The sequence below is a fragment of the Schistocerca serialis genome, chromosome 9 (genome assembly GCF_023864345.2).
Source record: "Schistocerca serialis cubense isolate TAMUIC-IGC-003099 chromosome 9, iqSchSeri2.2, whole genome shotgun sequence".
In the NCBI taxonomy this organism is placed as follows: Eukaryota; Metazoa; Arthropoda; class Insecta; order Orthoptera; family Acrididae; genus Schistocerca; species Schistocerca serialis.
The window spans coordinates 217,741,793-217,885,971 of record NC_064646.1 but is presented as its reverse complement, the minus strand read 5'-3'; the positions used below and the strand labels follow the sequence as shown (position 1 = coordinate 217,885,971).

Here is a 144,179-nt window from a genome sequence, read left to right as displayed (position 1 = left end):
TCTGTAACAGGATACGTAATGAATGCTATAAAGAAAAGTACGTAGCTTCTGGAATACTTAACTTTAATCCATCCTAGGTACATCGCTATTGACGATATAAGTGAGACTCCATAGATACATGCAATGTTACTAATGGCGCCTTGCTAGATCGTAGCCATTGACTTAGCTGAAGGCTATTCTAATTATCTGCTCGGCAAAGGAGCGAGGCTTCGTCAGTGTAGTCGCTAGCAAAGTCGTCCGTACAACTGGGGCGAGTGCTAGTCCGTATCTCGAGACCTGCCTTGTGGTGGCGCTCGGTCTGCGATCACACAGTGGCGACACGCGGGTCCGACATGTACTAATGGACCGCGGCCGATTTAAAACTACCACCTAGCAAGTGTGGTGTCTGGCGGTGACACCACATTTTTCATGCAGTCTTAGCTTTCCTGCACTTCTTATTTATTTCATTTTTCAGCGACTTGTATTTCTGTATTCCTGAATTTCTCTTAACATTTTTGTACTCCCTTCTTTCACCGGTCATCTAAAGTATTTCATCGCAATTACTATCTTTGTACCTATGTTTTGCTTTCCAACTTCTGTAATTTTTTTGAAGATGTACATTCCTCTTCAACTGTACCACCTACTCAGCTATTCAGCTATTCAGCTATTCCTCGTTTCTGTATCTACAGACTTAGAGAACTACAAGCGTGTCTCGTCATTCCTCAGAACTTCCGTATCCCACTTCTTTGCATACTGATTCTTCCTTACTAATTCCGTAAATATCAACCAGTTCTTCATCACTACTAAATTGTGATTTGAGTGTATATCTGCTCCTGTGTATGCTTTACAATCCAGTGTCTGATTTCGTAATCTCTACCTTATAATGATGTAATCTAACTGAAATCTTGCCGTATCACCCGGCCTTTTCCAAGTATACCTCCTCCTCTGGTGATTCTTGGACAGAGTATTCGCTACTATTAAATCAGATTTATTACAAAACTCAATTAGTGTTTCTCCTCTCTCATTCCTTGTCCCATATTCTACTATGATAGTTTCTTCTACTCCTTACCCTACAAGTCCATGCTAGTCCCCCATGACTATTAGATTTTCTTGCCCTTTAAGGTACTGCATTACTGTTTCAATATCCTTATATCCTTTCTCTGTCTGTTCAGCTTGTGACGTCGGCATGTGTACCTATACTATCATCGTCGGTGCTGGTTTGCTATCGATCCTGACCAGAACGACCCTATCACTGAATTGTTCACAGTAACCACTCTCTGCCCTACGTTCCTTCTCAAAACCGATCCTACTCCCGTTGTACCATTTTCTGCTGCTGTTGATATTACCCTATACTCATCTGACCAGATATTCTTGTCTTCTCTCCATTTCATTTCACTGACCCCTACTACATATAGACTGAGCCTCTGCATTTCCCATATCAGATTTTCTAGCTTCCCTATCATGCTCAAGCTTCTGACATTCCTCGCCCGACTCGTAGAACATTATCCTTTCGTTGATTTTCAGTCTTTTTCTTATGGTCACCTCCCCATTGGCAGACCCCTCCCGGAGATCCAAATGGGAGACTATTACGAACTAATTTTCCTATGAAGAGATCACATGACACTTTTTCAATTAGATGCCACATGTCCTGTGGGTACAAGTTATGTGTCTTTAATGCAGTGGTTTCCAATGCCCTGTGCATCCTCATGTCGTTGATCATTGCCGATTCTTCCGCCTTTAGGGGCAGATTCCCACCCCAAAGAACAAGTGAGTGCCCTGAACCTCTGTCAGCTCCTTCCCTCTCTTTGCCAGAAAGAGGGCGACTTCTTATGCCAGAGGTGTTTGGCCACCAGTGTTGATTACTAGTCAAAATTTAAGCGGCGGTGGGTTTCGAACCGGGGACGATGACTTTTTGATTACTAATCAAAGACACTAACCCTTGTTTTCGTATTTTGTTCGTTATTGTTCGTTGTATTTGGTCCTAGCGGACGTCACACGACATCCGTTGAAATTCGTTGCTGATCCCTTCACTCAGGTTTTTTATTACAGAGACCAGCCAGCTCTCTGCTGAAGACGCTGAGCTACCGTGCCGCCGCCCCTGCACCACAGGAATGCTAGTGAACACATTTATTATACTTAGAATCTCTGTGTCGCAACATATCATCTATTGAAGACTCTTACTTGAAATACATTCCTGGAAATTGAAATAAGAACACCGTGAATTCATTGTCCCAGGAAGGGGAAACTTTATTGACACATTCCTGGGGTCAGATACATCACATGATCACACTGACAGAACCACAGGCACATAGACGCAGGCAACAGAGCATGCACAATGTCGGCACTAGTACAGTGTATAACCACCTTTCACAGCAATGCAGGCTGCTATTCTCCCATGGAGACGATCGTAGAGATGCTGGATGTAGCCCTGTGGAACGGCTTGCCATGCCATTTCCACCTGGCGCCTCAGTTGGACTAGCGTTCGTGCTGGACGTGCAGACCGCGTGAGACGACGCTTCATCCAGTCCCAAACATGCTCAATGGGGGACAGATCCGGAGATCTTGCTGGCCAGGGTAGTTGACTTACACCTTCTAGAGCACGTTGGGTGGCACGGGATACATGCGGACGTGCATTGTCCTGTTGGAACAGCAAGTTCCCTTGCCGGTCTAGGAATGGTAGAACGATGGGTTCGATGACGGTTTGGATGTACCGTGCACTATTTAGTGTCCCCTCGACTATCACCAGTGGTGTACGGCCAGTGTAGGAGATCGCTTCCCACACCATGATGCCGGGTGTTGGCCCTGTGTGCCTCGGTCGTATGCAGTCCTGATTGTGGCGCTCACCTGCACGGCGCCAAACACGCATACGACCATCATTGGCACCAAGGCAGAAGCGACTCTCATCGCTGAAGACGACACGTCTCCATTCGTCTCTCCATTCACGCCTGTCGCGACACCACTGGAGGCGGGCTGCACGATGTTGGGGCGTGAGCGGAAGACGGCCTAACGGTGTGCGGGACCGTAGCCCAGCTTCATGGAGACGGTTGCGAATGGTCCTCGCCGATACCCCAGGAGCAACAGTGTCCCTAATTTGCTGGGAAGTGGCGGTGCGGTCCCCTACGGCACTGCGTAGGATCCTACGGTCTTGGCGTGCATCCGTGCGTCGCTGCGGTCCGGTCCCAGGTCGACGGGCACGTGCACCTTCCGCCGACCACTGGCGACAACTTCGATGTACTGTGGAGACCTCACGCCCCACGTGTTGAGCAATTCGGCGGTACGTCCACCCGGCCTCCCGCATGCCCACTATACGCCCTAGCTCAAAGTCCGTCAACTGCACATACGGTTCACGTCCACACTGTCGCGGCATGCTACCAGTGTTAAAGACTGCGATGGAGCTCCGTATGCCACGGCAAACTGGCTGACACTGACGGCGGCGGTGCACAAATGCTGCGCAGCTAGCGCCATTCGACGGCCAACACCGCGGTTCCTGGTGTGTCCGCTGTGCCGTGCGTGTGATCATTGCTTGTACAGCCCTCTCGCAGTGTCCGGAGCAAGTATGGTGGGTCTGACACACCGGTGTCAATGTGTTCTTTTTTCCATTTCCAGGAGTGTATATCCAGTGAACAGATATGAAGTACGACACATCAAATAAAAGTGGAGCTCTCATCACATTCATTGAATACCAAATACAGGCTAGAAATGTTACACCAGAGGTGATTGTGTTGCGTACGGAATGGGATTCCACCTCACCACACGTGGTGCTGTGTCCTTATGAAGATGATAATTGTAACCTGGCTACATTCGTTCTCCTCGTAGCGTCCGCGCACAGATAAGTCCATTTTGAAGCTGTATGCAGATTCTGGGCTCATCTTAAAAGTTTATCGTGTCCAGTGTTCTCGCTGGGCGCACCACTCTTGCGTCGTCTTCATTGGCTGCCACATCAAGCGAAGCCAACAGTGGTTGTTGTCATGCTCCATACGTCGCCCCACTGTCTGAGTCGAGACTTTCTCTACAGACGTCTCTTTTCTTGACTTATAGTTAGCAGAGTGGCTGTCAACCGTGTGCGGCTCAGTGAACAGTTTGTCCTCTTAGGCGCTAGACCTTCGGGGCCGCTGAGAGCCTGCACGCAGCTGTGGCCCTCTCGATTTCGTATTCGCGCTAGCTTAGCGCCCGCTGCTTCCTTTGTGCAGACTGTTAGGTCTGCAGAGATTTTATTTTGTTTTTATTCAATCCAATTTCTATGTCGCTCACAAACTTCCGCACCTTCTAAGCTTTTCACGCTAATTAAGGCCATATAAGCGTGGTCTTTTCTGAATGTACTTCTGACCAAAAAGCCATTCCGATAGCTGGAGTTTTTGCTAATATTACCATACCAAATTTCATCCCCTAACAAATATTTCTTTACATTCAACCGAGAAGTGAAACAGCAGTTTTCATTAATTTAGTTTCAAAATTTTTTAATGTAACGAAATATTGTCTTAAAAATTTTAATCCCTTATTGCATTCCCTTGAGAGGTGGCATGAGTCCCCTCTCATATTTCTATCTTACGATTTTCCTCTCTAATAGCATGCAGTGAAAAGTCGCTATTCCTTCACACGCGGACTTCCCATGCAGCGTCTCTCGTCACCCAGGTGGTCCGGTGACAGGCGGGCTCTGCTAATCTGGAAAGGGTTAAGCCGACGGGTGTGAGGAAGTCGAGTGAATGCTTTGCAGACGCCGACATTGTAAAAAGACACTCCCGGTGGGGTCTGAAGTAGCAGCTGGGCTAGAGGTTCCATTACTTCGCAGAAACTTAGCGAAAACACTTTATGGCGGGCTACCAGCGAGGCGTGGCAATGACTTGTGTACCCAGGCAGTTGTGGCGGGAAAATTCCCGCGCTTCTTGGAAAATAGTAACTGTGATTGGCTTGCTCAGGGCATAGCTCCGTGACGTAGCAAAATCAGCTCAGAAATTGGCGCCAAGAATCTCCATTGATGGAATGGTAGTGCTCTGGCAATAGAGTGGAATTTTCCGCCGGTTTTCGAGTTGCTGATTGGAACGTTTACCCACGGCCACTGTCGTGGGGGCGGGAATGTTGTGTGTTCGGCCTGTACGGGTGCTGTAGGTAGTCGGCTCTCGCCTTTCGGTCGAGGACGTCGAAGCATCCAGCCATCGCCTCCGGTACGCCAAATCGTGTTCTTGCAGTTAAGAAGACAGATTGGTAAGGTATGTCCGCAGCACTGGCAGACAGGGATTTTCCTAGGTGATAGAGCTCAGCAGAGCGCGCCTGTTCGTCTTTTTCTAACTTTGTTCTGTCTTGGGTAGCAGCAATTAATGTTGGGTTGGCTATGTGTTTTCTCTTAAGATTTGAGTTGCAAGGAATTGGCTCCACATACCACTTCATCATAATCCTCACAATCTAGTTTAGGGACAACTTCACATTCACAGCGTTTGTTTGAGTATCCAATTTGAGCCAATTTGATGTATTGTAAATGTTTCATGTGTTTTTGTTTATTATTTTGTGTTTAGTCTTAATAAATCATATTGTTATTTTGGATAGAACTTTCATTCTGTTAATCGGTAGAGCAACCCTATCATTCCTGACTATGTTAATGAAACCTTCGTTTATTTAACTTATTTATCAAATTAAATAATTGCAGGTGCCAAACTCTCTTCTACTCCACTGGCAGGGTTGATTAGAGTCAGTTTGTGTATTTTTTTAATCCTTGTGCAACAGCAAAAGTCGGAGTTAGAATAGGGGGGGTGTAGAGCACATTTACATATGTAGATTCTAGAAGAATTTACTGTTAAATACACTGCTAGCCCCGGCACCTCGCACCCTTAGGGGCTGAACTTCCAGAAACACTTAAACACATATTTTTTTTTAATTTCTAACTGAGAAGTCAAAACCAGTTGTCATAGATGTAGCCTTAAAAACTCTTTAGGAGTTCTTTGGTAATTATTTATTTTCAAAAAACTTTCACTCACTATTTTACTCTCTTAGTTGCTGAATTTCCACAAATGGCGAAACATGTATTTTTTTATTTTCTGACTGAGAAACCAAATACCAGTTTTCATAGTTCTAGCTTCCAAGTCCCTTAATAGCGACGTACTTACAAAAAGCCTTTCATCTCCTATTTCACCCCCTTAGAAGTCGAATTTGGAACAATCCCTTCTCAAACGATCCATACAAAGTAAGACCTACATCCTTCCCAAACTTCAAATTTCTATCCTTAGCGGTTTTGGCAGGTCGATGGTGAGTCATTGAATCAGTCTGACGCATTTCACCCCCTTAGGGGTTCAATTTCCCAAAACACTGAAACTCGTATTTTTTTTTGTTTCTAACCGTGAAGTCAAATACCAATGTTTATAGATGTAGCTTTAAAATACGTTAGCAGTTCTTTAATAATGATGTCTTTTCAAAAACATCTTTCACCCACAATTTCACCCGTATTGGGTTAAAGTTCCAAAAATGCTGGAACACGTATTTCTTTACTTCTGACCGAGAAACCAAATACCAATTTTCGTAGGTCTAGCTTTAAAATTGCCTTAGTAGCGACATTAAAAAAAACATATTTCATCCCTTTAGGGTTGGAATTTTGAAAACTCCAATCGTAAAGTACGCCTACTGCACAAGATCCACAGCTTCTCCAAATTTCAAGTTTCTATCCTTAGCGGTTTGGGCTGTGCGGTGTTGAGTCAGTGAGTCAGTCAGTCAGTCAGCATCAGCACATGGCCTTTTATATACAGAATATATACAGATGACAGTCGTGGTACACCGGCCAATCAAAAGCGGCTTTACCTCCACTTACAGCTTCTCCTACGTGAAAATAAGAGTTGAAACTAAACTGAACATCGGGAACCGCGAGAAAAAAATATGCTTTCATAAAACGTGCAAATGAGCGCTGGCTCAGAAACGTATTATTTAACAACACTCATCGTTTTAAATAATTTTTTTAAAGCAATTATAATAAAAAATATTAAAACGGGTTGGTAATGAGATATAATGATTGAATACCGTGAAACTGAATAAAAAAACAATGACTGCAGTACAGATAACTAACCTTGTCGCAGGTTTTAAATATCAGTCTTTCGACAAAGAATGCACAAATCTTGTAATTAAAACCGCGTGTATACTCGGTTTAAATTGAATGGAAATTAACTTTCTATTACTAATAGTATTAGCGTATAAAATTTAATATACTTTCCCTATAGAACAAAAAAACCCAATTTTGGACATTTTTCCATTTGTAGATAGGTGATAAAAGCTAACAGACACATTAAGGACTGATCAGAGTAATGTTGTTCTTAGCAAGGCTTACGTGCCAAAGGCTAGAACGCGTTTAATCTTAATTTTTGTCTTGAGCATATCTGCTCGAAACCTTGACAAATTAGTTTCTCAGAATTTAACATTACTCTTTCTTAAAATTTCATTCTGGTGAAGACATACTTAGAGGTGTCGAACATAGGTTAGAGTACCAAACAGTTATTTACAACTGGTCGGCTGTTTGATTCCTACGCTGAAATCTAGAATTAGATACGTAGACCGTTTGGTGCTATTTTATTTACCTATTCTATTATTTGTATAATGGTTTTGTCATTATGAGAAAATAAACTTATCAAAATTAAATGTCGATGGATGCTGACTGTACCTCATGGTAAGAAAATGTCATCGCGGTGTTTAAGTTCCACCAGTTGATAAGATATGGTTAGGAAAGTTGATTCGTTGCTGTGACATACATGAAGACCAGCAATAATCACTTCTTTCTTTTTCGATAGTAAATGGTAATGGCGACGGTGTTATAGGACATTGAATTCATTTTTGTCATATTGCGTTTTTATGAACTGACTTCAACTGATATGGAGTAGGGCCTGAGTTAAACTGTAAGCTGTGAGACGAAAATGGTGGTGCTAAGTAATAAAGAAGCTAGTTTGGCAAAAGCCAACACATAATAAACGCTCGAAACTCACGCACCTCAATCATTCTTTCGGAGAATTATCAAGGACTTTCGGAATTCAGAGCACGCAGAAACTCTGACGCACTGCCTCCCAGCGATGGACCCACTGTCTGTCAAGCAAGTGGTCATAATCTTTTGGCTCATGACTGGATACTACATTGTATCGATTACGAAATTACACTTGTTTCAGCAACAGTCTCATGCCGCCACATGGTACGAAAAGCAGCTACCCTTAACAAAAATATACATTATTGTAATAAATTTGTACACACTCGATACAGTAATCTTACTTAGCTAGGCAGGTAATTGTCGCGAACTATGCCGAGTTCGATGCTGTGTTGAAGTTCAAAAATGCCGTAAAGAGCAAATGTTCGCCAGCAAAGAAGTGCATGTCTAGAAAGCGACATAATAGCTGTTGTATCCGAGAATCGACCTTCGGAGATTTCTGTAACACGACCTCTTAACCCGTGAAGTTTCATTTCGTTTCCTCCTCCTTTTCTGGGTGCTTCACTTGTTTGGTCAGGTAGTACAAGAGAACAGATATAAATGCTGAAAAACGAAAGTACCTGAAGATTTATCATCAAGGACCAAAACGTCAAGGCGCATAATCTAGAATAAATTTGTTTTTGTGGATGACAATAAAATTCGTTTATACATTCATCAATATTACTAAAATCATCGTCATTACAAACATAAAGGCTAAGATTAAATTAAGCCTATTCTTAACCGTCCGTGGAGTCTGGGATTGTTTCTAACAATTGCTAAAGAGAACACGTTATTCCCATCTACCGAAAAGCAGCCGATATGATCATTTAAAATAAGTGTACGTCTCTGCCTCCCTCTACAGTTCATAGCTTCCCATAATTTCTCAACCGCCCAAGCTAGCAACAAGTTCAACTACAGGAACAACAGTGCTGTGTAATGCAGTTCACTGCACTTATATTGCAGAGCCAATGGATACAATTAAAACACTGGAGACTACAGGAAAAACTCGGTGTATTACGCTAAATTAGAAGTGTTGCTATGATAAATTAGTAACTAAAAACTAAAGTCCACATGAGTAGGTCTGGGAAGGCCGAACGATACCCGCCAACCACAATGTTATCCTCAGCCCTGAGGCGTCACAGGACGCGTTGCGGAGGGACATGTGGTCAACACGCCGCTCTCCCAGCCGTTGTCAGTTTTCGTGGCCAGAGCCGCTGCTTCTCAGTCAGGCAGCTCCTCAATAGGCCTCACAAGGGCTGAGTGCACCCCACCTGCCAACAGCGGTCGGCAGATCCTAACAGTCACCCATTCAAGCAGTAGCCAAGACTGACAGCGCTAATTTCGGTGAATCCTGACGGAAACCGGTGTTACCACCGCGCCAAGGCCGTTGGCAGACTGTTAACTACACTGAGAAAAATTGCGAGCTTCGTTTCATTAACACCTTAACCTAAAACGACCAAACTGATTGTGGTGTGCGTACTGTAAGACCTTCGGTACACACACCATCAGATTATTTGACTTGTCGCTCTAACGAAGTAGGCGAGTGTCAGCAATGTCTCGTGGTCTTATCGTGGCGTGTTTATATTCTGCCGTTAGGTCAGACGATAGAAATGCCACTTGCACGCTTAGAGTAGCAGATTGACGGTGACCAACTTTAAACAGAACTTGATTAATTTTCACACTCATTTATTAAAATGATAACAAGCATAAAAATAACTTAACTTGGTTCTGGATGCTATTTACAATTGACAATCTAAAGTTCCTTTGGTCTTGGTACGTTAATCTTATTCTCACATATCTCTGATACTTGACATAAGTGTCTATACATTTATCTTCATGGCTATGTACAGGAATATGATAATCTTATTAGGCGCAGACTGAAACTTGACTACAGACAAATGCAGACTAATGCAGACTGGTACAGACTCGTGCAGACTAGAGCAGACAAATGCAGACTGACTAATCGGAGGTCTGTACACTCGTTATAATACCTCGCGCGTTCAGGTACCACTGCGCGAGTGTGATCCGCGAGGAGAAATGGTTCTACCTTAGCATCGATCTCATTGGCTGCGTTACATATTAATACGCGGATCGGCTGAAGCAGAATTTGGTTCGTCTCCAAACACCTTGTAAAAAATAACTAGACTCACTGATGGCGCTGCAGTCGCGGGATAATTTGAACCTTCGGCTGGACGCCATTATAGTGGTTGTAGTCTGATGTGTGTGCAGTATTGTTGTTTATGAAGACCCAGATTCAACGTTGTATATTTGTTGGGGCGTACATACAGTATTTGTTACTCGTAATACTACTGTCTGAACGTTCCAATCAAAAGAAGTACAATGGTGAAGAGTTGTGCAGCGATTAATTGTACAAATAAATTCGAGAAAGGAACGAATATTACATTTCACAGATATGTGAATATTTTAAGTCTTTTTGTATGTCAGTGCACTTGCTTAATAAATGTTTTTGTAACACGGTATTAGCATAATGTCTGAGCATCTATTTGCAGGTTTCGTTTCTCAAAACCACAGCTGTTACAAAAATGGTTACACGCTGTCGGGAGGCAAGATTTCCGACCGACAGAATACCATTTTATATGTTCTGAACATTTTGAAGAAAGTTGGCTGATCGGTAGTGTTTTCATGGTCTAGATTAGGTTGAAACTTGATAATTTGGTCGTGAGTTGCCAAAGCACTATGCCATATAAAACGCACTTCTGGTCATAAAATCTAAAGCAAGGTAGAGTCAGAAAATATTATTAATATAGTGGGCAAATCTTCGAGTATTTTGATGCATTTTGCGTACATCTATCGTAAATGAACTACGAAAAATGCTAGGGGTCCAGTACATAACTTTTAGCTACGGCAGATTCCATGTAGTACGTAAGATAAATTCATAAACAGTGACTAGTTGCTGTTTGTTCATAAATTAAAAAGTATATTGTAGTAAAGTATTTAAATGAGGCATTATGTTTGTGACCTAATTCAAGGGAAGACATTTTATAACCAAAAGCGATGTATAAACATTCGAACTCCGCGCGTCAGTTTACCACTCTAATGACCGCCTCCCAGCTATTCAATTTGTCCTCTCTTCACAGTCGACCACTCTTGCGGTTGTGGGGGCCTGTTCGTCTCTAAGGCAGCGCCATCTCGTAGTGCGAAGACGGACGGGCGCTGCGCCTGCGCTGTTGTGCTTAGCGGGGCGCGCTCTAGTGGGAAAGTTCTGTACGCGCTGACTACGCGGAACTATGTACACAACACTGATACTCCAGAATTTCCATACCTGTGTTATATGTTGATTACAATTTCGTCCTAACATGAGTTTATTTACAGTACAGAATCACATTAATGCTACAGATGAAGAATGTTGTTAGTACTTAATGGTTGTTGAGTGTTGGGGTGGAGATATCGACACTATATGCCCACGCGCAGCTTTTTGCAGGCTTTCGGACTCTGGGAAAGGTGGAATCGTAATTAGCGACGTGGAGAGCACCACCATACAGACTGTGATGTGGTGACCGCAAACGACTTGTGACGAGGTAGGCTTACGACAACTTCTAACACTTAAATTAAATTGGTGTTGAGTAAATCTCAACATGACGAAAATTTGTTGCAGGGGCTACTGTTTAAGCAGAGGATAAAGGTGACATTATGGTGACGATTTACGGCGTCACAATTCACCTGGTAACAGCGTCCTCGTTTGCTGTTGACTAAGTAAAGCACGAATATCTAGGTCTGTCATTGGCTGAAACGCTCGAAACAGGAGCTGTCTCTTGGTGGCAGTCGCGGGTATAAGACTGGGTTGACAGTTTTGAGTTTTTATCAGAAAGAGGTCCGCTCCCGATAGCTAAGTGGTCAGCCAGATCGAATGTCAATCCTAAGGGCCCGGGTTCGATTCCCGGACATTTTTCTCAACTCGGGGACTGGATGTTGTGTTGTCGTAATCATCATCATTTCATCCTCACTGACGAGCAAGTCGCCGAAGTGGCGTCAAATCGAAAGACTTGCACCCGGCGAACGGTCTACCAGACGGGAGGCCCTAGTCACACGACATTTATTTATTTTATTTATCAGAAATAGACTTAAGCACGGACAGGAACTGATTGTGGCTGCATATGTGAGCAATGTGTAAATAGTCCTGAGACTTTATCAGAAATACTTAGGCGTTCTAGAATGTTAAGTCACTAAATAGTTATTGTGTAAAATTGTATCGAACTTTTAACAGAAGTAGGGGTGGTTTGGAACGGGTGCAGTCGCATATGATTAGATAGTGTGTGAACGGGGGTGCAAAGCTCTTGGGTTTTCAGGCTAGTGTCAGTGTTACAATACCGTCACGTCTCAACGTGTGTACGCTCATCATTCACAGTACTTCAACGCTGTCACCCGCTGGAAACCCGAGAGCTTTTGAGCAACAGTATACGCCAGACAAGCGTACAGTCGCATTTTAATAGTGTTAATCTACTATTATTGTTCATGAGTGTCAATTATTGCATATTGTGTAATACAGAGTGTGTAAGGTAAACAGTGCTGTGAGAAGTACAGCAAAGACTTGTAGTGACAAACAGACAGCTCCCAATAGAATCACCTGGACTGAATTACAGGTGTTGCACGACAGATAACTTAATGAATTGAATTTATTAAGGATACGAAAAACATGAATACTGTAACCTCAATATGATAAAAATAGGGGTTTCAAAAAACTATTTAATGATGGGTCTCTATAAGATCCTATTTATCACAACTCACTTGTAGAAATTTGGAAATTTGTAGTAAGGTCTTATGGGACCAAACTGCTGAGGTAATCGGTCCCTAAGCCTACACACTACTTAATCTAACTAACGCTAAGGACAACACACACACCCATGCCGGAGGGAGGACTCGAACCTCCGACGGGGGGAGCCGCACGGACGGTGACAAAGCGCCTCATGCATGGTGTCAAAATATCACAATATATATATTTTCACAATATATATATATAAATGACCTAGTAGATAGTGTCGGAAGTTCCATGGGGCTTTTCGCGGATGATGCTGTAGTGTACATAGAAGTTGCAGCATTAGAAAATTGCAGCGAAATGCAGGAAGATCTGCAGCGGATAGGCACTTGGTGCAGGGAGTGGCAACTGACCCTTAACATAGACAAATGTAATGTTGAGATTCATTGGGAGAGTCCTTAGAAAATGTAGTCCATCAACAAAGGAGGTGGCTTACAAAACACTCGTTCGACCTATACTTGAGTATTGCTCATCAGTGTGGGATCCGTACCAGATCGGGTTGACGGAGGAGATAGAGAAGATCCAAAGAAGAGCGGCGCGTTTCGTCACAGGGTTATTTGGTAACCGTGATAGCGTTACTGAGATGTTTAGCAAACTCAAGTGGCAGACTCTGCAAGAGAGGCGCTCTGCATCGCGGTGTAGCTTGCTCGCCAGGTTTCGAGAGGGTGCGTTTCTGGATGAGGTATCGAATATATTGCTTCCCCCTACTTATACCTCCCGAGGAGATCACGAATGTAAAATTAGAGTGATTCGAGCGCGAACCATACGCGACTGGAACAGAAAAGGGAGGTAATGACCGTGGCACGTAAAGTGCCCTCCGCCACACACCGTTGGGTGGCTTGCGGAGTATAAATGTAGATGTTGATGTAGATGCAGATGCACCAAGATAGGAAACCGTTACATTCATTAAGTATTAACAAGTGTTCAATGGATTTAAAATATCGGCGTTTAGCATAGTTAGAATAGTGAATCTAAGATAAGTACCATTTTGGGAAACAACTAAGGTCACTGAGGTCGCACGATGATTAGTAAGAGTTAATAAAAGAGGGAGGAGAGAAAGAACTGCAGAAAGAATAAATAATGCATGCATCAGCTATCTTGATTGAAGATATGTTGGGTTCACAATGGCTAATGGACGTACTTCATTTAATAGTGTGAAAGCCCTAATGTCAGTCTGAAGTCTTTTGTGTACCTCCTACCACTATGTTTGTGAACACAGCTGTTGCGGTCCAGAACTAGCATTACTGGTGCCCGCAAGTGGCCGCTCTGGTCACTGCAAAATTCTGGGCCAGTTGACCTACACCGAAGCCTGCTCTGCTTCAGAGCCCCAAATCTAAGTCCCTGTCTTGGCCGAAGAGTTCCGCTTCGAGTCTCGGAGGGAGGTCGTTCTACAGAGCACTACAAGCAAGACGATAATTTCTTGTTCTACGTTATTGATTGTAAGCTTTGTGCATGATTTTGATCACCAATGACAGTGAGTCTTCCAAGTGCCAGCCAATTAGATACGTTCTGATAAGGCAGACATCTCCCTTCCGTACTCGGTTTTAATATAATAAACATATCGTGGTGGTTTTTAGTGCTAGAACTGAGAAACAGGCAATTTCTGAGTCCTCCTATTGGTCCTATTTCGCTTTTCAGATATACTCACACCCAAGTTATATTCTCCGACTCCAGCCTGTGGTAGCTGCTCTTACTGTTTTTTAGCTGAATCAACAGCAGCCTGACAGCCGGATGGTCTCATTTCACTCTACCTTACAGATCTTACCTGTGAGCTGTCCTGTGCTCAGTTGTTCCAAGAATACAGGCTTCCTGCAGGGCGCAGGGCGTTAGCTTGTGATGCACATCCCTATCACAAATGGACACACAATGTTAAAAACAGTGTTTCATTTCACAATAGCTCTCCAGCGATACAGACACTAACAGAAATGGTGCCCGTCTGGCATAGCTCACCCCATACACAAGTACACCGGGCCCAGTGTTTCTACCTGGCTTCTCCTGCCGTGCCGTACCCACACATATCTTCTGAAAGGATGTATATATCGCTCTATTCCAAAACAGTTGCAGAGACTCTGCAACGCTGCTCGAATTTAGGGGGAATACCAAGTGCGCTAAGGTGCGAATGGGAATTTGGGTTGAGGAAGTAGTCATGCTAGGGTGATCCATGCATTCGTCCAAAGCCACTGTACCGGCGTGGCGTAGTGGTTAGCCCATCTGCCTAGCGGACAGGAGACCTGTGTTCGAATCTTAGCCTTGCTACAAATTTTCATACGTCACTTCGGTCTGCATACATATGTCATAGGTATTTGAGTCCTGAAAATGTTTTTGGAACAACACAGTTCCTTTGAAAAGGACTGCAGTCCCCTAACAGGCCAACACTGGCTCTCTATCCTCTATTCTGCTACCCTCTGCGCAACATGTATTCGATAGGATGCACGACGGCTCATTTAGACAGTCCCCAAAATAATGAATTAATGTGGAATTTTAGCAGTTACATATGGAAGTCACGGAAGTTAACTTTAACCATAAGCGAACTTTCATTTCTAGCTGACAATTTAGATTAGATGGGATTATCAATTTAACAGTATTTGAATATTACATGTGGGAGTTTCGACAAAAACAGTCACATAAGAGTCTATTTCACGGTAGAGATGTTGTAAACTGTCTGGTAAGAAGTGTAGGCATGGGAGGAGGATTGTTCTACTGGTTCTTGCAAACAGGCAGGAGTTCTAGGCTGAGTGTCACCATGAACTGTCAGCAAGAGATTAAAGGTAGATGGTTCGGGACCTGTAATTAACCACGTATTATTTACCGCTGACAACATGCCACAGACAATATAGAATTGCACTCGCCTGGGACATTGAGTACCATTCTGTGGTGTTCAGCAATGAGTATCGCTTCTGTTTGGGACGGCCAGATCAACATCAAAGAGTCTGTAGATGACCTGGGATGTCACCAGAAGCAACGATTGTCGGTACCCGTAGATATCCAGTGCCTTGAATCATGGTGTGGGGAGCTACTGGATATGACTACATGACTGATTTGGTAATTTTTGAAGGCAGGTGGACTTCTCGCCGGTGTGTGGCAAGTATAGTAAACGCTATTGTTGTAAACCTCTATGACCAGGTTACCAAATGGCATATTCCAACCAGATAATGAATGTCCCACATTGCAGATCACACCACAAACGCCTCGGAGAAAGTACAAATTCTTGACTGGCCTGTCCGGTATCCCGATTTGTCACCCAAAGAGCAAGTTTGTAACACGACAGGCACACTTTCAGATCAGCCTACAGCCAGCGATTTCGTGCACTGATAGAGATTGTGCATCGGGCAAGAAATACCTCAAAGTGACAGTCGAAGGCTGTTTGCTTACATGCTACTGATAACTCGAGAGTGTATTCGTACCTGTACATGTCACACTGATATCGAAGATGAACATCAATTCACAATGGGATGACAATTTAAGAAATTAACACCTTGTATATGACGAACCTCACCACAGATTTTGGCAAATATCCGACTTTTCTTTGCCGTCATTGTGACACCAAATGACTCTAAACAAAAAGTAAAGAATTCTTACAGTGATATTAACGCCGTACACTTACAGTCTCGAGACTCTTGCCCATCTTTGTTATACATTGCGACTGCAGCTCTCCAAGCGGACAGTAAATTGCACTCTTGAACACGATATGTTATGAGTGGGAATAGTATCGTTTATACTGATTTGTAACACAGTTTTTACAATAAGGAGCGTATGTAATGACATAAAAATCGACGTTAACTAAAAAAAATGGCCCCATATTTGTCTTTCTTTAGTTTAGAACATTACAGATACCTGACGTTTTGCAGAAAGACGTCGAATATCTACTCAACAGCCTGAAGTTTTATTAGTCACTACAGTACCAGTGAAATCTATGCATGTGCAACGTGGGAAACTTGTGTGGAAGCAATACCTACGTTATACGATGTACAAAATAAGCCACTATAACTGTAGCTGAAGAGAAAACGACACTTACGTGATAATAAATGTTAAAAGTGATAATAAAATATCAAAGGCAATAAAACTTCCTCCCAACCCAGAAGAAACCAGTTCTATTATTGTTGCTATTTCTCAGCCACAAACGGCAAGGATCTTAAACGCATTTACTTTTGAAGAAGAAGTAATTACATTTACAAATGCATTCGTGTGCTAGAAATTCGAGTGAAGTGTAAGAATGTGCTATGATAATGACTCCATACAAAATAGTTAAAAGTCAAGGAAAGTGCCTATATAACAGACAATATCAGAAATTTTGAAGCCAATATTTTCAATGAAGCCGAACAAAATATTTGTTCGAAAGGTTTAGTTTTATCTAAATTTGCTGTAAGCATTATACTCAACATGCAGTACGAGCTTGGTACACAAAAACCTCGTTCTTCCTACTACAATTTCCCTGTCTTGTGTTACAAATTTCGTCCATCATTACAGTTTCTGAATTAAAACCAAGTGCGAGGACACATTACCCTGTGTTTCTCTAGGCATCGGCTACTATCCTCCGTCATACTAAAGCAATACAATTCTACGTTCTAGTGTTTTGTAAAAGTCGTCAAATATCATACATTTCTATGCTCTTCTCGGAGAATCAGGTTTTGGGACTGTTTTGATGTTACTGCACTGTTTATACAGCTTGGTCCATTGATCATGACCAAATATCTCACGAAATAAGCGTCAAACGAAAAAACTGTTGCTGAATGACGCTTCGTCGCTAAATAGAGCGCGTCCAAAAAATCTGTCATCGTCCCGTAATTTCTCTTGTGCCCAGTGGCAGAACTGTACACGACGTTCAAGTCGTCGTCATGCAATTCCTGGTGCATAGAAATATGGTACGGGTGCAATCGATGTTGATGCAGCATTCTCAACACCGATGTTTTTGAAATTCCCGATTGTCGAGCAATTTGTCTGCTACTGATGTGCAGATTAGCCGCGACAGCAGCTAAAACACCTACTTGGGCATCATCATTTGTTGCAGGTCGTGGTTGACGTTTCACGTGTGGCTGAACACTTCCTGTTTCCTTAAATAACGTAACTATCCGGCGAACGGTCCGAACACTTGGATGATGTCGTCCAGGATACCGAGCAGCATACACAGCACATGCCCGTTGGGCATTTTGATCACAATAGCCATACATCAACACGATATCGACCTTTTCCGCAATTGGTAAACGGTCCATCTTAACACGGGTAATGTACGACGAAGAAAATACCGTTCGCAATGGCGGAATGTTACGTGATACAAAGTACTTATACGTTTGAGACTATTACAGCGCCATCTATCACAAGCGAAAAAAGTGGCCCAACTAAAACATTCATATTTCTTTACGTACTACACGAATATGTAATAAAAATTGGGGTTCCTATTTAAAAAAATATCCGTTTGACCTATGGCAGCGCCATCTAGCGGGCCAACCATAGCGCCATCTGGTTTACCCCTTCAAGCTAGACGAGTTACGTTCTTTGTAGTTTTTTCGTTTGATGCTTATTTCGTGAGATATTTGGTTCTGTCACTATAAATGGACCACCCTGGATAAATTGCTATCAGACGGTATCAGTTTTCACAGCAGTGAATGTCGCTACTCTGTATGTGTACGCCGTGGTAATAATTTCTTTGTTGACCACTGAAGATACCTTGGTGAAATGTTTTTGTTTGGATGTAGAAATTAATTTCTTTCCGAAACACTAGTAACAGTTAATCTGATCTATGAACAGGCGCAAATAATAACTTAGGAAGAATGGGTGCAAGTAGTAACAATAAAGGTTTGTTTTGTAGGAGGGTTCGATGTAGTGGGTCACATATTTTGGAAGACCTGAACTACACGTGGCTTCGTGTCTTAGTCCTCGTGTGCTTCAGGAGACAAGCTCAGTATTTTTTTCCTGTCCGGGTTTGGCTGTGTGCCCCACGGCCGCACCCAGTTCTATCACCGCACCAGACGAGCGACTGTTAACGGCGCACGCGGTGCGAATTGTGTCTGGTTCACCTTCGTGCCTGCCAATCTATTGCTCTAAGCTAGCGCTTTACAACCCTTTCAAACGGTACGGAGAACATGAAACCGCCAGTAAAACTTCTGCTTCTAAGTGATACAAATAGTGAATTCGCTACACATTTTTCATGCTACTATTCAAAAACACAGGATGTTCACGCACAGTTAATGTTTCATAACAGTTTTACACGAGGTTGCTGCAAGCAACATACGCGGCTGTTTCAGGTAACAGGCATTCAGTTCTTGTCAAATGATCCAATTGCTATTACAGCCCGTGGAAACGTAGTCCGCTTATTGCGGGCAATTGAGAATAACACTTCTTTCTTCGTATCTGTGAGTACTTACAATCCTTTCGCATACAACATATCACTTTTAACGGGCGAGTGAGATGGCGTAGTGGTAAGTCATTGCATATATCTCCCCTGTCGAGGCCATTTCGTGCCGTCTTGCTTCCCGGATACCAGAACTCATTTCGTTCTCCATATTCTTAATTTCCGTGTGTATCACAGAGTGAGGACGGGCAAAAGTCAGCACTACGTCACAATGTGGAGGACGCCGGTTCAGATCCCTGCCTGTCCATCCAGGTACGGATGTTGTCGAAGTTTCGAGAACATACCTTCACCGAGGAGTCAAGCAGTATATTGCTCTGTCCTAGGTATATCTCGCGAAGAGACCATGAGGATAAAATCAGAGGGATTAGAGCTCACACAGAGGCACACCGACAGTCGTTCTTTCCACGAACAATACGAGACTGGAATAGAAGGGAGAACCGATAGAGGTATTCAAAGTAGCCTCCACCACACACCGTCACGTGGCTTGTGGAGTATGGATGTAGATGTAGATTCGTGTTCACCGAAGCTCCCTCAAAATCGCTTAAGGGAAATGTTGGGAGGTACTTTTGAAAAGGACACAGCCGACTTCCTTTCCTACCCTTCTCCAATCCGTGCTTTTGCTTTGTCAATAATCATCTCGTTGTCGGCACAATGTAAAATTTTAATCTTCCATAACCGTTAAAGCAACTTGAGCTGTTTCCGACACAGTCAGTAGAAGCACCTAACAACAACTGACAAATTACGCTTCATGCTCTGTGGTCTGCGGTTGTGAAGGAGCGCGCGGGCGCAGTCGCCTATGTGTGTGTGTGTGTGTGTGTGTGTGTGTGTGTGTGTATCTGTGTATTAGGATTTGCACTAGCCAAAAACTTCACAAAGAAAATCTGGAGTGCAGGACATCAACAATAGTGAGTGATGAAGAGAAGAATAAATAAAAATAAAACTACCATTACCATATTTAGAAAATGGACAGCACTAACTATTAGGGGCGGGGCGTTCAACAAGGAACGCAAAACTGTTTTTTTTTCTGAAAGCAGGTTGGTTGTATTCAGGATTCCAATACAGCACAATATTCCCCACTCTTTTGACCACAAAACCCCATTTTTCAACATAATCTCTGTTCAATACGACGGCCTTGCACCACGCTACGGGGTGGGGGGTGGGGGGGCGGCAAGGGGGGAGGGGGTAAGGGGGGGGGAGGGTGCACCACTCTGCTGGTCGGTGTCGGAACCAGCGTCTTGCTGCATCAGTAACCTCCGCGTCATCTACGTACTGCTTCCCACGGAGTGTATCCTTCATTGGGCCAAACAGACGCAAGTCGTACAAAAACCAGTAAAATACATGGTGAAAAGCATTTAAACCGACTAACTCTGGGAGGTTGTAGGGGACATCAAAACAAATATTTTTCCCTTCGTGTCATTTCTTCCTATGAGGAGTATTTAAACCGGTAGAGGAAGATTTCTCTGGTGGCAAATTAATTAAACCAAGAAACACTTTTCCATTTATTTATGACCAAGAGACAAGACATTAACACAACCCAGTTTCAATTACAGTGTATTTTGAAAAATGCCTCCATTGACACGTAAACAAATTTTACACCGTCGGATCATGTTCTGTCTGACACGGGCAAGAACCCCACGTGTATCCTGAATTGTTCCTGTTGTTGATACTATTCGGGCAACCAGATCCTCTTCTGATGCAACAGGAGTAGCCTAAACAAGGCTGCGCATCTCTCCCCACAAAGAAAAGTCCAGAGGGGACATATCTGGGGATCGAGCAGGCCATGGTACAGGACCATCTCTGCCAATCCACTTTCCTGGGAACTGTCGGTCCAGGAATCGAAGCACATGATGACTGAACTGTGCCGGCGCCCCGTCATGTTGGAACCACATGCGTTGTCTTGTAGGGAGCGGGACGTCTTCCAGCAATTCCACATGTTGCAAGGAAGCTTCCTCAAATTGCAGCGTTCTTACCGTGCTACGGCGTCCCTGTCCAGGTAATCTGCTAAATGACCCCGTCTCACGCAGACGTTGCTACACAGCAGCAAAGATCGAATGATGCGGCATACGGCGATTAGGATACTGTTGTTGATAAACCCGCTGTGCAGCTCGTCCGTTGTGGTGCGCTACGTCGTACGCACCAACCATATCGGTGTACTCACTCCAGGTGTATCGCTCCATTAGTAAACAGAGACAATGCATCACTACACTGGTGGACAGCAGCTGCCTACAACTGATGAGCGTAATACGCCCTCTAACAACTGATCGTAATACGGCCTCTAAAACTGACGAGCGTAATATGGCCTCCACCGGTTAAAATAATCCTCATAGGAAAAAATGACATTAGGGAAAAATGTTTGTTTTAATGTCCCCTACAACCTCCCAGAGTTTGTCGGTTTAAATACTTTCCACCCTATATAATAAATATGAATGGAAGACCAAATACGCAGTGCACATATTAGAAATGACATACAACAGGGACGAAGTCATTCATCCCTGCCGTACAATCTACACAATGAAGAATCAGTCATTGAAATAAAAGAAATGTTGAGGAGTGGGATTAAAATTCACGCCAAAAGAATATGAATAACAAGATTCGCTGATGAAATACATACTAAATGGAGTGAAAATTCCACTGACCAAAGAGCGTGGACTGAGAGTAAACCGAAGAAAGACGTAAACAATGAAGGTAGGAGAAATAAGACTGGCGATACTATTAACATAAAATTTTGGGAACATGAAACAGACACATTCTGAACATTGAAACCAAACTAACACGTTACGGACGAAGCAAGGAGGACATTAAAAGCAGGCTGGCACAGGCAGTGAGGGCAGTCCTGGCCAAAAGAAATCTGCTAGTATGAAACGTCGCTCTGTATTTGAGGAAGAAATTTCTAAGAGTGTCCATTTGGCACACAGCACTGTACGAAAGTCAATCACGTTGTGTGAGCGAAACGGAAAAAAAGAGAATCGAAACATTTGAAAAGTGGTACTGTAGAATGATGTTGACAGTTAGATAGATTGATTAGAGACACAGAGGATACCCGCAGAATCGAAGAGGAGACGAACGTGTGAAAAATACTGGCAAGGAGAAGGGATTAGATGGTGGAACGATAGACAGCTGGGAATAACTTTCATACAGCTACAGACAGCTGTAAACGATAAAAACTGTGTAGGAAGACAAACCGCAATACATCGAAGAAATAACTGAAATGGTTTAGTGTAAAAGCTATCCTGAAATGAAGTGGTTGCCAGAAGAGGGAAATTCATGGTGTGAGGGGGACAGGGTAGGGCAGCAGGCCAGTTAGAAGAGTGACGACGCAAAAGAAAATAACCTTTCTCTGATGCCTTTTCTCGTCATGTCGAATGTAACTGTTCTTGCACACGTCTGAGACAGATGGGATAGCACGTAAAATGGTTTTAAGTGATAGTATTTTGGTTTTCAGAGACTCCTTTAGTTAAATTGAAAGAAAAAGTAATTGGTAACACCTATGGAGCTGTTAATTGATCGTATATATATGGACCCACATAAGTTTTATGAGAAAGTCTCAAACTATATTCTGATCCAGATCTGCCTCAAATATAGCTTTTCCTTCTACAGCCATTTGTCAAAAACTTTTCCTCATCAGCCTACTCATATGCTTAGTGGATAAATTAGAAATCATGAAATGATTTTGACATGACATCTATTCCTTCCTCCATCTGAGACTTCACTAATACTGCAGCTCACTTACCTAAGAGCTGAAATACACGTGTATGATTCACAAAAATGAGAAAACTTTGGAAAAGACAATGAACTACGACTATTGTGAAAAATAAAGTCGAGATCTCTGATCTTAGTTCCTTATGCTCTGCAGTGACGTTCTGAACGATGCTGGTATTGAAGTAACTGCCAATACTGGAGTATTGAAATCACTATGTCCTTCCACACGTACGTTGGACGACACAAAAGTTGAATATGGACAAATCTCTCTTATGGCATGACAAAAGAAACTACACTTTGTAAGTAGGATGATTAGGTTTTTATATTGGTAACGCCACGTAGCGCTCTGTTTAAAAATCACTGGCTGTGCTGTGTGCAGTCTGTGGCTAGTTTGCATTGTTGTCTGCCATTGTAGTGTTGGGCAGTTGGCTGTGAACAGCGCGTAGCGTTGCCCAGTTGAAGGTGAGCCGCCAGCGGTGGTGGATGTGGGGAGAGAAATGGTGGAGTTTTGAAATTTGTAAGACTGGATGTCATGAACTGCTATGTATATTATGATTTTTTAACACTATTAAGGTAAATACATTGTTTGATCTCTATTAAAATCTTTCATTTGGTAACTATGCCTATCAGTAGTTAGTGCCTTCCGTAGTTTGAATCTTTTATTTAGCTGGCAGTAGTGGCGCTCGCTGTATTGCAGTAGTTCGAGTAACGAAGTTTGTGAGGTAAATGATTTGTGAAAGGTATAGGTTAATGTTAGTCAGGGCCATTCTTTTGTAGGGATTATTGAAAGTCAGATTGCGTTGCGCTAAAAATATTGTGTGTCAGTTTAAGCACAGTCATGTATAATTTTTCTAAGGGGAAGTTTCATAAGTACGTTTTGTGGCTGCCAGCGGTATGAGTCGTTGCCTATTGTGTCTTTGTTGGCGCGCGTCGTTATTGGGATTTGGAGACCTAACTTCTACAGATTCACCTTGTCGAGAGGGCCCTGCTCTGTTTGAATCCCACCAGTTCTGATGCAATCAGCTCTGTCGTTACGATCATATCGTCTGTCGCCATGTCGGTAGATTCCATAGTTTCTTTCTTGTCGGTCACCTGGTGGAGAATCTCTCCCTGAATCGTAACTGCACTCTGGATCGTTGCGTCTAAAGTTATTCTGTCTCCCTTGATAATAATTATTTTGGTTCCCAAATTGTCTGTTTCTCTGATTGTCTCTGTGATAGTTACTACCGCGGAGAGGTGATCTTTCCCTGTAATTATTACTACTCTGCCAACGGTTGTCATACGGGTGGTATCTGTTTTGGTAACGATTTGTGTTGTGAGAATAGCCTTGTCGTGTCCAGTTATTATTTCTTTCATCGCGGAATTGCGACGGATGTGACCTGTAATTGTTGTGTTGCTGTTTTCGCGTTCCACGATTGTCAGTGTCAATTTCTAATTCTTTTAAGAGTCCCGGAAAAGCTTCAATGTCGTCTTTGCAACGTCCTGCCAGAATAATATGTCGTAAATGTTCAGGTAATTTGATTAAGCAAATGCGGATGAGTTCTGAGGGGCTGTATGGGTTTGACAGGTACTGATTCTTGTGCAACATGTCTTCAAAATATTTCACAAGACTGGAAAATTCAGATTGTTCGAAATGTTTCATCATTCGGATGCTATGTTTTACTCGGTTTTGTGTAGCTTGAGACCAATATGCTGAGAGGAAGGCATGATAAAACTCTCCTTCACTGTGACAATCGTGAATGACCGATCGCATTCTTACAGCTGGTTCATTTTCTAAATAGCCACACATAAATTCTAATGTGTGCTCTAATGACCAGTTGGGAGGAAAACAATGAGAGAATTGATGGAGCCACACTTGTGGATGAATGTCGTTGCCAGAATTCTTAAATGTTTTAAATTTACGTGTAGTAATGAACAGCGTATAGTCAAAATCATCATGCCGGCGAGTCGCATATCGGTCATTGTTACGTCATTTCGGCGGTTCCATTTCAAAATTCGGTGTACCTTGCCAATTTCTTTCATAATTTCCGAAATGCGCTGTGTTATTATTTTGTGACTGTTCCGTATTTCTATGTCCATCTTCCCGTATTGGGGTGCGAGTGTCCTCTGAAATACGTAATTCTTGTATTACCTGTGTCAGCTGATCTTGTACTTCCCGGATTTCTCTTTGGTGTTGCGTATTAATTTGATTCTGATTTTGTTTGAATTTCCTAATTTGTTCGCACTCTTCTGTGTCATTAAAGACTACTGGTTTTGTGTCATTCAGATTATCATCTACCTTCGTAGAGAAATTATTTAACTGATCCGAAAGTTCAACTACTTTCTCTGATAATGAACTAATTTCCTCCACGTGTCTTTCTGAACCAATTTTCAGAGTATCTACTGTGTCCTTTAAGTTTTCCTGAGTTTTTGCAAGTTGCGCAACCAAATCGGTAGATGCAACTGAGTCAATTTTAGCTTGCAAGGTCTCATGATTTTCATGAACAATAGTTTGCAGTTCTTTTATGGCTGCTTCGTGATTCTGTAATGTATTTATAGGTTGGAAATGCTCACAAATTTGTGTTTTTACGTCATTACAGACTTTTTGACATTTCGATTCGATTTTATGTAACTCAGTAGTTAAGTCTTCACGTGTTTGTTCAATCGTATGTTCCACTGAGTCTAACTTTTGAAGCTTTTGTTCCATTGCGTCTAACTGTTGCTGCGTTTGTCTCTGGTGTTGTTCCATTGTGTCTAACTTTTGAAGCTTTTGCTGTGTTTGTCTCTGATTTTGTTCCACTGTGTCTAACTTTCGAAGATTTTGTTCCATTGTGTCTAACTTTTGAAGGTTTTGCTGTGTTTGTCCCATTTGTTGTATTAATTGTAATAACAATGCACTGGTGTCTGAAACATGGTCCTCAGTGCTTTACGGCAGTGAATTTGCACTGGCGACATTCACATTTTGACAAGCAGAAAATGTGTCTTGACTTATTTGAGAAAATGGTGAGGACCCAATACCTGAATCTACAGTATTTGCGAGATTGTGTCCTGTCATTTCAGATTCCTGAGGCGGGCTATTGCCGACCGATCGATCGATAATGCTTCCCTGTTCACTAACTGCTTCACTGTCTGCGCCATTATTTGCCGCCCGCTCCATTTCCCTATGCACAATTACCAAATCACTAGTTTGAACATTAGTTAATTCATTACTCGGTGGCGCTGACACTCTGCTTTCGTCTTCACTGTCGTTTCTCAGTTTACTTTGGAGCCTAGTATTACGTTTTTCACATGCCATTATTGTCACAATATTTCACATGACAACACAGAAAAGCACAATTTGAAGAGCAAAATAAGAAAACCCATTAACATAGCACTGAAAATAATATCTCGTTAATTGCAAGCTCAGCTGAGAAATACTTGATGCAAATCTACATGCATGCCACAACTGTTTTACTGTACAAGAATGAAAAACTGCAGCTACAAAGGAAATTCTCTCTACAATTACGCATTAGCAATAAACAAAGGCTGCACTAATTACACAAACTACAAGAAAAAATCAGAAAATTTCAGTGCCTAGGCATCCTCGGCTAAGGGTCGACATATTAAACTTCCCCTTAGAAAAATTATACGAGGGGCGTTCAGAAAGTAAGCTCCGATCGGTCGCGAAATGGAAACGACTATGAAAATCCGATAAAGCTTTGCACAGATGTGTTGGGTAGTGTCTCTAGTATAACCCCAATTAGCATCACGTCGCTCTTCTCATTTCTGAGCTCGCAGTGAGTGCGTAAAGATGTCTAGAAAATAGTGTCTGCCGCCAAGTACGAGGGCCTGGTGAGAAATTTCGCCTGAAGCTATGCAGCTAACATTACATAACTGTCGTGCTGTTTCGTCTTCACGACAATTCTCAGCCACATTCTGCAGGGGCAATGAAGATGCTCCTGCATCGTTTTCAAATGGAAATGTTAGATTACCCACTACACAGTCCGCAATTGTCTCCCCCTGAGTTTCATCTCTGGTCACATGAACCGCTGTCTTTGAAGACAACATTTTGACACAGACAACGAGGTGTAGGCCAGCGTGGAGAATTGGCGGAAAGCACTGGCGGCTGCCTTCTATGATGAGGCTATTGTAAAGTTGGTACAACGCTATGACAAAAGTCTAAGTCAGAACGGCGACTACGTAGAGAAGTAGCTGAAAGGTGTAGCTAATTGTTACAAGTAAAACATTTCTGATGTTCACTGTGGTTTCAATTTGGCAATCAATCGGAGCTTACTTTCTGAACAGGCCTCGTACATGACTGTGCTTAAACTGACACACAATATTTTTATTGCAACGCAATCTGACTTTCAATAATCCCTACAAAAGAATGGCCCTGACTAACAGTAACCTATACCTTTCACAAATCATTTACCTCACAAAAATCTTCGTTACTCGAACTACTGCAATACAGCGAGCGCCACTCCTGCCAGCTAAATAAGAGATTCAAACTACTGATAGGCATAGTTAGCAAATGAAAGATTTTAATAGAGAACAAACAATGTATTTACCTTAATAGTGTTGAAAAATCACAATATACATAGCAGTTCATGACATCCAGTCTCACAAATTTCAAAACTCCGCCATTTCTCTCCCCACATCCACCACTGCTGGCGGCTCACCTTCAACTGCGAAACGCTACGCGCTGTTCACAGCCAACTGCCCAACACTACAATGGCAGACAACAATGCAAACTAGCCACAGACTGCACACAGCACAGCCAGTGATTTTCATACAGAGCGCTACGTGGCGTTACCAATATAAAAACCTAAACAGCCTACTTACAACTTTCCAGTCGCGTTAATGCGACCGTGTTTCAAATACCTGAATAACCACCTTTCGCAGCGCGAACCTCTGAGAGACATGTAGGAAGAGAGTCCTCAAGGTTCTGGAACGGACCGATAACGACGTGGCGCCATGCAGACCCCAGTGCCGTCGTCAGCTGCACTACATTTCCCTGTTGAGGAGCAATGGCGTGAATAGCCCGATCGAGGTGGCCCCAAAGATTCCCGTTTGAGTTTAAATTCGTGGAGTTTGGTAGCCAGGGGAATACGGTAAATTAATTCTGATGCTCTTCGAATCACGCACGTCCACTGCGAGCTGTGTAATACGTTGCATTGTCGTGCTGGTAGACACCATCGCGCCGAGAAAGAACGAACAGCATGTAGGGGTGAATATGGCCATCAAGGATAGATGGATACTTGTGTTGATCGACTGTGCCTGTCATAATGACAAGATCACCCTGGAAATGCCACGAAAACATTCCACAGACGATAACTCTCCCTCTTGCGGCCTAGATTCTTCTGATGATTGTTGCAGAGTGTTTGATTTCAGATGTTTCACGCCTATGGTGGATAAAACGTGATTCATCTGAAAAGGCCACCTGTCGTCACTCAGCGGACGTTCAGTCGCGGTATTGGCTTGCGGATTCCAGCCATCGTCGCCGATGAACGGCAGTCACCATGGGTGCATGAACCAGGCTCCTGCTGCGAAGGCACACATGTAGCAACGTTTGCTGAAAGGGCGTTGAGAAGACACTGTTAGTAGCCCCTTGGTCCATCTGGGTGGTCAGTTGCTCAACAGTCTATCCACATCTCCGCAGCCGTCATTCTCCCCTGCCATCTACGGCTTGTGATGCATCATAGTTACTCCGGCGCCGGCTTTTGGATAGCGCTATTTTGCCATTCACGGTGTAGTTTAACCATAGCGGCACACGAACAGCTTACAAACTTAGCCGTTTCGGAAGTGCTTCCACCCTTGGCCTGAAAGCCAATCACCATGCCCTTTTGGACGTCAAATAAACTTCTCCGTTTCTACATTACGACAACGACGACAGCGTTCTACGTGTCCCTTGACACGTTTTATATACAATCCGTTGCTAGTGCTGCCACCTGCCATCTTTGAGTGGCTATCGTACGTTAACGTCGAACATATCGATGGTCACATTAATGTGACTGAATCTTGTATTTACAGTGATCATACGAGTTGGGAATTCTAATTAATTGTCCACACATGAGGAAGAAAATGCGGCGACGAACTAAACTGGCTTATGAACGAGGTTTGTTGTGAGGCGTTAGTAAAAAAAACTATCAGTTCCACAAAATAGCCGGAAAAACTGAATAACATAGCTGATACTTGACACAACAAACTACCAAAACTCTTGCTGTACGCCCGTTTCGTTGACTGCGTCTCGTCTAACTGCTTATGCCAGACCATCCTTTTTTTAAGTAGGTTGTTTAAGTTTTTATGTTGGTAGCGCCATGAAGTGCTTTGTGTGAAAATCGCTGACTGCGCTGTGTGCAGTCTGTGGCTGGTTGGACTCATTGTTGGAATATTTGCTTGTGCAGTGTTGGGCAGTTGGATGTGAACAGTGCGTAGCGTTGGGCAGTTGGAGGTGAGCCGCCAACAGTGGTGGATGTGGGGAGAGATATGCCAGAGTTTTGAGCGGACGAGCTGGACGTGTGTCTGACAGAGAAAGGAAATTTGTTTAATTGGATGTCACAAAATTATATATATATATTGTTTGTTCTCTATCAAAATCTTTCATTTGCTAACTATGCCTATCAGTAGTTAGTGCCTTCAGCGGTTAGAATATTTTATTTAGCTGGCAATATTGGCGCTCATTGTATTGCAGTAGTTCGAGTAACGAAGATTTTTGTGAGGTAGGTGATTCAAGAAAGGTATAGGTTATTTTAGTCAGGGCCATTCTTTCCTAGGGATTATTGGAAGTCAGATTGTGCTGCGCTAAAAATATTGTGTGTCATTTTAGTAATGATCAGAATAAGTAAAGAGAGAACTGTCTGATTACGTTCAGTTTTGCTCAGCTGTTTCAAAATCAAATAACATAAGAGTTTTACCAGCACAGTCTTTCTTTACATTCAAAGGGGAAGTCTCCTCTTTCTTTTTAGTCAAAGGGGACATTTCATATGGCGACCCTGCCAGGATACCTCACTGGAATTTTCTGATTTTTTCCAGCACTGTCATTCATAATTTTTCAGAGGTGACATTTCACTTTCGCCAACAGACCTGAAAAACTGAGCGTAAACGCCACGTCATATGACTCGCGAAATCAAAGAAGTTCGCTCTCTAAATTTGATAGGGATATGCCCTCCTTTACGTAAGTGACAGAGTAGTAGTCAAGGAAGCGAGCATAGCGAACTGCACATGTGGCAAGCATCAACCCGGAATATTCTCAAGGATAAAACTGCTGGTCTGCATGTTGAACTGCCACCAAAACCTTCATATTACACTTGCTTGTCCTGTTTTTACGCATTTATTTATTACAAACAGTAATGGTGAGTAAGCGTTATTGCTATGGATGCAAATCGAAATACTTTAAAGGAGCGAAAGATACTTTTATTGAGTAAGTACCACAAAACTCTAATTTCAGTTGTTATATCAGAAAGATGCGCTTTGTGTATTGATTAATATCGGGATATTATTGTAATAAAGTCAATATTGCAGAGATAACATATATCATTGTAAGGCCACATATTTACGGACAAACGCTAGGTAAATTCGGTTGTCCGGGAATGTGCTGCCAGTCAATCAATTGAAGATTTACACATTTCGAGCAACTTTCACTTTCACGTAATATTTACATACGTAAATCTGAGTCACCTACCTCTGGATTATACAGATCTCTAAACAGTTTGCTTATTTTGAAGTAATTATAATAGGAAACTGAAGCACCAACACGCACGCGCTGAAGAACAATTATGAGCAACCAAATGTGACTCCAGCAAAAGTAACGAAGCGTAAACATGTAGGAAACTAGGAAAAATTCGTTCGTAAAACATTTCTTCTGTGGTAAATCACTAATTTGATCCACATAATAGCCCCAAATTCAGTGCCTTTTCAGGAACTTTTGTTGTGGCGTACTTGGAAACCGTTTCGCATTGCAGCCGCAGAAAAAATTATGAAAAGAGAAACCTGGCAATTCAATCAAGTTCAACTTAATGAATACCAGTGTCTTCCCTGCAGTAAAACAACCATCGACATCTGGATTGTGACCCTCGTCGCAAACAAACGAAACGAACTTACATTCATCCCTTAAAAGCTTAAAGCAGTATTCAGTCCAGATATAGCATGCAAATTATTAAGAAACCTATGAGGTGAACGTACAAAATTCGCGTTTTTTACAGGATCACTTTGTTTCAGCGACGCACTTACATTCAAAATCTACAGGACGAATATATGCAAAAACCACGTTTCACCATAGATAGGACACTATCCGCGTCGATATATGTTGGCAGGAAAGTTCCTTTCTGCGCATGTCATGTCTCATTTCATAGATATTGCTACCCACAGAACACCGGATTGTAAGAATTGCAAGGCCCGTGTTACGATGCGGAACAGATAACGACAGCAGCGCTCCTAGCGGCCTGGAAGTGAACTTCGAATACAGGAAAATATACGCGGAACTGCCGCATTCTTGCTTTGCGAAATAAAAGTATTAGATGATAATATTTTTCACTGATATTTTAATGCTGGACTTCTTACCCTGGTGGTAAACTGTGTACCTGGAAATGTTTTGTTACGTTGCAAAGTAATATATTCCACAAAGTTTAATCAAAAACTACGGTGAACTTGTCGTAGCTGGGGTTCACGATCACATAAAATTGTTTAGATGACGCCACGATCGCCTTTCGACCTCAGGTTCATTGTAGTGTGGAAATAATTGCACTGAAGCAGCTGTCAAAACTTAAAAGTCACCTGATGTGGCAAGACACAGAAGCTGGTTTTATCACATTCTGTTTCTTATTATGATGTCTTTATGAGCTTTTCACTCTCTTAATTGCATTGTAAATATGTTGCTCGTGTTCCGCTTAATTTTTGCTTACATCCGCAATACTGGGTGGGGTAAATGGCTACTTTTTTTGTTTCATATAAAAAATACGCAGGTCGCGTCTCTTGGCATTATGTGTACTCATGCCTTTTTATTATTTTGTAAGAATCCGTGTGTGAACTGCTTGATTTAAATCCATTGTAAGTGCGTAGCTGGTATTCTACGTTATTTTTGTTCGCATCCGTTTTTCGTACCTTTTCACATTTAATGGAGAACTACGAAATTTTCATTGAAGGCGATAGTTCTGGTACATTGATTTCTACTAAAATGTTCTGTTGATGCCGACGGCCTTGCCACAGTGGTAACCCCGGTTCCCGTCAGATCACCGCGTTAAGTGCTGTCGGGCTGGGCTAGCACTTGGATGGGTGACCATCCGGTCGGCCAAGCGCTGATGGCAAGCGCGGTGCACTCAGCCCTTGTGAGACAAATTGAGGAGCTACTTGACTGAGAAGTAGCGGCTCCAGTCTTGTAAAGTGACATATGGCCGGGAGAGTGAAGTGCTGATCACATGCCCCTCCGTATCCGCATCCAATGACGCCTGTGGTCTGAGGATGACACGGCGGCCGGTCGGTACCGCTCGGTCTTTATGGCCTGTTCGAGGGGAGTTTAGTTTGTTTTTTGGTTTTAGTACCTGTTAATAGCGTGTGAACAGGTTTGCATAACTACTGCGTATTTTTAGCATTTGCAAGGAAGGATGCTCTAGTCATTAAAACTTCAAAGCTTACTCACTATCTACAATTATTCTCTGCAAATGAATTCTCTGAACTCAGTGTGCAAGAAGCACCATGATTCGAAACAGAATTACATACTCATTCCGTGAATAATACTGTCATACCTAATTAGCATAAAACGCCCCCCCCCCCCCCCCCCCTAGATGTTCGAGGCAATGACTAGTTTTGCATGAAATCAGACACAAAATACGCAGATGTTACAGGGACAGGTGCAATTAAGAGTTTATAGAGCTGTTTGCCTTCTGCTTATGAGCAAAGATTTCACAAAGTAAGTCTTTCTTCATTTCATTTCGTCCTTATTCTCACACTTGATTCTTTGTGGTCTCTCCTCAGAGTAACTGCAGACATCTGCGAGTGGAGTCCAAAAAACCACGATTGTAGTCACTTGTGAACACCTTTCTAATATGGATGACAGTCATAGGTTCTAGCGTCCTCGTCGTTTTTATATTCACCCAGAAACGCGTTCTCCATTTTTCGGGTGTTGAGTTCTGCATCCAAGTATTTTCTATGTCGTGGTTGAAAAAAATACATGACAAACATCAAACATAGCGTACTGTAGGTCCAGTACATTATGTAACTTTTTTTTCATTTATGTTTATTGACCTAAAAGTTTTGTAGCCTAAGACAATCTGATGAAATTCGGAGACGAAAGTCAAATCATAAAGTTACATTGTATTTTAATAATGTAGGCCTAGTTATAAATGTATGTAATAATAACAAATTGAAAGTCGCGCAACCAATTTTTAATTTACTTCGTTCAGCACTCTGAACAAAATACACTACTAGCCATTAAAACTGCTACACCACGAAGATGACGTGCTACAGACGAGAAATTTAACCGACAGGAAGAAGATGCTGTGGTATGCAAATGATTAGCTTTTCAGAGCATTCACACAAGGTTGGCGCCGGTGGCGATACCTACAACGTGCTGACATGAGGACAGTTTCCAACCGATTTCTCATACACAAACAGCAGTTGACCGGCGTTGCCTGGTGAAACGTTGTTGTGATGCCTCGTGTAAGGAAGAGAAATGCGTACCATCACGTTTCCGACTTTGATAAAGGTCGGATTGTAGCCTCTCGCGATCGCGGTTTATCGTATCGCGACATTGCTGCTCGCGTTGGTCGAGATCCAATGACTGTTAGCAGAATATGGAATCGGTGGCTTCAGGAGGGTAATACGGAAGGCCATGCTGGATCCCAACGGCCTCGTATCACTAGCAGTCGAGATGACAGGCATCTTATCCGCATAGCTGTAACGGATCGTGCAGCCACGTCTCGATCCCTGAGTCAACACCTGGGGACATTCGCAAGACAACAACCATCTGCACGAACAGTTCGACGACGTTTGCAGCAGCATGGACTATCAGGAGACAATGGCTGCGGTTACCCTTGGTGCTGCGTCACAAACAGGAGCGCCTGCGATGGTATACTCAACGACGAACCTGGGTGCACGAATGGCAAAACGTCATTTTTTCGGATGATTCCAGGTTCTGTTTACAGCATCATGATGGTCGCCTCCGTGTTTGGCGGCATCGCGGTGAACGCACATTGGAAGCGTGTATTCCTCATCGCCATACTGGCGTATCACCCGGCGTGATGGTATGGGGTGCCATTGGTTACACGTCTCGGTCACGTCTTCTTCGCATTGACGGCACTTTGAACTGTGGACGTTACATTTCAGATGTGTTACGTCCCGTGGCTCTATCCTTCATTCGATCCCTGCGAAACCCTAGATTTGAGCAGGATAATGCACGACCGCATGTTGCAGGTCCTGTACGGGCCTTTCTGGATACAGAAAATGTTCGACTGCTGCCCTGGACAGCACAGTCTCCAGATATCTCACCAACTGAAAACGTTTGGTCAATGGTGGCCGAGCAACTGGCTCGTCACAATACGCCAGTCACTACTCTTGATGAACTGTGGTATCGTGTTGAAGCTGGATGGGCAGCTGTACCTGTACACGCCATCCAAGCTGTGTTTGACTGAATGCCCAGGCGTATCAAGGCCGTTATTACGGCCAGAGGTGGTTGTTCTGGGTACTGATTTCTCGGGATCTATGCACCCACACTGCTTGAAAATGTAATCACATGTCAGTTCTAGTATAATATACTTGTCCAATGAATACCCATTTACCTTCTGCATTTCTTCTTGGTGTAGCAATTTTAATGGCCAGTAGTGTAGGTAATAGAAAACCGCCTCTCTCTTTCTTTGGTTTCCCCTATTACTTTCGGTTTTGCTTACTGAAATGTTGTTAGTTATGAAATTACCTTGTTCCGTTTTGGTTATGCTGCCACTACAAAAGAAACAGTGAAATCTCACTATGCTATCCAGTAATAACAGTTTCGTTTCACAGCGTGTTTACAAGTTGCCTTCGGTCTGCTACCATCACTTTCATACCTCTGGATCTTCTCCTTGTTTATATGGCAGTCTCATGGATCCTTTTCCTCACAAAACAACCTTTTGTTACAACGTCATCAAACGATGCCATAACTGACATCAATTAGCTCTGGAAACACTGTATATCACCATATAGCACTTACTGAAACAACTGAAGCAATACTGTGACGTAGGTCGCATAACTTCAGGCGGCGCTCCTGTTGCCCAGGTGTAAATCTGTCACGTGGGAAATAAAAGAGAGAAACAATAATGTCTCTTTGGAAGTAAATATACTTTTCTATTTTACCTGTATGTGGTATTTGCACCGTTTTGGAAACAGAATGTTACTAGTATGATAAAAGAGACATACGAGAATGCGAGAATTGTGTTAGCTCAGTTTTCTAAAACAGTGGATACAATCAATATTTTCTTTTCCGTCCGGCCTGCAGCATAGAATAAGTTGTAATATGATATTTTATAATGAACAATTCCAGGTAAGCTGCAATATTTTAATAGGTAGTGTCTCTTCTTCAAGTGTGTTTCGACTACAGCTTCATTCTCAAGTAAACCTATACATCAGATCGCTTTCCAATAGGAACGTGGGTGCGCTCAACGACTGTGATATGACTTTCAAACGGTAGACCGCAGAAATCAGTCGTCCTTTTCTTGCAGGTTTTATTCGGCAAGTGTAGTTTCGGCAGTGCCTAGCCATTATCAGTGCACCATTTCATAGTAATGAATGTTGTAGTACGTCAGGCCTTTGTTGTTCGTGCTTCTGTCACAGTTCTTTCAAGAAAGGGTTGTCTTGAAAGAATTGTGACAGAAGCCCGAAGAACAGGGCACTGACGTAGTAGAACATGCATTGATACTATGAAATGGTGCATTGATAATGGCTATGCAACTAGCCGAAATCTAAATTTGCCGAATAAAGCCTGCAGAAAAGGCCGACTGACTGCTGTGCTCTATCATTTGAAAATAAGCCTACACATATTATGCTAGGTGAGTCTACCTAATGCTATAAAAGTTGTACGTAAATGTCAGGTTACATTTAAACTTACATCTAGTTGGAATAGATGTGCATATTGCATCCATGAATAACCTGTCGACTGTCTGTTTGCCTGCTAGATTGTTATAATCACGTCTGTTGTATGTGTCCAATATTTTCGTGAAATACTTTTCACGGCTGGATTGACATTTGTTCTCATTGATGCTTTATTTTTACAGTCTGATCTTCGATAGTCAGTGCTGTTAGTTACGTATCATTGACATTATAAATAAGTGTATGTGATTCATTGGAAATACACTCTTTAGTTCGGCCGATGAGAGTGCTTCACTGGGAATCTAGACTCAATACCGATTAGGTGGCAACATATAAACAACAAAGGAATAAACAATTTGTATGTGATATTTTGTATCTGGAAGTAGGGGAAAATCTACACTTCACTTATCTGGGAATACGGTCGCTGAGTTTGATCACGCGCCAGCCTGTACTTGGTAGCTCATTGTTGTCCTGCGAAGCAGCCTTTAGCGCGAGATACGGCTGCGAAAATTGTTCGGTTCCGTCAATTAATGCTCTTTGCTGCCGAGGCTGGACGATGGCGCCTCGTGATAGGCCCAGTAGCCAACTGCAAATACGCGCTCATGAGGGATCAGGGGCTGCATTACTCCACATTAATAACGCGGTTCGTGCAGATTAAACAACGATTTGCTGCCCAACATCCGAAGTATCAATAGATTTTAATCTCCCACTCGAGCCAAGAATTAGCAGGACAGTAACAGGTGCTTTATACTCCGAGATAACAGAGCGGCTGCGCAGCTGGCGAAGCGAGCGCTGAAACAAACTGGTTTCCGAAAGCGATCCGCCTCAGAGCCGTCGTCACAGTCATTTTCGCCTACAATAAGACCAGCCGGACGGAGGTTTACTGAGGATTTGCCCAACATGTAAAGAAGCTGCCTGCTATGCACATGTTTCGGAGAAACTCAACCTCAGACACTGGGCGTTGGCCACTTCATTGTCGAAAGCAAGAGCGAATGGTGATCGTGTACTGTTGTTCGATTCCGTCGCTTTTCCTTTCATTCTTGTTACCATTACCTTAATAGTTACTGTCACTGGTTACTCTCGCCGAGATGTAATAAATCTTCTGAATGATTTGACGTAGCTCGCCAGGAATTCCTCTCTTGTGCCAACGTTTTCATCTCGAAGTAGCACTTGCACTCTACGTCCTCAATTATTTGCTGGATATATTCCAATCCCTCTCTCCCTCTACAGTTTTTACCCTCTACATTTCCTTCAAGTAGCATGGAAGTTATTCGTTGATGTCTTCACACACATCCCATCATCCTCTTCCTCCTTTTTGCCACTGTTTTCTTATATATACATACACACCTGAATAATTGTTACAGTAATTCTATTCTTAGTTATAGCAACTGCATTTATAGGATACGTTTTACCTTGAGGTCAAATATCATTTTGAGGTGAGACAGTAGTCTCATTGCAAATTTTGCGAAGGGCCTTTCTATTTCTTATCAGTCCACATAATTTTCAGCATCCATCTATAGCACCACATCTCAAATGACAAACTAATGTTACCACACAAATGTATAAAGTACAGTATTGAGCTAAAACCAAATATCTAAGTTACGAGAAACCTCATATCAACAAGTAAATTGGCTAGTAACTAATTGTCTATTCTCCAAAATAACGCATTAACTGTACACATAACAGAAAAAGCTCTACTCCAAAACCACACATATAACAAACTAGCAAACAAAGTGCACCCCACACATGCAACATAAACCAAAAACTGGTTATACACAATGCAACAGCAATCAAAACGGACAAAGGTAACAGCCTAGTGATAATAAACAAAAATGATTTTATTAACAAAGTACAGGACTTTTTTCTAACAAAACATTCAACAAACATGGTATGGATCCCACGAAAAAGTAGGCAACATCCTATTAACTCATTTTGAAATGAGAGCATATGTAAACATGAATCCTGAAACAACTCAACTGATAGCCCCGCAAATGTGATTAGTAAAAAGCTGATAAACCGGCTCAAAAATATTACACATATAACAAAGAACTCACAATAAAAAATTCATGTACAGCAACAAATAAAATAAAAGACATAATAATTCCACAGAATGGTAAATTTGTATCCTTTGACATTACTAATTTATATACAAACATATGATTGGAATGTAGTCGAATTAAATCAGGTGATGCTGCGGGAATTAGATTAGGAAATGAGACGCTTAAAGTAGTAAATGAGTTTTGCTATTTGGGGAGCAAAATAACTGATTGTGGTCGAAGTAGAGAGGATATAAAATGACGACTGGCAATGGCAAGGAAAGCGTTTATGAAGAAGAGAAATTTGTTAACATCGAGAATAGATTTAAGTGTCAGGAGGTCGTTTCTGAAAGTATTTGTATGGAGTGTAGCCATGTATGGAAGTGAAACATGGACGATAAATAGTTTGGACAAGAAGAGAATAGAAGCTTTCGAAATGTAGTGCTACAGAAGAATGCTGAAGATTAGGTGTGTAGATCACGAAACTAATGAGGAATTTGTGGCACAACTTGAGTAAAAGAAGGGATCGGTTGGTAGGTCACGTTCTGCGGCATCAAGGGATCAACAATTTAGTGCTGGAGGGAAGCGTGGAGGGTAAAAATCATAGAGGGAGACCGAGAGATGAATACACTAAGCAGATTCAGAAGGATGTAGGTTGCAATAGGTACTGGGAGAGGAAGAACCATGTACAGGATAAAGTAGCATGGAGGGCTGCATCAAACCAGTCTCTGGACTGAAGGCCACAACAACAACATACAAACATTTCAACCCAAGAAACAATAACCACAATAGAAGAGAACTTATTACAACGTAGGATGCTGTCTATGATAGAATACAGGAGATTATGAATCTACTGAAACTGGTACTTAAACTAAACTACTTTGAAATTAACGATGATTTACACACCCAAGAAGATTGTGTTGCAGTGGGATGTAGCATTGCAGGAACTGTAGCTGACATCTTCCTAAACACTTTAGAGCTAAAATTTTTCAGTCTAACTATCCCATTGACAAAGAAAATAATATTCTATTTCAAGTGATACTCTGCTACTAATAGATGGATACAATAGGAACATACAGCAGTTACATACAACGCTAAAAAACTGGATACTAAAATCAGATTCACAATGGAATACCTGAAACCAATAAAACTTCAAGTTTCTTGGACATGTCAAAAAAAAAAAAAAAAATTGAAGTACAGAGAAGACGCACTACGTCAGACAGTATTATTAATGCAAACTCTTGCTCCCCAAAAACGCGCAAATGCGCGTATTTTAACACAATGATTAACGGAGTAGTAAATCTATCTGTAGAACATACAGCCACACAAAAAAAACTGGTAATCCTTATTTACGAAACTTAACAAAATGACTTAGATCCAATCATACTGAGAAAACTATACGAAAAATGCAATAGCGTAAACCCATTAAGATACATAACTACATAAAACTTACAGAATAAATACCTACAACGAAAAGTTCAATAGGTACCACGAACTTACGTAGGACATAGATCCAACGAACAGAATACATTACCAAAGAAGAAAACAGTTAAATTCGAGCCGGCCGCGGTGGCCGTGTGGTTCTAGGCGCTTCAGTCCGGAACCGCGCTGCTGCTACGGTGGCAGGTTCGAATCCTGCCTCGGGCATGGATGTGTGTGATGACCTTAGGTTAGTTAGGTTTAAGTAGTTCTAAGTTCTAGGGGACTGATGACCTGAGATGTTGAGTCCCATAGTGCTCAGAGCCAGTTAAATTCTCTTACACAACCGGACACAACCCCAAATCATTGATCCATTCCAGTAACCAAAACCAACAGTACACATTCAAACAAGCATATATAAGATCAATTGTAAAGACTGTATAGGAGAAACAGGCAGAGACTTGGAAATTAGTTGCAGAGAACACACGAAAACAGGTACACAGACCAATCCAAGTTCTTCAACTACTTAAAAACAGAAGAACATGAGTCTGATCACATAAAACACAATGAAGATCTTACATACACTGAAGAGCCAAACAAACTGATACACCTGCCTGATATCGTGGTACGGCACCACGAATCCTGCAGCGCTCTCCATAGACCCATATGAGTATGGAGATCCCTTCTGAACAGCACCCTGCAATTCATCCCAGATATGCTCAATAATATTCATGTCTGGGGTGTCTAGTGGCCAGTGGATGTGTTTAAACTCAGAAGAGTGTTCGTGGAGCCACTCTGTAGCAATTCTGGACGTGTGGGTTGTCGCATTGTCCTGCTGGAATTGCTCAAGTCCATCGGAGTGCACAATGGACATGAATGGATGCAGGTGATCAGACAGGATGCTTACGTACGTGACGCTGTCGGAGTCGTTTCTAGACGTATCGGTGATCTCATATCACTCTACCTGCACACGCACCACACCATTACAGAGCCTCCACCAGCTTGAACAGTCCCCTGCTGATGTGCAGGCTCCATGGATTCATGAGGTTGTCTCCATAACCGTATGCGTCCATCCACTCGATGCAATTTGAAACGAGACTCGTCCGATGAGGCAACATGATCCCAGTCATCAACAGTCCAGTGTCAGTGTTGACAGGCCCAGGCGAGGCGTAAAGCTTTGTGTCGTTTCGTCATCAAGGGTACACGAGTAAACCTTTGGCTCCGTAAGCCCTTATCGACGTTGCTTCGTTGAATGGTTCGCACACTGACACTTTTTGATGACCTAGCACTAAAGTAAATAATTTTCGGCTGATTTCTTAACTCTGTAGTGGCGTGCAAATTCCAGTCTTCGTTTCCGATGAACAGCAGTCGGCACTGGTGTATGAACCGGGCACCTGCCGCGCCGGTCCATACGCACCAACGCTCGCTGATCGGCCGTTCAGGAGGCCCTCTTAGAAACCCCTTGGTACATATGGGCGGGCAGTTACTCAGCAATTGCACGTCTGTTAGCCTGTACATGTCTCCGCAGCCATCTTTCACTTCTGTCTTCTATGGCTCGTGGTGCACCACAGTTGCCTCTACTCCGAAATTGGATAGCGTCATTTTGCCATGGAACGGCATATACGAGGGCTATCCGGGAAATAACATACGTTTAGGTTTATCGGGGAGATGGTTGGGGCTACAGCTACCATCTTGGTGCTAAGAAGTTCCCACGCCCAGTGTGCAGTCCGCGATGGTATCATGTGGTCTGTGACCCTGCTACTTTGCTTTCTGTGAGGTGTTAAAATGTGCACTGCAATAGAAAATCTCGCCACTCACAAGGTGCGTTCTGTGATTATTATTTTTGGTAAAAAACTGCAAACCAACTGAAATTTGTCTTGAACTTTGTCATGTGTAAGGAAAAGGAATAATGAGAGGAAATTGAGTAATTCATTGATGTTAATAATAGCTGTACCAATGATCATGATGAGTACCGCGGTGGTAGGCCTCGCCTTGCGGCTGACAAACTGGTCATACAAATCAACAATAAAAGTTGTAAAAATCGTTGTTTCACGATTACGGAACTTTCACAGCATTTTCCTCAAATTTCACGGAGTTTGGAGCATGAAATTACTGCGGAGACGCTTGGTTACCACAAATTTTGTGCTTGGTGGGTCTTAACGGAAAACCACAAAGAACAGAGACTGCCTGTAGCGCTGACATTCCTCGAAGATTACGAGAAAGATGGTAACAGGGTTATACCCGAAGCTTCTATGGGTTTTGAATGGGAGGTGTTTGATTATCCAACATACCAACCGGATTTGGGGCCGAGCGGCTATTACCTCTTCCCAACAAAGAAGACATAGCTGTGCCTATACAGCGCTTTGATACTGCACCGAAATGAATGTTGGTATAAACCAGTTGCTGCAATCGCAGGCGGCAGATTTCTACAGGGACGATACTGAAAAACATGTGACACGGTATGATAAACGCCTCAATTTGCACACTGGACTCGCATTTGAGAGGACGACGGTTCAATCCCGCGTCCGGTCATCCTGGTTAGGTTTTCCGTGATTTCCCTAAATCGCTCCAGGCACATGCCGGGATGGTTCCTTTGAAAGGGCACGGCCGACTTCCTTCCCCGTCCTTCCCTAATCCGTATGAGACCGATGACCTCGCTGTCTGGTCTCCTCCTCCAATACCAACCAACCAACCAACGAACCTCAATTTGAATTGCGATTATGTAGAAAAATAGCTTAAGAGCGTACCTTTAAAATGTATATAATAAAACTTCTTTCTTTTCGCATTATTAATTTTTTATTTCTGAACGACTGTTACTTTCTGCACAGGCCTCGTAGTAACCGCTGCGGCATTAAACATTTACAGACTTAACCCTTTGGGAGGTAACGGCCATGCCCATTTGGGCATCAGTTAAATCGCTCCGTTTCCGCATTACGACAAAGACTGCACTGGTTTCTGCGGCCCCCCGACACACTTCATGTACCCTCCGCTGCTAGTGCTGCCACCAGCTGTCTGTGAGTGTTAGCCGGGCTGGGTGACCGAGCGGTTCTAGGTGCTATAGTCTGGAACCGCGCGACAGCTACGGTCGCAGGTTCGAATCCTGCCTCGGGCATGGATGTGTGTGATGCCCTTAGGTTAGTTAGGTTTAAGTAGTTCTAAGTTCTAGGGGACTGATGACATCAGAAGTTAAGTCCCATAGTGCTCAGAGCCTTTTTTTTTTTTTTTTTTTTTTTTTTTGGTGAGTGTTACCACACGTGTAAGTCGATCATAGGTGGTGGTCACATTAATGTGAATGGAATGTAAATCTTCACAATAGCGGGTTCATTTTTCCCATTGTGTTGTTCGTTTGTAAGATCTTGTCAGATGATCGCCCGCGTACTGCACAGCAGTATGAGTAGATTTATCGATGAAGAGTTGGGCGTTATGCACTGAGTGTGGGTGCGCTGAGTGCGAAGAATGAGCGGCGCAAAGGCGCTATACTGAGCTGTTCCTGCAACGGATCGGTCAGATCAACTTCATATGCATGACACTGTTGAGTTGTTTCTGGGTTTTCGATGCCTCTAGCTTTCTGTATGTAAAAGAATCGAAACTCAAGGAAGGAAAAGATTGGTGTCTTATTTTCTTTCAATCATTATTTCTATGCTTTGTCATGATAAATCTTTTTCCCATGTGATAACCGCGTGTTTTGATTCTGTATGTCTTTTAAGTGTGTGAGACGAGTGCATATTTCTGGAGGGCGTGGGAACTCTTACAGATTACGAATGCAATTTTGTAACGCACAGTGGATAGGCTGATGGTTTACCTACAGATAAAGACAGGTGCTTCTGTATGACAGTTTGCGCTGTGGTTTATATCAGGTAGCAGTGGTCTTTGGCTTCATGCTCTCCACCTCTCTGGTGTCCGGAGATGGCGTGCGCTGGTCACTCTAATTACCGAACACTCTTGTTTGAGCTCATGGTAAGGCAGTTTGTGTCCCAATTAAACACTTTGAGATTTGGATACAGATACTGGAGTGGTTGTGGTACACTTTAATATCGCTTCATAGTGAGGTTTCAGGCTTATAATGTTGAGAGACTATCTGCGTTATTTGTTTTGAGTACAATTTCGCATTTGTACTGGTGTTTCTGATTTATACACGAGTAGTAGGGAAAGGCTCATGATATGACGGTACCGCATAATATATGGTAGCTAGTTATTACAGCTGGTACCATCTACTGGCAAGTATCAGAACCTGTTCTATATGGGCGCGATGCCGATGAGTGTGGGCAACGGAGCGCCAGCCGGCTGGGTCGCGCCGGGGCCGGCCGCTGGCCGGTCGGTGGGGCCTGCCCCGCCGGCCGCTCCCCACAGGGCGGATACAACGGCGACGACCCCTGCAACGACAACGGATTCTGAAAGGCAACATAATGAGGACAGGACCACGACGAGCGCTATGCGAATGCAGAGCGGAGGACAACGTACGTCAAACCCCTATGACGACAGGCATCAGATTACACAGAACGATCGGCAACAACGGGGAACTAAGACGTGAAATACAACACATGATTCTGCAAAGTCAGGAAGTATACGACAACCGCACTAGTACAGTTCCTACTTCACAGCCTGAAGAACAAGTAGACGACGTGGAACAATTTTCTCCACCAGAAGATGAGGGAGTCTCCTCTGAAGAAGTTTTGGCCATGCAGCCCACCGACGAAGAGGGCGATTTTACACTAGTTCGCCAAAGAAAACGAGTCAACGCTTCTCCTAAGCAGAACAACTCTCGGAACCGACAACGTCCAGAAGAACTGAAAACTTCCAACCGTTATGCGGCTATTGCGACGTAAGATACAACGGATGCTCCAGAACGTATGGACCAGACGAGTGACGTCAATCTCGAAGCAGATAAAGAGGGGACAGATGGCTCTGCCCGGAACTTACTACGCGAAGTCCCGCCCGTTACTATTTACCATACCAAGAACTACATGAAACTCAACAAGGCGCTGAAAGCGAATACTGACGGCAGTCTTAAGGCCATCTACCAACGAGACAGGATCAAATATCACTTTGACTCCTATGAAGATCAACGACGGGCCGTCAATTTCTTTGTTTCGAATGACATCCACTTTTTTACACATTAGGCCGCAGAGGACAAGGACCTCAAAGTGGTTGTCAAACGTCTACCTGCCGAAGTTACGGAGGCAGAACTGAAAGACGCACTGATAAAGGGTTTCCCTGTCATCAACGTCCACCAGTTTAAAAATCGAGACGACAGCACCAAGGAATTACGACCTCAAGCTCCTTACTGTGCCACGTTGCCAGCCCGAAAGGAAAACTACAAGATTTACGACATCAAATACCAAGTCGTTATTGAAACCTACAACAGACAAGAAGGACTTGTTCAATGTCGCCACTGCCAGCGATTCGAACATACAGTTAATTATTGCAGCTTGCCTGCTCGCTGCTTTCGATGTGGAGGGCAACACAGATCTTCAGCATATACTCATCCCAGAGGGGCTCCACCGAAATGTGCTAACTGTGAAAAGGACCATCCTGCCACATGGCGTGGCTGCCAGAAGTACCAGGAACTTCTCAGGAAATACAGACAACGGTCTTCCCCGCAGCCCTCTCAACGGAGGACTAGTGTAATACGGAACTCCAACCTGACGCCACACCCTCCGCCCCACAGTCAGCAAACGCCACAAGAACAGCCGGCGGCGACACGGCAGCCAGTAACACAGCCTCCTCCTGAAGCACGCCCACCTCGACAGCACCGCCAGCATTATTCATACGCCCACGCAGCATCACCACGGCGACCGGAACCGGAATCCTGTGTCTCACAAGCTCATTTAATGGAATCCATAGCTCCAGCGCTCTCTGATGTCGCCAAATTTCTCACCCCCGTGCAGCAACAACTAGTGGGGATACTTTCTTTAATTGAAAGTGTATTGAAGGCCTTTGGAACACCTTAAGATGGATCGCCCTGGGACCACGAGAAACCTGAAAATCTGTATATGGAACGCCAACGGAATGAAACACAAGAAAACAGAATTCACTGAATTTTTACAACGTCACAAAATCGACATCGCACTTGTATCGGAGACGCACCTTCGTCCAACAGCTGAGCTCAGATTTCGTACCATGTACGTCTATAGAACTGACAGACAAGGCCAACGAGGTGGAGGGACCGCAGTTCTGCTTAAAAGGGAACTGCGGCACCATCATGAAACACTACCACACCTCCAACATCTGGAAGCAACAGCAGTAACGGTTCGATCGGCGGCAGGCAACATCACTTTCATCGCGGCGTACAACAGCCCCGGTAAAAACCTGGTGCCAGATGACCTACGGAATATCTTCACCAATTTTGACAAAGTCCGCCTAGGAGGTGACCTTAACAGCAAGCACGTCGCGTGGAATTCCCGGCGTACGAACCCTCGTGGACGAACTTTGATTGCCATGGAAGAAGAACTGGGCATCACAGTCCATGGCCCACGAGAGCCCACACGGATTCCTTACGTCGATCGGCAAGAAGCGGACGTCCTAGATATTGCTCTCATCAAAAGTATCGAGACGAACCTCCAGCTCCGCACCGTCAACGATCTTTCGTTTGACCACCGACCTGTTATCAGCATAGTGGAAAACGCGACGGCCAACTTTCCGCCCCCCACCTCACACACTCTGAACTGGGGTCAATTTCGGACATATCTTGACAACAATATCTGCCCGACGCAGAACGTTTCAACACCGGAAGCCATCGACATCGCGGTACAAACTTTGACGCAGAAGATAAAGGTAGCCAAACGGAGGGCAACTACTCACACGAACTACCCTGTAGTAGCTTTCGACGAGTTCCCGCCTCTACTCCAAGAACTGAAGACACAGGGAACAGGAGCAGGCGACGTTGCTCCGCTATAGAAACCCGATCGATCGACGAGAAACGCACGTCTTAACACGAGAACTGCGCAGGAGAGTTTTCATTTCAGGGTTTTCTTTTTATATCGGAAGAACTTAAAACAGTGGACTACGTGTTTCTGGAAGGTGTGTAAAACCAACTCTAATAATAATTGGTTTTATTATTTCTAACTGAAAACTTTAAAAGAAGGTGATACCAGATTGTAGAAGCCCACATACTGGGAACCGTTTTTGGGATTTTCTAAAAATTAACCACAAAACAAAGATTCTGAATTTAACAAAGCTAAAAGCCTAATAAACCTAATCTTAGAATCCCATATTTTAATACGCGCTGTGTGATCAAAAGTATCTGGACACCTGGCTGAAAATTATCTACAAATTCGTGGCGTCCTCCATCGGAAATCCTGGATTTCAATATGGTGTTGGCCCACCCTTAGCCTTGATGACAGCTTCCACTCTCGCAGGCATATGTTCAATCAGGTGCTGGAAAGTTTCTTGGGGAATGGCAGCCCATTCTTCAAGGAGTGCTGCACTGAGGAGAGGTATCGATGGTACGGAGTCGGCGTTCCAAAATATCCGAAAGGTGTTCTGTAGGATTCAGGTCAGGACTCTGTGCAGGCCAGTCCATTACAGGGATATTACTGTCGTGTAATCACTCCGCCACAGGCCGTGCATTATGAACAGGTGCTCGATCGTGCTGAGAGATGCAATCGCCATCCCCGAATTGCTCTTCAATAGTGGGAAGCAAGAAGGTACTTAAAACATTAATGTAGGCCTGTACTGTGATACTGGAAGATAAAACAACAAGGAGTGTGAGTGGACATGTTACCGCTCCTTCAGCAAGGTCCGAGCAGGCACACGAGGGGAGAGGTTGATTAGTTATTGGGAGCTCCAACGTTAGGCGGGTGATGGAGCCCCTTGGGGAAATAGCGAAAAGGTCGGGGAAGAAGGCCAGTGTTCACTCTGTCTGCTTGCCGGAGGGTCTCATCCGAGAGGTGGAGGAGGCACTGCCGGCGGCGATAGAAAGCACTGGGTGCACCCGACTGCAAATTGTTGCTCATGTTGGCACCAATGACTCCTGCCGTCTGGGTTCAGAGGTCATCCTCAGTTCGTACAGGCGGTTGGTGGAATTGGTGAAGGCGGAAAGCCTCGCTCGCGGGGTGGAATCTGAGCTAACTATTTGTAGTATCGTTCCCAGAACCGATTGCGGTCCTCCGGCTTGGAGCCGAGTAGAAGGCTTAAACCAGAGGCTCAGACGATTCTGCGGAGATCTGGGGTGCAAATTTCTCGACCTCCGCTATCGGGTGGAGAAATGTTGGGTCCCCCTGAATAGGTCAGGCGTGCACTACACGCAGGAAGAGGCTACAAGGGTAGCGGAGTACGTGTGGAGTGCACATGTGGGTTTTTTAGGTTAGAGAATTCCCTCCCTAGGCCCGACAAGACGCCTCCTGAGACGCGGCAAGGTAGGAGGAGGCAAAATGCAACAGGGAATAACAGTATAAATGTGCTAATAGTAAACTGCAGGAGCGTCTATAGAAAGGTCCCAGAATTGCTCTCATTAATAAACGGTCACAATGCCCATATATAGGGACAAAAAGTTGGCTGAAACCAGACGTAAACAGTAATGAAATCCTAAACTCAGATTGGAATGTATACCGCAGAGACAGGCTGGACAGTGAAGAGGGAGGCGTGTTTATAGCGATAAGAAGTGCAGTAGTATCGAAGGAAATTGACGGAGATCCGAAATGTGAATTAATTTGGGTGAAGGTCACGGTTAAATCAGGCTCAGACATGGTAATTGCATGTCTCTATAGGCTCCCTGGCTCAGCAGCTGTTGTGACTGAGCACCTGAAGGATGATTTGGAAAATATTTCGAGTAGATTTCCCCACCATGTTATAGTTCTGGGTGGAGATTTTAATTCGCCGGATATAGACTGGGAGACTCAAATGTTCTATGGGTGGAAGGGAAACAGAATCCAGTGAAAATTTTTTAAGCCCTTTATCTGAAAATTACCTTGAGCAGTTAAACAGAGAACCGACTCGTGGCGATAACATATTAGACCTTCTGGTGACAAACAGACCCGAACTACACTCCTGGAAATTGAAATAAGAACACCGTGAATTCATTGTCCCAGGAAGGGGAAACTTTATTGACACATTCCTGGGGTCAGATACATCACATGATCACACTGACAGAACCACAGGCACATAGACACAGGCAACAGAGCATGCACAATGTCGGCACTAGTACAGTGTATATCCACCTTTCGCAGCAATGCAGGCTGCTATTCTCCCATGGAGACGATCGTAGAGATGCTGGATGTAGTCCTGTGGAACGGCTTGCCATGCCATTTCCACCTGGCGCCTCAGTTGGACCAGCGTTCGTGCTGGACGTGCAGACCGCGTGAGACGACGCTTCATCCAGTCCCAAACACGCTCAATGGGGGACAGATCCGGAGATCTTGCTGGCCAGGGTAGTTGACTTACACCTTCTAGAGCACGTTGGGTGGCACGGGATACATGCGGACGTGCATTGTCCTGTTGGAACAGCAAGTTCCCTTGCCGGTCTAGGAATGGTAGAACGATGGGTTCGATGACGGTTTGGATGTACCGTGCACTATTCAGTGTCCCCTCGACGATCACCAGTGGTGTACGGCCAATGTAGGAGATCGCTCCCCACACCATGATGCCGGGTGTTGGCCCTGTGTGCCTCGGTCGTATGCAGTCCTGATTGTGGCGCTCACCTGCACGGCGCCAAACACGCATACGACCATCATTGGCACCAAGGCAGAAGCGACTCTCATCGCTGAAGACGACACGTCTCCATTCGTCCCTCCATTCACGCCTGTCGCGACACCACTGGAGGCGGGCTGCACGATGTTGGGGCGTGAGCGGAAGACGGCCTAACGGTGTGCGGGACCGTAGCCCAGCTTCATGGAGACGGTTGCGAATGGTCCTCGCCGATACCCGAGGAGCAACAGTGTCCCTAATTTGCTGGGAAGTGGCGGTGCGGTCCCCTACGGCACTGCGTAGGATCCTACGGTCATGGCGTGCATCCGTGCGTCGCTGCGGTCCGGTCCCAGGTCGACGGGCACGTGCACCTTCCGCCGACCACTGGCGACAACATCGATGTACTGTGGAGACCTCACGCCCCACGTGTTGAGCAATTCGGCGGTACGTCCACCCGGCCTCCCGCATGCCCACTATACGCCCTCGCTCAAAGTCCGTCAACTGCACATACGGTTCACGTCCACGCTGTCGCGGCATGCTACCAGTGTTAAAGACTGAGATGGAGCTCCGTATGCCACGGCAAACTGGCTGACACTGACGGCGGCGGTGCACAAATGCTGCGCAGCTAGCGCCATTCGACGGCCAACACCGCGGTTCCTGGTGTGTCCGCTGTGCCGTGCGTGTGATCATTGCTTGTACAGCCCTCTCGCAGTGTCCGGAGCAAGTATGGTGGGTCTGACACACCGGTGTCAATGTGTTCTTTTTTCCATTTCCAGGAGTGTATTTGAAACAGTTAACGCAGAACAGGGAATCAGCGATCACAAAGCGGTTACTGCATCGATGATGTCAGCCCTAAATAGAAATATTAAAAAAGGTAGGAAGATTTTTCTGTTTAGCAAAAGTGACAAAAAGCAGATTACAGAGTACCTCACGGCTCAACACAAAAGTTTTGACTCCAGTACAGATAGTGTTAAGGATCAGTGGACAAAGTTCAAAACCATCGTACAATATGCGTTAGATGAGTATGTGCCAAGCAAGATCGTAAGAGATGGGAAAGAGCCACCGTGGTACAACAACCGAGTTAGAAAACTGCTGCGGAAGCAAAGGGAACTTCACAGCAAACATAAACATAGCCAAAGCCTTGCAGACAAACAAAAATTACGCGAAGCGAAATGTAGTGTGAGAAGGGCTATGCGAGAGGCGTTCAATGAATTCGAAAGTAAAGTTCTATGTACTGACTTGGCGGAAAATCCTAAGAAATTTTGGTCTGATGTCAAAGCGGTAGGTGGATCAAAACAAAATGTCCAGACACTCTGTAACCAGAATGGTACTGAAACAGCGGATGACAGACTAACGGCCGAAATACTAAATGTCTTTTTCCAAAGCTGTTTCACAGAGGACAAAATGGTAGATATCGAAATAGACGACAGAGGGATAGAGAGACAATTAAAATCGCTCAAAAGAGGAAAGGCCGCTGGACCTGATGGGATATCAGTTCGATTTTACACAGAATACGTAAAGGAACTTGCCCCCCTTCTTGCAGCGGTGTACCGTAGGTCTCTAGAAGAGCGTAGCGTTCCAAAGGATTGGAAAAGGCACAGGTCATCCCCGTTTTCAAGAAGGGACGTCGAACAGATGTGCAGAACTATAGACCTATATGTCTAACCTCGATCAGTTGTAGAATTTTGGAACACGTATTATGTTCGAATATAATGACTTTTCTGGAGACTAGAAATCTACTCTGTAGGAATCAGCATGGGTTTCGAATAAGACGGTCGTGTGAAACCCAGCTCGCGCTATTCGTCCACGAGACCCAGAGGGCCATAGACACGGGTTCACAGGTAGATGCCGTGTTTCTTGACTTCCGCAAGGCGTTCGATACAGTTCCCGACAGTCGTTTAATGAACAAAGTAAGAGCATATGGACTATCAGACCAATTGTGTGATTGGATTGAGGAGTTCCTAGATAACAAAACGCAGCATGTCATTCTCAATGGAGAGAAGTCTTCCGAAGTAAGAGTGATTTCAGGTGTGCTGCAGGGGAGTGTCGTAGGACCGTTGCTGTTCACAATATACACAAATGACCTTGTGGATGACATCAGAAGTTCACTGAGGCTTTTTGTGGATGATGTTGTGGTACATCGAGAGGTTGTAACATTGGAAAACTGTACTGAAATGCAGGAGGATCTGCAGCGAATTGACGCATGGTGCAAGGAATGGAAATTGAATCTCAATGTACACAAGTGTAATGTGCTGCGAATACATAGAAAGATAGATCCCTTATCATTTAGCTACAATATAGCAGGTCAGCAACTGGAAGCAGTTAATTCCATAAATTATCTGGGAGTAGGCATTAGGAGTGATTTAAAATGGAATGATCATATAAAGTTGATCGTTGGTAAAGGAGATGCCAGACTGAGATTCATTGGAAGAATCCTAAGGAAATGCAATCCGAAAACAAAGGAAGTAGGTTACAGTACGCTTGTTCGCCCACTGCTTGAATACTGCTCACCAGTGTGGGATCCGTACCAGATAGGGTTGATAGAAGAGATAGAGAAGATCCAACGGAGAGCAGCGCGCTTCGTTGCAGGATCATTTAGTAATCGCGAAAGCGTTACGGAGATGATAGATAAACTCCAGTGGAAGGCTCTGCAGGAGATACGCGCAGTAGCTCGGTACGGGCTTTTGTTGAAGTTTCGAGAACATGCCTTCACCGAAGAGTCAAGCAGTATATTGCTCCCTCCTACGTATATCTCGCGAAGAGACCATGAGGATAAAATCAGAGAGATTATAGCCCACACAGAAGCATACCGACAATCCTTCTTTCCACGAACAATCCGAGACTGGAATAGAAGGGAGAAGCGATAAAGGTACTCAAGGTACCCTCCGCCACACACCGTCAGGTGGCTTGCGGAGTATGGATATAGATGTAGATCCAGATAGAGGAGTGCAAGCCTCCTCCATGAAAAACACGAGCACACCACTATGCCACCGGCTCCGAATTTTACTGCTGGCACTACACTTGCTGGCAGATGACGTTCAACGGCATTCGCCATACCCAACCCTGCCATTGTTTCGCCACATTGTGTACCGTGATTCGTCACCAAGCGAGGCGTCGTTTGGCATTTACCCTCGTGATGTGTGGCTTATGAGCAGCCGCTCGACCATGAAATCCAATTAACTATCATACTTGCTGTGAATACTGATGCAGTTTGCAATTCCTGCATGATGGTGTAGATAGATGTCTGCCTATTACACATTACGACCCTCTTCAACTGTCGGCCGTCTCTGTCAGTTAACAGACTAGGTCGGCCTGTACGCTTTTGTGCTGTACGTGTCCCTTCACATTTCCACTTCTCTATCACATCGGAAACAGTGGACGTAGGGATGTTTAGGAGCATGGAAATCTCGCGTGCAGACGTATGACACAAGTGACACCCAGTCACCTGACCACGGTCGAAGTCCTTGAGTTCCTCGGAGCGCCACACTCTGCCCTTTCACGCTGTCTAATGGCTACTGAGGTCGCTGATATGGAGTACCTGGCAGTAGGTTGCAGCACAATGCACCTAATATGAAAAACATACGTTTTTGGGGGTGTCCGGAAATTTTTGATCACATAGTGTAAGTGGTTAATTCTTAATGGTGTTAGCGGTGGGAGACAAGATCAAAAGGTACCCCATATTAGACCACTTTACTATTCTTTGTCTATAGATCGTGTGGCTACCATGTGGGTCGGTATGATAAAGAAACTATGCTAACTAGCTACTGTATCAACTTGTTTCATCCTGAACGCCTTAGGTAAATTAAAAGTGTATCTTCACCTAACACATTTTTGGAACTCTTAATTTTGCGATTTATAACAAGCTCTGTAACTGGGTCTTTGTCTCAGCAACGTTTTCTTCTATTACTGTGATGGGGTCGATGTCTTTTGGTTTTGTAGTCTTGCCTAACTGTTCGCATCTTCAATAGTTTCCTTGAATACGGGTGATTTTTATCAAAGTGTGGTTTTTGTCGCTAAATTGTCAGGTTTCGTACTATGCGAGTTCGTCACTGTTCTACGACCTGCTCACTAGATTATTCTGAGATGTCTATTCGTACGTGATTGTTTTGTGTGGACCCTCGTGCTCTTGTAGTCATGTCGGATGCTATAGCTCCCAGTATTACAATGTGTTCCTTCTCTTACGTACAACTACTACCAATACGTGTAGCTAAATTTTGTTTATTTTTCCTCATTTCCGACTTTATGTCTTACGTGATTTCTTACGCAACTGTTTCTGTCCGCCAACACGCTCATCATATTCACTTTCCTTACAACACTTGGGATTGAATATCCAAGTACATGTATGTGAAACCGGAGATTCAGTATTCACTTTCTAAACAATAATATTCATAATTATGTAATGTGGGATCCTTACGAAATTATTTTGCACTCCTCAGAACTTTATTCAAATCTTTACTAGTGTTCATTTAAGAATTATATCCTCGAACGAAATATGTTGCTGTTTAGAGAAAATAAACTTCTTTCTGCAGTAACGGCGCTTTCTTACTTTTAAATGAAATTTTCAGCTGCTAGGGAAGTTCGTGTTGCAATCGAACTTCAAGGTACTTGGCTGCAGTGACAGAGACTTCGATATTTTACGTTACTGCTCCAGGATTTTCAATGTATTACGGGTTGTAGGAGACGGATTGTAAACAGAAATACATTGCACGAATTGCACCTGTAAGGTGAAGTTCACACAGACATATAGTGAACAGCTGCGTGTGATCTGTTGTAAAGATTATAGTTTTACTTTATGGTGGTTTAAGTTAAGCTTCCGTCACTCTATTAGAAAATTCCTTGCCAATAGGAAATGTAAAATAGCTTTAGTCGGATTGTGTTTGTTCACTTACAGGTCACATTTTACATAAAGTGGTACAGTTTCAGGGCAATCAAAACCGGGGTTACAGTCTTTTAAGGATTCGTAGGCTAAAGTTTGAAGAAGTGATAGCTTTTCAACACAAAGGATCGACGAATGTTTGAAATGTCGAATTATATGAGAACAGAGCATTGCGGAATGCTGGCTTGCCTTCAGAAGAAAGTTTACCGATTTACGCGTTCCCATTTACTCTAAATTATATAGAATAGTAAAGAAATTTCCAGAAATGTGATTCGTCTTAGGTAAGCAGAGGTCTAGGGAACCGTTTTGTCCACGAACTTTCTTAGATGTCTTTCCAAGCCCGTTCTTAACTCACCGAGTAGAGTAAACCTTTGTGAAAAGTAATCGAGAACTTCGCTTCTAATCGTAGCTGTAAAAAATACCCGAAGATTGTACATACATGTATCTAACACTTCGAAAATCGGAAGTTTCTTAATTTAAAAAATATCTGTGTAGTCCTTTGAGCAGAAAAATTCAGTCCAAGTCTCTATCTGCATTCATTTAGGTGTCACAGTCTTCCGAATAGGATGAATTTTTTTGAAACACCCCGTACTGTTTTAATGACATTCACAACCTCTTGGAAAAAGGATACAACTTTTATTAAGGTTTATTTCAGCAATATTGTTTGGGTAATTTTCTCTATACAGGAACCAAGTCAGACGAATGACGGCATAAACATCGGTGAACAGGACTCGGATAGATACAACAAACGGTGAATGGAAATAATAAAAGATGACAGGACACATCTAGTTTTAATGACACCATTCAGAGAAAGCTGAAATAAGTTGAGACTGCGTACTCTCGCTACAAAGGAGACTGTAGGGACGCTAATATAGAAAAGTCAATAGCAACTTGTGCATCTGTAGAAAGGGCCATGCGTGAAGCCTACAATAGAAAGGAAGATCTCTCAACAAATCCTAAGAAGTTTTGGTCATACGTTAAGGGAACCAGATCGTGAGCGAATTTCTTATAGTTGGCCACACTAACGACGGTACACTTTCTTCAAATCAAACCAGAATTGAAACATGCATAAGTTGTCATCTTTTCATCAAAGTGTATTACTTGTATGACAGTAGCATTGTTATTACAGTAGAAGTATGTGACCACGAAAACTGACAGTTAGCCCGCATCTCGTGGTCGTGCGGTAGCGTTCTCGCTTCCCACGCCCGGGTTCCCGGGTTCGATTCCCGGCGGGGCCAGGGATTTTCTCTGCCTCGTGATGGCTGGGTGTTGTGTGCTGTCCTTAGTTTAGTTAGGTTTAAGTAGTTCTAAGTTCTAGGGGACTGATGACTATAGATGTTAAGTCCCATAGTGCTCAGAGCCAACTGACACTTAAAAAAGTAATGTGTAAGTATTTATCAAGCCTTTTATTTGATTCTCACAATTTCATAATGAAAGTGATGTAATTAATCCCTGTACAAAGTTTCACTGCGATACGTGTATTAGTTTCAGAGAAATTTGTGCTTGAAGCTGAAAATTTCATACCTTCGGGAAAATGTATTTACGATAAATATTTTCAGCCTAAATTCAAATTTAAAACTCCTCACGTCCATAACTCTCGCGGTTGCGGGTTTCTGTATCCTCCGGCTTACAATTTGAGGCCCTGTTTTGAATCCTACCCTCTTTTGTCTTTTTTAGGGCACTTTTCTCCGCCTCCCTCTCCCTCAGCTGGTCAGTTGTCAGAAGCACCGGCTTCATATTGACGCCACCTTCTATGCCCATATCACTGAAAACTTACAGTCTCCTGGCTGACCCACACAGAAACACAACACTGCATTCACGACACCAGCTTTTAGTGCTTTGAGATGCAGAAACACTGTTCTAAGCAAGCGTTCCCACACACAGTTAAGAAACTTTCGTTGGGATGTTGACTTCTCCGCGGATGCATTAATCAAGCAAGTTTTCACTAGCTAAGTCTTTATAGATTGGTTTTATAACATCTGCTAATGACATTGGTGTGGGATGGTTATGTCTATACTCATCAGCAGATGCACTAGCTCTCTGATACTTACAACATGACTCGAAGCTCTTTGGACACATAGTTACAGGGGTCCTCTGTTACCTTTAAACATCATTATTCTCCCCATATTTACAAGCTGCATGGGTAAAATAGAGCTATAAAGACAATACGATTGCCTCCTAAAGTCAAGTACTATTTCACGTCATTACGACGAGTAAAACGGAAACAGAACAGTAAACTGATGTTCAACTGTTACCTACTCTCGATTAGCATCAGATTGAGCAACTTTTAAAGCACTGGTCAAAGAATAACTAGAGTAAAGAAAAAGAAATTCTGCTGCAGCCGGGGAAACACAGCTCATCTGACAGCAGACAGAAGGAGGCACGGCATCATTTAGCAACTACTTTTTCTTTCTACTTATATGGATATGATGTTTGTTCTTTCGGACATGCCTGATAGAACAGACAACATTGATGACGTGCAGCCGTCTAGAACGAAATTAGAATTAGATATTTATACCTTCACCTGTTGATATATATCAACGGGGACAGGTGAAAATGTGTGCCCCGACCGGGACTCGAGCCCGGAGTCTTCTGCTTACATGGCAGGCGCTCTATTCATCTGAGACACCGAGAGTACAGAGAATAGTGTGATTGCAGGGACTATCTCGCGCACGCCTCCTGCGAGACCCATATTCTCACCTTATATGTCCACACACTTATATGTCCCTACACAACACACTCATTACTCGTGGAAGACATTCTTTCCATTCTTCGGACATGTCCGAAAGAACAGACACCATATCCATATAAGTATATAGTTCTGGCGATACCTGCCATGACCTTCTTCTTCTATGAGGATGCACACATATTCCCAGAACTTACGGGACTTGGTAAGAATGTCTTCCACGAGTAATGAGTGCGTCGGGTAGGGACACAACGAATGTAGTGTGTGGACATATAAGGTGAAAATGTGGGCCCCCCGGGAGGCGTGTGCGAGATAGTCCCTGCAGTCTCAGTATCGTCTGTGCCCTCGGTGGCTCAGTTGGATAGTGTGTCTGCCATGATCCCGGGTTCGAGTCCTTGTCGGGACACACATTTTCACCTGTCCCCATTGATACATATCAACGCCGTCAGCAGCTGAAGGTATTAATACATAATTCCAACTTTTTCTTTCCTCTTAATATGCTGCAAACATACAAAAACTGTACTTATTTTGGTTCAGGAACGACTGGGGTGTAACTTAACACAGTTAAAAAAATATTTCTATCAACAGATTTTCGCTTCTTGGTTCCCAAGTCAATGGACAGGCCCAAACTTTCTATTTAGTCTCCCGTTGATCCATCTGTGTTGAAACTCGAGACGGCATGCAGAAAACTGAAATTTCAAATTCTGCGTTTAAAGTATTTACATATGAGGAGGCTACCGTATGCTTGACCGCAGCACAGACTCTGATATTACTATTGCCACACATGTTATAGAAAAACATGAAGACTACTCAATGTGGACATGATACCAGGCTCTGATAGAATTCCGGTTACATTTACAGTTGAACACGCTGCAGTATCAGCTGATTTCCTAACGCAGTTTGTCGAGACTCTCGGGCGCAGAAAATAGTCCCGCGTGACTGGAAACGAGTGCAGGTCAGCCTTCTTTATAGAAGGGGTGAAAATAATTTTATTACAGGCCATCGTAGAAGACGTTCATCTTTTGGGGCATAGTCTAAAGTCAAACGGCGTGAAGTAACTGGAAGAAAGCGACTAGTCTAAAAGAATCAGCACGTATTCAGAAAAAAACCATTTGTGTGAAACACAAATATTTATTCGTTCAAGATATCTTGGAAACGGTTGATGTAGGTGAAGAGAGAGGTTCCGTTTCCTAGACGACGGAAAGGCGTTCGTCTTCGCAAGTATGTAATTGGCTCGAGGAACATTTGAATAACACTGAAAGATTGTTTTATCCGTGCTTCGGAGGTACCGTTACGTCGTGCGAAGCCCCGCTTCCGCCCTTGAGAGGAAGTCACGCAGACTTCCAAAGAAACATAATTTTAAGGGAAAAAAAGCGCAAATCCAAGAGATCATCCCCAGAAATCGACCCAGCGCAAACACGTCAGCCTTGATTCTGACAGTACGCAGTCATGACCTTCCGCGAGTACAGCTTTTGAACTTTAACACGCACTGGTTTTTTGTCACTCAGTCCACCCCACTGCAGTTGCCTCATGCCCCAGCACGAAGTACTGTACAGTGGACTAAGAGGTTCGTGAAATACAGTTTTGACATTGGTAGCGTGCTTTATCTTTGCGTCAATGTTCGCGGTTTCTAACCTGTAGCATTTCCAGATCTCTGTAATTTAAACATTTCTGTGTTGCCATTCACCAATGTAGTGTAAATTAATGACACAACTTAGTCAATGATTAAGAAAATAACGTAACGCTATTTACTTACTAACATTGCTGTGGTAATCCATTACTTTCGATTTTAATCTTAAAGGGAAGTACATCTTCAGGAGATACACGATTCTTCAAAGTGATTGACACCGTAAAATTGTAACAAGGGAATCTTGACCTCATTTATTAAAAGTTCTTGAATTGCTTAGGTTTATTTATTATCAGTTTGAAGTGTAGCTGTAGTACACTGAGTAATGAGGTACCTCAGAATATCGTGTCGGGCTATCTTTTGCCCAGCGTAGCGCAGCAACTCGATGTGTCATGCACTCAACAAGCCATTGGAATGCAGAATGATTAAACCATGTTGCGTCTATGGCCTTCCATAATTCTGAAAGTGTTGTCGGTGCGGGATTTTGTGCACGAACTGACCTCTCGCCTATGTCCGATAAATGCTCGATCGGCTTCAAAGTCGGGCGATCTGGATGACCAAATAATTCGTCCGAATTAACCAGAACGTTCTTCAATCCAGTCGCGAACAGCAACATAACCATTTCCAGTCAATGATCAGTTCATTTGGACCAAAGGACCCCGCACATTTAAACATAGCCGAAAGCATTATGGAGACATCGGCTGTTTGCAAATTGCCTTATTGACAACTTGGGTCCGTGTCTTTTTGCGGATGCGCCACACTCGAGCCGTACAATGGGCAGATGAATCGGGATTCATCGGTCCAGGCCACGGTATTCCAGTCTTCTAGGGTCCTACTGATGTTGTAACTTTCTTTTAAAAGATATAATGTTACGATGAATGTATGTCTAAACTGTGGAATGGATACTGAACCCAAATTATCATGTAGCGTGTTGTAAGTGCAAGTGGTGTGCTTACTCTGTGTTCTTGTTAGTCGCCCGTGATTAGCCGAGCGATCTCTTAAGGCGCTGCAGTCATGACCTGTGCGGCTGGTCCCGGCGGAGATTCGAGTCCTCCCTCGGGAATGGGTGTGTGTGTGTGTGTGTGTCGTTAGGATAATTTAGGTTCAGTAGTGTGTAAGCTTAGGGACTGATGACCTTAGCAGTTAAGTCCCATAAGATTTCACACACATTTGAACATTTTTTTGTTATTGTTAGCCGGCCGCGGTGGTCTAGCGGTTCTAGGCGCTCAGTCCGGAACCGCGCGACTGCTTCGGTCGCAGGTTCGAATCCTGCCTCGGGCATGGATGTGTGTGATGTCCTTAGGTTAGTTAGGTTTAAGTAGTTCTAAGTTCTAGGGGACTGATGACCACAGATGTTAAGTCCCGTAGTGCTCAGAGCCATTTGAACCATTTTGGTTATTGTTAGCAAAAACATTATACGAACAGTTCGGGAACTGTAACTCCCAAGCCGGCCCATTTGGCCGAGCGGTTCTAGGCGCTTCAGTCTGGAACCGCGCGACCACTACGGTCGCAGGTTCGAATCCTGCCTCGGGCATGGGTGTGTGTGATGTCCTTAGGTTAGTTAGGTTTAAGTAGTTCTAAGTTCTAGGGGACTGATGACCTCTGATGTGAAGTCCCATGGTGCTCAGAGCCATTTGAACGATTTGTAACTCCCAATATCAATAAATAAATACATTCACTGTAAAATAAATTCAGCCCCTTAGGCAGTGAATCCTCTGGCCTGCTCAATACTGACAACTTTGGTCTTTATGCACATAACAAATAAATTAAATTGTCTCACCTCTAAAGCAGCAGCGATGGAACGCGGTATATTTTGGTCGCTCATGAAAAAATATGCTAGCTACAGGCTTAGCGGTGTGCGATGCTGGCCGTAATACCTTGAAATGTACGTGAAATTCCTTTGGCTGATAAATGAAAACATTCGTGAAAATTTCCAACTTCTTAGAAAAACACATGACCTGAACAGGGACGGTACTGATTGTAGTGAATTACCAACAGTGAGTTTTTTGGCAAAATTATACTACAAGTTAATTTTATCTTTTCAAAAACATTAAATTGAAGTTACGTTACTCATAGTTGATTCACAAACCAAGAGAATTAAACAGCAACCTCATTAATGCAAATCATCAAATAACATATAGCTGTGTCAACAAATCTTAGAAACATTACAAAAGTAAAATATCTAACTAGCCTTTATATCAATTATGTTACGTTCATTCTGGGGTTACTCAGCAATTACAAATTATCAATCAACTCACCTATACTAACATGCTGGCAAAACAAAAATCATAATTATTTAACATCTTTACCTTGCTTGCATAGAGACTTCTGCTTCCATTTTCAACAATACTGACATACTTACACTTGGTGGCTACACACAACACACAACAGAAACTGCCTACTCCATCGTCTTTCGCTCACAGACAGCTACCTACAACTGTGCGCCCAGCGCTCTCTTACTCCAACGCTACAATCTCAGACCAGAACCAGTATCTTTGGCTCTGCGATCGCACACAGTCAGCGATACACATTATAAAGCCTATCAGAGGCATACATCGTTTATAATATAATAGTTTCTTTTAGTTTACATTTACATTATTATCGTATTCGGGTGCCACGTACAAGTGTGCACCAGTGGACTCCTTTCACAAACCTCCAGCGGGGTTTAACAAATTTGACACATATTTGGAAGTACCGTGCACAACAAACGTGTGGTAAATGTAGCTCACAAAAGTCTTGAGAAATATTAAACCATTACAGTGGAGTCCTAAGGACTATTATAAAGTAACATGTCATGATTGTACAAAAAAATCTAACTGTATAACGTCATTAAACTTGAAACAATTGAAAGTGCCCAGGTGCATTAGTACGAATCATAATCTATTATATTATGAGTAAATTGTTTCATAAACGAGGTTGCCGACAAATAAATCGTGTAAAGCAAAATCAGTATACAATCCTTATCGTCAAAATTATGGTATAGGATTGGGCAAGGGAAAGGAAGAGTAATGGCTGAAGCCTATGAGCATGCTGAAGTCCATTTGTTTTCGTTTTGTGCAGGTTCAAGAAATGAGTAGTGACCAATGTGGATTGTATTCAGTGTACCAAGATATATGAACTCCGTATTATTTTCCTCAGTCATGTTCAGAGATACAAGAGGTACTCAACAACAAATTACCAATAACCATAGTTGGCAATTATAATATCAGTTATGTGATGGCCAGCATCATCACTGCTCTTCATACTGGAGATTCTTCTGAGATCCAAACGATATGTTTAGTCGCTTATATTGAAGTATGAAGACCAGTAATTAATTGCTCCTACACCATGAACAGAGCTAGGTGCCTGGATAATGGGAGAAATCAAAAGGTAGGAAAGGTAAGGTAGTGGAACATGACCATTTCTACCTATGTCGACATTGAGTAATCTACCTGATCAGAAAAACTTCAGTATGAACTTCCGTATGCTAATGAAATTACAGACTGGATGAAACAACAGTGGTTTACATCTGATTGAATAGGAGAAACTGAAAGTGAACTCTGTATAAGACAAAATCAACAAGTGTCGCATCAGGCTGCCAATAAGACATAGAATAACCTAACATGACAGAGAACATCACTATTTCATAATATTATACTGTGGCTCCCAGTGCCATTAAACGCAATATTGAGACATAATTACTTAAGAAAACCTAAGGGTAAAATCAAGGACTGCATGAAATCCGACAGAGCCCCTCAGCAAGCACATCACAATAGGCAGCGGACTCCACTATTGTTCAAAGCATCTTTACACGTTCACTGTGTTCTCAAAACTGAAAAGTCCGACGTGATGCATTCGACGGGTATACGAGAGACCCAATGTTGCACATCAACACATCTGCACAAGTATCTTCTCATTTTCACTGTGGTTTCAATTTCGGGAATGACCGGAAGATGGAAAAAAATAGGTCTCCAATTTTAATTATTTCTCGTATTGATACACACAGATGACAAAAGTCATGGAATACCGATACGCAAATAGTCGTCCACAGACATCGCATACACAAGATACAGAACGGTGACGCTTTGGTGGAGCTTTCATTTGTATTCGGGTGATTCATGCGAAAAGCTTTCCCACGTGTTTGTGGCAGTACAACGGTAATTAACGGACATTGTTAGTTAACGTGGTAGTTAAAGCTAAACGCAATGGACATTCCGTTTCGGAAATTGTGAGGGAATTCAGTATTCCGAGATCCACAGCGTCATGTGTGTGCGCCACAGACAACGCAGTCTTCACGTAACGTCCGAGAGCAACCCTGCGTGAAACAACTGCAGAAATTAATGTGGGACGTATGACGAATGTATCCCCCAGGAAAGTTCGGTGAAATGTAGCATTAATTGGCTATAGCAGCAAACGATCGATGAGTGTCTTTGCTAACAGCATGACATCGCCTGCAGTGCCTCTCTTAGATTCGTGATCATATTGAAAGGAGTCCACTGGTGCACACTTTTATGTGGCACCCGAATATGACAATAATATTAATGTAAATTAAAATGAAACAAGTACACTGTAAACGATGTATGCCTCTGATAGGCTTTATAATGCCGATCGCTGACTGTGTAAGACCGCAGACCCAAAGATACTGCTTCTGGTCTAAGAGTGCAGTGTTGGAGTAAGAGAGCGCTGGGCGCTCAGTTTGTAGGTGGCTGTCTGTGAGGGAAAGACGATGGAGTAGGCAGTTTTTGTGGTGTGCTGTGTGAAGCCACCAAATGTTAGATTAATGTAAGTATGTCAGTATTGTTGAAAATGGAAGCAGAAGTATTCATGCAAGCAAGGTAAAGATGTTAAATAATTATGATTTTTGTTTTGTCAGCTCCTTAGCGTAGATGAGTTGGTTGATAATTTGTAACTGCTGAGTAACCCCTAGAATGTACGTAAACTAACTGATAATAAGACTAATTAGGTATTTCTCTTTTGTAATGTTTCCAAAATTTGTTAACAGAGCTATATGTAATTTGATGATTTGCATTTATGCTGGATTAGTGAGGTTAGATAATACTTGCTGCTTAATTCACTTTGTTTGTGAATCAATTGTGAGTAATGTAACTTCAGTTGTAATGTTTTTGAAAAGACAAAATTAAGTTGCAGTATAATTTTGCTAAAAAACTCAGTGTTAGTAATTCATCACAATCAGTACGACCTCTCTGTCCAGATCATATGCTTTTTTAAGAAGTTGGAATTTTCACGAATGTTTTCATTTATCAACCAAAGGAATTTCACGTACATTTCAAGGTGTTACGGCCAGCATTGCACACCGTTGAGCCTGTAGCTAGCATATTTTTTCATGAGAGACCAGAATATATCGCGTTCCACCCTTGCTGTTTTAGAGGTAAGACAATTTAATTTATTTGCTCTGTGCCCAAAGTTATCGGTATTGAACAGGCCCAGATGATTCAGTGCCTAAGGGGCTGAATGTATTTTGAAGTAAATGTATTTCCTTATTGAAATTGGAAGTACTAATGCTATGCTGTGATCGCATCGACCCTCTGTTCATAATTATGTTGTACAAATGGAGATGATGTTTTAACTACTGACGACGCCTTTGGCAGGATTAACTTATGTATCTCCACTGCAGAATGTGATTTTATTGTATTTCACTTCTGGTGAAGGTATATTTACATATACCGAAGCCGGCCGGTGTGGCCGAGCGGTTCTAGGCGCTTCAGTCTGGAACCGCGCGACCGCTACGGTCGCAGGTTCGAATCCTGCCTCGGACATGGATGTGTGTGATGTCCTTAGGTTAGTTAGGTTTAATTAGTTCTAAGTTCTAGGGGACTGATGACCTCAGATGTTAAGTCCCATAGTGCTCAGAGCCATTTGAACCATATACCGAAACAGTGATCAAGGATTTTAATACATCTTTATCCTGCAACTGTTTGACTGTTATCGTTTACCGTGAAGAATTTCAATAGTTGCTGTTTCAGCCATGTTTAAAATCTTGAAATATGTACCTGCCCAGGTATCAAAGGCTGTTTCGAATTACGCAGGCCGGAGTGGCCGAGCGGTTCTGGGCGCTACAGTTTGGAACCGCGCGACCGCTACGGTCGCAGATTTGAATCCTGCCTCGGGCATGGATGTGTGTGATGTCTTTAGGTTAGTTAGGTTTAAGTAGTTCTAAGTTCTAGGGGACTTATGACCACAGCAGTTGAGTCCCATAGTGCTCAGAGCCATTTGTTTCGAATTACATGGACATCTCATTTAATATCCTGAAAATAGGTGTATTTTACTTTTGATGTAGGTATATTTACATGTACCGAAACCGTGGTCAAGGATTTTAATAAATCTTTATCCTGCAACTGTTTGGCTGTTATCATTTACCGTGAAGAATACAAACGTCTCAAAAATGACATCGGCAGGAAATGCAAAATGGCTAAGCTAGAGGACAAATATTAGGATGTAAAAGCATATATCAATAGGGGTAAGTTAGATTCTGCCTACAAGAAAATTAAAGAAGCCTTTGTAGAAAAGAGAACCACCTGTATGACTATCAAGAGCTCAGGTGGAAAAACAGTCCTAAGCAAAGAAGGGAAATCAGAAGGTGGAAGGAGTATGTAAGGCATCTATACAAGGGCGATGTACTTGAGGATAATATTATGGAAATGGAAGAGGATGTAGATGAAGATGAAATGGGAGATATGATACTGTATGAAGAATTTGACAGAGCACTGAAAGACCTAAGTCGAAATAAGATCCCGGGAGTAGACAACATTCCATTAGAACTACTGACAGACTTTTGAGAACCAGCCACGAGAAAACTCTTCCATCTGGTGAGCAAGATGTGTGAGACAGGCGAAATACCCTCAGACTTCAAGAAGAATATAATAATTCCAATCCCAAAGAAAGCAGGTGTTGACAGGTGTGAAAATTACCGAACTGTTAATTCAATAAGTCACGGCTGCAAAATACTAACACGAATTCTGTAGAGATGAATGGAAAAAGCGGTAGAAGCCGACCTTGGGAAAGATGAGTTTGGATTCCGTTGGAACATGTGAGGCAATACTGACCCTACGATTTATCTTAGAACAAAGATTAAGGAAAGGCAAACCTACGTTTCTAGCATTTGTAACTTAGAGAAAGCTTTTGACAGTGTTGATTGGAATACTCTCCTTCAAATTCTGAAGGTGGTAGGGGTAAAATACAGGGAGCGAAAGGCTATTTACAGTTTGTACAGAAAGCAGATGGCAGTTATAAGAGTCGAGGGGTATGAAAGGGGTGCAGAGGTTGGGAAGGGAGTGAGACAGGGTTGTAGCCTATCCCCGATGCTGCTCAATCTGTATATTGAGCAAGCAGTAAAGGAAACAAAAGAAAAATTCGGAGTAGGAATTAAAATCCATGGAGAAGAAATGAAAACGTTGAGGTTTGCCGTCGACATTGTAATTCTATCTGAGACAGCAAAGGACCTGGAAGAGCAGCTGAACGGAATGGACAGTGTGTTGAAAGGAGGGTATAAGATGAACATCAACAAAAGCAAAACGAGGATAATGGAGTGCAGTCGAATTAAATCAGGTGATGCTGAGGGAATTAGATTAGGAAATGAGACACTTAAAGTAGTAAAGGACTTTTGCTATTTGGGGAGCAAAATAACTGATGATGGTCGAAGTAGAGAAGATATAAAATGTAGACTGGCTATAGCAAGGAAAGCGTTTCTGAAGAAGAGAAATTTGTTAGTATCGAGTATAGATTTAAGTATGAGGAAGTCTTTATTAAGAGTATTTGTTTGGAGTGCAGCCTTGTATGGAAGTGAAACATGGGTGGTAAGTAGTTGAGACAAGAAGAGATTAGAAGCTTTTGAAATATGCTTCTACAGAAGACTGCTGAAGATTAGATGGGTAGATCACATAACTAATGAGGAGGTACTGAATAGAATTAGGGGAGAAGAGGAATTTGTGGCACAACTTGACTAGAAGAAGGGATCGGTTGGTAAGACTCGTGAGGCATCAAGGGATCACGAATTTAGTATTGGAGGAAAGCGTGGAGGGCAAAAATCATAGAGGGAGACCAAGGGACGAATACACTAAGCAGATTCGGAAGGATGACGGTTGCAGTAGTTATTCGGAGATGGCGAGGCTTGCACAGGATAGAGCTGTACGCTGAGTTGCATCAAACCAGTCTATGCACTGAAGACCACAACAACAAGAGGAGAACACAGCAGGTGTCATAACCCGATTTCCCAGAAACTTCGCTCAATGGAAAATGAGTCAAAACAAACGAACACGTGTTTCGGCTTATTCGTAGGTACTTGACCATTTGTGAGAAAACGGTCATGAGAGTTTTCGAGGTACTTTAGAAACGACTCCCCCATCGTACGCACAGACGTAAGCAAGGAACAGAAATCGTGAGAACTCCCATTGCAATTTTCTTAACTTTCTCGCAATATGCGGTATCTTTCTCGCGACTCATGCGAACAGCAATATGATGTCATGTTTTGGATTACGAACAAGGTGCGAAAGTTATGTTTTTCTGTGTGTAAAAGTAACTGCCAGTCGTCTAACGAACGTGAGTACTTGGCAAACTACGTAACAACCTAGTACACATCAGAACCGTGTTATCCACTACGCTACCACTATCCCAACGGTAAACGCTGACGTATACAAGTTCACGTTTTTGTCTTTGTTTACTAACAGCTAATCATGCAGTTGCAGATAATACGATGTATGCCGAGAAAAACGGCAAAAAAAAAAAAAAAAAGAAAAACTGCAGAAAATATGCCGGAAACAGCGGCAACAACCGTAGAACCATGCTGTGACGTATGTGTGTATGGTATTTTTAGGGGTTACAATCTTTTTAAGTTCTCATATCGTGGTATTTAATTCTAATATCAGTTCCTAATTCTTATATTATATTCTTATGTTTATGCTTGAAGAAGGTTTTTTGCTTTCCACAGGCCTATAACCATCGTAGAATCGAAACTTAGAAATTCGGAACACCAAGAGCATTGGGTGAAAGCAGGTTCTTCACACAGACTCTTCTTCGTGTAACTGTCACTCGCGAAAGAAACGCCGTTAACATTGCTGAAGATTTCACTCGTTGGCAATAATTTCGCAGGAAACGAAGCATAGTGGGTAACTTTTCCGAAATGTGGTGCTTGCAGTTGATTAAGAATCGAGATACACTACACGAATATCACTGAAAAGGAATTCATATATATTTTTTTCATTTATTTATCGTGTTTTTTAAAATTCATTCACCAGACATACTATTACTAGATGAAAAAGACTACATTTTTCAGTATGTATTGGAAAGGACTCGTTTGGTGATCTTCTACGGACATGGGTAGATACACGAAAAACAAAGACAAGAATCGGGGGATTCGAACACGGGGCGCGAAAGTACGAAGCCTCGAGCCTAGCATCCGTGCCACCGCTTCCATTGAATCTCTTACCCTCTCCAAGGCACATAAAGTGCTTCGAAAATTATGACCGTCGATTTGTCAGAAACGGTCGAATATCGAAGGATAAGCCGAGACTCACGTTCGCTTTGATCCCTCTTCCACTGACCGATGTTTCTGGGAAATCGGGTTGTTGCACTTGCCGGGTTCTCCTCGCCAGTATGGTGGATGTTTAAACAATGGCCAAATCTTCGTAGACGATCGTTTCAGTCTGAACTTGAGTTTGAAGGTCCTCCCAATTATCCCTATTGTTAGTCGTGATTAACTGTTTAGCCCATCTCAAGATGACACTGTTCGTCACATTCTCGCGGTTAGTAAAAAAATCTGCGAAGAAGTGTGTTGCTCTTCTTTTGGTCTTCTCTATTTATCTTCTCTATAGCAGACGGATTATAGCGGTGAGTCATCGGTCCCCGTGGGGTTGCCCGACTGGGCGCGCACTTGTTGGTCCCCCGACGGCGGCGTCGGCGGAGATTTGCGACTGTGTGGCTGCCGCCCCCCGCGGAGCCCAATTACCTAGGTGTGTCGTTATACCTAGGTGTGTCGTTATGCGCCCCGCCCGCCGCGGACATTCCGGGCACTAACGACGTCGTTGCCACGAAGCCGGCGCGCCGCCATTTAAATATTAATACGTCGTAAAGCAGGCGGCGGCGGCCGCGGCCGCGGCATGGGCCACGCCAGAAAGGCGGCGGCAGCGGCGGCGGCGGAGCCTGATGAAGGGCGGCGGCCGCTCTTTAATTTGGGCCGAAGGCCGCTACCGAAACTGTGACGCCGGATTAAGTTATACGGCGCGCGCCCTAAACTCTGTCATTAGGCGGGCGGCGGGCGGCGGGCGACAGCCTGCGAGCCGCCAAGGCCGGCCGCTCCGTAGGTCGCAGCGCCGTGAGGCGCGTCCCGACCGCCGGATTTCCCGCTCTATCTGCCGCTTAGGGATCCCAAGGCATTACTCCGTGCTACACAGAGAAATCAGAGACGTATCGCTTCGATTTTAAAGGGAAAAAAACATTAAAAGAGCATACTAACTACAGTCGCTTAGTAGTTGAAAGGCATCAGGACCGGATGAGATACCTATAAGATGCAACAAGAATTGACAATGTGAAAGAACTTGCTGGCCTCCCATTCTGTTTTAGAATTGTGGAACATGGTTAATGCTCGTGAATTATCCCATTTTTGGAGAAGAAAACTCTCCTCTATAAAAATCAACATGGTTTCCATAAACAGAGATGTTGCGAAACTCAGCTCACTCTGTTCCTCAACGAGATCCAAAGCGCTATAGACAACGGCATTCAGGTTGACTTCTGGGAAGGCATTTGACACAGTCCCGCACTGCCATTTAGTTAGGAAAAAACGAACTTATCCAGTATCCGAGCAGATTTGCGACTGAATTCAAGACTGCCTTCCTGGTAGATATAAACACGTCGCTCTTAACAGAACAGAATCAGTAGATGTAATGGCAAATTGCGGCGTACTTCAAGGAAGTGTGATACGATCTTTACTGCTTACAGCGTATATAAATGATCTAGAAGTAATTGTCGGAAGCTCTTTAAGACTGTTCGCAGATGATGCAGTTGTCTAAAAGAAAGTACCAACGTCAAAAAAACAGTATCGATTAGCAAAATGACTGTAGTGGACCGCTGAGTAATGTACGCTCTGGCTGTTGACTTTGAACGTAAATAAGTGTAGCATATTGCGCATGCTACTGGACGACTACACTACTCATGACAAACAGCTGAATATAGTATATGCCGTAAAATATCTAGTAGTAACTGCCTAGAGCGATCTTAAGTGGAATGACCACATAAAATAAACGGTAGGAAAAGCAGAGGCCAGCAAGAGATTCACAGGAAGTATTTCAGGGAAATGTGACTCATACAAACAAGAAATGACTTATAAGGCGCTTGTTCGACCGATTCTGGAGTATTGTTTATCAGTCTAGGATCCTCGCCAAGTAAGAGCTGATAGAAGAGATAGAGAAGATCCAACGGAGAACGGCGCGTTTCCTCGCAGGGTCGTTTAGTCGGAACGAGTGTATTACCGAGATGCTGAATCAGTTCCACTGGCAGATGTTACAAGAGAGGCGGTGTGCCTCACGGAGAGGTTTGCTATTGAAATTTCGAGATAAAATTTTTCAGAGACAGTCGGGAAACACGTCATTCCCTCATACATACATTTGGCTTAATGACCACGACGACAAAACTCGAGAAAGTAGAGCAAATACAGGAGCTTATCGACAATCATTCTTCCAACGCGCCTTAGGTTGCTTGCGAAGTATGACGTAGAACTTTTCTACTGACAAAGAAACACCACCAATCTGATCTCTTATTTTAAGGGCAACAAAATACCCTTAGAATATAATAGTCGCAGCAATAGATCTCGCACGAAAATTTGGGCCAGTATTCTGACAATTTGCATTTATGATCTTCTGAACGTATAACTTTTAAAGATGCACATGCAATGGTTATCACTCGCTCCACCCCACTGTAACCGCTTAATGCCTTATCACGAGCACTTACTGTACACTGGAGTACGAAATTTATGAACATGTTGGTAACATGTTATGTTCAGTGTGTCAAGGTGTGCTGTTTCTTAGCTCTAGCTGGAGCTAGAGATGACTTTTCTTTGAATATCTTGATGTTGTAATTGTCAAAGGCGGCATCAAATGAATGTGCCAGATGAGTGTGTCTTTAAGAAAGCATAGCCCTCTTTAATCATTAAATCGCTGTTGCTCGTGTTGGGTAATGACTTCGTGGTGTAGCATTTGTCGTTCTAGGAAAGCTGGACAAGAGCAGAAATGACTAGCGAACAAGGTAATACAATGAACAGAAGATTTACATGGTTTGTATTTCTGCAAGCGTACGAAGACTCATTACAAAAAACGCATTGAGAAGTAAGTCCAGCTGTCAGTGTCAACAAGGATGAAGATCTCTGTGCTAAGTACGAACAATGAAGTCGAATCTGCGGCTAGGCGGTGTCTGCATCTTGTAGCGAAGAGGCTCCAAGTGCGAGTGGACGTCTGGCTGCCACCGACCAGCCTAAACTGCAGCAGCAGAGACCGTTCGTAGTCCAGAGCACTGGCGACGTGGCTCAGCAGGCGTGCGCCATTGGGTCCGTCAGATCCCGCGCGACTGCTGATGGCGACGGACGGAAACTTACTATTCCGTTGCCAACATGATGCCTGAGTAGTGGTATCGATTCGTGATATCACACAAACCTTGAAACAGCATGCTTCACACTAACGAGGAAACATCACCAACTTAAGTGTACAAAAATCAAATTTTCATTTTTGTCTTAAAACACTCCCTATAGTTTTCTGAGCAATAAACAGTTTACCTCAAGGAAATTGTACTGAAGACTGCCTCAAAATTAGAGGAATTTAAAAGTTTCTGCAGATATGACGACGCCCTCATGTCACACAGACAGCTCTGTAACAGACAGAATGTTGTTGTCACTTGTTTGTTAGAGTACCGAACCTCAGCGGTAGAAACGGAACCGTTGTACGATCAGTTTGTTGTCTGTCTGTCCGACAGGTAAAAACCTTTTTTCTCAGGAACAGATGGACTTATCAAGGTGATATGGAGACCACATACCATGGTCTACTGTCCCTTGGTGGTGAAAAAGAGTTGAAGCTTTTAACTCAATGCAGTCAGAAGATACGGCCATTCATGCCACGTATTTTGATACTTGCAAACTACTGATCAAAATCTATAGCGCACTTTTCGTTGACCTGGAATCATCAAATTTGCCGGCCGGAGTGGCCGAGCGGTTCTAGGCGCTACAGTCTGGAACCGCGCGACCGCTAAGGTTAGTTAGGTTTAAGTAGTTCTACGTTCTAGGGGACTGATGACCTTAGCAGTTAAATCCCATAGTGCTCAGAGCCATTTGAACCATTTTTTTTCATCAAAAAAGTAAGATTTCCCAGTACAATTAAGGAAAAATTCGTAAGTTGTTGATATGTAATAATATCACACGAACATTTTTTTCTTATTTGTTATCGGACTGTCTGTCTGCCTATCTGCTCTCTCTCTTCCTCTATCTCTCTCTCTCTTCCTCTTCCTCTCTCTCTCTCTCTCTCTCTCTCTCTCTTTCTTCCTCTTTCTCTCTCTGTTCTTCTATCTCTCTTCCTCTTTCTCTCTCTCTTCCTCTTTCTCTCTCTCTTCCTCTTTCCCTGTCTATTCCTCTTTCTCTCTTTCTTCCTCTTTCTCGCTCTCTTCCTCTATCTCTCTCTCTTCCTCTTTCTATCTCTCCTCCTCTTTCTCTCTCTCTTCCTCTTCCTCTCTCTCTTCCTCTTTCCCTGTCTATTCCTCTTTCTCTCTCTCTTCCTCTTTCTCTCTCTCCTCATCTTTCTCTCTTTCTTCCTCTTTCTCTCTCTCTTCCTCTGTCTCTCTCTCTTCCTCTTCCTCTCTCTCTTCCTCTTTCCCTGCCTCTTCCTCTTCCTCTCTCTCTTCCTCTTCCTCTCTCTCTTCCTCTTTCCCTGTCTCTTCCTCTTCCTCTCTCTCTTCCTCTGTCTCTCTCTCTTCCTCTTTCCCTGTCTCTTCCTCTTCCTCTCTCTCTTCCTCTTCCTCTCTCTCTTCCTCTTTCTCTGTCTATTCCTCTTCCTCTCTCTCTTCCTCTTTCCCTGTCTATTCCTCTTCCTCTCTCTTTTCCTCTTTCCCTGTCTCTTCCTCTTCCCCTCTCTCTTCCTCTTCCTCTCTCTCTTCCTCTTCCTCTCTCTCTTCCTCTATCTCTCTCTCTTCCTCTTTCTCTCTCTCTTCCTCTTTCTCTCTCTGTTCCTCTTTCTCTCTCTCTTCTTCCTCTTTCTCTTTCTCTTTCTTCTTTAATTTATGTCACTTACTAAGGTCTGTAGTCCTTTGGAAATGTAGAAAACTTATGTTTCTACTTTATTGCAATCACAAGATATGGATATGTATGTTGGATAGATGATACAAATTCACTCGTCAAAACATACAGGATACTTCCCTTTAGCCTAGAACCAAGAAAGGCAAGATTCTAGAGTAAAAGTACAGAAAAAATCCGAAAACTGTTATTCTGTGATTATTTCACAAGAATCAATTTTTTTGCCGTTTGTTAGCCGACTGTAATGCCCGTCTGTCTGAAAAGACCAAGTTTTCTCAGGAATGAGTAGACGTATAAGGTTGAAATTTGTCACATAATAAGGTAAACGGGTTCCTTTGCGATGTAAAACATTCAAGATTCTGCGTCAATGCAATCAAAAGGTACGGCCATTTCTGTCACATATTTTAATAACTTGCCAGTTTCGATATCGATAACAGGCAACAGTCGTCGAAATTCTCGATTCCCGGGATGGATGAAGTATCTATATATATAACTGAGTTTTTAAGGAATCCTTGATGCGTGGGTCTTACTCGATCTTATCCGGATTTTTGATCGCAAGGTATTACTCGTTGCTGTACAGAGTAATTGGAATCGTATCTTACCATTGGCACTTATGCGATTTACGTGTTTCCTTTTTTAATTAACACATATTTCATTGACTATGTTTTAGTATATATTTACCTGATTTAGCTAACATTAGCAATAATCAGTGGCAATAGTTTTAAATCAAGTCCGAAGAAACTGGGCTGCCGCTACGCTTTCTAAACTAATAGGGCAAAGTCATCTGACTTAGTACTGAGTTGTAGTCTCAAAATGAACTACAAAAATATGTGCACTGGTTGCCATTTCTCCGCCCCACTGCAGCCGCTTCACGCTCGACCGCGAAGAACTGTACACCGGATTGAGTAAGAGGTTTTCGAAATAGTCTTTTGACTTTGGCAACAAGCTACGTTCACTGTGTCATAAGTGTGCGGTTTCTGAGCCACAGCTGGTGTCCGAGATACCTTCGCTTTGAACATTTGTATGTTGCGTTTCTCAAACGTAGTGTAAATTACTGAAACAGATGAGTGTGTTGAAAGGGTGCTGTAGCCACCTTTCATTAGTCCGGTAGCCCATTTTCACTAGTATTTCTCTTTCTTTCCTTGTTTATCTTTTCTCATAACTCATAGTGGTGTGATTGAATGAATGTCGTTGTGTGTCACGTTGCTAGACGGTGGCGTAGTCTGCTGCAGAAAGTCTGCGATAGTCATACAGATTCAGCAGCAGTTGTACAGAATAGCCAACTCTGGTAGTGGTCAAGTAGGCAAAGAGGTTTGCGCTACTTGTGAGAAATCCACCTGCGTTAGGTTGGTGGCGGAAATGGCATTTTTGGGTTTTCCGGTCCACGTGGAGCGTGGAGGTGGCTGGAGAGGAAAAAGGGTGGCAGTCCGCCGCCGGTACGGGAAGCGTCCACAGCTGTGCTCCAGTCGAAGAAGGGTGGGTTAGACTGACCGCGTGGCGCGCTGTTACTTGGCGAGAGGAGACCTGTTAGCTTTTGGACTCGCTTTTCAAATCTGAAAGATTGCTTTGCCTTGTCGCAGCAAGGAATGCAAAACTCTGGCAGATTTTTCTTTTAGTAAATTTCTGTAGCTGACTTGGATCCGCCGGAAGAGCGCCACACAAAGGTGTCGATAAGAAGTGAGCATTCGCTTCTGTATGAATGTCTGTTTGCCTTCCGCTGTGTCTGTATAAGCTATCATCTTTCTAAATATTCATAGCTTTGCCTTCTCGTAAATTTTCCTTGCTTTATGTGTCTTTCGTCCGTGGGGAGCCAACCACGTGGTAGAACATTATAGTTTGTTGGGCTACCGGCATCACTGACTGTCCGATCGCATGTTTGTTTTAGATAATGTTAACATGATTGTGTGATGTGATATTGTTGCAATTTGGGCACTATACCTAGAAATTGTGTCTCCACAAACCACGTGGGCACGTGGGTGTACTGCGAAACGCGTACTGTTTCACGAGTTACTGCGACCAGTTATCAGGCAACAGCAGTTGTATGAATGATTCACACCAATGATTTTAGGAGTAGATTATAGCGGTGAACGTATCGACGCTCTTCGTCAATGTTATCAGGAATTGTGTACATGCTTCACATCCATGTCTTACAAATAAATGATTTTATCCACAATTTCCTCTTGTATTCCGAGGTTGCGTTTTTGCACCTAAGCCACTTACCTCGTAGCTTTCCTGTTAGCACATCCAACGCGTTTCCTTACGCACAGGTCCAGTGATTAGTTTCCCTTTATTTTAAGACAAATGCCTTAGATTAAGTATTATTTTCAGATGTGTTGCTGGAAGGTGATCTTCTGCACAGTGTTCTTGCATGTGATATTTTATTTTAAATGTTTGATTGTCGTGAACAGTGCACGGGGAATACTATTAATTACATCGTATCCCCTATGAGCGACATCACAACGTATGCATTTTTGTGAGTTTTTGGTCTGTGATCAAATTAATTTATTTTCCGACTCGACCAAACCTTTGATTAGTTGTATGGTTAGAGTAGGTGGCGACCCCAATCTTCTCACGTTAATTTCATAAGCAATAAGTATTTCCATTCCCAATAATAACGTAATAACCCTTAGTAACTGGTTAGTTACAGTGTTATTAAAAAAGTAGCGTAGTGCTTCCGTTTTAAAGGAACAATCTCTATAGTTTCAACTGAGAAGGAAACTTCACCATCCTGACCCAATATTTTAAGGAGAAAAAAGCTCACTTGCAAGATGTCAGCCCCAGAAATCAGTCTCAAGCTAAAATTTGACTATAATTTTGATAGTACGCAGTTGTGACCCTTCTGAACGTACGGCTTTTAAAGAGGCTCGTCCACTGGGTGTCACCCGCCCCGCCCCACTGCAGCCGCTTAATCCCGAGCGTGGAGTACTATACGGGGCAGTGAGTAAGAAGTTTGTGAAATGCTGCTGTGAATTGGCAACATACCAGAGTGTGTGTTTTCTAACCTGTAACTGGACTCAGAGATCTCTTTCCCTGGAACATTTTTGTGTTACGTTTCTCAAAAGCAATGTAAAAGAACGAAACAGTTGAGTGTGTCATTAAAGAACTGCACAGTGCTGTTAAATTATTGACAGCACTGTTGCGCGTTATTTTCTTTGGATTTTGAAGCTGACACCGTCAAAGCGAAGTACATATGCAGTAGATGCGCTGTTCTTCAACGTGGTTGGCAGCATTAAATTTTAATTCGAAAATTAAATACGTTTCGCAGTAATTCTTCACTCGCTTAGATTTATTCATTTTGATTTTGAGGTTTGTATACAGCTGCAAAATATCAGTAAGAGAATACCCTCAGAATAATATTGATTGTATATATGTGTGAGGTTGACATTGACAGTCTCTACTACTGTCCTGTTTTTCGCATATAATAACATGTGTTCTCGAACAATATTGCAAAACAAGTTGGGCAAATGTGTCTACCTTTCCCTCCTCTTCCATAACCTTCAAAATCCCATCAGTGGGAGAGCACTGATTATCACGTCAAAGTACAGTACTTCACGATCGGGCATTAGGCGGCTTAAGTAGAGTGGAGAAAGTGACGAACAGTGCGCGCGAATTTTTAACAGCTGTGCATTCAGGAGGTCATAATTGGATACTACGAGAATTATGGCCTAAATTTTCAACTGGGATCGATTACTGGGATTGATATCTTACTACTGTGATTCTTTCTCCTTAAAATATATACAGGCGATGTGTTTGTCATCAAGAACACTATAGAAGATCACATAGAATTTAATACAGAGTCCCATGTGGTTTTTATCGGCCTTGAGAAGATTTCCGATGGTGTAGGCCATGATAGTCTTTGAAGATTATGTCTGAGTTTGGATATCCTTATCACCTAACAGAGGTAGCGAAGAGGCTTTACAAAGATACGCCATTGTAATAAACGCAGGTAGGAATTGATTAGAAGAAATAATTATTGACCAAGGTGTAAGACAAGGGTGCAGACTATGCCTATGCTTTTTAATGTTTACATTGACTTCTTTCCTCATAAATCGAAATGTAAAGTAAACAAAGGAACTCATGAATTGAAGGAAATATGAAGTAAATACGAGTACATCCTTTAAGATTTCTAGTAATAAAACTAAAACAGTGGCATTCCGAGGAATGTATGCAGTCAGATCAAATTTTTTTTGGGTTATTCAGTCTTACGTCAAGTCCCTCAAATCTCTCATTTAGGATGTGCTATAAATTTTGATTTTGACTCTGATATTGGAAAAAATACACAAATTCCAAGCTGTCTATGGTACAATTTGCAAAAAATTGGGCCATTATGTATAAAAAGAAATCATCATAAAATATTTTCAACACAAGTACAAAAAGATCGAAAATATCTTGACGACTTGAGACAAAACCTCATGAGAGTGTCAGGTTACAGAATTCCGCAGAAGATCCTGAACTATAAGCCGAATGGGAGAAGAGATATGGGAGGACCTCGAAATACATGGGAATGATTTTGTTTGTGAGCTGGGACAAGTAACAATCCAGTTCTTGAACGGAAGAGATGATGAAATATGAGGTCAAATTGGTGATGTTCCTGTGAGTGGAGAAATGACACTAATTTAGTGTAATACTGTCAATCATTATATTTATAATCAACTAGCTAATGTGGTACAACGTTAACCACTGTAGTAGTGGTAGAACAGGATGAAGATCAGTGGCAGAAGAAAACTAAAGTAATATGAGATCTAAATATTGTAAGTTTAATTTGTTCCTTGTCATAGTGAACGGTTACCACATTAGTTAATTGATTGCAAACTACCACTCACAGAAAATTACTATCACTCTTTCGCACAAAAACCTCGAGAAAATAAAACACTTTGTTTCAGGCGCTTTTTGTTGAAATATTGACAAAATGCTTCTCTGGACAGAGTTCCACTTCCGAACGGTACAGTACCTCGTTTGTTCTCACTTTAGATATAACCTTTTTATCCATGAAGTGCACCTAACGCTATGGACCAATATTTCGCTCTGCAGCTGAATGTACACCGTATAACACCTCACGACAAGTTGCACCGGAAGCTGTACCCAAACCGGTGCCTTTCAAGTACAGTGTTTCAACCAACTTGGGTGGCACGCTGGATCGTTACAGCGAACACTCAAATGCAACAGGGAAGTTTCATCCTACAAACAATACTCCGGTTCCGACTAAACTACTCGCTGCCGCACTTCTTCATGTTGGCCTTCTAACCCGACAACGTTTTCAGTAGGTCCTCTGTGAGGTATGACAGAGATAATAGGCAGTTGAATCTCTTTGTTGTGTCATGCGACGTACATGAATGGTTCCATTGGTACGCACATTACCTGTGCAACGAAAGAATGCGTAATTCGTTGTGGAAGATTTCCATATATTTCTGTTTACATGCAGTACAACGAGTTCCATGGTTGCGGGGAAAGCTTTCAACAAAGTAAGATGGAATCAGATTCTCAAAATTCTGTGAAGAGTGCGTTGCAGAATAATCAAAATATGAAGGAAATAAGTTGTATTAAAAATGCAATTAAAGAAAAATTCCTGTTTCAAAAGATGTGAGGCAGATTTCGAGCAAAATAATAATGTTAAATAATATTTGTATCGAAGTAGCAATGAGGTAAATAATAGAAATTATCTGAAGGAGAACAGATCTTCGATGAGAGCAGATTACATATATTAACTTTCTTAGAAGAATTCATCTTCTGAGCGGAAATGAAAAGATTTTGGAAACTTCTAGAATATAGTTGGAAAGGCAGTTTATCATAGAATTTTATATCAAGATAAGAATAACGATGATGTACAGGAGGAAAACATAGAAATTGGAATAACATCGGTACTGAGGAAGGGATAATTGGAGGAGTGAATTAATTCTCGTATCTAGGAAGTAAAATTGCAAACCAAGTCAAACCAAGGTACTTACAATAAACAAGTTTGTCGAAGCCAAGAATTTTGTCTTAAAAAAAAATTTACTGATATAAAAAATTGATTTAGATTCCAGGAAGATGTTTATGAAAGTGTAAGTCTGGGGAATAGCACTGTATGGAAGTGAAAATGGTGTGCATAAAACTGAGGTAAGTAACAAGGGCGCCGAGTGTTAAAAACCCATCACCTCATTCCGAATTACTGATAAAAACAACTAATGGTATAGGATAGAAAAAATATTAACTCGAATGGTACAACAAATTGAAGTTATATGAAGATAATGCTTCCTGATTTTATACATTTTTCAGTTTTTAGAGAGCTTTTGACACGTAACGTGGAATTCATAGAAGATAGTGATTTCTTAGATCGTTTACAGTGAAGGAATATCGGAAACATTCTTACACGTCTACCTTAAAAAGATCTATCATTCCCAACGTTCGCGTTATAGGAAAAATTAGTCTGAGAAGTAGACATAATTCTGGTTAATTCATTTAAGTTTCTGATATCTTATCTTAACATGCGTATGCTGAAGAACTCAAGATCTCGTTTTGGCAACATGTTCTGTCCTTCAAGGAAGTAGCTCGATCTAGTTCAGGGAATACCATATTCCGTTAGCACATAAGACAGACAGAACATTCTATACCCTCAGCAAACTTGCTATCAATATTGACTATTTGTAATGTGTTTTAGTATCGTATTGTTTTCCAGCATAGGGTTCAGAAGATTTTGGGAAGAATCATTAAATGTAAGCCGAAAGTCTCGTATTTACGGATCTTATAATATACTTCTGCTTTTCATCGAAGACATTTGTACCAACAATTGAATTAGTCTAACTGTTATGTAACTGTATGTTACGAGTCCTAGTTACTGAGGTGAACTCAACTGCGAGCATTTCGAGAGGACGACTAAGGACGTTTCTAAAGAGGTTTGACACAAGATCTTTACAAAGATTCTGTATTTTTCTATTCTAACTTCTCTGTGCAGTGCATTAGGACTGTTTGTTGTAACACGTGTCATGTGTGTAATCAGGTGAAGAACTCTAAACTCTTTGTAGTTCGATAAACGATACGCTAAAGAAAATAAAAAATAAATTGTTTAGCAATTTCAGCTATATGACGTCCTGGTATTTTGCTGCGTATGTAGAAGAGATTATCTGTATCCACACACACTGGGCATGTTTCCTTTGTAAAGTCAGTTTTATGTGTTACTTCTTTGTAAAGGTAGCTGTGTTCGTGTAGAGTGTTTGTGTTGGTCATGACGACAAGATAGGGAAGACTGACGGTAAAATTCGGTGCTCACGCAACCTAGGACCAGTAACACTGGGCTCGCATTTTTTAGAACTGAGCAAAAATTCCATTCCAGAAAGCCAAGCTTAAGTCATCCATTTCCCAAAATCGATGAAAATGAAAGTCTGGATGGTTCTTTTCAGAGGACACGGTCTTCTTCCTTCTCCATCCTTGTCATAGTCGAGATCGTGCTCTGTCTCTGAAGATCATCATCGACAGAACCTCAACGGCTTCTTTCCTCAAATACCTCGACGAGGTCTGCAGAGTTTAATAGGCCAACCTAGTTGACGGATCGTTATTAAGATTGTCACACGCCCACACTCTTTGAGCATTACAGAAATGTATGAAACTTAACTCAGCGACTGCTATACAGTATATTGGTTTGAAAAATGAAGTCCCTCGCCTTCTGTCCTTGTTTGCCAAACGCTTGTGATGGGAAGTTGCGCACCACCGCCGTTGCTATGCTGTTGCTTCTTCAGCCATGAGTAACTCTCCTTTTTGGCAGTAGGGAATATTAATGGGGGCCGCGGGTGTGGCCAGCAGATGACGCCGCACCAGCGTATTTTCCGACTTAGCGGGCGGGTTTTTCCACCGGTCCTGCTTTCCGCCTTTTTGTAGAATCCACATTTTTTTCTCTTTATTATATATTTCGCTCTTCCCTGTCGAAGGCGAGCTATTAGCATCTCCTTGTTTCTTCTGCATGTGCACAGACTACACAACATTGCATTGATAAAATCTTCTCGGGCGATCAGCCGAGTTGTGACGTTTTCTCGTCGCATCGTTTCAACGAGTTTCGTACCCATCATCCTCGCCTAAAGATAACAGATACGAAACTAGTTGAAACTTCGCGACAAGACGACGCCACCACTGGCTGAACTTCCCAGAAAATTTTATCTTTGAAATTCGCCAAGGAAGTCTGCATCACACAATTCAACGTTTTAAAGCAGTAGAATCGTGAGAAGGAAATGAAATAATACGTCATTATTTAGTGACCGATTTCAATGTGACGTTGATGATGAAGTTTATGCACACTTTGTTGACTCACACCTTAATGTGCATATATGAACTTTTCCTAAAAAATTCTGTTGGTTCTGTTTAGCTTTGGTAAGATAAACCATGTAGGTAGGTATTATTATTGTTTTAAATTTTTGTAGCTGGGACATATGTCCTGAAACTGGGTAGTGCTTCCCTTTTTATAAATAATTTTTACGATTTTATCAGTGATATTTTCGTTTTCTGACGATGACAAATCCGATATCATGACACCTGGATGAATAAATAAATCGAATTAAATTAAATACAGGAAGGGACATGATGCCCCTAATCTTGGATGGATAAATAAATAAACGGTTGAGTCCTCAAAACTGAAAAGATGACTGTTATCTAAATGAAAAGTTAAAAATAATCGTGGAAAGATGGTATGTGAAACTCGCATAGCCAAGTCGGTTACGCTACGCGACCAGTGATATTTGTCAACTATGTTGAAACAACGACTGCGTCCACTCCCTGCCATAAGGACGCGAACAGATGTCGCTGCTAGCGCTTGGACCTCGAGCAAAAACGTGCCAAGCATCCTGCAGTTGGTCACTATTATCTATAACTGAATGACTACGTACCAGTGTAAAGTGGACTCTGGTACTATTCTCGACCAATTCTTGTCCAGCTGAGCAACAGTTCCGTCAGTTATGCTCCGATGTGAATGGAGCAATAGGCTCCATTCGCCGTTCCTCGTAAAGTTCCGTTTGTGAACATAGTGCAACATCGCTGATGAGGTATTATTGCTGAAGTGCCGGCGCACAGTGACTTTTTGGAGAGTTACAGGCGAGTCGCGCGATACGGTGGACGAGTACTTGTGGAGTTGCGAATAGGGAACGTGTATAAAATAGCGCGTAAAGGAATAAAGTTAATTTCAGTGAGGGTAGCTGTTAAGAATGAAACTGAGTGAGGGCAACAACTTCCTATTACTCATAGTTATCAGCTTGCGAAGTTTTTTGAACACATGAACACACATTCTTAGTGAAACTGGAGAGACGAATGTGATTTGTAGTAGAAATGTAACTACTAATGTCAGCGCAGTCTCATTCTGCCCACGAGAATAAATGCAAAAGTTGACAAACTGGGGGCTCCGATGTCCAGGAGAATCGTAATGTCTTACAGTTCCGAGAGAAAGATTTTTTTCATTGCTAACAGTACGACGTGATCAGACTGATTCGCCTTAAGGATGTGTGAGCAGGTTTTAACACAACGCAGAGATGATCATTCGTGTGAGTGACCCCTACCCAGTACCGGTCAGCAAACTACAGGTGGTGATGAACTTAATGAGATCGAATTCAGGACTACGGTGACACAGCGCGTTTTGACCAGGTAAGTAAGCTGTACGCTCCACTCAGCGAACTGCCATTGGTAGGATCCATATTTAAGAATCTCTACGAGCACAGCATTGGCCCCTCCTGTTAGGAGGGTTAGTAGTTTATCAGCTTTGTTATTCTGTAGTTCCCAACCCCATACTGTAGAATCATATTTTTCGATTCCTTCGATAATCTCTTACACTATGTGATCAAAAGTATCCGGAAACCCACAAAAACATACGTTTTTCATATTAGGTGCATTGTACTGCCACCTACTGCCACGTACTCCATATCAGCGACCTCAGTAGTCATTAGGCATCGCGAGAGAGCAGAACGGGGCGCTTTGCCGAACTCACGGGCTTCGAACGTGGTCAGGTGATTGGGTTTCTCTTGTGTTATACGCCTGTACGCGAGATTTCCACACTCCTACTCATCCATAGGTACTCTGTTTCCGAAGTGGCAACGTGAAGAGACACGTACAGTGTAAGAGGTCCGAGCAGATGTAATTTCGATGTATTGTTCATGCACTGCCTGCGATATCAAGGTATAAGAGAATCTCTGACCAGAGAGCAGTGTTGACTGCAGTACGAACTGTGTAGCTGTAGCAGTAAGTTGTTGCTAGTCTGCTGTCTGCTCTGGTCTGGTCTGGTGTATCGTGTTGGCTGGGCCGGTCGCGGTGCAGCGATGCCGGAGCCTGAGTATTATTGTATAAGGTAAAAAGCAGCCTCGCGCATATCTAGTAATGTCATCTCAAGTCCCATGTAAATGTTTTAAAAATCTCGTAATAATAATCTTTCTCATAAAAAGTAACTTTTAACAACCATTCATTTCAATTTAAAGAATTTACTAATTTCTCCCATCCATGATCATCCCGATTGTTGCAAAAGAAAAATCAGTTGCTTCCTTTCATAAATGACAAATAGGTCGGCCAGCATTGCACAGAGCTGTGCCGGACAACATTATTTTAAGAGCAGATATATATGCGTTATTCGGCGACTTCATTGAGCTAACAATTTTTCTCTTTTTTTTATTCAGAATGATCTTTTAGGGCCATGGCGCAGCACTGCTGACGTCCAAAATTTACCAGGTTAAATTCACAGTCAATGATTGAAAAGTTATAAGTGAGCGACAATTTAATTGAGAGGTTAGTTACATTGTATTATTACCAGGTTACTGAATTTTTTTTTTGTTGGGACGTTACACTGAATGTGAACGACATAATTATAATTTTTTACTGTTGAGAAGTTTAGGAATTTTTCTGTTTTGAGGTTACACTAAATGGGAAAGAATTATTTATGTTAATATTTTCTGTTGAGATGTTACGGTAAATTATTTTGTGGGGAGGTTACAGCAGCACAAAAGGGTACAGTCCGACCTCGTCTGTTGACTGACACAGACCGCCGACAGTTTAAGAGGGTCGTAATGTGTAATAGGCAGACATCTGTTAAGACCACACAGGAATTCCAAACTGCATCAGGATCCACTGCAAGTACTATGATAGTTAGGCGGGAGGTGAGAAAATTTGGATTTCATGGCTGGGCGGCTGCTCATAAGCCACACATCACACCGGTAAATATCAAACGACGCCTGGCTTGGTGTAAGGAATATAAACATTGGACGATTGAATAGTGGAAAAACGTTGTGTGGAGTGACGAATCACGGTACACAATGTGGCGATCCGATGGCAGGGTGTGGGTTTAGCAAATGACCGGTGAACGTCAGCTACCAGCGTGTGTAGTGCCAACACTAAAATTCGGAGGCGGTGGTGTTACTGTGTGGTCGTGTTTTTCGTGGAGAGCTAGCACTCCTTGTTGGTTTGCCTGGCACTGTCACAGCACAGGCCTACATTCATGTTAAGTACCTTCTTGCTTCCCACTGTTGAAGAGCAATTCAGTAATGGAGATTTCATCTTTCAACACGATCAAGCACCTGTTCATAATGCGCAGCCTGTGGCGGAGGGGTTACACGACAATAACTTTCCTATAACGGACTGGCCTGCATAGAGTCCTGACCTGAATCCTATAAAACACCTTGCGATGTTTTGGAACGCCGACTTCGTGCCAGGCGTCACCGACCGACATCGATACCTCTCCTCAGTACAGCACGCCGTGAAGAATGGGCTGCGATTCCCCAAGAACCCTCCAGAACCTGATTGAAAGTATGCCTGCGAGATTGGAAGCTGTCGTCAAGGCTAAGGGTGGGCCAGCACCACACTGAATTCCAGCATTGCTGGTGGAGCGCGCCACGAACTTGTAAGTCATTTTTAGCCCGGTGTCCGGATACTTTTGATCACATAGTTTACCTCTATTCTACATGTGTCATCAGCACCAAGGAAAAAAGTTGTCGTCTCCAAGAGACATAACGGCAATATCGTACATCACAAGCTCTATCCAAGAAATGGCTTCACTTCGGCAAGGAAATTAGTAAGCCATATGCAGCCGAAGCTACTCATTGAAGATTAGATCCCAAATAGCGATGGTATTATCCGCTATGTTTCACTCACTGTACTAGATATTCTCAGACACTTTCTATGGTTTTATGGTCACGCTATTTAGCAGACCAGTCGGGGTACGACAGGAAACCGTAGTGTTCGTCAAACCAAGAATGAATGCCTGTAGCCCCGTGAACACGGGTGTTGTCATGTTAGAAGCGGAAGTGTTCATCTCATATGCCCAATCCCGTTCCCTTCTCAACCATTGCTTCCTTTTCATGCCCCTCGAATCTTATACATTCGCTCCCTGTATTTCACCCCTCATACCTTTACAATGTAATGTATACACACAGATAAACATTCATTTATGCTTTTATTCATATTTCCCGAATGATGAATCATACGATTCATCACTCTTAACATTTCTGTTTCTGTACTCACTTGCCTAACATCCCATAATGCCGGTAATTTTTATATATTTTTCGGTGCTATCTAACAATAATGTTCCTTCGTCTTGTTTTGAACTTATTTTCCCCACAACATAACAGAAATCGATTAACATAACCTCCAAGCACTATACAGAATGCATGAGACTGTCAAGGATATTGCTGATAATGCCGACAAAGGACACAGTATTTCCAGGCAGCGGGATATGTTGCCAAAGTTTCTGATCATGTCAGTATTATTGCGAAACTCCTAGCAAATACTGCGCGAGTTCATTGACCGTCTAGGAGCCGCTTAAGGAGGTAAGTATAATATTTCTTTCGGTGAGGTTATTTGAATAAGTGTCTTTTTTTTATGTACACGCACCACCCGTTATTGACACCAGTGATTTACGATGACCGTGGAGATCACGTATACTTTCTATTTAACATATTTAATTTTGTGGGTTCAATGGTTTGCAATATTTCACATTCCTCTTTCTAGGAAACAGTAACAGCTTTTTAAATTTATAACAATGAAATTTGTAATGAAAGCTGAACAATTTTTACAGCTAAGGTTTTTAGATTTGTAACAATGAAATTCGTAAGGAAAGCTGAAGAGTATTTGCAGCCATTGCATCCGGCAACTTCCTGTCACAGCATATTCATTCCTACACAATTTACTCTGTCTTTCCGCTATAACAGCATTGTTATTTTTTGTTGTCAGTCATCAAAAATAATGTCTCACATAGTTGCTTACGATCTTTTAAGGAAATGAGCAGTGTGGCTCAACATGTTCCGCTTAATTTTATGACGCTCGTCACGATTTTCATAGACATATCCGTTGATGAGCGAAAAACACGAGAGCGCCCGGAACTGTCTCGAGTGGCTTACACGGTCTCTTAGGGGGCGCCGGATCCAAATCCTTAATGATCGCCGTATTGCGCTTTTTATCCCTCTAAAGGTGAGACCCTCCGAACCGCAGCGGCAGTTCCCGTGTCTAATCGCCCAGAAATGGAGCCCAGCCGCAAAGCGAGACCTTGGACAGAGACCACCTCGTCTGTTTCTTACTACCATATATGTCACGAGACCTTATAAAATGGAGATTTCATTACACATGTATAAATGCGTGCAACGAAACTTTAGTAAGTAAATCGCTCTAAAAAATGGGGATTTTTACACTTGAATTTACCTTATTTGGAAAAAAGATTTCCAAAGTCCCAATTTATCGGATTAAAACTGATACTGCGTCAAGCTTTCTTATCTGTGAAACGAACTGTCAGTCGTAACTTTTCAGCATTTTACGAATAGGATTAGGTTCTAGAGGTGTGATCTGGTCAAGTTATGGTCGGTCAGAGCAGCTAAATAGACCCGAGTTCCGAATGTTCCCCTACCTCAGCACCAACAGCGCTCACTGAGATCGTTAATGCGAAGAAACACGCATCATCAGGCATTTGGCGTATGCTACGGCATCTGTAGGCTGACTGTACACAAGTACTTTAACTGTAAGCTGTATGAAACATGTAGACTATCACTTACAGAAGCTCGTGCAAGCCTCCAAACACATACCTGGGAAAGTGTATCAACGATGTGCAAATCTGTACGATAGAACGATGGTTATTAGGCTGTCTCTCAGCAGTACCATATCCAGCGATCCGAGGGAAACCAATGGCAAATTGCTGGAGGTTTCTTTCAAACGCGTGAATATCAGATTCATATACACTGATCAGCCGGAACATTATGACCACCGAGTGCTAGTTTTATAAACCAGTCCAGGCGATAGTAGCTTCACTTGTCGAGGAATGACTGATAGTCAGACACAGGCACAGTGCATGTAGTATCAGTGAGCGTGCTGTCCCTGTGTAGAATAGGGAGGGCGCGCGACCTATGTGAATTTGACTGAGGACAGAGTTTCAGAGCCCTGAGGCTCGGCCGAGCATTTCGGAATCTGCACGACATGTCAGGTGTTCGAGGAGTGCTGTGGTGAATGTCTTCAACAGGTAGTGAAACCAAATTGAAACCACGTCCAGACGTCATAGGGACGGGCGGCCTACCCTCATTACAGGTGTCGGACGTCGTAGGCTGGGCAGTCTGGTAAAACAGGACAGGCAGCGAACTTGGCGTAACTAAGGATAGACATTAACCCTGGGAAGAGTACAAGTGTATCTCAACACGCAGTGCGCCGAACACTCCTAACGATGGACCTCCGCAGGCGATGGGCCATGTATGTGCCAATGTTAACACAAAGACTTTGGCAACTGCGACTGAAATGGGCACGTGACCATTGGCACTGGACAATGGTGCACTGGCAGAGCGTTGCATGGTCTAATGAATCGCGATAACTTATTCATCATGCCGCTGGGAGGACGTGAATCCTTCGTCTTCCAGCGGAGCAACTGCTTGACATCTGTACTGTGGGAAGGAGACAAATTGGCGGCGGCTCCATTATGCTCTGGGGAACATTCACATATGCATCCATGGGTCCAGTGGAGCTCGTAGTTGCAGATGATATTTCCTGACGGCACTGATATTTTTCAACAAGATAATGCGCCATGTCGCAAGGCCATGGGTATGATGGAGTGGTTCGAGGAAAACAGCGGCGAGTTCCAAGTGATGTAGTGGCCCTCCCAACTCGCAAGATCTGAACCTAAGCGAACACATATAGGATGTGATTCAATGTGGCATTAGGCATCGCCCTGCTCCCCGGAATTTACGGGAATTAGGTGACTTGCGTGTGCAGATGTGGAGCCAACTCCCTCCAGCGACCTAGCAAGGCCTCACTGCTTCCATGTCACGACACGTCGCCGCTGTTATCCATGCCAAAGTTGGACGTACCGGCTGTGAGGTAGGTGGTCATAATGTTCGAGCTGATCAGTGTATATTTAAGGAAGCGTCACACTTGCCTTCAAATAATTACTTTTAAGCTATTCCTAGACTGCATAGCAGTTTTTAAAACTATGAAACGTAATGCGTGTGTTGAAACTATTTGTCTTCACAACATATTGTTCATGAGAAATCGCAATGCTTAAGTCAACCTGGAACTACCTCTTTAATTTTTTTTTATTAAACGCTGACCTACAGAATTTTCCCTGACAAAGACAACTCAAACTTAACCTATTCGTTTATTACCCACAACACACACGCCCAACTCAATCTGGCTGCTATACATTGACAGCATGACTTCCAATAATTAACACAAAAGAATGACCCAGAATTGCAAGAAATTCTAACAATAATAAAAATCCAAAAACTATGAAATTAAAGAAATTTGAAGCTACCTCCAACTCTTTTATTTGCCTAACTCATTTCAATCACGAATCCCAATAGTACAATCCCTATTTTCTTCATTATCACTTACTTCACAGAAAACATCCATAACACGAACTACAGCAATTACAGCAAGTAGCAACAACGGCCAGCTAAATAAAAAGATTCTAACTACTATAGACTCTAACTACTAGGAGGCATATGGTAAGCAAAAAGAAAATAACGTATCTAGAAAATTTTGCGTTATGAATGTGATATCCAGTTCCAAAAATTATATGGTTCTCAATAGTTCCACTGCCCAAACATTATACCATAGATCGATCCTCATACATTTCCTTGGGTATTTTATTATAAACATCCCACTTTACAATGCATGTCCTACCAACACAGAGTCTCCACTAAGAATATCATGCCCATACAATTCGCTAACTTCTAGTCAGTCCAAGCACAGAATCTCTTGCCGAGGGCGCGGAGCCCTTTCAGCGATATTAATACAGCTATAGCGCTGACAACATACAAACAGCTTATTTACAAAGCTTTCGTAAGGTTTCTAGATGCTCTCAAGATCGATACTGCATTTTAATCAAAAGAGTTATCGGAAAAGAAGTTTCGAACAAGTTTCTTCGTTCATTTTGTTGTAACAATACCAGTTTCGTCGATATGTTGTTGTTATGGTCCACAGTATGAAGCCAGCTCTCCACGATTGTCGATCCTGCGCAGAACTCTTCGTCTCTGTGTAACTATTGCAACCTGCATCCATTTGAATCTACCTAGCGTTTTGAAGCCAGGATCTCCTTCACCACGCTTTCCTCCACAACCAAGCTGATTATAGCCTTAGAAAGTATTCTACCAACTAACCCCTTTCTTTAGTTATGTTGTGTAATAAATTACGTTTCCCTCCACGTCGAGTCAGTATTTTTTCATTAGTTATCCAATGTACTCATATAAACTACAGCATTTTTTCTTTTTTGTAGACAATTTTTCTCTTACGGTTTTCGTGGGCGACAGTTGGAACTGTTAACATCATTTTGCCTGCTGAAGGTTTGTTAAGTTCAGACATTGGGTCTCCTGTATTACAAAGATTGGAATTTCTAAGTTGCAGCGTACAGGATTATTGGTTGAACAGAGGCTTGCTTGCGTTGGCGTGCCGTAATTCGATGTGACTAGATTTTTCAGCTGCATCTGCGTAACATGCTTTCGTAATTTTTGTATCCATTGGACCAAGGTTAGCTCTTTCTCCAGATTATGTGTTTACGTGAGTGTAGAAGGATCAATACCGATTTTTCTTTCAACTTAAGATATAGGTCGTCTTTGGCATTATTTTCCCACTTTCTAAATACAATTACTTAGACTATAAAGTATATGGAGTTACTTTTTTTTGATCTTTTGAATATGTGGTACTTGACAGGACAATTATATATTGTGTTCATAAGTTTTTGTATTTATTTTATTTAACAGCATCTGAAGTTGAGTTAAAATCTCTCACTGACTATTTCGACCTCAGTCATTGTTTAATCCTACGAACCTTCACTTGCACTTGTGTTTAGTTATCCGTTTTTCATATTCGTATCAGGTGCGAGGACAACATGTTTAAAATGTATTGATATTCCCATAAACTATCTTCAGAAATCATTTTATTTTACGATTTCACGCACGATTTTCAGCCTAATAAGGTGAGTGCAAGTGACGGTGAACATCAACACAGGAGCTGCAGCAGTGAACACTTCGAGATCTTGCTTTCAAATGTATTATTTTCGTTCTCTGAAGTACTGGAACATACAGTGAGCAGTTACACCTGCGACGCTTGCGTTTCTCCTAAATGAGGTGCGCGTTTATACTGACATGTTGTATTAGGATAGCTGAAAATATTGGTTACTATGTATATTTATTTAGTTTATGGTCAAGGTTGCGCTATGAAAGTTTGCTTACTACTTAATATTTCACGAAATGTTGTCAGATCGCTTTGTTATAGTTCATTCGTTGAAATTTCATACAAATGGGAATAATTTCAGGAAATTAATACCGGAGTCGTAATTTACTATGTGCTTATATTCTGAGAGGTAGTGACGTTTTCAGTTGCCTTTGGCCCCTACTCATTGGGAACCAATTTCCTGTGTTTGACCATGGCATAGGTATTACATCGCATTGAGTTCGTTATGCCTTCTCAAAGGACACGTTTTATTTATTTATAAAAGATTTAAAGCTGTTGAATACTGGAACTCGAAGTGAGATCTGAATAAACGGCATTTTAAAAATACCCATTTAAGGCTGCCACATGCTTCGCACTCAAACCGTTTTACGTTCAGAAACTTTATTAGGTGAAAATTATTAGGCTCCAGTTCCTGTGAATACAGAGGGTGTTCTTGCAATTAGTAAACGTTCCTCTACGTCTAATCTCCATTGTGGAGAGATACAATGTACCAATGAACGACAATTTCATGTTCGCTATGCAATCCTGGCCCTTTCTAGTCTCTTTAAAAGGCAGTTAATAATGAAGACCTATGGCATATTCTGTGGTTATTGTTTTACCCCTTGCGAAAGTAGAAGCCTTTCTGAATACTAGTACAGTGTATCAGTTCGCGACTTCTGGTAGTTATTACTAAACCAGCAATTATGATAAATAGTTTCTTTTTGGTGTCTAAAATAAGACATCGGCGGCGGTGCAGTGACTGCTTTCATCGGAGTTGTTGAATTGTGAAGAAGCTTCGACAGACACTGTCGCTGTTTTGGGAGAAAAATTTTTCCCCATTGATTTTAATCATGCTTCTACGCGAAGAGAAGAAAAGTCCACCCTGTTGACATGTGGAGGAAACTTCCACTAGGACGCTTTTAGAGTGCACGTGTACACTAAGGTGACAAAAGTCATGGAAGACCTCCTAATATCGTATCGGACCGATGTAGTGCGGCAACTCGAAGTAACACGAACTCAACAAGTCGTCGGAAATCCTCTACAGAAATACTGAGACAGGCTGCCTCTACAGCCATCCATAGCTGCCAGAGTGTCGCCGGTGGAACATTTTGTGCAAAGAACTGACCTTCAGATTATGTTCCGTAAATGTTCGAAGGTATTCGTATCTGGTGATCTGATTGGCCACATCATTTGCTCGAAATGTGCAGAACGTTCTTCAAACGAGCTGCGAACAATTGTGGCACGGTGGGATGGCATATCGTCATCCATAAAAATTCCGTCCCGTCATTGTTTGGGAACATGAAGCCCATGAATGGCTGAAAATAGTCTCCGAGTAGCCGAACGTAACCGGAGGAACTAGTCCATTCCGTGTAAACATAGCCCACAAATTATGGAGACACAACCAACGTGCAAAGTGCCTTTTTGACAACTTTGGTCCATAGCTTCGTGGGGTCTGCGCCACACTAGAACCGTACCATGATCTCTCGGCAACTTAAATCGAGACTCACCTGACTCGCCCACGGTTTTCCAGTCGGTATGATCACAGGCCCAGGGTAGAGGCTGCAGGCCATGTCGTGTTGTCAGCAAAGGCACTCGCGTCGTTCGTCTGCTTCCATATCCCATTAACGCCACATTTCGCATAACTATCGTTTTGCTCATTTCTGCTGATATTTCACTCAGTGCTGCTTATCTGTTAGTACACTTCTTGTCTATTAGCACTGACAACTCTATGCAAACGAGGCTGTTCTTGGTCGTTAAGTGAAGATCACTGGCAACTGCGTTGTCTGTGATGAGAGATAGTGCCTGAAATTTGGTATTCTGGGCACAATCTTGACTTTGTGGATCTCGTAATATTGAATTCCCTAACGATTTCCCAAATGGAATGTCCCATGCGTCTAGCTCCAACTACCATTCCGCGTTCAGTGTTGTGCGGCCACAGTCATTTCGGAAATCTTCTCACATGAATTACCTGAGTAAAAATGACAGGTCTGGTAACGCATTGCCCATGTGTGCACGATCCTACCGCCATCTGCATATGTGCACATCGTTGTCCGAGGACTTTATTATCTTCATGTATCTGTTATGCAAGCTCGATTTCCCGCCAAGCCGGATTAAAGCCGCTGCCTTGATAATGAAATAATAGCCATAGGAAAGTTCATTGAAGTATGCTGGTCGTTAATCGAGCTCAAATTTCAGCGACCTCAGAATCTGTACACGCTGGCTGGGGACAGCAGCGGCTATTCAGCCTTTGTGAGAGGCTGGTCCCATCGTGCAGAGCGCCTCCTTGTTTGGCGGCCTCTGTAGTCCGCAACCAATCGATTAGGGGTCTTCCACGGGACACGCCTAATTGCTGGCCAATCTGTCAGAGTGGAGGCGCGCCGCTCGGGCAAACAAGGCACCACGTCGTCGTACGGCTGAAAAGTGGCAGCCCAAAACCACGTGGACCACCCTGAAGGTGAAGTTTTTCTTTGCGTCCTCGGTGACTTTTGTTTTATGGGTGTTAGGCCGTGATCCAAGGCATATTTCTCTGACTAACGTGTCATAATGCTGGGGACGTCATCAGGGACTGAGACTGCAAGTTCAGACTCAAGCAAGTATATATGTATCCACGCCACGGTCAGTTCGTGACATCATCGGACTGCCACCGAACATCGCAGAGTCGCGTCGACTTGTTATGAAGCTTGTGGTACGGAAGAGTCGGCACTGTTTCCTTTATTTGGACTTAAGGCCACCAACTTGCCTAGTTTCGATTTTTCGTCTTTCTGTCAAAATTGTTTCTGTGCTTTTAAATTTCTATGGCCTTGTTTTTGTGCTTATGAATTTTTATAGCCCCTCTGTGCAGCCTTGTATAGTAATGATTAATTCCGATAAAACCAACCAATTACCGTGTTCCCTGCTCTCAATACATGATCTGCTACTGATAACTGTTCGTGTTTCTCGGAAGACAATTGCTCTAGTGTTAACGCTTTTTTTGTAATTCCCATCCACACTTGACCGCATATCCAAGTGATTTTGTGTACTCCTACTGTGACAAACGGCAGGGTAGGATCTTTGCAGGGTTCAAATATTCGCGCACCTTCCTTGTTGGTTTAAACACTGTGTCAGTACCGTGTCTTTTGAGTACTGATGCGATTTTTACAAAGCGTTTTAATCAACAAAAAAGGTGTACGAATATTTGAAACATTTAAAGGACCTATACATGTCACTTTCCTCAGCCGGAGTGTATAATATCCCCAGTACATGTTACAAGTTGTACATAATAGCAGTAAATAAATAAATAACATTAACACCCAGCTTAAGGAAAAGAAGAGGAACTGTCGTCTGGCAAACACGAATGACTCTGCAGTTGGTTAGATATCCCCCATACAGACGCGAGATACACCCTGACCACACCAAAAGGATAAGCTCTCTACATTGCAGAATAAACTGCAGCTGGAGAAGCAGTGCTTTGCTTTCGTAAACACTCCGCATCTCATAATTTTAGTACCTTGTCTGCGAGTCTCTCTATTAGTAATACCTATGTAAATCGAATATAATTTTATCTATGTTCGGTACATTCATTTACTACTTGTGAATGGGCTAGAAACAAATAACATTTTGTAGAACATATGGAAAGTGTTTCGTATTTAATAATTTTTTAGATATCTTTCTTACACCATTTTTTGCTATCAACAAAAACGACTACAGCTATTTTGTAAGACGTTTGTACAGTCACAACAACCTGCTGTTAACTGCCATATTCGAGAGAGAGAGCGCGCTGCTTTCATCACAGGGAAAGGAACAGTTCAGAGTGTCACGTGACTGCAATGTCATCAGAGTTTGCACTCTGTATGACAGTCGAGTGCAGAATGGGCAAAGTGCACAGTATCACTGAAATTCGTTGCGGCCGTCTGGTGGGTAACCAATGCAGTGGGGCCCTCCATTTCAAATACCACTGAAACAAGGGTGTATCGTGTGTATCTTGATTCAGGGGCAACCACTGTAGCTTATCGTGGACAACATCCTGTAGTGCACCCCCCCCCCCCCTCTCTCTCTCTCTCTCTCTCACTATCTCTCCTTGAGCATTGTTTCCAAATCCTAGGATTCTGGGCTGCCACAAGTGGCTCTGTCTCTTGGCGAGAAAATCTACAAACCACCGGAATATATTTAAAATCTTAATCACTCTTGACGTTGGACAGCAGTCGAATCATTGTTACAGGCGATACCAGTTAATTACGAGACTGTGAGAAATCGACAGGTGCTAATGAATCCCATGCTAATGAAACCCATTAAAATCTAACAGTGACATATATTCCACCAGAATTCTGACTGACTCTAGGAATGAACACGTTGAGGGTGTCCATAATTATTGAGTAGAAAGGATACCAGAGAATTGTGTTATACAGGATGTCGCAAAAAGGCACCAACAACTTTTAGGTACAGGTTCCTTACATCAAAACAAGAAAAAAGTGCAATAAACATGGGCTCTACGGTCGCAGCAGCAGCGCGGTTCCAGACCGAAGCGCGTAGAACCGCTCGGCCACAGCGACCGGCTGTAATCAAACTTCTAGTTTACATTACTTGATGTAAAAATACTTTCATGATAGCTGTGTAGCTCCTTTAATTACAGACGATGCGTTGCGCATCAGTACTTTGCATTTCTGCAGCACTAGTACTTCATGACGAAATAAATCTCGCATGAACAGCTTGGTGTGAGTGTACAATGAACACAAAATTTCGGCTGATTTACGTTCATTATCAGCACACCTGATGATGGCAACGAGGTCGATTGCCGAAATATTGTGTCTTTGCACTCTCACAATAGGCTGTTCACCCGAGACTTATTTCGTTATGAAACACACCTGGAGAAATTGAGGAATCACATTAGTACTTAATGCTATTCATTTGACTTACTTTACAATTTTAGCGCAACAAGCACTTGCTTCCTCATCATGCGTGCCACATTATGAGAACAGTAAATTTAACTTCTCGAACCAAATATAATTACATTACACGCCTATTACATCCAGGTTAACTTTACGAAAAATGAAAGTTTGTGTTTCGCTAGCAATTCACAGAGCTTATTTTGTTACTTATAGCTCTACAATTACATTCAATTATACACGTTCGCAATCCATTCCGTATACGTTCCAACGGACTCCATTAACTCGGAAACAGTATGACCATTATTTCAGCATTATGACTGCCTGGGCTTCAGTTTTTGTGTCAACCAGTAATTCTAACTTTACATCCTTAACCACAATATGCTAGGATGTTTTTGGAAGTCCTCACGAATCTACTTCAAGATCAATTGTTTAACATTTCTGATACTATACATTTACATTTTTAATATAAAATAAAGAGAAATTGCAGTATTTTATTTCAAACTGTTGACACTCGTCTAGGCTTACCAAAATGGTTATGTTGTATGTCATCCATTCTTTGTTATACTAGTGTAATGATTACAGTTGTTCCTCCTCATGCAACATTCTTTTTGTGATGGTTGTGAACTGATAACAGCTGCACCGTTACGCGATCTAACATTAAGTTAAAGAGTATAAAATATGCTCCCTTTTATCGTCTAATATTTCTTTCACTTCAAGTTGTTGCCACCAATCTAGGCTCTCGTAAATAATTGTTATCTCATTTATTACATGTTAATCTACACTCCTGGAAATTGAAATAAGAACACCGTGAATTCATTGTCCCAGGAAGGGGAAACTTTATTGACACATTCCTGGGGTCAGATACATCACATGATCACACTGACAGAACCACAGGCACATAGACACAGGCAACAGAGCATGCACAATGTCGGCACTAGTACAGTGTATATCCACCTTTCGCAGCAATGCAGGCTGCTATTCTACCATGGAGACGATCGTAGAGATGCTGGATGTAGTCCTGTGGAACGGCTTGCCATGCCATTTCCACCTGGCGCCTCAGTTGGACCAGCGTTCGTGCTGGACGTGCAGACCGCGTGAGACGACGCTTCATCCAGTCCCAAACATGCTCAATGGGGGACAGATCCGGAGATCTTGCTGGCCAGGGTAGTTGACTTACACCTTCTAGAGCACTTGGGTGGCACGGGATACATGCGGACGTGCATTGTCCTGTTGGAACAGCAAGTTCCCTTGCCGGTCTAGGAATGGTAGAACGATGGGTTCGATGACGATTTGGATGTACCGTGCACTATTCAGTGTCCCCTCGACGATCACCAGTGGTGTACGGCCAGTGTAGGAGATCGCTCCCCACACCATGATGCCGGGTGTTGGCCCTGTGTGCCTCGGTCGTATGCAGTCCTGATTGTGGCGCTCACCTGCACGGCGCCAAACACGCATACGACCATCATTGGCACCAAGGCAGAAGCGACTCTCATCGCTGAAGACGACACGTCTCCATTCGTCCCTCCATTCACGCCTGTCGCGACACCACTGGAGGCGGGCTGCACGATGTTGGGGCGTGAGGGGAAGACGGCCTAACGGTGTGCGGGACCGTAGCCCAGCTTCATGGAGACGGTTGCTAATGGTCCTCGCCGATACCCCAGGAGCAACAGTGTCCCTAATTTGCTGGGAAGTGGCGGTGCGGTCCCCTACGGCACTGCGTAGGATCCTACGGTCTTGGCGTGCATCCGTGCGTCGCTGCGGTCCGGTCCCAGGTCGACGGGCACGTGCACCTTCCGCCGACCACTGGCGACAACATCGATGTACTGTGGAGACCTCACGCCCCACGTGTTGAGCAATTCGGCGGTACGTCCACCCGGCCTCCCGCATGCCCACTATACGCCCTCGCTCAAAGTCCGTCAACTGCACATACGGTTCACGTCCACGCTGTCGCGGCATGCTACCAGTGTTAAAGACTGCGATGGAGCTCCGTATGCCACGGCAAACTGGCTGACACTGACGGCGGCGGTGCACAAATGCTGTGCAGCTAGCGCCATTCGACGGCCAACACCGAGGTTCCTGGTGTGTCCGCTGTGCCGTGCGTGTGATCATTGCTTGTACAGCCCTCTCGCAGTGTCCGGAGCAAGTATGGTGGGTCTGACACACCGGTGTCAATGTGTTCTTTTTTCCATTTCCAGGAGTGTATTTTAATTTGTCTACATTTAGCTATACTTACCTACACTTTATTTTGTGATGATTGAGAACTGTTTCCTGCACACTTATGTTTTACTTATTACTCATATCGGTTTTATGTTTATATTGTGGCGGCCGCTGTGGCCGAGCGGTTCTAGGCGCTTGAGTCCGGAACCGCGCCGCTGCTACGGTGGCTGGTTCGAATCCTGCGTCGGGCATGGATGTGTGTGATGTCCTTAGGTTAGTTAGGTTTAAGTAGTTCTAAGTCTAGGGGACTGATGACCTCGGATGTTAAGTCCCATAGTGCTTAGAGCCATTTGAACCATTTGTTTATATTGTACCATACCATGTATTGGTTGAAATGGTCTCCTGTTTTGATTATTGACTAAAGACTACCTATGTAACGTTCTTTACGATGTTACCTAAGAAAGCACTTGTCATGCTGCTAGTATGAGTTTCTCTTCCATAAGAGTAGCATAAATGTTCTTGTCAAATTTGTTCACGAGGTGCTGACATGTACTTAATCGCAGTGTATAGAAGTTTGTAAAGTTACTCTTTGACTTGCTTTCTGTGATCAATGCTAACGTCATCTACTGGCACTCGTATACCTCTTTGGCAGTTCAATCGCCACACTCAATTTGGCATTTCAAGTGGTTCAAGTGGCTCTGAGCACTATGGGACTCAACATCTGAGGTCATAAGTCCCCTAGAACTTAGAACTACTTAAACCTAACCAACCTAAGGACATCACACACATCCATGACCGAGGCAGGATTCGAACCTGCAACCGTAGCGGTCGCGCGGTTCCAGGCTGGAGCGCCTAGAACCGCTCGGCCTCACCGGCCGGGATTTAGATGCACATTTAGCTAAGTTTTCTATCATCAATTTCTTGTGCACTTCATTTCATAGCTTCAGTGTGATGATGAAATTTTGAAACTTGTAACTCTTAATAAAGAACTGTGCGCTCAAGACCCTTCTATATTTCAAAATTGTGCCAACACTTTTAGTTTCTTTTGTAGTGTCCATTTCACGGCAACAATTGTAATCAATAATTACGAATTACTCTGTATAAAGTTACAAAATGACTTCGAAGGACACCTGCACTGTTAATGTACCGGAGAGAGCGAGACAGTGACTGAGGTGACAATGGGAATCGTTGATATGACGCCATACAACATGGCAGAAGATGTTACTTCACGACCACAAAGCGAAGCAGTCCCGCATGCCGCGTGAAAACCTTGATGCCTGCACGCATGGACGTTACTATCCTCTGCCCAGGGTAATGGACAGGCCATCTGAAATGTGACGTAATACTGCAGGTGTGTTAGTGCTCAAGCCGTCTTGCAGCAGTTGTTGGCCCGAAGTGAAACTGGCGAAACATGAGGCTGAGGCAGCTGGGCTCTGGGCTTTTATGGCCTCAGAGCGTCTACTCTGCAGTGAGTTTGTAACTCAAGAAATTGGCCCCATAACAACTGCTGGGAGAAGCTCTGGTGAGAACTATCTGCTCACAGTTGGAGAACATTTTCTGTCCATAGAAGTTTCACATTCTGCCTTGGTTTCAGATATCGAAAAACGGTCACCTTTAAGTCTCTGCACGTCACAGAGGAAGAAGAATTATGGTTTGAATTTTTATCTAAATTGGACGGTTTCCACCATCTTGAGAATATAGTTAAATCCTCTCAAAATGACAGCTTCTAACACCAGATTCCGAAATATTGTTCTTCACTATGTCTTGAATATGTATATTAAGGTTTTCTTTCTTTCTGAATTTTTAATAAGTGTCGTCTTGGCGTCAGATATAATTGTGTAAGAAGATAACTTACGTGCCTCCGGAAGTAACTGATAATATTGATCTGACTTGCTTGCGTGCAGGAACTGTACAGCTTACCTAGTGGGTCACATATGTTTAGGATAACGACAGCAAAAATGACGGCAACACAGATTAGCGACAATTTACAATTATTTACTAACCTGAGTACGAAGATAAGGTGTGGAAGTGTTGTTCAATGTTCACTCAGACTAATCAAGCCGGAACATTATTAATGTCCTCAGTCCAGGGGACGATGACTTATATAACTAGTAGAATGTTCAGTAGGACATTTCTGAGCGGCGTCTGCAGCTGATGCTGTGTTGATACTGACGAACTAACTGACTGGGTGGAGCAGAGCGTCTACTTATATCCACGTTCGGTGTAAGAAAGTCCTCTAGGGAAATGTTTTGATGTCGTAATGCGTAAGCATAACATACCCCGTGTTGCTTGCGCCTTCTCTGGTGTCTGACCACGGATGTCTAAATCCTCTCTGCAGGCAGGGATTTCCATGTGGCGTCCTATCTGTGTATGGCTGCGTCTCATGTCTCTGGAGAACACAGCGGCGTTAATCTTCATTTAAAGTTTAGGTGTGTTGGTCATCAAGAATGGGTACGGCATCAGTAATAATACGTATTGCTTATTAATTATTCGAAGTGTTTTTCTTTTTTGGTGGTCTCTTGAGAAAGAGTATGGATACATCTGACACAAGGCGAGGCTGGAACATGTTACTGTGCGACAGTTTCGCAGATGATTAACGTCAGCGTCAACTGCCGTGCATTGTACCAGTGGACGGACGGGTCACAGTGCGGCTGAGCACTCTCCAGTTCAATGGCACATATCAACTGCTGATCGCAGCAGGGCATGTAGAAACCACACGCACCTCGGATCACTGCTTGACACAGGGCACAGAGGAGAGCACGAGCAAACGAACATCTTACTGATGAGTCGCGGTGCACACTAGGCGCGGATCGCAGGGTACGAGTTCATCGAGATTTACAAGGCGTTACACACCCAGCTCTGCACAAGACACTGTTCAGGCAGGTGGTGAAGGTATTTCGTGAAGCAGCATTTCACTGGAGTCAAATGTACATTTGACAGATGTTTCGTTACGTTAGCTATTTTCAAATTTGTGTAAAAGAAAGCTTACCTCAACCTGTACATTGATTTCAACAGCTTAGTAGTTTGCTGGGTAAGTTTCTGTTGGAGGTGGTAATACATTCTTTCTTTCGACTTAACAGTCGACTTACCAAGCATGTTGTAGGGAAACCTATAGTTTATCCTGAATTCCGAACGACGGTGCAACTTGGCATTTTTCACTGTAACTTATCACTCCCAGAGGTGAACGAAGCGACAAGTGACAGAACCCTGCTACCGACCCGTACCTCGCTCCTGAACTGTGCTTGAATGCTTTGAGAAACACTCAACAGATACGAGGGTGCCTTCGTGGCCCTCCTGTATTGTAATAGAGCCAGTCCGGGACGCAAGAGCCCAACGGCGACCAACCTCCTTGAGCAGTGGGATACGATTCAAAGTTCACGAATGAGAATGTCTCCTGAATGCTTTCGGCGCTTTGTAGAATCAACCATACGATGTGTCACTGGGTTGAACGAGGGTGCCACACTCCACAAGATATTTGTCTGTAATTCAGTTGCTCGTTTGTGCGATTTTGTTCAGAAAATAAACGGAATCGGTAGGCATAAAGTCCCAATGCAACTGACATAAATAATACTTCCCTTTCCTTTCCTTTCTCCTTCCTACATCTCGATTTACATAACATATACCGCAGCTGCTGATTCTGTGTGGTATCTGTTCTTTCAAATATGTCCAAAAGAACAGATTCAACGCATTCATAAACGGAAGCGAGCTGAAATGTGACAGGAAGGGTGGCATGGCGACTGCACTCCTCATGACGGCACCAAACATAGGGGCAGACAGTGAATTAAGATCACTCAGTTGTGGAAATGCATTTTACTGCATCCTGGCACGCAGATAGGGTGACTGTTCACTCGCTCCCACAACTGGTGGCAGTATATATTTGCAGCAGGCAGTGAGTACACAGTGTAGCGGCACCACTGTTTAGGACAGAGAAAGTTAGTTTTGTGCGATACTCTGAGCACAAGTTACAGCCAGGTGCAGGCCGGATTGCAGTGAGTTACGCATACCAACAGTTGCGAATTAGAATAGAGGCCACAGGGCCGTCAAATTGCTGAAAGAGTATATGTAGCAGGTTTGCATGTCATAAATCACAGGCAGAATGGGTCCACTGGCCAACCTAGCGTGTAATGCGTACGTGATGCGAAGTGGCGCATACGGCAAAACAGAGACGCACAACTGCATATAAATAGGTGTGGGTTTCTAACGAGATTCATTCAAGTGTGGTAGCTCTCCTGGATGGCGGGGAGTGTCACACCACCAACTACACGCAGCAGCAGATGGGGCGCCAGCGTTCCAGTCCACGGCAGGTCGCTGATTCGACCCTCTGAGGCTGACACAGTGTCTGTAGCCAGCCAGCGGCGGGCCACTCCACTGCTCGCTACCGTGGGCAGTTGTCCTGGCTTCCAACACACGCCAGAGGCATCCCAAGGCGAGGGCCGCGGATTTGGACCCCAGATCGTGGGCGCTTGTTGACGCCGCCATCTTACCCATGCCGGCGAGAAGTGCGCAGCTGGCTGCCTGCGGCTCACACTGGAAACAATAAATCACTTGGAAAGCTTGGACGAGTCTTAATACAATGCCTTCTTCCTCTTTCCACTACATTCGGTCATCCTGTTACATTCGGTGGCAGAAGTTGCCACTACAACAGCAACGGGCCGGAAATGTCCTTGTACATCACATCAAGCCAAGTTAAAGATGCCCACATGGCAGCAACAAGCCAAAGTCGTATTCATTTTTCATATGTACAACATATGCTCTGGCTGCCTTTTATTGAAGACTTACGCTGCGATCTTGGACTAAGTTTGGCGAAGGTCTCTGGCTGGATTTCACTTAGGAGTATGACAGACTACGGCTTTATTCACAGACTTCCAGTATATTACAGTGCTCGCTCTTTGCGTAACTGCAGCCGGCCAAAAGTTTTTGTTGTGCAGTGAAATCTTAACCTGTATGAAACTTGTAACCAGAGTTTGTTTGCATTCAAACAAAGGGACGATAACGACGTTCCAATGTTGACAGTGACACGAAATGTTTTTTTATAATTTTTGTTGACTCCACAGTGATTCCATACAGAGTGTCCCAGGAGAAATGAATATTCAGGTACATGACAGGAACGAGCGTTGGGAGCCTGATAGTCAAGGAAGGCAGGATTTGGTTATGAATATGGATGGGGCTGTAATCAGTTACTATTGGTTTCCCTTTGCAATTACACACATTTATTCTAAACGGTAATTCCTGACTCAGCAGTAAATAAATATAACACACGTTATTAATGAAAGAATAAACAACTGTGTAATTAATAGTGCTTTTAGTGCATAACAAATGACTAATGAAAATGTTGCTGAGGCTACCTGACGTCCAATAAACCAAATGCAAGATGTAAAAATACACCAAGGCCGGTGCCGGTGGTCTTGAGTCCGTCCACAGAATACTGTGCTTAGAGCGACCGGAAGGAGAAAGGAATCACTACCACCGGAGTAGCAGAATCGCCAACCAACCTGCAATCTCGAAAGCTGTCAAAACTACACGTCTCACTGGACAGCAACGGCAAGGTGAGGAAACGTGCACTGCCGTTACATATACTAACCCCCAGGGCAGGTAACTGGGGCGTTAGCGGCCACGGGGCGGGGAAACTACCGCTCGTTGAACTTAACAAATAGTAACAAACTTAACGCAATAAATAGTAAAACAATAAACTGGTAGCCAAGATCGCAGGAATTCTTTTTATTCCATTCCTGCGATCTTGGCTACCAGTTTACTGTTTTACAAGCACCTAGATCGCTGCCACATGAGTAAAATGTGTTCCTTCAATGCAATAAATAGTAATCAGAAGTCCAGGAAAACTAATCAGATCCGCCTTCCCCAAGCGCTCCACTCGCTGCTCTTCGCCTCAGCAACAATACGAGCATCAACAAGAACCCAAGTCGCTGGAGAATCGCGAGATCTCACAATGGTGGAAGTTTCTCTACTTGAATCCAAATGCACTCAACGTAATGCTTGCAGAATCCGGTTTACGACGGGGTCGTTCACCCTCGTGACTAACAGGCCTTCGATCCAGCAGTCCATGTGCGCCGCCAGCTGTCCTGGCATGTTCTGGCACTGTGCGAACCTCCAACCGAACTGCCCACTGACACGACCCGGAAGAACCACGACGTCGCCCCAAAGAAAGGGCCACAGATACTACATATTGATAACCGCCGCTGCTGCCACCAGCGGACAGGCAATGCTTGCGAAACCAAATGGCGCCAGTCAACACGAGAAGAAGACAAATAACAGCAACCATGTCAACTAAACGATAGGGTGTGTCCTCCAACAGAGGACGGAAGCCTACCAACAACACCAACGCAAGCCGCAGCACGGCTCAAACTTCCTATGGACATATGTCCTATTCCGAATAGTTTCCGAGATAGATACATTTAATATACATTGTTATTTATTTTCTGGGTTACTGGGTCAGGTTCAGAATGTGCACATGTAGAACAGTGGGTAAACATCAAAATACTCGTTTTAGAAAGTAGCAATTGAAAAATTCGCATTTTTCACACAGTCGCATCTAAGGATTTTAGTACAGTTGCTATTCAGTTTACTATAAATCTTCGAATAACCCACCGTCAACTCCAATGCATTGAGGTAGCCTGGGATTGGTGGATTGATGGGACACATAGTTACATGGCACTAGCAGAAAAACAACGGTACAAGGGGGATCAGAAAGTTCCCGTTCGGGGGCCGTAGGCTGTACAGTGCAGATTAGACATGAAAATCAGACAAAATCGCAGTGAGCATCGAGGCAATGATCCCACCGACGCACCAGGTTGAACATACCCATTTAATAAAACACTATGTCCTGCTGCGTGAAGAAGTCCGTAACTGCCTGCTGCATATCCTCGTCCGACAGGAATCGTCGGCTCTTCAGGTCTTTTCTACAGGACCAAGGCGTGATAATCACTCGAGGAGACATCAGAACTGTAAAGGAAGGAAGGGAGGGTGGGAGGGTGGATTGCTCGTGTGTCTCCCACTGGAGGTGACATAAATTCTGCGATACGGAGACGTGTGTTATCATGAAGCGGCAGCACCCCTGGTCACACCATTCCACAACGGTGGTTTTCGACAGAGATACTGCCCCACAAACACTCGTCATTCTCAGATGGATGTCTACCGGTGCTTGTCCTTCGGCAGCCAAGAAAAGAGTAACATTACGTTGGTCCTGTTTGGACGCATTTGGCAACATTGGAAAGACACAAATACCACACTACTTCCTTTGAAACGTCCCCTTAGAAAACTTAATGAATTACTGTACTGATAAACCTCTTACATTATTTGATTTTCAAACAGCTGAGCAGAACTGAATGTACTCAGACATTTCGCTCTTTGCCTATTCTGATCAACACTAAACTGACACACAATATTTTTAGCGCAACGCAATCTGACTTTCAGTAATCCCTACAAGAGAATGGCCCTGACTAATATTAACCTATACCTTTCACAAATCACTTACCTCACAAAAATCTTCATTGCTCGAACTACAGCAATACAGCGAGCGCCACTACTGCCAGCTAAATAAAAGATTCTAACTACTGAAGGCACTAACTACTGATAGGCATAGTTAGCAACTGAAAGATTTTGATAGAGAACAAACAATGTATTTACCTTAATAGTGTTCAAAAGTCATAATATATATAGCAGTTCATGGCATCCAGTCTTACAAATTTACTGTCCAGATCGTCCGCTCTCAAAATTCCGTCATCTCTCTCCCCACATCCGCCAGTGCTGGCGGGTCACCTCCAACTGCGCAACGCTACGCGCTGTTAACAGCCAACAGCCCAACACTACAATAGCGAATATTACAACAATGCCACCCAGCCACAGACTGCACACAGCACAGTCAGTGATTTTCATACAGAGTGCTACGTGGCGTTACCAATAAAAAAAACCTAAACAGCCTACTTACACCTTGCCTGCATGGTCGGTGCATATATACCCGCATCGAAGTAGCACTACGTTGCATATACGCTGCAGCATCGTCCTCAAACGGAATCTTTTTTTTATCGCTCGTTACGTATTAGATATATTCCATTTTGGAAACCATTCGAAGTAGGGCACATGTTCACACGAAGTTTTTTGCTTCTAATGAGAGTTTCTGTCACATACCTAAATATTGACCGTTACTCCTGGTACCCTTTGCTTAGGCTCCTTTAACAGTTTTATTTTTTATAGTGTAACTCACAGAGCGCCTGTTTGCGGGTGAGAGAGTAGAGTCAGACGGATGAACTGCCAGGCGGAGTGTTGTGGGTTTACGCGGTTTCCCACTCTCATTTAGGCAAATCCTACGCCGGTCCCCAACTTTTGCCTCTGAGAATACTATACTGAAATGCTCTGCGCAACTAAATTAAAGGATTTCTTTTTCGAAACACGTTAATTATCTCCCAATGCGAAGTTTAAGTTTGACTTTGGTCATAAAGTCGCTTACAAGCTTCGTCTGTAATGGTACTAAAGCGTGACGCCCTGCGGCGTCACACTCGGTTTCGGCGACGCTTGAAACAGCGAGATGTCGACACCTGCGCGAAAAGGGTCACAGCTGGGAAGTTCAAGAGGGATGTAAAGCTGGTTAAATTTCACCACAGTTCTGCCTATCGCTACTGTGAACGTCTCACACGAGGAGAAAGTCGTCACCGCCCCTCTTACCCAGATTTCAGCCTCGCTTTAGACGTCTCTGCTGTGCAGGTCAGAACCCCGACACCCAGCGTCGGAACGACGCAGTTTTCTTATGGCCTATGAAAACGTTTCAGACACACCGCTGCTCAGAGTCGACAAGAAAAGGCCTCGTGGGGTGGTATGAAGGGCGTCAATGAAAACACTCCTTTGCCTGGGGAGTTGTTTCCCACACGTTTCGCGGTCGAAACGCCAGTTCGCAGTGCAGTGAGCAACAGAAACTTGTTCTTCAGAACCTTTGACACTGCTGATATCCTTGGAAGTTTCAAACCTTCTCGAACGACATTATAAGGCTGCATCTCCACTCAACTGATCGCACGCATTTAGCGTGCGTCACGACCGCAATTTTTGCTCTCGCGTACAAGATGGAACCACTAGCGTCCGTTAAAAACCATTCAACGGAATTTTAACGTGATCCGAAGCAGCAGTTGGTTCTTATGCTTTTTCAGCCCTTCTGCTTTTCATCTTCCTGTGGCGCTATCGCGCGGGTGTGCAACATTTACATGTCAGTGAATAAAACGGCAAAGAGTCCCTCTAAAACCTCCAGTTCGGCCCCCACGTAACTTTGTTGAGCACGTTACAAATGGAACCGTCAGAAATCTCGGCACCTATTCAGCTGGTCGACTGGTCTAGCACCTGATGGTAGACAAGTAGCACACAAAGGGTGCCGAATAGGTTGCATAACCCTCTGCGGCTACAGCAGCCACCAGGCTTAACGTGTGTCGAAGTTTCAGACAGGTACATTTGTAACGTACTCGACAAAGGTGCATGTGTGGCTCCGTGGAACTAAAAGGTTTTAGAGGGACCGTTGCCATTTCATTCACGCACATGTTAATGTTGCAGTCCCAAGTGATGACGCCACTGGAGGGAGGAAATCAGGAGAGTTGAAAAAGCATGGGAACCCTCTGCTGTTTCGGATCACGTTAAAATTTCTTTGAACGTTTTTTAACTAACGCTAGTGGTTGCAACCTGCACACGAGAGCAAAAATTGCGGTCGCGCTGCAGTCCAGAGGAGTGCTGTAACGTTCAATGCGGATGCAGCCCTACAGAGTCCTTAGAGAAGGACTGAAACGTCCGCGGATGTCAGCAGTGTCAGAGGCTGGGAAGTTGGGAAGAAAGTCTTTCTGTTGGTAATCGTACTACTAACTGTCGTTTTCGACCCCGAAATGCATGAGAATCAATGCGCCAGGTTCAGGAGTGGTTTCATTGACGCTATTCATGCCACCCTATGAGACCGTTTCGTGTCGAATTTGAGCATCGGTCTGTCAGAAATTTTTTCGCCGGACATCCATAAGAAAACCGTATGCTTTCAACGCCGTCTGTCGCAGTTCTGATATGTCTTGCAGAGACGCCAAAAGAAGGGATAAAATGTGGGCAAGAAGGTTTATGACGACCTTCTCATCGATGACTGGGTGTTGTGTGATGTCCGTAGGTTAGTTAGGTTTAGGTAGTTCTAAGTTATAGGGGACTGATGACCATAGATGTTAAGTCCCATAGTGCTCAGAGCCATTTGAACCATTTTTTTCGACCTTCTCATAGTGTATCTCGTCCATATTGGCGTTGGGGAGAAAAATGTTCCAAATGGCTCTAAGCACTATGGGACATAACATCTGACGTCATCAATCCCCTAGACTTAGACTACTGAAGCCTAACTAACATAAGGACATCACACATATCCATGCCCGAGGCAGGATTCGAACCTGCGACTGTAGCATCAGCACGGTTGCGGACTGAAGCACCTAGAACCGCTCGGCCAAATAGGCCGGCGTTTGGGAGATTTGTGGTGAAATCTGGTGCCAATGTGACATCATTATCCCACCTTATAACTTACGTGACCTTCCGAGCTGTGGCCTTTCTTTCGCATGTGTCGACACCTCACTGTTTGAAGCGTCGCGAGTCCCAGGTGACATCACAGGGTGCCACACTTTTGCACAGTTACAGAGGAAGTTTGTCGGCACCTTTGAGCCAAATTTAAAACTTATGTGTCGTAACAGGAAGCAAGTACGTGGGTTCCGAAAAGTGCTCTTTTAATTCTTTTACGCGCTGTAATTAAAATACGGTCTCACACAGAATGAAGTTTACTCGATACACATACAGGTGGCGCACTTGAATTCCCTGACTTATCTTGACGGCTGTGGCGTGAGGAAGGGCGTCCGGCTGCAAAGCTAAATTAAATTTGCAAAATAAGCAATATGCGGCCCCTTCACTAGGCAGGAGGAGGAGGAGGAATTTAGCGTTTAACGTCCCGTCGACAACGAGGTCATTAGAGATGGAGCACAAGCTCGGATTAGGGAAGGATGGGGAAGGAAATCGGCCGTGCCCTTTCAAAGGAACCATCCCGACATTTGCCTGAAACGATTGAGGGAAATCATGGAAAACCTAAATCAGGATGGCCGGAGACGGATTTGAACCGTCGTCCTCCCGAATGAAAGTCCAGTGTGCTAGCCACTGCGCCACCTCGCTCGGTCTTACTAGGCAGGATAAACACTAGAGGGAAAAATGAAGGTTTCTGCCTGATGGTGATCAAGTCGATCGAAATCGGTAACAAATAACTGTTTATTTCGCTAACAGCTACTGCTCTTACATACAAATGACTTTCCTTAAATGGTTTCACTCATTTTGTCAGACACGCAGTGGTCTCAAGAAGAGCTGCACATATCCTGTCGGTTGGCACTCGGTACATATTCTGCAAGAAGCCACCTACGGTGCACTGGCAGCCGGATTGCAATCTGCGGGTGCACGTTTATTGGCGTTATTTGCAGGCGACCGTGTACTCACGGTGTCTGGTAATTCCGGCGCGCGCTTACGTGGGTCGTATGGCGGTGTAGCCTGGCCGCGGGACCGTGTCTGCCCGCGCCGTTTACAGCGTTCGTGTCTTCTCGGGTCTCGGCAGCCGCGGCTGCGGCCGCAGCGCCAGACGTGCGTCGTGCAGCTCCCAGAACTTGTTCGGCGGCGCAGTACTACTCCACAGGCCGTGTCGATGCAAATACTCCGTGCCACGTTTCCTGTACTCCCTGCCTATCTGGTTGCCACATCGTCTGGCGATGCAGGCGACATGCTAATAATCGGCGTCACGCTGCAGGAAGACACTTTTTTATGTCATGTAGGTCACATCGTGTAAGCTCAGCTCACCAGAGAAAATGTTAGTCAGTCCTATTCATTTCGGAGCTGTGTACGTGGTGTAGAACTTTTGCCGGGAGATCATGCGACCTACCAACGCTGACACAAGTCCTGACAGTGATGTAGTGTGTAGCTGCCTGTCTATTGTATGCATTAGGACTGTAAGACGGACAGACATGGAGACGTCACAGACTGTCGGAAAAGAGCTATCGTGTTGGAACCTGCCCGTTACCACACCTGTGAACAAAGTAGCCCGATTTCTTAGTGTATCAAAATACACTCATCAGGGTGTCTACGTGGAATTGTGCACCAATCACAGCGAAGCAAAATGGCGTACAGCAAAAAAAAAAAAAAAAAAAAAAAAAAAAATGGTTCAAATCGCTCTGAGCACTTTGGGACTTAACTTCTGAGGTCTCAGTCCTCTACAAATTAGAACTATTTAAACCTAACTATCCGAAGGACATCACGCACATTCATGCCCGAGGCAGTATTCGAACCTGCGACCGTAGCGGTCGCGCGGTTCCAGACTGTAGCGCGTAGAACCGATCGGCCACTCCGGCCAACGGCGTAGAGCAGTCACTGGTCGCGTAAGTTATGCTAATCGTCAGATGGAGGAGACGAATGCCACCTTTTTCCAATGAGACCCAACAGGAATAGTCGTTGTCAATCAGTACAGATCCATCTCGACCAGTTTCCGAGTGTACGCTGCAATGGAAACTATATGCAACAGACATTTGGAGTGGGGTACCTCGTAACAGGCCATTTCTCACAACGGTGCATACAGTACTATGTCCGAAGAAATAGTCAACGGATGACCGGGGCCATCTGGTGTGATCTGACAACTTTTTTTCTATCGATTTTCAAATGACACGAGGCGTCGAGTGTACCAACGGCTCAATGAGGCTTTCAGCATACAGTCTGTGGAGAGAGTAGTTCAGGCTGGAGATAGTTCTGTGACGTTTCCGAGGGATTTTTAGTACCATAACTTCGGCCTACCCGTTCAAGCTACAGTAAATATGAATCTCGACGTTTGTTTCAACGGTCTCATTCGCCTACTCTTGCCTTTGGAGAGCTAAGGCAAAGAGAAAGAAAGTCTTTTGACGGTCTAAAAGTGGCTCTGGCAAGTGCAGCCGTGCAGGCGGCGTCCGATTTCGAAATGGAGATAACTGTCTGGACGCACGCTTCGACATATGTTGTGGCACCGGTTTTGCTGCAGGGTTATCTTATGGGAGGAGGCCGGTGGCTTACACTTCTCAGGGCCTTTCTCCGTCGGAAGCTAAGTACCCGGTGTACGATCTCGTGGCCTTGGTCATTTTATTTGCCTTGGGGAAATTCAAAATGTATTTATAGAACCGGACCTTCCATCTAAAAACTGGTAACCAAGCCCTCAGTTGGGTGCTCACGTGGCTGAGATAGAGAGAGCATTCAGCCAGGTGGGCATTAAGGGTCTCTGCCTTTATTTTAAGGTTAAACGTATTCAAGATGGAGAACGTCGTCGTGAATGGCCTCAGTCAAGTGTTCGACGAACACAGCGAAGGAGATTTGCAGGTAGACCAACATGCGCAGGTGATTGGCATCGAACCAGGTGAATGGTGTGCCCGATTTTCACGGAGCTTCCTCTGCTTCCTAAGTACGTTGCCTAGCAAGAAGACAGAAACTCCGAGTTGGCTCCCATTAAATAGCTTTGAGAAAGGTAGGGACAGTCATCCCTTACGTTTTGTGTACATGGTGCCTATTCTTTCGGAGATGTCCTAAAGAACAAACAATATATAAAATTAAGGTGACAACAGCCAATGATCTCTTCAGTGTAGATGCACACCAAGCTCGTACTATTCCGGGCGAGATCTCACAAGTGAATCAGGCTAAGGAGCAGGGGCACTACATGTGTAGCGTATAGACTGACATTTTTTGTCTGACGAGAGGCGTTCTAGGGTAATCCGTGCTGCTGAGGTGACCTCTGTGTCTGGATGACGTAGTGGTCAGCGCTTTTGCCTGGTATGCAGGAGACCCAGGTTCAAATCCCAGTCTGACACAACTTTTCGACTCGCCCCATTGATATAAATCAGCCACCACTGGCAGCTAATGTCTTTATTCCCTTTGTGTCTTTACGTTATGAGGGGTGCTGTCTTGTGTTGTTCGACCACAGATATAAAATTGTTTTACCTTCGGTGCTAGTACCATGCTTGTTGGATGTATTATGACGAAACTCCTGTAGGAGAGCATTTACGTAATTTTAAGACGAGGATAAAAATTCGCGAGAATGTTATTTGGGAGGGTGTGGACATGGAGATCCAGAACTGGCACAGTCCTGTAAGACTTGTTGCCTTAGTAAAGTGGCGTTGAACACCCGGCAGGTCTTAATGTTTTTCGACTTTGTTCAGGCTTCAATTCATAAGATCTACATTGGTCGTGACCGTCCGTTTCCTTAGTCAAAAGAGGAGACTCGCTTCGCATTCGTGTGCGTAGGTGTGTGTACGCGTTTATGCTGGCTACTCTCCACGAGGAACTTTAACGCACCGATGCTATCAAATTTTGATTTAGAAAAAATACCTGCACGGAGCGAAGATTGGCAATTGACCCTAAATAATGAAAAGTGTGAGCTCATCCACATGAGTGCTAAAAGAAATCCTTTAAATTTCAGTAACACGATAAATCAATCAAATTTAAAGCCCGTAAATTCAACGAAATACATAGAAATTACCATTACGAACAACGTAAGTTGGAAAGCACACATAGAAAATCTTGGGAAGGCGAACCAAAGATTGACATTTACTGGCAGAACACTCGGAAGATGAAACATATCTACTAAAGAGGCTGTTTACACTACACTTGTCCATTCTCTTTTGGACTACTGCTGCATGCTGTGGGATCCTTACCAACTAGAATTAACGGAGTTCATTGAGGAAGTTCAAAGAAGAGCAGCACTGTATCTGAAGTGGAACTGGCCACTAGATGTGATGAGGGGTGGAGACACCAGTATAAAAGTGTAAAGCTGTACCCAATGAGGAGCTGAGGGTGGTAAGGTAACACGAACAGACGGAACCCTCAGCAACGTGCACAGCATTCCTTTTTAAAATTCGTGTAAAAGTGTGTGAATATAATTTGAACCAGAAAGCTCAAACGGCTTCAGTTAAGACAGGAATATTGAAAAATGGTTCAAATGGCTCTGAGCACTATGCGACTTAACTTCTGATGTCATCAGTCGCCTAGAACTTAGAACTAATTAAACCTAACTAATCTAAGGACATCACACACATCCACGCCCGAGGCAGGATTCGAACCTGCGATCGTAGCGGTCGCTCGGCTCCAGACTGTAGCGCCTAGAACCGCACCGCCACTCCGGCCGGTAGGAATATTGAACTTGCCTTTATACTGAGTACACATTGCAGGCACGATGCATAATATTCATGAACCATTCACAGAGCACAAAGGCAATAGACAGAAATAAACATGAAGCGAGACAGAATTTACGAATGTAACTACCGGTAAATGCTTCTTAGCAACACTGTGGTTAGCTGAATCGTAAAACACGTAGTGTAAGAACCCCCCCTCCCCAGCACAGTGGGTGAATCCCAAGCAGCCACTCGTGCAATCTACACATTTAAGGGGCTCACCGAGTCCTTATGTGTTAGCCATTCCACTTCGCCTGCAGTTTCCATAGATAACCAACAGCAGACGTAATAGCAAGGTCGTCTTCCAACAGATCCGAGGATTTGTTTCTCAGACATGTAGAGTGACTGATGGCCGTGCACACTTTCCTTCAAAGTGCCATTCAGTGTCGGTAGCGTCCACGTCCCACATAACCGCCAGCTACTGCTGTTGGGAGGCCATCCTCCGGTTATCAGTCGGGAGCAACGGTGGAGGAGAGAAAGAGAGCGACACACAGGAAGAGAGAGAGAGAAAGAGAGACAGAGAGAGCGCAAACGCGGGGCGGCAATAAGCAGATGCGGCAGACCGCACGGGAGCCCCCTACGGTAGACGTTAAGCAGGTTTTATTTTTTTAAATTGAGTTGCTATAGCTTCACAGTCATTAGAAGAGGCTCCAACTTTGACATGACTAAGATGAACCCTATGGAGTTTACATGTAGATAAATTTTTGTTAGGAAACTTACCAGGGTGGGCATCTTTAGAATCCGACACAGTCCAAGAAAATGCGGCAAGAGTTTGACACAAGTTTTGCCTACTCCTTTGCTGTGGGCTAAAGAATTCTTTACAAAAACAAGATCCCCAATCCTCAACGAGTTAGACATCTATATCTGTGAGACTACTGCCTGTGTGCAAAACGAATGTTATTAATCGACTCGCTCCATTTCATGTTGATGGTGTCCGGATCAGTTTTCTTCGGGTAAGAAGTCATTGATGGATCAAAGGTTGGATATCGGACAATTAATCGGTTATGCAATCATTAAATTTGCAGAGATGATCTTACGCATCTCGTGCACAGCACAATTTAAAGCAAAATAAAGCCAATTAATAGATTTCCTCTGAGATCGTTGCCGGTAACAAGTGCTGATTTCAGGTACCGATTAACAATTTCTGGAAACGAAGGTTGGGGATCGTATGGGATGGTGGCGGTATGTGATATGGCATTATCAAAATGGAATTTCCTAAATTCACTATCATATGGCATTACCAAAACGGAATTTTCTTAAATTCCCTAAAAGTGAAAGTGGGCACATTATCACAGACTGATGTCTTGGGAGAGCCAAAGAAAGAAAATGTTTTACCAAGGTGCTGAATCGTCAAACTTGTAGTCATTCCTATACTTTGAACAACCCAGACAAAGCGGGTGAAGACATTAATAACAGTCAAAGTATACTTATTCCTACTCCCAACGCTTGGAAGCACCCATAAATAATCCACAAACAATTTGTCCATCATAATCATGAGGTGATGACTTTCACGGCCGGCCTCCTCATAATTAAAATTTCGGGCTAAGAGGCCATGGTCGAACAGTAGAAATTCTTCCTCTTGACGTTCCGTTGCCAACTGCAGGTGGCATCTTCCGAGGTGAGTCAGCGACTGGTTGCTGGGCCATCTGCACGTTTCATTAGTGAATCATCCAAGATGGAAAGTTAATTTTTTGGATGTTTTAGTAATTCAACGTCTAGATGGGACTTTAGGTCATAAGGTATGTAGGGAAGATACACATATGTGTCGTTACCTCCATAAGGGCTTGAACTATCATCCCAGACAGAAGAGAGATGTTATTAAAACGTGGTGGACAGGGCTAATAAAATCTGTGAGCCAGTTTATTTGCAAGAGGAACTGAATCATTTGCGAACAGCTTTTAAGAGAAATGGGTGCGCTGATAATTAGATAGATCGAACGCTCCATCCCAGAAGAAAAGTGTCCAAAAACATGCAACAACAACAACCGTCGGCTCGGAAAGTTTTTCTTCCTTTTATACACAATCTTACGGACCGTGCTGGGAAAGTTACGGCCAAGTTTCAAACTGAAACAGTCATTAGATCCACAAAGAAAATAAGTGAATGTTTAAGATCGGCGAAAGACTCACGACACCGTTTGCAAACCTTGGGGTGTGTAAAATTCCATGCTGTTGTGTTAAAGTTTGTATTGGAACAACGAGAAGAGATGTTAACACCAGTCTAATCGAAAACAAAAGGAACTTATGTCTAGGAACACCGACAAATAGGTTGTAGTGGAACATGTTTTTGATGACGGTGATTGTGAAATAAAATTAAGTGAGACAGGCGCGCTAGCTAAAACATCGCATTATTATGCACATATGTACAAAGAAGCCGTAGAGGTTTATAAACACCACAATAATTTTAACAGAAAAGAAGAAGGCTTAAAGGTAGATAAAATATGGCGGTCGACTTTGTACGAACGATGTGACGATCGGTTACCTGTGATAGAGAGTTATGTCGTTAGTCACAGATAGTTGCGCTGTCCTCAGCACGTGACAAATGGTGGTACGCACTATGCGCTCTATATAAACGGGGCCCCCACGGCCCAGCAGCCAGTCGCTGAAAAGCTTCAATTAATAATGAATTTATCCATTAGTCTTTCTTTCTGATTTCAAAGTTAAAACCATGACGCAAATTGGGATTTGGCTTGGTAACCCGACATTCCTAACATTGCTTGACCATCTTCAAAAAAATGTGTGAAATGTTATGGAACTTAACTGCTAAGGTCATCAGTCCCTAAGGTTACACACTACTTAACCTAAATTATCCTAAGGACAAACACACACACCCATGCCCGAAAGAGGACTCGAACCTCCGCCGGGACCAGCCGCACACTCCATGACTGCAGCGCCTTCATCTTCCTAAGATTTGAATTAGGAGATGGCCACCTAAGTTGTTATTTGATTTTCATAGTGGTCTTAAAGTTTTCTAAATGATCCCCACACAACGATTGATGAAAGAGTTTTAAATACAGCATTTGGGAAATAAATCTTTAACTTCCCGGCGTAGTGAGTGCAATAACATAGGAAACGCTTGTTATGACTGAGAAGCTGATTCATAATACTCTTGAGGAATTAATCCTATTCCTGCCGGTCCACGAAATTCTCGAAACGTGATGGAATGTCAGTATAACTAGGCTGCATTGATGATGATTATCTAATTGTAAGATGTGATGGTTCTCCTGATCCTCACTAAACGTACGACTCAGGGTATTGGCCAACTTATTGTTGGAACCTTTTAGTGCTTCATACAAACCGCAAAGCTGAATTTAGAACTGTTCAATGTGCTATCCTGCCATTTTTACGAGGAATAGCTAGTACCAAGTTTATTGCCTGATTGTCAGTTTCTATGTTTCCCCTATGCTCCAAGTAAAAATTAAATTTCTTCATCCCAAATAAAACTGTGCATGCCTCCAAATCATGTACGGAGTATTTAATCTCTGCTGCCAATGGAGTCCTCCATACACCTGTGACCGGCTGATGATCTCCATCAAATTCTTATAATAGGACTGCAGCAGGTATTTGGAGGCATCAGTCTGGAGAATAAATGCAAATCTGGAATGGCTAGCAAGGCTGTGTTACCAACAGCCTACTTCAATATATCAAAAATAGCTTGCTGGATATCCAATCACTTAAGGGCTCTCCCTTACGATGACGCTGGTTTTAGCTGTGTGAAGTGCAGAATGAACTTCCTGATAAGGTTCACCATTTCGAGGGGGTCGAAAATTAGAAATGGCTATTTTGCATTCGTTATCAAACTTAATACCAGAGGAAGAAACTAGATAACCTCAGGAACAAATCTCAGCACAGACTAAATTAACATTTGTGGGTTTTACTGTTAATCCTGCCTTCCGAAAACCGAAACAACACCTACCTAAGATTCTGGAGGTACTCATCACAGATCCTGCTATAAACAGCTGTGTCATCGATGTAATGGTACCAGCAACCTAACCTCAGTTCATCCAAGACGGAATCCAGCAAACATGTTGAAACTGCAGCAGTCGCTGACAACCCGGACGAAACTTTTTTGAATCCAGACAACTTCCACTCTGTGCAAAGAGCAATCAGAAGCTTCGATTCTTCTATTAGAGGTGTGTAGTGGTAAGCCTGATTCAGATCCAAAACCGTGAAATAGCACACTCCCACAAATCAAGTAAAGCACGCATGAAGATCCAGCGAGGGCACCGATTCCAAAACTACCTTTCAGTTAAACGGTCAACAGTTCACACTGAGCCTGTAGCCCTCGCCATTGTCTTTGGGAACCAAGTTCTCAATAAACTTTCTTGCCTCCTACATTACGTGTGGCGATAACTGGTAAGGAGAATGACGCAATTGAATCTACTCGGTCGGCTGGATCTGATACACTAAATCGTTCATTCCAAACATTCAAAAATTGCTTAATAAACGTAATAACCATTGAGCTTCTTCTACTCGCAAAGGCCGGACATCACAATGGAATTCACTGAAAGTAATACTCCCGTAACATCCGTCAAGTATCTGAGTGTGACTATTCGAAATGATCTCATATGGAATGATCAGATTACACAAGTAACGGGCAAGGTGACCTCTAGATTGCGGTTTATTGGTAGAATCCTGAACCGATACTGTCGTTCAACAAAGGAAATAGCTTACAATACGTTAGTTCGTCCAGTCTTAGAGTGTTGTTCGTCTGTATGGGACCCTTACCAGTTGGGTCTGATTCAAGAGATTGAGAAGGCCCAAAGAAGAGCGGTAAGTTTCGTGACTGGTACATTTAGCCATAGCGAGAGCGTTACAAATCTCATAGAAAGTTTGAAGTGGGCACACTTGCAGATAGACTGCCCGCTAATTGGATTGGGCTGCTTCCTTAATTCCGAAATCCGATCTTCGCCGAGGATGTAGAGCATATATTATTACCACTAACTTTCAAATCGCGCAGTGACTACCATTCAAAGATAAAGGAAATTAGAGCTCGTACTGAGACGTTCAGACAGTCGCTTTTCCCTCGCGCGATCCGCGATTGGAACAGACGGGGGGAAATATGACTTTGGAGCGTATTGTGCCCTCCGCCACACACCGCTTGGTGGCTAGCGGAGTATATATGTAGATGTAGACTATAGCTGTTGTAAATTGTGTTTTTAAGTTGGTTAGTACCTCAAAGTACATGTGGCAAGAACAAGCGATTAATGCTTATTTTCTCACGGGCAGCACGTCAGGTGCTGAAATGTGGATAAGCGGACGCCAAACGGAAAGTCTATACCCATAGACGTGGTCCACTTAGTAGTGCAGTTACGGCTGTGTGGAAAATGTCAGGTTATAACGTTTATGTGACGTATTTGTGGAAAGACTGTTCGACATAGAAAAAATTTGTACCCATTTATATAATCATCACTTGGATGAAACTTAAAGGCAAACTTATTTCTGGAGTAGTCTAAACACGCTCTGGCCACGAAATTACATCTCAATAATAAGTTAACAGACAGATGTTCGACAGCAAAGATTTTAATAGGTCATGAAAGTTGCTGAATTCTTAAATCAACTCGTTTCTCGCTCAACAAAGGTAGTGAATGGTCATTAACAAAGCGAATCTATTTATCCAGCGACCTTGAAGTGGGAAATTTATATTCCTATTGTTGAGATGCCAAGTGTAATTAAGCAAAGAAACATTGTTGCCAGAATCCAGAAATCCACAGACTGGTTCGTGGTTAAGGGAGCACATACATAGCGTAGGAAGGACTTACTGACTGGACTTAAACTGTTACTTCCCACAGGAGCCAACATGTTCGCCTTCCCCATCACATTTCCGGAAACGTCATCTGCCATTACTCTTCTTAAGTTCTAACTGACATTGCACGAGCAAAATCTTTCCGTTTATTATACCTAAAACAATTCCACTGTCTCCTCCTTGTTGGCTATTCCCGGCATACTGGGGGAAAGAGGTCCAGGGCAAGTTACTCCTTTGCTCACTGCCCCACCTTTTCTGATAAACGAAACTTATGCTCTCTATATCTTGCCCACCTTGGTACAAGTGAATGAAACTATTGGTTAATTTGCCAAACCCACTCACGAACTGTCTGCTGACCACATTCTTTCTGTTATGTTACCAGCAATCTGTGTTTCGCTGACCTTATTACACAATGCTATGAGTGCGTCTAATATTCTCAACCTAATACACAAAGATTTCTTGCTGATCTAGTACCTGGAAGTAATGCTTATTAATTAATGCATTTTTCGGTCTATCTGACAAAACTTGTTAAAAATACTGCTGCGTAAACCATTCAAGACACTCCTTTTCTGCATAGCTTGATCAATAGTACTAGCCACCCTCCGGTTAGAGAATGGTAAGTAATCTGAAGAACTACTAGATCGGAAATTTGAAGGGCACTTCCCTATTATCGCAACTTCACCGAGTGTATAAATATTCTACAATTTGGTCACTAATCTCCACTGATAGTTTAGTAATCCATTGTGTAAGAGATATAACGGGATTACATAAACGTTTAAAATGTTTCCATATATCCATCGTCTTCAGATAATTGGTTGGTGGTTGGTATCTAAGTGTTGCAACTGCGTTGAATTGTGATTACTTTAATTTCATGCAAAGACTTCCTAAGTATTTAAAATAATGAAACAGCATTATTTTTATTTATGACGTTGCTGAATGTTTACCTGTGTAGGTAAATGTTATTGTGAAGTAATGCTATTTTTAATACATTTGATTTTCTTTAGTTACATGATACCATACCTAACATCTCAAGGTGTTCTCCGTTACCGGCCTTGGTGGCCGAGCGGTTCTAGGCGCTACAGTCTGGAACCGCTACGGTCGCAGGTTCGAATCTTCGGACATGGATGTGTGTGATGTCCTTAGGTTAGTTAGGTTTAAGTAGTTCTAAGTTCTAGGGGCTGATGACCTCAGAAGTTAAGTCCCATAGTGCTCAGAGCCATTTGAACAAATTTTTGTTCTCCGTTCGTTTCGTGAGTGGATTATTGTGTCAGTACACGCTTGCTCAAGTAAGTTAGGTAATAATAAGATTACTGTTCTGATAAGCGACTGGTTAATGACCAGAGTTTGTCCAGTTCTACTGGCGACTGAATTTAGAAAACACCACATCGATTATTTGTCGGTCAGTCAAAATTTCGTGCTACTTTTCGTTTTCCTTGTTGTGCGTGTGATCTGCGCTACTTTATAAAGATCATTAAAATTTGCCAAGGAACAAGATGGAGTAAGTTATTTGCTCAAGTTACTTGTCTTACACTTCATCCACTAATCAGTGATTATTTCAGCAACAACTGCATTCATTTGTTGGAAAAAATTTCGGGTGTGCAGCCGCATAAATTTCACTTCTCTTTCTGGTATTTCGGCTGTATACCGCGAATCCATCGTCAGAGAGAGCTGGTGACTGACGCTCCAACACTTGCTCCGTCCTTTTAAACCCGCGGACCGCGCCACTGCGCATGAGTCCACAGATACGAAGGCGCCAGAGTCGTTGATCGGCGGCAAAGAAGTTCAACATATGCGTGAATTAGATCTATGGCTGCACGGTCGATCCACTCGATGATGTCAATGTAACACTGCGAACTGCACCGTTGCGACGTATTTGTGAGTTTATTGCAGGAAGTGCCGGATTACATTATTTTCCAAAGCTGAAGCCGCTATCTCTATTAATTAAATTCGTCTCCAACAGAATTCATTTTTTGGTCCTATTAGGCTCAAGCAGTCACGGTCTTTTGTGTAGCTGCTTAGGGAGGGGAAAGGTTGCAGCGTGAGTACGGGATGGGTATTGGGAATGTCTAACATTGGTGGAACTTTGCAGTTTGATATAACAACACAGCTTGTGCAGAGGATGTCACATACAGTTTATTGCCGTCTTCCAGACTTTGAGAAAAAGCAAATGATTTGCATGAGAGAGACGGAAGCATGATACCGGCACATTACAGAGGCAGTAGGCTGTAGAGCAACTGGATATGACAACAGCACGGATTTGTAAACTGTTGATGGAAGGATGAATGCTTGCCAGTATGCAGCAAGAATGGTAAACACTGATGACATTCCGTGTACTACCAGGCTACGAAATGGGACACTTCAGCATTTACAACAACAGCAAACTCTCTCTGCGTAGATACTGTCATGATACACACAATATAAGGTCGAAATGTACACTCGGAATTACTATGTTAGTATTGTACTCAGCACTATGATTAGGAACATTGATCTGCAAACTATGGGTATGTTATTGTTGTTGTTACAGTCTTCAGTCCGAAAACTGGTCGGATTCAGTTTACCATGGTACCCTATTCTGTGCAAGACTCTTCACCTCCGAATAACTACTACAACAAACATCCATTTGACCCTGCTTACTGTATTCATGTCTTGGGCTCTCTCTACCATTTTTACCTCTACACTTTCCTCCAGTACAAATCTGATGATTCCTTAATGCTTAGAACGTGTTTCGTCGAGTCACAAATTCGTTTTCCTGCAATTCTATTCACTGCCTCCTCATCAGTTACGCGATCTACCCTTCTAATCTTCAGTATTCTTCTGCAGCACCACATTTCAAAAGCTTCCATTCTCTTATTGTTTGAAATGCGAATTTCCAAGTTTAACTTCCTTAAAATGCTGCAGCCTAGACAAATACCTTCATTTAAAGACTTTAGAATACTTAAATTTGTATTCTGTTTCTTCTGGAGAAATGCTTTTCTTACCATTGCCAGTCTATATTTTATGACCTCTCTTTTTCGTCAGTCATCAGTTACTACAGTGTGCAAACGGCAGAACTTAGTACTACTTTTGGCGCGTCATGCGCTGATTTAAATTGCGCAGCATCACACAATTTGATTCGACTACACTGCAATACCTTTGTTTTTCTTTTGTTGACGTTCATCTTATATCCTCCTTTAGAGACTCTGTCCATCTGCTCTTCCAAGTCTTTTGCTAACTCTGACAGTGATACAATGTCATCGGCAAACCTCAGAGTAATATATTAACACATGGGTCGTGCAGTTACGGAATAGATTGGTTTGTTACAAGAAATGTGGAACACGAAACGAGACAAGCCATCCAGTCGTTTGTGCTTTTAAAGCAACCTCTATGTCAAACCGGTTTCTCTAGATATCTTGAAGAATATGTAACAAAAACTAAAGCAAAGGATGCACAACACACTAAGTTAAAAATGAGCATGTAAGAAGCCATACGTTTTAGTAGATATATACACTTCACACATCTAACAAGTGTCGCCACAAGGATTCAGAGATGAAGGTCGTAGATGATCATATAATCGTTGGTGCGCGTTGGAAAAAGATAGTACTCGACTGGATCGATGAATCACATAACTGCCACACCACAAAAAATATAAAATCGTACTACGTTAATCTGCAGTGCATTAAGCAAACCTAACCTATCGTTACGATATAATGTGATGAAGAAAGAGAAACAATAAAAACCAAGGTAGTGGACGTAGAAAATACTTGATTGCAGTCCTAGGTGGGTGTTATTATAAAAGAGCATAAATGAAACATGTGGAAATGCAAAAGAAGAGACAGAACGACGTGGGTGGAAGGGTGAGGGGAGGGCGGAAGGAGGAAGAAGAGTCGAAGGGGGGGGAGCACAGGGCTACGAGTGTGTAACGAAAATTCGCTACCGCAAATCGTTGTAATGTGGTGATAACAAAAAGAAAACTGAAGGCATACAGTTAACAAATAAACTCACAACAGGCAAGATGTTCATGTAACAAGGCAACAGTTTAAGCAAGCAAAACGTTACGAAATATCTCAAAGAAAGGCTTTTTTTATCAGTTTGTCCATTTAATAAATTATTAGGGAATTCTTGAGAATTTCCAATGCGGGCCAATGATATATGATTGCCTTTGACCTTCATCCTTGAATTCTTGTGCCGACAGTTGTCGTTAGAAGTGTGAAATGTCCATGTCTATTGTAAGGTACGTCTTCCTACAATCCCGTTTTTGTGTTAGTGAGAGCTTTATGTTTTGTCTCATATTCTTCTAGATATCTACGGAAACCAGTCTGAAATAGTGGTTCATTTATAAGCACAAACGACTGGATGGCTTATCTCGATTCATGACTTGTGTAGGTGAGTGCACTGTTGGTAATTTCTTATTTACTTGGTTACTCGGAGTTTCTCGTAACAAATCGGTGGATTACATAACTGCCTTTTCCATGTATTAACATATTACGAAAATTTCAACATCGTACGATAGTGCATAATTTCTTTTTCAGTTACATCGCTGGTCGGGGTGACCGTGCGGTGGTGGGCGTTACAGTCTGGAACCTAGCGACCGCTACGGTCGCAGGTTCGAATCCTGCCTCGGGCATGGATGTGTGTGATGTCCTTAGGTTAGTTAGGTTTAATTAGTTCTAAATTCTCGGCGACTGATGACCTCAGAAGTTAAGTCGCATAGTGCTCAGAGCCATTTGAACCATTTTTTCAGTTACATTTTTGCACGTTTTATGTAGCAGGGGGTTACACAGTCCGTTATTTTTACAGCTGTTCGGACTTCACACTCGCAGTCTTTTTACCCGTGACACTGTCGCTTTTCCGCGTAATAAGCTTTGTTTTCGTTATGTGAACTTTTCTTTTCGTCCTTCCAGACGTATGTACTCATCTTTAGGATGAATATCCTACTACATTTTTAATAATAGGTTCTCCTATTGCTTCCATCGCTGTAAACTACTATCTGAAACTAAGGTCTCTGCTTAACCAAATCAGTACTTTTGCCATTTTCTCGCGCTGCCACGCAGCATGCTTGTAGTATAGCCGTGATAATACACGTCTGTAACCAACAGTGACTGTTTCTGACCTTCGTGTACTTTTCCTTTTCTCATATGTCACGTTTGGCATTTAGATTTTTTTGCGGATTGGTGTGGAGACCTGTAACCTTTTCCTGTATGATGTTCTCTTTCGTTAGTCCGCCTTTTTATAATATAGCTTCCATATTTATAAGCTTTATCTCACATTCTCGGCTTTATTGACGATGGTCAGTATCATTACGCAATTTCGTTTCGTGTTAGCATAATTTTATTGGTGTTTATTTCGTATTACAACTGATCCGTATGATATCTTTTTGTACTGGACGTTTTATTTATAGCATTTTTCGTATATTCTGCTCATTTACAGTTACGGTTTTTGCTATGTACTGTCCACTATAACAGATGTTTCCATTTTATCTTACCGTAGTACATTAATCTTACATCTTTAGCAGAATTTTGATTCCATTACCGACATATTTGGCTTTATTGTACTATAGTTATGGCGACAGCTATTACGATGTGGTGGCAGTTCCTTAATTTAATATCTTAGGATCGTACCTTACTTTTATTTATTTATATGATTTATATGATTTAGCAGGCAGAGTACAATAGTTTATATTACCAGATAACCAGTCGTTCTTCATGTCTTGCTTAGCTTCTGTAGGGTTCTAGTGATACGGGTTTGCCAGCCGTCATTTTGTTACATCATCTTTTATATTTCTAATAATATCTTCTGCATTGTCTGTATTTCAACCTTTTGGTCATTGCGTCTATATGTTTTTCATCTTTCAATGGAAAATCTAGGATGGGATGTAACAGTATTATGAATAGAAAAGTTGTTACCATATAGCGGAGATCCTGAGTCGATTCTGTACCTCCGCTGTATGGTGAGTAACAGCTTTTCTTTTCATAATACTGGTTTTCATCTTTCATGTTTGTGCAGCTGTTCAACCAGTTGATGGGTTCTTGTTTGCATCGCGACATTTTTTTTTTTTAATGGTTTGTGTAGTTTTCATTTGATCTCTACTATTCTAACGCGCCAACCATGTATTATTCGAGCACATTATCCATGTTTTCTTCCTTAGCTCATCTTTGTTTACTTTTGACATATGTTGGAGAAAGTCGTCATGAATGGTCGCAGTCGCACGTTCGGCGAAGACAGCGAAGGAGATTTGCAGGTAGACGAACAGGCACAGGTGATTGGCGTCGAACCAGGTGAATGGTGTGTCCGATTTTCACGCGGCTTCCTCTACTTCCTAAGTACGTTGCCTAGCAACAGGGCACAGGCCCCGAGTTGGCTCCCATTAAAGAGCTTTGAGAAAGGCAGAGACAGTCAGCCCTTATGTCTTCTAATGTCTTGTATACATGGTGCCTATTCTTTTGAAGATGTCCTAAAGAACAGACACTATATATATATATATATATATATATATATATATATATATATATATATATATATATACACTCCTGGAAATTGAAATAAGAACACCGTGAATTCATTGTCCCAGGAAGGGGAAACTTTATTGACACATTCCTGGGGTCAGATACATCACATGATCACACTGACAGAACCACAGGCACATAGACACAGGCAACAGAGCATGCACAATGTCGGCACTAGTACAGTGTATATCCACCTTTCGCAGCAATGCAGGCTGCTATTCTCCCATGGAGACGATCGTAGAGATGCTGGATGTAGTCCTGTGGAACGGCTTGCCATGCCATTTCCACCTGGCGCCTCAGTTGGACCAGCGTTCGTGCTGGACGTGCAGACCGCGTGAGACGACGCTTCATCCAGTCCCAAACATGCTCAATGGGGGACAGATCCGGTGATCTTGCTGGCCAGAGTAGTTGACGTACACCTTCTAGAGCACGTTGGGTGGCACGGGATACATGCGGACGTGCATTGTCCTGTTGGAACAGCAAGTTCCCTTGCCGGTCTAGGAATGGTAGGACGATGGGTTCGATGACGGTTTGGATGTACCGTGCACTATTCAGTGTCCCCTCGACGATCACCAGTGGTGTACGGCCAGTGTAGGAGATCGCTCCCCACATCATGATGCCGGGTGTTGGCCCTGTGTGCCTCGGTCGTATGCAGTCCTGATTGTGGCGCTCACCTGCACGGCGCCAAACACGCATACGACCATCATTGGCACCAAGGCAGAAGCGACTCTCATCGCTGAAGACGACACGTCTCCATTCGTCCCTCCATTCACGCCTGTCGCGACACCACTGGAGGCGGGCTGCACGATGTTGGGGCGTGAGCGGAAGACGGCCTAACGGTGTGCGGGACCGTAGCACAGCTTCATGGAGACGGTTGCGAATGGTCCTCGCCGATACCCCAGGAGCAACAGTGTCCCTAATTTGCTGGGAAGTGGCGGTGCGGTCCCCTACGGCACTGCGTAGGATCCTACGGTCTTGGCGTGCATCCGTGCGTCGCTGCGGTCCGGTCCCAGGTCGACGGGCACGTGCACCTTCCGCCGACCACTGGCGACAACATCGATGTACTGTGGAGACCTCACGCCCCACGTGTTGAGCAATTCGGCGGTACGTCCACCCGGCCTCCCGCATGCCCACTATACGCCCTCGCTCAAAGTCCGTCAACTGCACATACGGTTCACGTCCACGCTGTCGCGGCATGCTACCAGTGTTAAAGACTGCGATGGATCTCCGTATGCCACGGCGCACTGGCTGACACTGACGGCGGCGGTGCGCAGCTAGCGCCATTCGACGGCCAACACCGCGGTTCCTGGTGTGTCCGCTGTGCCGTGCGTGTGATCATTGCTTGTACAGCCCTCTCGCAGTGTCCGGAGCAAGTATGGTGGGTCTGACACACCGGTGTCAATGTGTTCTTTTTTCCATTTCCAGGAGTATATATATATATATATATATATATATATATATATATATATATATATATATATATATATATATATATATATATATATATAAATGCTTTACGTTTCTTACTGAATCCTACTTACGCTTTTATTATTTCGTTTTCTTACTTTTCCGTATTAATATTTTAAGACAGATTTTCTGTCTTGCACTTATGACCACTGCATATGTTACTGTTGTTTGTAAGACATGATTCAGCGTAAATGTTATTGAAGGCTCTCCTAATTACTGCGATACAGAAATTTTTACTGTATTTCGTAACGTTTTTAAAATAGTTAATAGGTAAATGACAGGTCAGTGACCAATATTTGAATGACATGCATTTTACTTCGCTGTCTTTGGCTTTAATATCCATCTCTTTTATACTTTTTGCTAATGTATATGTACTGAAAATTTATTTGCTATTTGCTCAATGTAGAGGGTATGACAAATGAAAGAGGTCCGGACGAGTGAATACCACTGGACGTTAATGTATGCATTAACGGGGGAGGAGAAGACCTACAGTTACTTCCAGCAGGATGCAGCAACCCCCCACAAAGCCAGCCGAACCTTTGAGCACATTTACACAACCTCCACGTCTGACAGTGTTGTTAGCAGAGATCAGTCCTAGCTGGCCACCCAGGTCACCTGATCTGTCAGTGTGCGATTACTTTGTGTGGCGAGCACTCAAGTCTAAGGTGTATCGCAACGGCCCTCATAGTCCTGAACAATTGCAGCAGAACTATTCGAATGAGATTGCAGCAATTTCAACGGTCCAACTTCGATCTGCCTTCAGCAGATTGCTGACCAATGTCAAAATGCGCCAATAGATGGATGATGGTCACTTTCAAAATCTGCCGTAGTCAGTTTAGTACTTTATTTCCTTTCATCTGCTGTGTTTCTTTGTACCCTGGAACTCTGTTCTCCGGGCCACGTTTATTTGGCCTACCCTGTAACTATTGAATAACGTCGGGTATTGGATACCATCCTGTCCCATCCTTGCCTTCGGAACAACCATTTTCCTTTCAAGCCCTTCGTCTCTTGTTACTGCTGTCTGTTTTCTGTACAGTGGTAGATAACATTTGGCTCCCTGCATTTTGCCACCATCTTAAGAACTTCAAAGCATTTACTCCAGTCAGGAGTATAAAAAGCACTCTGTAAGTCTACAAATGGCAAAACGATAGGTTTCACTTTCCTAAATGTATCTCCTAAGAAAAATCGTAGTGTCAGTATCGTTTCGTATGTACCTACGTAGGGCGTTCTATAAGTAATGCAACATTTTGTTTCTGAAAACTGGTTGGTTTATTTGTAATTGCGATATGCCATGTTATTTCTCAATCTTTGGGCTACGAAGACCTATTTTTCAACGTAATCTCCGTTCAACGCAACGGCCATATGCCGCCCTACTGGAAGGGCCTGTATGCCCACATGGTACCACTTTACTGATCCATGTCGGAGCCAAAGTCTTTTTGCATCAATAACGCACCAATTATCCATACACTGCTTCCCGTGGCGTGCACGCTTCATTGGACCAAAGAAATTGGAATCGAAAGGTGTGAGATCTGGGCTCTAGGGTAGATGAGGAAGAACAGTTCAATGAAGTTTTGTGAACTCCTCTCTGGTGTCGCAGACTTATGTGAGACATTGCGTTGTAATGGACAAGGAGAAGTTCGCTTGTATTTTTGTGCCGACGAACACGTTTAATTAGATTCCTCAATTTCCTGAGGGTGGCGCGCTACATTTCAGAGTTGATCGTTGCATCGTGAAGGAGGACGTCAAATAGAGTAACCCCTTCAGAATCCCAGAAGATCGTTCAAATGACTTTTGCGGCCTGAGAGTGCGGCTTTGAGCTTTTTCTTCGGAGGACCGATGGTGCGGCGCCATTCCATTAATAGCAGTCTTGTGTACGGTTCGAAGTGATGAAGCCATATTTCATTGCCTGTGACGATGTCCGACAAAAAATTATTATTATCAGCCTCGTAAAGTGCAAGCAGTTCCGTACAAATGGTCTTTCGTTGGTCTTTGCCGTCTTGCTTTGGGCGACGGCGGAGGAATGTCACCACTACCGACAGAGACGTGCAGTTGTGCAGCAAGGTGTCTGTCTGAGATCCGTCCATCACCTCGAATGAGAGTGTCCGCACGTTCACGTTCCAACATTACACGAGTCACAGCTGTGTGCGGTCAGTCGTCACGCTGGAAATCGGACAGGTTTTTGCGGGCTTGTTGCGATAATGACAAAAGCCTGCTCCAACGACTCACTGTGCTTTTGTTCACTTCAAGAACTTTGTAGACAATCCGGAAAGCGCCTGTAAATGTCTGCGATCCTCTGTTTTTCAGCCAAAAGAAACCCAATAACTGCTCTCTGCTTGGACCGCACCTCCATTACAGACGCCATTTTGTACGCTACATACAGCGCTGCCTCCTGTAGGAACTTCATTAAATTATAGGGGCTGCAGCGGAATATTCCACGATGTCCCACAGATTATATTATATTAGATTAGATTAGATTAATACTTGTTCCATAGATCAAATACGACACTTCGTAATGATGTGGAACGTGTCAGGTTAATAAAAGATTTCTGTACATTACACAAAATATTGCATGACACTAATGTTTAAGTTTTTTTCCCCTTAATTTGTATATAAAAATTCAGCCAATGAGTAGAAGGAGTTGTCATCTAGAAATTCTTTTAATTTATTTTTAAATGTTAGTTGGCTATCTGTCAGGCTTTTGATGCTGTTTGGTAGGTGACCAAAGACTTTTGTGGCAGCATAATTTACCCCTTTCTGTGCCAAAGTCAGATTTAACCCTGCATAGTGAAGATCATCCTTTCTCCTGGTGTTATAGCTATGTACACTGCTATTACTTTTGAACTGGGTTGGATTATTAACAACAAATTTCATAAGTGAATATATATACTGTGAGGTTACTATGAGGATCTCTAGATCCTTAAATAGATGTCTGCAGGATGACTGTGGGTGGGCTCCAGCAATTATTCTGATTACACGTTTTTGAACAATGATGAATTGCCTGAGAATATGATGCCATACGAAAGAAGTGAATGAAAGTAGGCATAGTAAGTTAATTTACTCAGACTTTTCAGCAGACCATGAATGTGTTGCTTCCAGTTTAACCTCTCATCAATGGACACACCTAAAAATTTTGAAAATTCTACCTTAGCTACAGACTTCTGTTCAAAGTCTATATTTATTACTGGAGTTGTGCCATTTACTCTACAGAACTGTATATACTGTGTTTTATCAAAATTTAAAGAGGGTCCGTTTGCTGAGAACCACTTAATAATTTTGTGAAAAACATCATTTACAATTACATCACTAGTTCTTGGTTTTTGGATGTTATTACTATACTTGTATCATCAGCAAAAAGAACTAGCTTTACATCTTCATCAATGTGGAATGGTAAGTCATTAATGTATATCAAGAACAGTAAAGGACCTAAGACCGAACCCTGTGGGACCCCATACTTGATAGCCCCCCAGTTTGAGGAATCAGCTGTTGTTTTAACATTACATGAACCACTTATTTCAACTTTTTGCATTCTTCCAGTTAAGTATGAATTAAATCATTTGTTCACTGCCCCACTCAGACCATGATTTAGCTTATCTAAAAGAATTCCATGATTTACTCAATCAAAGCCCTTTGAGAGATCACAAAAAATAACAATGGGTGATGTCCGGTTATTCAGAGCATTTAATATTTGACCAGTGAAAGCGTATATAGCATTTTCTGTTGAAAAGCCTTTCTGAAAGCCAAACTAACATTTTGTTAGTACTTTATTTTTACAAATATGGGAGGCTACTCTTGAATACATTACTTTCTCGAAAATTTTTGATAGAGCTGTCAGAAGAGAGATTGGGCGGTAGTTGTTGACATCTGACGTATCCCCCTTTTTATGCAATGGTTTTACAATGGCGTATTTCAGTCTATTGGGGAAAACACCCTGCTCCAAAGAGCTATTACACACGTGGCTGAGAATCCTACTTATCTGTGGGGAACAAGCTTTAAGTACCTTGCTGGAAATGCCATCAATTCCGTAAGAGCTTTTACTTTTCAGTGAGTTTATTATTTTACTGATTTCAGAGGGAGAGGTTGGTGGAATTATAGTTGTTCCAAACTGCACAGGTATGGCCTCTTCTATTAGTAGCGTTGCCTCTTCTAGTGAAGATCTAGATCCTATTTTCCCCACAACATTTAAAAAATGATTATTGAAAAATTTTCAATTTCTGATTGTTTGTTAGTACACTTGTCATTCAGTTTTGTGGCACTAAAGTCTTCCTGTGCTCTTGGTTGCCCTGTTTCCCTTTCAATAATATTCCAAATTGCTTTAATTTTATTATCAGAGTTACTGATCTCAGACATGATACACATGCTTCTTGACTTTTTAATAACTTTTCTTAGTACCACACTATAGTTTTTATAATATTAAACAATTTCGGGGTCGGTACTCCCTCGAGCTGTTAGATACAGTTCTCTTTTACGGTTGCAAGATATTCTAATTCCTTTAGTTAGCCAGTTTTTTTTAATATGTTTTCTTGGAATTATGTTTAACTATTTTCTTGGGAAAACAATTTTCAAATACCCTTAAAAATGTATCGTGAAATAAGATATATTTCGTGTTTGCATCGGGTTCCTTATACACTTCATTCCAGGCTAGCTGCTGTAGGCTTTCCCTAAAGTTTGCAATATTTATATTGTTAATTGAACACACTGCTTTGAAAGTCTGATTTGATATACTGCATGGAGCTATGTCATGTACTGCAACTAGCTGTGCACCATGATGTGAAAGACCATTCTCAGCAGGATAAGCATTTATGTCCATAAACTTATCTTGGTCTATAAAAAAGTTATCTATCAATGTACAGCTGTTCTTTGTTATCCGAGTAGGAAAATCAATGACAGAGCTCAAATTGAAAGAACTGAGTAATACTACAAGGTCATTCTTCCTATTACACTCTTTCAGGGAATCAACATTGAAATCCCCACAAATGATAATTTGCTTACCCCTGTCTGACAGATAGCACAACAAAGCATCCAAGTTTTCTAGAAATAGCTGGAAACTCCCTGAGGGGGACATATACACTGTTACAATTATGAAAGTGCTATCATTTAGTTTAAGTTCAGTGGCACATGCTTCTATATGTTGCTCTACACAAAATTTTTTAGTTTCTAAATTTTTTACCCTGTGGAAGCTTTTGACATATATGGCAACTCCTCCTCTCATCATATTATCTCTACTTACATGTGCAGCTAATTTGTACCTATTGATGATAACCTTTTGCATATCAGTGACAATGTGATGCTCAGAGAGCCATAGTACATCTATTACATTCTCAGTTTCTGCATCTTCTAAACAAAGCCGAAGCTCATCAATTTTATTCTTCAATTCCCCAATATTTATGATGAAATATACTAACATTATTTTTCACTTTACTTTTGTGAGTATCTTGAACTTTTTTAACTTCTTTAGTACTTGCCTAGCTGAGATTCCCACAACAATTTCTACTCTTTTTTCAATCGAAACTGGTGGGGAAAAAATGTGTTGCATTACTTATTGAATGCCCCTTGCATATTTTTTCAGAAACCAAACCGATTTTCCCCGAGATCTGCTTCAACCAGTTTTTCCGTTCTTCTGTACACGAGTGTGTAGATGAGGGGGAAGCTATTTTCTTTCATTCTTTCCCGGAACTTTCCGTCTAAATTCAAGAAGCTCGTTATTTTGTGTAGGCTCTTTCCCTTACTTAAGTTCCGGTTGTTTGGCCATACTGCCTGTGAATCCACGAACAGTATCGGTTATGTTGTTGACAACAGGTAGAACAGCATGTGAATTACACCTTTAACTGCCTGGAATGCTATCGGTCAGGCTACAATCCCAACCACGCGAGGAAGTTCTCTCTGGTCTGAAGACTATCTCTTGTTACGCATAGCTTGTGACTTCTACAGTTCCTTGCTCTCTGTTTTTTTGCTATTTTACTGTCTGAAAGCTTGGAAATAGATATATAAATAGATATAATAGATATAAAATATAAAGGCTTCTATAAAATTCCTAGGAGGACATGATTCCCTCCCCCCATTCCCCCTTCTATATCTCAATATGAGAATGTATTCTCATCTGTGGGAGTGAACTTCATAATGATATTGAAGATGGACATCAGTTCCGTGTGGAATGAAATTTTAAAAATTTAATACCTGCTGCATGATGAAAACGAGCAAAAAGTATGATACATATCGGATAGTGCTTCATTTGGTGCAATTTTCATTTCTGGTATTATATGTTGAAAAAATGTCTTATTGGGGACACAAAGAAGGCGAATATGCTCCTATTTGAAAGATTTTAGCCATAAAGTGAGGTACCAGCTGCCTCTTCCTGCTTTTCTCAACACGTTTTCAAATTTTCCCAAAAATTTTGGTATGTCAACATATTCGTGCTCTTTTTAACATGCAACTCACCTCTCACCACCACAACCTCCCCTAAAGGTAGCTCGCTCACATCCACTAATCCATCGCTGAAAATCACTCTTACCCATCCACTCCCACTTGCCCATTCTCACTCATTTGACCCAACTCATTCTCAGTATCTCTTTGTATCTGTCACTGTCTCACGTCCCACAGCCTTAGTCTCCTTCGTTCTGTTTTACCTCTACTGTTTTCTCTCACAGTCACTGTCTGCCTCTTGCTCTCTCTTACTGCCACTTTCTCATTCACCCCCTCACACTTCTGCTCTCTTTTCACCGTCATTGTCTCTCTCTGCCTCACTGTCATGGTCACATACTCTCTCTATTATCACAGGCTCTCACCCACTGCCACATTCTCTTTCTCTTTATTCCCCTCCCCCACCCCCTCCCCGGCACTATCTCCTTCACTCTTTTCCTAGCACTGTTCTGTCACTGTCAGGTATGTTCGACTGCCACTGTGTCCATCTCTTTCTCTCACAGTGCTTTTATCTCCTTCGCTCTTTCTATAATATAACCACTGGGGAATATAGCCCTGTATTTATTAGTTTTTTGTCTCTTTCCCACAGCCACCTCCACTCTCTGCTTCGCTCTAAGCATAAAGAAGCACAAATATGTTCGCATGCTAAAATTTTTGAAATATTTTTACTGCCGCTGAGGAACGTAGAATTAAGCAGCTGATACGCCACTTTTCAGCGTCTTTTAACAGGAGCATATTCGCCTTTTTTGTACTCTGATAAGATCATTTTTGCTCTGGTTTATTCTTTTCCCTGCTACAGCAGGGCATGTAACTCATACGAGAAGAAATGTAAAGATTAGATAAATTTCTTATGCGAAACTGAAATAAGCAAAACTAATTTTACATCTCAGACAGGATTTTACAAGCACAAAAATTTTGCATATGCTTCATCACTACAACATGGGGTTCACAGAACCGTTCTGTTGATAATGGAGACACTTTACATCCCAGTTCTTCATGCTGTGTCACTTTATAAATTACGTTTTCACCTCACACTGGTTTTTACACGCGTATGTTACATATAGAAATAGGATAAATCCAAACCTTTGTATCTTGCAAGTGGAGAAAGATACCAAGAAAATTTTCAAGGTTTTTCGATATCATGATTTTAGGAATATATCGTAACATTTACAGCCATTTTCTGTGCATAACTCTCTCGGAATCCGCGACTGAGTTTTGGTACTCAAAAAAAGTTTTTCTTGTATTTGTCGACAACGGATAAAGATGTTCGAAAACAGGGAGATAATTCTTCTAGATAAATGCCTAGGGAAAACAACGTTAAAATTTGAGCAATTTTCTGCGGTTATTTACTATTTATATTTCGTCTCGTACCGGTTTGTATATGTAGAAGTAGGATAACTTTGAACATGTGTATCTTGGAAACGGATAAAAATGTCGAGAAAATTTTCAGTGTTACTCGAGATCGGCATCTTAGGAATGTATATAAAAGTTTCAGCTGTTTCACTGCTCATTGTCGTCTCGGAATCCTCGGCTGGATTTTGGTTTGCCAGTGATGGCGAAAATATACTAAAAATATTTTTATGGGATTGTCCGAGGAACAGCCCATGAAATAATGGTGCGTCCATAAGATCCATCAAGCCCACCACAGACTACATGATACGCAAACGAACCAACCGATTTGCTCCATTCGCCTAAGCACGAGGAAGTGTGCATTTTTCATACTTTTACGCTGTACTGCAACATAGTGACTCAAAGGCGATCCTTCTGTCTGGTGTAGAAATGGCCTCTTGAACAAGGGCTCTGCAAAACACTTGATCCCAATATTTGTATGACCATTAGGGCCCGAGGTATGATACCGGAAAATCCAGTTTTTATGCGCGGAGTTTTGAAACATATTACGTGCATGTGCTATCGCATGCATACCGATTATCTTTCGTGGATTCTTGTGCTATCTTACAACAGCGAAACCGCAATAAAGCTACTAATGACGCTATAGATGTCGAGACGTATGCCTACAATCGATTGAAGTTTTTAGCTGAGGGCACTCCCCTCTGAGGTGGGAGGTAGACGCCCCCTTTTACACGCACAATTAAAAGGCAAAAAGGCCACGACAGCGGCCGGCGATTAGAGAGGAAGGCGGCGGGTTTTAATCGGGAGTTCAGAGGTGGCGGCGCGGCGCGGCGCGGCGTGGCGGGTCGTGAGCCATCAGGCAGCCAGACCGCCGGCCACAAATTATGCCCGTCCAGCGCCGGGCCACAGCGCCGCTGCGCTGCCGCTGCCGCTGCCGCCCACGCCAGCGACGCGCTGGCCGAGGCGGATCTTCTGCCCGCGCCTGCGCACAGGTTCCGGGCGTGTCTGATTTATGTGATGAGGCGCGGGGGAGGGGGAAGACACGCGGAAGCCCCGTCAGGCCGGGTTAACGTCCGCTGCTGGCTGCTCTCCTCATGTTTTGGACTAGGACGTGTGTCCGTCATCTACAGAGTCCCATACCGATTACGACAAAAATTGACGTAGACCATACATCAACCATCCATACAAATAGCCGTGTTTTTATTTTGCTCCCCGGACGACTGCTGCTGTCTCGGAGTGCTTCTAGCAAGGGTGCACAATGTCCTTACTTAAACACTCTAGCAGACTGACTTACAGTGTAGCGGACGAACTGATACTACGTGTAGCAGCCCTTTTTCTGTTTTCGCTTTTTCGTGTAATAGGTGAAAGTTTGATTTTATTTTTTACTGGAGTATCGTAATTACAACGCATGGCTATTTATACTTTAATAAACACTATCTTTGGTGTCCAACACCTACTTTCTATGACTATAATATTGATTTTCTTACATATTGGAATAATAATATTTTAATATTTTCTACTGTTTTTCCCCCTTCCCATGTTTCTAAAATTTATAATTAAATTTTCCTGTTCTTTCCTTTTGCTTTCTATACTAAATTTTTTTACAGTATGTTTGACAAACATTAAAGTTTAGACTGGCTTAACAGGTTTGCCCACTAAATATCTCAAGACATACTATATAATAAAATTAATAATTTTTGCCTAACCGAACTGCCACTACACATTTCCACAATTTAAATATATCACTTATATTATAAAGAATCTAAGAGCACTGCTCTGTTTAAAAACATCATGACTCTAGACAAAACTAATTTTACAAGCCTAAACCTAGTATCTTTCAAACAAATGCTTGAACAAACTTTATTAAAGGCGTGAGGCCTTCATAAATTTAATAATACTTAAAGAAAACTTCATACAAATCTTCAAATAAGTTTTTTTTTCAAAGGCGTGAAGCCTTCCTGCGTCTAATAATGATAATCCTCAAACAAATCTACCTTCTATATTCAGAACGAAACTAGTATCTATAATAGGCATAAAGCCTACCTACACAACTAATATTTTTCAAAATTAAAATCTTCTTTGTAAGATAAACTTGCAGGCGCATCAAATAACTTCTTCAAACATAATTGACATTCAACAACAAAAATAATATTAATCTAAAAATTAAAAAAATTATTACTTCGAAATAAATCTCTTTACATCCGCATGATGGTAAATACACGGTTCTTTTCATCAGCTAATACATAACTACATGGAAAAGGTTTTGTCTGTTATTTGATATGGTCCGTCAAACAAATTTTTCCACTTCCTATTGATTTTCTTCCATATCGACGACTTCGGATATTTACAGACTAAAACCTTATCACCAATCTTATAATAAGATATAGGTTTCACTGTTTTCTGAAATTGTCTTTTCCTAATACAAGATTGATGCTGTAATGACTGGTGGACTACTCTAAATAGATCTTCTCTCTTCATAGGAGATTCAGTCGTTATTGGAAGAGTTGACAACCACTCTCCAGAGTCCTGTTTCCCTAAAAATATTTCGTTAGAGGTACATTTGGTAGAGAGATGTGGTAGGTCGTTATGTATACTTTCAAAAACTGATAACATCTCAGTCCATTTTACATGGTTCTTGGATATATGTGTCCTCATGAATCTGTTTAACTCCCTAAACACACGCTCTATCGGGCTACTTTGAGGTCTGTGTTTGGAGATAAAAGTATGTCGGATTTGCTGTTCAGACGTTACTTCCTTCCAACTTTTACTAATGAAATACGATGCATTATCGGTAACTATTCTCTCTGGTTTTCCCACACAATTAATATATTCATTCACTAATATTCTCAACATAGGTCGTACATTCGTAGTTCTTAAGGGATACAACTTAATATATTTCTAAAATACGTCGTAGAAACCTATTGCATATCGAAAATTTCCCTTGACGATCGGCCACGTCCCGATTGCATTACACGAACCCAGTTGTAATGGTCTAGATACAATAATTAGATGTAATTCTACATTATGACTTACATTAACTGGTTTGGTCTATTGACATTGAACACACCTATATAAAAATTGTGTAGCATATTTCTTTAAGTTCAGGTAAAAACAGTATTTTAATAATTTATACACACACTTCTTCACACCCACATGTCCCCGAACCAAATGGGTATACCAAATAAATGTGGTTAAACACCCAGTAGGTATACATATTAACCAGTTGGAATCTCTGTTTTTACGATAGTATAACGTCTCGCCGACCAGCTGATATTTATCGTTATTTACGCTTCCAGCATTCGCTTGTTTCAAAGATCATATGATATTGCTCCACTTCTTATCGGCATACTGTAATGCAGTGCTCTTATTACACATTTCTTCGAATTCTTTTTTTTATGGCGTTGATTTAACAAAAAGTAATTTAAAATTGTTATCACTATCGTCATAATTATCTCCTTGTGATACTTTAGGCAGTCGGGATAACGCATCTGCTACTACGTTGTCTCGATCTTTTGGACACCTTCTCTCTTCGACCAAGGTATAGAGTAATTTACCTTACAAAAATTCTTATGAGGATAGACCCTTATGTTATATTCAAACCCTTTTATTACTCATGTTTTTTTTATCAAATACGGATGTGAACTTCCTTAATAATGAAGATTAATCCTGCCTTTGAATTTCCGTGAGATATTCGGATTCCGATACCTTAACGTTAATAATACTTTCACTGACTTCACTTATCTGATCCGCACACCACAGCCTTGCAGTACAATGTCATTATTCATACATTTTACGTTAAAGCTATTACAGTAAGTTCCATGAATATCAAATCTTTTCATAAATTTTAATTCAACAAATTTATCAAGTATATACAACTTGCACATACTTACCTTAATATCTAGGTTTGCACTATGATTTCGTAGAAAATCCCATCCCCATATACATGATACTGAAAGTTTCTCCACAACCAAGAAGCCGCATATTAGTCGATCATCTTGGATCATAATCTCTACCTGTACCTGTATCCTAACACGTTGTGCCTTTGCACTAAAAGCCCCTGATATCGTGCAACCCGACACCGGTAAAGTCCGCGTCGTCTTACATCGAAAAATCTGCTTGTAAAAATTGTGACTCATTTTTACTGAAGAGCCTGTATCTATTAATATCTGCACAGGAAGTGTGTCAATTTTTACCTCCACTGTGGCTAGTAAGGTTTCTCTATTTACCTTCGGACAATGTCTTCCCTCTAATAATTCTTCTCTAATATCATTCTCATTATTATACAGTGTGTTGACCGTTACCTGAAGTACATGGATTATTAAACCTTTTTCTGTCGGATAATGGTATCGAATTATTAGCAATATTCATATTGGTTCTGAAATCATTATTACTATTATCACTATATGGTTCTTCCCACCGTACATTTTGATTTCGCGTCCAAGATGTACTTGGTGCAGAATATTAAAATTATGCGTTTGATTTTCTACAGATCTACGCTTCCTATTCTGGACATTGTACGATGTATTATTACCATCCCTACTCCCATAATTATTATCAGAACCGTAATATTAGGTTATTAACAAAATTTTGATTACTATTCCCAAAAGAATATCTATTCACCTGCCCAGAATTAGACTTTTGCTTTCTGTTGTTATTATTGTTACCATTTCGATTGCCATTTCCACGAGCAAAGTTGTTATTGTTGTAGTTGTGGTTGTTACCATTACTACCATCTGCATTAAATTGATAATAATTACTGTTATTATTCTGGTGTCTAGCATCTTCTAATAACATATCTACTTCATCTACCATAGACAAAAAATAATCACGATCGTCATCTGGCACCGTTACTAGTCGTTCTGGAATGTAAATCGGCGAATGAAATAGGATTATACAAAAATTTTTCGTATTTATGTATTTTTCAAATTAGTTCCTAAGAGTACCCTGTTTTGGATTGAACATCTCGGGATTATAAACCTCGTTTCGTAATCTTTCTTGTTTGCTATACGACCAGAATTTTTCTAGAAAAGTCTCTCAAGTTCTTGACATGAACTGCATCGTTCGCTTACGTCATTAGCCCATATCGCCGCTTCTCCTACCATTTTAGACACAATAAATTGTATTTTATCTTTTTCTGTCCAACCTTGAGGAAATACTCGCTTAAAACTATTAATGAATACCTTAGGGTGTATACGAACACTATTTTTCTCGATTGAGAATGTGGGGAATTGTCTACTCTTAAAAATACTGGTTTCAATTCTCAAGTTCGACGAATATCCCTGCTGCATTCATGGTTCCGAATCCCAGCCAGACATTTCGTCGTTTCCATACAATTCCCTGCAAAATTTTAACCGTTTCTTCGATCTAGAATAAAAATCATGATCAGAATGGATATCGGTTTGCATCACTCCGCTATCCGATCTCTCCATCCCTTCGATACGAATTTCATTACTAGAAATTTTAGAATCTGATTTTAATTGTTGTTTTGAAACTTCCTCTAACACTTTTTCCTTTATTATCTTAAATTCTTCCTTATACCCATTAATAATTTACTGACATGACCGTTGAGTATCATTTACAATATCAGAGGCCTGATTAGGAACTTTGGAGGATTTTTCTTCGAACCATTGGGATAGTCTCTCCTCAGCACCCTTCGATTGTTCCTCTAAATAATTATCAACGGCTTCTTTGGTATTAAGTTCTAACTTATTCATTCTATCAGTCAAGTTATTAACATTATTTAAGATCTGATCTTTATTAGATTCTAAATGCGTAACTTTAATACTTAAGGTATCGTACTTTTCAGTAACCTCTTGTACGTCATCTTGAACCTTTTCAAATCTTTTCTTAAAATGTGATTCTACCTTGTTTAATTTATCGGATAACTTTTTCTTTTCTTTTAAAATATTTTCCTCTAATTTAGCAAAACGTTCTGCTTCTTTAGCAGAACGCTCTGCTTCTTTTGCTGCGATGTTTTCTTCCAATTTAGCAGCAATGTTTTCTTCCAACTTAGCAAAACGTTCTGCTTCTTGTAATCTACTATCTTTTGCGAATTCCTCTTTAACTTGCGCAAGAATATTAGTTAACATATTAGCATCTAAAGTATTGGTATTACTAGATTGAGATGTACTCCCATCAGCAAACACAGTACCCGTATTCTGCACTTCCACCAAGTTCACATTAACATCAGTAGTTGTCTCCATATTCTGAACAATATTTGAATCACTAACGTTTACTCGTGAATCAACAGGATCTAACCCCTATACCACATTTCTCTGTATATCAGGTTCCCCTATGTGTAAATCTTCCATATCATCCATTCTATTTCTACGTCTCCTAGCCATTTATAAAATCAATGTTAATCGTCACACGCTTTTTTTAAAAAATATACTTCACTCCCTACACTACAACACTACTACGAAAGGTGCCACTAAGAAACAATCAATCCCTATCAAGATTTCTTTGGATAAAATAATAATTAAATACCTGAGGTCGATTCTTTTGCTTAGTAATAGCAGTAGTAGACTCTCGTAGAGACAAGCAGTGTTGCACAGCAGTCGGCTGTACTTTCGTGGTTCCGTAGGTCAGCTACGTTGTGATTGGATGCACTCTCGTAGACTCGAAGTCCAGCGCTGTCGCCTATTGGTCGCTCTGTGTCGTCCTCTGCGTTGCCGGCTGTCTCCCTCAGCAGTTGGAAAGACCCGCGTTTCTCGCACTCAACAGCGACCTGTGAAACAAACTGCCTGCGACGTCCTTCTTCCTAATATGCGAACCTCAATACCCGTGGCGGCTTCATATCTCGCTCTACCAATCTTCTGTTCGAGCCCCACGTTGTAGGGCGCCAAATACGTGTAGCAGCCCTTTTTCTGTTTTCGCTTTTTCGTCTAATAGGTGAAAGTTTGATTTTATTTTTTACACATTGACTGTCATTGAAGGGTTTTACTTTTATTTAATATTGTCCCGGCTAAGAATCAGTTTGATTACTTTTAAAACCCAGTGTTAAACGTGGGTCACTACACGTGTAGTCTTCCCAACTCTGAGAGAAAAAATCTTTAGTAGCTTTACTACCAATGTTTACAGACGACGATACTTTAAACTTTCGTTCAATTGTTTTAGCTACGGCTCGCTAGTTTGTTCTTGGCATAGATCACGTAACCTAAACGTTTATTAATCTAAGAAAAATTAATGTTCAAGACTTGAATTATGTTTCAAATTAACAACGTAAGTTTATTGACAAGAATTATTAATAAATAGGTTCACTCATACGATCTCATTCAAAGAAGTTCTTTAATTAGATGTGTAAGTAGGATTCCCGCTAGCATCAGAGATGTTAGATAATATCCTGTCACTTTCGATAAATAAGTTATTTCTATTTAATATCCGCAAACTGTCATTAACTATGATCACTAGTAGCGTGAAGCTAAAGTTTCCCACTATCACAATTCAAAGTCCGAATCCGGTTAAAATTCTCAATTCAGTAAGGCGTTTAAATATTCACACGAACTGACATTAAAGCCAAATAGATTACTATTCACCTTCCCGTTTATCTAATCTGATAAATGTCCAAATTAAAGTCTTAAATTGACACTCCTCAAAAACAATCTCGTCAGTATCTATTCTTGATCCCCGTTTAATAAAGTCCCAATTGTTGTTCTCTAAAGCTGTACGTCCTAAATAACTTCGGGACTGGAACAGACTAGAGACTGGAGTATCGTAATTACAACGTATGGCTATTTATACTTTAATAAACACTATCTTTGGTGTCCCAGACCTACGTTCTACGATTATAATATTGATTTTCTTACATTTTGGAATAACTAATATTTCTATATTTTCTGCTGTTTTCCTCCCTTCCCATATTTTTAAAATTTATAATTAAATTTTCCTTATCTTTTCTTTTGCTTTCTATACTAGATATTTCCCTCTATTTGTTTTTTATTTATTTTTCGTAATTACTACTTGTGGAGGAACTTGAGTCATTTTGTGAATTGATATTTTAAGGATATGGGAGCTAATTTGGGAGCTATTTTTGTTTTTTCAACATCGAGAGGCGCTGTAGGTGTTACAGACTTCCGCAACATCTTTTGGTGCACACGTTTAAGGTGGTCATATCATTTTGGTTTTTGTATGTCATCGATGAGCACGTGAGAGGGAGAGGAAGTTATCTTACTGTTAGACAAACTTTGGTCTTGTCGTGAAACAGTCTTTGCCTCTGCAAAGTATGGTACATTATTAGTTGAAGTGCGGTAGTTGATCGACGTGTTTAGTAGTGCTGTGTGGACCTGTGATTGTTAGACGAAGAAAGGGCAGCAAGGATGAATAAGAGGAATACATTAGAACTCGGAGAGAATATATATTTTGAATAATGTTATTATTTTTGAAGAAAAGAAGTTAGAGTTAGGACTGCAGCACTGGGCACCTAGAAGTAATTATTGTCACCTAATTTAACTTGCTCAGAGCTGAGAGAAAGACCACCCCACATCCCAGAGTCATGCATTAACATATTAATTCATTAAGCTGTTTGATTCAAGATTCATGACTATGTATCATCGTTTCGAAGATGTTCGATCTAAACATGATATGCCAGTTTACCTTTCGAGGTGTGTTTTACCACATAAAAGTGAAAATGGGCACAAAAAAAATACATATTGCAATATTTTTCCGCCTCTGCTCACCAGCCAAATTCCAAGTTAAAATGTGCCTTCAGTGTCATTACAGGAAGTATAAATAATAATTCAGAGACATCGTGCAATCCTACATCTGCATCTACATCCATACTCTGCAAGTCACCTGAGGGTGTGTGGCGGAGGGTACCTTGAGTACCTCTATCGGTTCTCCCTTCTATTCCAGTCTCGTATTGTTCGTGGAAAGGAAGACTGTCGTTATACCTGTGTGTGGGCTCTAATCTCTCTGATGTTTCCTCATGGTCTCTTCGTGAGACATACGTAGGAGGGAGCAATATACTGCTTGACTCCTCGGTGAAGGTATGTTCTCAAAACTTCAACAAAAACCCGTACCGAGCTACTGAGCGTTTCTCTTGCAGAGTCTTCCACTGGAGTTTATCTATCATGTCCGTAACACTTTCGCGATTACTAAATGATCCTCTAACGAAGCGCGCTGCTCTCCGTTGGATCTTCTCTATCTCTTCTATCAACCCTATCTGGTACGGATCCCACACAGGTGAGCAGTATTCAAGAAGTGGGCGAACAAGTGTACTGTAACCTATTTCCTTTGTTTTCGGATTGCATTTCCTTAGGATTCTTCCAATGAATCTCAGTCTGGCATCCGCTTTACTGATGATTAATTTTGTATGGTCATTCCATTTTAAATCACTCCTAATGCGTACTCCAAGATAATTTATGGAATTAAGTGCTTCCAGTTGCTGAACTGCTATATTGTAGCTAGATGAAAAGGGATCTTTCTTTCTATGTATTCGCAGCACATTGCACTTGTCTACATTGAGATTCAATCGCCATTCCCTGCACCATGCGTCAATTCGTTGCAGATCCTCCAGCATTTCAGTACAATTTCCCATTGTTACCTCCTCTCGATATACTACAGCATCATCTGCAAAAATCCTCCGATGTTATCCACAAGGTCATTTATATATATATTGTGAATAGCAACGGTCCTACGAAACTCTCCTGCGGCACACCTGAAATCGCTCTTACTTCGGAAGACTTCTCTCCATTGAGAATGACATGTTATTGACTAGGAACTCTTCAATCCAATCACGCAATTAGTCTGATAGTCTATATGCTCTTACTTTGTTCATTAAACGACTGTGGGGAACTGTATCAAACGCCTTGCGGAAGTCAAGAAATACGGCATCTACCTGGGAACCCGTGTCTATGGCCCTCTGAGTCTCGTGGACGAAAAGCGAGAGCTGGGTTTCATACGATCGTGTTTTTCGAAACCCATGCTGATTCCTACAGAGTAGATTTCTAGTCTCCAGAAAAGTCATTATACACGAACATAATACGTGTTCCAAAATTCTAGAACTGATCGACGTTAGAAATATAGGTCTATAGTTCTGCACATCTCTTCGAAGTCCCTTCTTGAAAACGGGGATGGCTTGTGCCCTTTTCCAATCTTTTGGAACTCTACGGTCTCCTAGAAACCTACGGTACACCGCTGCAAGAAGGGGGGCAAGTTACGTCGCGTACTCTGTCTAAAATCGAACTGGTATCCTATCAGGTCCAGCGGCATTTCCTCTTCTGAACGATTCTAATTGTTTTTCTATCCCTCTGTCATCTATTTCGATATCTATCATTTTGTCATCTGTGCGTCAATCTAGAGCAGGATCTACAGTGCAGTGTTCCTCTGTGAAACAGCTTTGGAAAAAGGCATTTAGTATTTCGGCCTTTAGTCTGTCAGCCTCTGTTTCAGTACCATTTGGGTCACAGAGTGCCTGAACATTTTTGTTTGATCCACCTACCGCTTTGACATAAGACCAAAATTTCTTAGGATTTTCTGCCAAGTCAGTACATAGAACTTTACTTTCGAATTCACTGAATGCCTCTCGCATAGCCCCACTCACACTACATTTCGCTTCGTGTAATTTTTGTTTGTCTGCAAGGCTTTGGCTATGTTTATGTTTGCTGTGAAGTTCC

At 42.6% G+C, this 144,179-nt stretch overlaps 1 protein-coding gene across 1 annotated transcript; it reads right to left on the bottom strand.

Annotated features, from left to right (window-relative positions):
* Positions 1-71,723: 71,723 nt before the first annotated feature.
* LOC126419499 (zinc finger CCCH domain-containing protein 13-like) lies at positions 71,724-139,769 on the bottom strand. Its single transcript, XM_050086689.1, has 4 exons — positions 139,124-139,769; positions 134,304-134,548; positions 72,135-72,239; positions 71,724-72,011 (listed from the first exon to the last, which is right to left on the bottom strand). The coding sequence occupies exons 1-4, from the start codon at positions 139,767-139,769 to the stop codon at positions 71,724-71,726; spliced, it is 1,284 nt and encodes a 427-aa protein (XP_049942646.1).
* Between the last annotated feature and the right edge of the window lie 4,410 nt (positions 139,770-144,179).

What these genes read in the sequence shown, in the direction of transcription:
- LOC126419499 (XM_050086689.1), bottom strand. Translation starts at nt 139,769, where the DNA reads ATGGAGACAACTACTGATGTTAATGTGAACTTGGTGGAAGTGCAGAAT. An exon ending in AAATGATACTCAACGGTCAT is followed by an intron (nt 134,549 to 139,123) that starts GTCAGTAAATTA and finishes ACCTGTGCGCAG; the next exon opens with GCGCGGGCAGAAGATCCGCC. An exon ending in GAGAGATAGAGGAAGAGAGA is followed by an intron (nt 72,012 to 72,134) that starts GAGGAAGAGGAA and finishes GAAGAGGAATAG; the next exon opens with ACAGAGAAAGAGGAAGAGAG.